Genomic DNA, 144,179 nt, shown 5'->3' with positions numbered 1-144,179 from the left:
AACAATAACCCAGCGGTTGCCGCTGGGAGTGCTGGGAAGCGGACCGTATAGGTCAACGCCGACGCGGTCGAACGCTCGAGCGGGGCATGGTAAAGGCTGCAAGGGGCCGGCAGCATGTTTAGGAGGCGTCTTGCGGCGTTGGCACAGGGGGCATGACCGGACATACTGGCGAACGAAACGATACATACCGCGCCAATAGTACCGAACCTGGAGGCGAGAGTATGTCTTCAATACCCCAGCGTGGCCGCATTGTGGGTCATCGTGGAACGTGGCGCAGATGTCGGAGCGGAGATGTCGGGGAATAACAAGCAACCACTTGCGACCGCTGGAGTTGTAGTTGCGCCGGTAGAGGAGGTGATCCCGAATAATAAAGTGCGTGGCTTGGCGACGGAGCGTCCGAGAGATCGGCGCTGGCGACCGGCTAGACAGGAAGTCGAGAAGCGAACAGATCCATGGGTCATTGCGCTGCTCTGATGGCATGTCGGAAATGTTGAGGGCGAAGGCACCGCAGGCGGAAATCGACGAGCAGATAGAATCAGGTGACAGGGGTGACCGGGAAAGAGCGTCTGCGTCTGAATGCTTGCGGCCGGAGCGATAAACAACACGGATGTCGTATTCTTGTAGGCGTAATGCCCAACGAGCGAGCCGACCAGTTGGATCTTTGAGTGAAGACAACCAGCATAGGGCATGATGGTCGGTCACGATGTCAAAAGGGCGCCCATACACGTAAGGTCTAAATTTTGCGATAGCCCAAATAATGGCCAAACATTCCTTTTCATGTAATAGTTCAGCGGAAATCCGCTAGGTGGAGATAAGTAATTAAAGAGAAACTGAGACTTCCACCCAAATGTAGCAATTCGCTACTATGGAAACCCAACTGGGTTCCTCGAAAGAAAGCCTCGCAGTTGAAGAAAAATTCGTCCTGGTCCGGGACTCGAACCCGGGACCACCGCCTTTCCGGGGCAGCCGCTCTACCATCTGAGCTAACCAGGCGGCTAGCAGATGGCAGGGCGAAGTCGAATTTGTCGACAACTCGAAGCAAAGGCAAGTATATGATGTAATTACATCATATACTTGCCTTTGCTTCGAGTTGTCGACAAATTCGACTTCGCCCTGCCATCTGCTAGCCGCCTGGTTAGCTCAGATGGTAGAGCGGCTGCCCCGGAAAGGCGGTGGTCCCGGGTTCGAGTCCCGGACCAGGACGAATTTTTCTTCAACTGCGAGGCTTTCTTTCGAGGAACCCAGTTGGGTTTCCATAGTAGCGAATTGCTACATTTGGGTGGAAGTCTCAGTTTCTCTTTAATTACATTCCTTTTCAGTAACGGAGTAGTTCGCCTCAGCTTTGGTAAGGGTGCGGCTGGCATACGCTACGACGTACTCATCGAAGCCATTCTTGCGCTGTGCAAGAACAGCACCTAGCCCGACACCACTAGCGTCAGTGTGAATCTCAGTTGGAGCAGAGGGATCGAAGTGGCGCAGTACTGGCGGTGAAGTGAGAAGGCGGCGCAGTTCTTGAAATGCATCGTCACATGCTGGGGACCAGTCCGGTAGCTCGGAACGGCCGGTAAGAAGCGCGGTCAAGGGGGCGATTATGGAGGCAAAATTGCGGACGAAGCGGCGGAAATAGGAGCATAAGCCGATGAAGCTGCGAAGCTCTTTCAGGCTAGTTGGTTTGGGGAACGCGGATACAGCACTAAGTTTCGTAGGGTCCGGGAGGATACCGTCTTTTGAGACCACATGACCGAGGATAGTAAGCTTGCGAGCGCCGAAGTGGCATTTCTTCAAATTTAGCTGCAGTCCTGCAGCGGTGAGGCACGCAAGGACTTGCTCGAGGCGGCTGAGGTCTGATGAAAAGTCGGTAGAAAAAACTACAATGTCATCTAAGTAGCAAAGGCACGTGTTCCACTTCAGGCCTCGGAGAATGGTGTCCATCATTCGTTCGAAAGTGGCAGGCGCGTTGCAGAGGCCAAAGGGCATGACGGTGAATTCATATAGGCCATCAGGTGTTACAAAGGCTGTCTTTTGGCGATCGGCCTCTGCCATCGGCACTTGCCAGTACCCGGAGCGCAGATCCAGTGAAGAAAAGAATTCCGCACCCTGTAGGCTGTCCAAGGCATCGTCGATGCGCGGCAGAGGGTAGACATCTTTGCGCGTTATGCGGTTAAGGCGGCGATAGTCGACGCAGAACCTTATGGAGCCGTCTTTCTTTTAACGAGGACAACCGGAGATGCCCAGGGACTGTTAGAGGGCTGGATGATGCCACGCTGCAGCATGTCGTCAACCTGCTGGTCGATGATCCGGCGTTCAGCGACCGACACACGATACGGACGCTGGCGCAAAGGGGTTTGTTGACCGGTGTCGATATGGTGAACGACTGCTGACGCTCGACCCAAAGACGGTTGGCCAATGTCGAAGGAGGCCCGAAAACGCTGGAGGAGCTGGATAATTTCCTCGTTCTGGACAGGTGTGAGTGCCGAGTCGACGGCATGAGCAAAGACGCCCACAGGGGCATCGGTCGCGCCAGGAGGAGTGACGGCGCAAAGCGGAAGTGGTGCCGCATCGTCAAACATGGTGACTGGGAGGGTGCAGTCGAAAGATTCAGAGCTCCCCAAGCACTCGCCGCGGAGTATGGATGAAGGGCACGCGGAGGGATTGCACACGTAAAGGGCAGCAGAACCGCCGCAAAAAGTCACGATAGCAAAAGGAAGCAGAAGGTTCCGACGGCTCGCACAAGAGGCTGACGGCGTAAACAAAACAGATGAGTTCGCGACAGAGTCACACGACACAGGGACCAGAGCGGCTGAGAAAGGTGCGATGTCGATGTCCGTGGCAGCAACAACTTTAGTAGAATGGTGGTCGTCAGGCTCAAAGCACGGCACTGATAACGTAAGTTCGGCACGAGCGCAGTCAACAACAGCTTGGTTCAGAGATAGGAAGTTCCATCCAAGAATGACGTCGTGCGAGGAACGGGATAGAACGACAAATTCGACAACATACAAAACGCCTTGAATGACGACCCGAGCTGTGCATGATGCTGAAGGCTGAATGCAATGCGATGTTGCCGTACGCAGCGATAGATAAGCGAGTGGGGTGGTCACTTTGTTCAAATGGCGGCAAAACTTTTGACTAATAACAGAAACGGCGGCTCCGGTGTCAATAAGTGCGTGTACGGTGACGCCATCGACGGACAGTTCAATTTCGTTCGCAGGAGAAAAATGAGGCCTTGAAATGTTCGACGTAAACGCAGTTCTTGCCTCGGGAACTGCGACTGTTAGTTTTCCTCGCGGGCAGGACTGAGTCGACGAACCATAGGGGAAAGGGATCGACGACGTGGGGAGGGCGACCGGCGTGAATCGAAGGGGCGGCGACTAGAAGACGAGTCCGGAGGAAGATTAGACACATCATGACGCGGAAGTCGAGCAGGCATGTAGCCGGAGGCGCTCCCACTGTCAGGGAAACGGTAGTTGCGACGGCGGCAGACTCGTGCTACGTGGCCCGGGAAACCACAGGAATAGCATATTGGCCGGTTATCAGGTGTGCGCCATGGGTTGACGACAGGGGCTCCAGCGGCCGAGTAAGGAACGGGAACCGGGCGTGAAGGTGGTGGCGGCACATGGAAAGTTCCGGTGGTCCGGTAGGCGTCAGGAGCCGGAGGAGCATAAGGCCGGGCGACAACGTTAGCGTACGTCAGTGGTCCAACAACGGGCTGCGGATGAGGAGCAGCAGGTAGCGCCTCAGCAACTTGCGTTTGAAGCACCTGGCGAAGAAGGAGCCAAGGAAGTCACCGGCTCAGGAGGGCTAGTCGCCAGAGACAGTTGCCGCGCGACTTCCTGGCGGATGAACTGCTGTATTTGCGGCATTAAAGCAGAAATGTCGGCAGCGTCGCGGCTAAAATCCAAGGGAGCGAGATCCACGGTATCCTGCTGAGCAGCACAACGTGTTGTGGCACGCTGCTTGCGCAGCTCGTCGTACTCCTGACAGAGCTGAATTACCTCGGCAACGGTCTGGGGACTCTTGGCGACGAGCATCTGGAAGGCGTGGTCATCGACGCCTTTCATGACGTGCTTGAGCTTGTCAGCTTCGTCCATGGATGAGTTGACGCGCCGGCAGAGCGAGAGCACGTCTTCAATGTAGCTGGTAAAGCTCTCGTCAGTGCGTTGAACGCGACCACGCAAGCGCTGCTCAGCACGAAGGCGGCGAACGGCGGGACGGCCGAAAACCTCAGTCAAAGTGCTTGCAAAAGCGGACCAGATGGTAAAACTGGTTTCATGATTTCTGAACCAGACGTTTGCCACGCCCGTCAAATAAAAGCCTACATTAGTGAGCTTGTCGTGGTCGGCCCACTTATTATATGCGCTTACACGGGCGTATTCGGCGAGCCAGTCCTCGACGTCGAGGTCCTCTGCTCCGCTAAAGATAGCAGGATCGCGCTGCCGGACGACGCCAGGGCAGACAATGGTCGGGGGTACGGGAGATGCAGCCTGGGACGGTCCGGGATCATTCATCGCAGGAGCTCTTGGTAGCGTCCGACTGCGGAGTTCCAGGATGTGGAAGATAAACCCAGCGCCTCCACCAGATGCAATGGGGATGTTTTCCTAGCAACACTCGATCTGGCGTTAGAACGGCAGACTGAAACAAGTCAAAAGGGAGCTATGGCGAAGCGGGCGAGCAAGCGTTGCTTGTCTTCTTCTTCCTTCACCAGCACCATGGCCCAGCCCCTTCAGTACACTATGAACTTTTGCAATTTCCTTTTTTTTTCAAACTTTCTTTAAAGTTTTTAAGGTTTCCCCTGGAATGGGAACGTTAGTTTCTTAGATGTCGTCAGAACGACTAGCTGAATACTTTGATGGTCAAGATTGTAGATGAAAAGGCAAAGGAAATCAACACTTCCAAAATTGCTCCGAAAGGAGCAATATTATCATTTTCTAAGCTCATCACTCGTATGCTATGAAAAAGTTCGCGAGCTGCATTCATTTAATTCTAGGGATCAAGGAAAGCTGATTATAACTCAATGCGACTGCTTTATGACCCGAAATGATGGTTTTCACGCTAAGAACATACTTCTTTAACATTCCCACTTACAAAACAGGAAGGTAGCATCGTCTCCGAAACATTTTATATTCTAGTAGCGTCACCAATGACCTACAAAGGTCAGAATGAAAGTTAAAGACAGACTCTAATATTTAAGTGACTATTTTCGAGTTCATTGTGGTGAATGTGGGACAGAATAAGGCCATCAGCCACAGATCGTATACCCTCATGCTTCACAGAAACATGTATATATTTATTAAACTATTCCTATGCAACACAGGAATAGTTCAAAACAGTAAATAGTTCAAAACAACTCCAAAAACATAACGGACATTGTTTACATCGGCTTCCAGAATTGACTTTCCCTGCCTGCTAGTTCAAGAATTCTGAAAAACTCAATAAAAATGCACACACATTTTAGCGTCGCTTAATCCCCATGTCTCACATATTACATAAAAAAACGCTGCATGTAATTGGAAGGAATCCACTGTTAGAGCTTCTCTTAACCCTGGCTTTATTTAGCACGAATACGCAGGGGTTATGTCGAGACCAAGATCTTTAATTGATGCGGTTTTCATGACAACACTAATTTTTATTGTACAGTGAGCCAACTTCCTCATTTTATTTGGAAGCGTACGACGACAGTCTAGTAACTCTGCCCCGTTGCTCGTTTTATTGGTACCATGGTAATGCCGGTATTATAATTACAAGACGTAGTTTTTTTTTCTATTTCTAACATAGCCTACCTGAGCTCTCTATGTCATAGTTAGAGATACCCAACTTTGCAGTGCTACTAACTGGATGCTCCATCCAAACCATACACAATTTGAGTTTCCACGACAATTATTTTCCAAGTCAACCCGCCGTGGGCACTCTGCCGTTCTGCCGCTTAGCTCGTTTCCGCGGAACGGCAGCATTCATGTGGGAGCAGAATGCGCAAATTTTTCGCTTACCATGTTTCATTGCACGTTAAAGAACACCAGAGGGTCAAAATGATCTATAGTTCCTCATTATCTCTCAATTGTGGCCAATTTTTCAAGTTGTCGCTTCAGAGAAACAATAAATGTTTTTTTTTTTCAAGTTCACTCTCTGGATCTCAAATTACCTACTAACTTTTTAAGACTTGAGAGCGGACATGTATTGGCTGATTCCCTGATGGAAGATTGCATTATTTACTTCAAGTTTGTCTTGCCCACATCAAACATTTTTATTTCAAGTAGACTTTCCACTTTGGTAAATGTTTTGCTTGCACGCTAAACAACCCAGGTGGCGAAAATCAATCCGTAGTGTTCTACCATAGCGACACCCATCACTTTCGAACACTAAACCCAATCATTCAATGAAATAATCAATAGCTCCATGATTACACTTCCCTACTAAAAGTAAAAAAAACCGTGAACAGCTTGGACAGAGAAAGCGTCGGATTCTGTTACGCCTGTATGCAGTGTTTTACTTTTTAGTTTTCTTATTGCGGTAGCAATCATATAGAAACTCCAAGCGAAGTTTCACCCTAGGCGTCACCGTCGGCGTCGTCGTGGGGCCCCGCTTATATTTAGGTATATGTATGCTGCATGCTTATCCATGCTGCATAAAAGGGTTATACGGCGACAAAATTGAATCATTAAGGTTGCTAACACCAGGTCTTACGTTCATGACAATTATTCCGGACAATTTTGACAATGGAAGCCCAAAAACAAATGGTATGAAACATGAGATCCACAGCGTTTCCATTTTACCTGAAATCTCGTCAGACTGTTAAATATTAAAAGCGCAAAACAATATCACTGCACAAACCTGAAGGTCATGGAATTTTAGCAGCGCGGCTTTGTACGAGCAGCGTAGTGGCGCCTGTACGATGTCATTACAGGCATTACCCAGTGTGGTAAGCCTTTAAGGGTGTGAGAAATTTTGGCGCACGCGCGTATGTCGTGTACACGTTAGCCGGAGTCACGTATAGTTAAAACACCGACAGAGAAGCTTAATCGCAACCCTAAACCTTGTTGTCGCAGTTAGTGCTTCACCCTTGGAGTTTTTTTTTTTTAATTCGAACACTTCTGTAAAAAAGAACCTACAATGTTTACTCAAAATACGTCACTACGGACGAATTATCTGCCTAGGTGGTAGTCATTTGCGAAAGAAAAGAATAAATTTACTAATTAAACTGACTCCATTATTCAACTTCCCAATTACCAATTTTACGGCACATGCTAATATTGGAAAGCTTAGGCAATCGTCATAAAAGTGTAGTTCCATATTTGTGCATTTCGAAATGGCCATGTAGACCGAAATTACTCGTGCGAAGATATTCGTTCGATTCACCTAATTACGCACGCGGTAACGTGAAATGAGGCTCTCTGTCCAACCCTTGTGTGAAGTAAAAGCGTGGCGTAAAAATGAGGTCGCACTCACCTGTTCCCATGATGTTGCGCACAGCGCCAACTGGCACTGTGCGCAACCTATGGTTGTACGCGAAGTTTATTCAGCACCAGGGACGAGATGAACCACTTCATCGCGCCACTTAGCCAAGCTTTATTACACCGCCTTTTTACCTCGCAGGCGGTTGCACTGCGAGACAGCGCTTTGCAGTGCTGCATGCGTGATCAGGCAACTTGAACGAACTGTTTGACCCCTGTTAATTCGGCTTATACATGGCCGTTTTGAAATGCAGAAAGAGGGAACTAGATTTTTATGACGATTCCACTCGTCCTTCCAATATAAACATGTGACGTAAACTTTGTAACTAAGAACTTATGGATTCGGAATATTTTATTCATTGAGCAGATTATTTGTTTTTTTTTTCTTTAAAAGACGTCCACCTGGCAGATTAGGCACTTTTAGTGACGTTATTTAAGCAATACTTCTAACCTTTTTGGAAGTGTTCGAAGTAAAAAAAAAACAGTGTATAGGTAAGGTAACGCTAATTTCCAAATCTCTCAAATTGCGCAATTCACAGCACTCTGCCTGATATTTCTGGTTCTTGTGTTTCACTGTCGTCTCTGCTCTAGCGAAACTATTGACCCCTTTCGCGGCAATCCTGTGGGCGCTGCCATGTTTATTCACGTGTTGACGCGTCCATTGCTTGCCTCAGCTGCTTCCATTGCCTCTGTGTTTACAATGGATGTGCATGACGCCCGGTGCATCTCAGGAAACCTCTGTTTCGGGAGATATCGTAGACGCGCACTGAGTGGTCGACACAAAGCTTTGGCCACAGCTTAAGAGGACATGTAAAAGCGCTTTCTAAGCTCATTAAGCTTTGTCCAAACGGCGGAAGCAGCGTATATGGTGCTCGTTCTAAAAAGGAGGCTAAAATGTATACCAAGCTGTCAAAGCTTTCCGCTTGGGAATTGAACCAGGATCAGCGAGCTCCTGCTCTTCGTTCTTTATTTAGCAAATACTTGGAAGCAGCGGCTTGTCACGTTTATGACTCAGTGAAGTTCGCGGTTGCTACGTGATTATTTTTTGCCTAATCGCTCGCGGGTGTGCTCAATTGCAATGGATTTGTTCTTGCTGTACACAAGGCTTGGAACGTAGCTGTTCTGTTCTTTGTAATAGCTGGTAGCATATATGTAGTCTCGCTAGTAACTCGCTTACCCCTGTGAACCGTCACGAAATATTCAGCTTCGACAATTCGTGTGCTGTCGGTGTAGTAAAAAAAAATGAGGGGGTTTTACGTGTCAAAACGACGATGTGATTATGAGGCACGCTGTAGTGGATTCTGGAATATTTGGACCACCCGGCGTTCTTTAATGTGCACGTAAATCTAAGTACACGGCTGTTCTCGCCGCCATCGAAATGCGGCGGTGGTGGCCGGGATTCGATCCCGCGACTTCATACTTAGCCGCCCAACACTATCCCAACACCATAGCCACTAAGCAACCACGGTGGGTATGTCGGTGTAGTCGCTGTTACCCACGCTTTGGCGCATCGATTCGAATGGGCGCCCATTCACGTATTCTTAATACATTGGCGATAGAGTGTGCGTAAGTTGGCGTGCGAGATGGGCTAGATGGGTGAAGATAACGTGCGCGAAACTTACTATGCCAGGAAGCGGCGCTACTGCCTTTGTCATTTTCTAGTGAGGAGTACTCTTACCGACGTTCCAGGGTTGAAGTCTTTGGAACTTAGCGATACAACACTGACATGAATTTTTGTGAAAAGTGATTTTTTTTCCACGAGAAAGTCGCACATTGAGAAGGGCGGGAAACAGAGACTGTCCGTATAGAGCAACGGTCCGTGAACTTGGACACGCATTTTCATTCCTTGTCTTAAAAATGTCACAGTTTCGCCCTAAGGGCGAAGCAATGAATGCGATAGCAACACAGCAATGTCATACGAAGTAAGGTGAGCGGCTTTGGTAGCAATATGAATTGTAGTAAACATGAGCTGATTAAGTAAGCAGGTGTGCTGCGCCGTAATAGACCGACATGAAGAGAGACTCGATGACCACGAGAAGGCGCCTGTGAAACGGTGGTGTTCATGAGAAGCGCTTCCCGTGGGCAGCGCTTGCGATGGGACACACCTGTAGCGCTGCACTGCCGATCCGGGCAGCATTGCATGTGTAGCGTGCGTTGGAAAATGTGGACCGACTATCACTAACTGAATGAACAAGCGTGGCGTGAGCGCGCTCAAACAAACATGAATAGATCCCACTACTGCACGACTGCAGACAACGACTGTCAAAACGCTGGCAGGAAGCAGCGGGCGATGGTACGTGTGGTCTATCGCTTCAACGGAAACTGAGCGGCGAATGCACGGCGCATAAAGGTCAGAGCCGTGTGGAGATAAGCGACGGTGCGAGCGAGCGACGAGCGTGGTTGCTGGCAGAGTAGAAGTGCGCCCCCCCCCCCCCCCGGCTCCCTCCGGCGCTGGCTTCCCGCTTCCTTGCTTGCGCGTGGGAGATTGAGTGCGTTCGCTCTCCGTGATAGCGCGCGTCCCCGCACGCTTCCGCTCGGGCATACGGCGCGCGGCGAAGATTTTATCTATAGAGAACCTGACGGCGACGGCGACGGCGACGACGACGGCAGAAATCCGGTTGAAGTGTCCATATAATTGCTATCGCAATAAAATTCAATTATGGGGTTTTACATGCCAAAACCACGATCTGATTATGAGGCACGCCGTAGTGAGGGACTCCGGAAATTTGGACCACCTGGGGTTCTTTAACGTGCACCTAAATCTAAGTACACGGGTGTTTTCGCATTTCGCCCCATGGAAATGCGGCCGCCGTGGCCGGGAGTCGATCCCGCGACCTCGTGCTCCGCAGCCCAACACCATAGCCACTGAGCAACCACGGCGGGTATTCCTTTTCTTAATATGCCAGTCACTATTTTTGCAGCCAACTACTGCAGACGTCCTCAATCCACCACTCCACATTTTGCAGCATGAATGGAGCACAGTGTGTGAGCGAACACCCTGTTGAATTTTCGACAGCTGTTCATACATAAAGAGGAAAGAAGCAGTAATGGTTTTGTATCCACGCGCTTTCGCTAAGGCAACGTATGGCGCGCCGCCGAAAGCCCCATCTCGTTTCTCCAGAACAAACTGCTCCGCGAAAAGGGTCATTAAGGCGTGCATTGTGCTTCACTTAACAAATATGCTTGCCTTCTTCGCTAGATTGCTTTATCGTACATCTTATTCTCACTGCAGATACATATACACTTTGTTATTACAAGTAGAAATTTTACTATTTTAATGGGAGCACGTCTTGAGAATTAGAAATGTCATTTGAATGTTCTGATCCTACTGTCAACAAGGTAACGGTAAATTGAAGGTCATCGGCGACGGCCCACTTTTCCAGATAAAGTTTAAGGCTTGCGCAGAGTCATTCCGTTTGCACCCTTTTCAAGTCGAGAATAAGGGCACAGTTAAATGAAAAACAAGGGAATCGAATTATCTTACCGTCCTTTTTTAAAACCTATGCGCTTCCTTCCTCTGAAAAAAATATTTAGCGTTTACTGACCCTAACGAATCACTTCAAATAATACCCCGGATGAAATTTCAAGTTCACGCGTTTGTAAATTGATAAGTGCTGCAGTCCCTCTATGGAAGTTATATGCGGGCGGTACAAAGAACAGTTCGTCCCGGTCAAACTGATTTGAAACATAAAAACTTAAATTTTCATAAAGCAAGCTTCATTGGCTAACATGAAAAGGTAGATATTCCGTCTTCCCACTACTGTTTCGTAACTACCTGATCGCGCTCCTTTTTAAAGAAATTCCGGGTCATTACCCAAAGTTCAGCGACAAAAACAGTTTGGCTAGCGCGTTCTCGGCTTGGCTCTCGACTAAGCATTTCCCTGAGTCGTTGGTTTTAAATTGCGAGGCATTTCTTGGCGAACATTTGGCACTTTGACAGTATCTAGCTATCTATCCATCTAGCCACCTACGTCTTGGTGCTGTCATGGTCCTATCGTTAACTTGCTATTTACCAAAATTGGCATACTATGATAAGAGTGTATGCCATAACGAACATAAATGATAAGTCATGACACGAATATCATGACATGTGTGTCATGTATATCATGAAACAGCTCCCTACGTCTTGATGCTCTCATGGTCGTTTCGTTGACTTGGTAGGTACCAAAATTGGCATAGTATGACAACAGTATGCGGCGAACATAAATCATAGGAAATGACATGAATGTCATTACATGCGTGTCATGTAGATCATAAAAGAGCCGCCTAAGGTTAAAATGACCCAGCTAAAAACATTAACACTCAAAAAACATTGAAATGGGTTCGAACGTGGGTACTTCGTGAAGGAAACACTAAGGATCATGGTAGAGGTCAGTCATGAGCATACATAAGCAAAAATGAAAATTACTCCGCAAAAAAAGATTAATACTTAAAGACCACTGAGATGGGTTCGAACGTAGGTACTAAGTGAAGGAAACACTAAAGTCATGGTTATGAGCACGACTCAGTAAAAATGACAATGACTCAGCAAAAAACCTCAACACTCAAAAACCACTGAAATGAGTTCGGACTTGGGTGCTAAGTGAAAGAAACACTAAAGGATGGTGGTGGCGCCCATAGTCATGAGCATGACTCCTCAAAAATGACAATGACTTGACGAAAAGAGATTAACACTCAAGAACTACTGAAATGGGTTCCGACGTGGGTACTATGTGAAGGAAAAGCTAAAGGATCATGGTAGAAGTCATAGTCATGAGCATGACGCGAAAAAAAATAAACACTCAGCGAAAAAAGATAAACACTCAAAAAACAATGGAGTGGGTTCGAATGTGGTAGGAAGTGAAGAAAAATGCTAAAGGTTAATGGTCGCAGTCATAGTCAAAAGCGTGACTAAGGCTTTCGCCTTAAGGTTTCTTAGGCGTAGCTAAGGGGACGCCGAGGACTCATGACGTGAATGTCATGACATGTTTGTCATGTAGGTCATGAAACAGCCGCCTCCGCCTTGGTGTTCTCACGGTCGTTTCGTTAACTTTGTAGGCTCTCCTCACACTGCTTCGCATAATATCGATTCCCACAGGGCGTGGGATCTACCGGCTTTTCTTACATACGCTTTCTTTTTTCGGTCGCTTTTTTTAATGATATTTATAATAATGCCATGAGAATACATTTAGGAGTAAACTCCCCGTGTGACCTTCTACGCATCATTTTTGATGTATAGAAAGGGCAGCAGTGGCCAAAAATGAACTGTTCTGCGACAGTAATTACGTGTTCAATATTGAAGTTTTCTTGTCAGTCGGTCTATTCCGCTGGGCTGACAACGATTGGGGCCGTCATCTACATTAGAAGAATGTGCACGGCACAGCAGCGACCCTAAATAGAGAAAGTTGGAGGGTGGGAGGGACTCCCGACAGAGTAACGGCTGTTCTTGCTATTACTGGTATTATTCACAGGCTGCGAAATATAACGCGCGAGCGACATGCGAGGATTATACAATAAAATTCCGCAAACATGCGAAAGACCAGACGCCGCGGTTTCCTAAATTGCATAGACGAAGTCCTAGAGCCTAGTCGTAGCTATCATCTAAGGATATCAGGCCACCGAGCATTTGACCGAGAGAAACTTTTCTGAAAGCAGTCGATGGCTGCTTTTCAATTACTTTCTCCCTTACAGAGCTCAGATAACTTATTTGATATGTTTGATATTCATATCTATTATATCAGAAAACGTATCGCATTCTTTCAAAAAACTCTTCGTCGCCTCCAAATACTCTGAATAGCGTGCGCGATAAGGCTTTCAACAATGAGTGGCACGATGAAAATTCATGAAAACACAAATCTATGCGGCGTTCAGAGCATAAAAAACAATTTAGTGAGTAATGCAGTTGCGACAAGTGCGCGCCGTGGGCGCTAGCCTTCGTCTTCGTTCGCCTAGCACTTAGGAGATTAGCGTCAATTCATGACGATAATACCCAAGTCGAAGAGAAACAAGCTTCCATAACTGTATAGTGCTAACTACGCCAACCTATTATTGTGGAATGTAAAACAAACGAAAATTTTTAAGCATCAACTTTTCACTGCAATAAGAGCCACGTGGTTAGGGATTCCTTCACAAATCTGAAAGCGCATAAAGCCGATTACTGAACTTTCGCATTTATACTTGGAAAGTTCCTTTCATCTTCACTACAAATGTTATTAGAGGTCATATAAAGCCCTTCTTTCAGGAACTTTGCTGAACTAATAGGAATTAATATAGTTACAACATTCAAGAAAAATCGTGCTGTTTCCTAAATCGTGAAGTTTCCTAACCATGTCTGCTGGCTGCGTGCTGCTGTCTTGCCGAATAGCTGTTAACTTGGATCAGAAAGTATTCTCTGGCCGAATGGGTCGAGCATCACGCTGCTAAGCTTAGAAAATTGGGTTCACAACCAACCATTGGACCAACTTAGGCCACCAGATAGGCAAAAAATTTAATTACGTGCCCGTTGTAGGTATCGAACCTCCGTCCCCTAGCACTGCAGCTCGGTGGTCTAACCATCAGGATGCAATCGTACTTCTTTTATTGCATGGATATAATATTAGTTGTGTCGAGCGAACATTATTTACATCACGTTTAGACACAAACACACAAAACAAACACACACTATGCTACACAAGCCAATGTATGTTCAAAAATCGAAAAAATCAATGCAAGCGTCGAGAAGAGAAAGCCACTCGGGAATGGGATCGAAGGTTTCCACCACGCTATGCACTTCAGCAGCCTTTTCTCGAAAGACGGGGCTTGTCGAGCGATGTGGCTGGGTATGTCTGCCAATCATGCAGTTCCTTCTTAATTATTGAAGTCCCCTTAACGTGACCAAATTATATGCCGTATTATTGGTTGCATTTTTGAACGAGAGGAACCAGATACCTTAAGAGGTTTCTAGGAAGTTCTTTTTTATATAGTTTCTTGTGAAACATCCCAAAATAAAATGCTTCAGGGTAGACTAAAGCCGCGTTCTATAGTCTCAGGTTGATTGCTAAGTCCTGAATTTCTATTCCAGGACACATACCTTTTTCGTATGAAGCCATGTTCTATACTGGCAATGTGGAAGCACGCGTGCTCCTTAAAAAATGTTTTCGCTGCTGACTTTATACGCATGACCTACTTTGCCATGTACGTAAGAAGCAATCGCACGTATACTTCTATCGTTCCAACAACAATTAGCTATTTGAAATGATCGCCACGTGATCGTGATGAGGATTTCCATTCTATGGCACATACCCTTAACGGCGGATCGGTCAAGATGCGGGCTGTACATTTAAAATGAAGAAGAAATGAAGAAATGCGAGGCACTATAAGGGTTTGCCACGGAGAAAGAACGACTTAAAACCATACGTTGTCGTGGTTGAAGTTAACCAAAGGTCGGTGAGCCGATGGGTATTGGGGTCCTACTGTTAACCACGAATGAGACATTACATTGCGATATGGGTAGGGTGTCTTGCACACGCACGTTTGTTATTTGCTCTATATTAACCAAGTAATGAACTTCATTATTCGGAAAATAAAAAAGGCCGATACAACGCCCATTGTTATTCTTTCTCCGTGGGGCTAGCATATTGCGTAGCATGGGTGCGCGAGAGAACGTGCGGGCGCACAAGTTTCCTTGACGCAAAATAACTTGGGATGAAACGGGCAGGTTTAAAGGTTTTCAATTACCCCTTCACCAAATCTTCGCTTCAGAAACATCTCAGAATGTGCGTTGTATCTGCCTTTTTTATTTTACGATTAATGAAGTTCATTTATTGGTTAATATAGAGAAAAAACAAACGTGCGTGTGCAAGACGCCCTACTCCTATCGCCATGTAATGTCTCATTCGTGGTTTAACAGTGGGCCCCCAATACCCTTCGGCTCACCTACCTTTGCTTAACTTCAATCACAACAACATGTATGGTTTTAAGCACAAAATGGCATTTACGAGCACTAAACGCGGCACCAATAGCTTTTTTTTAAATTTATGACACCACCTGAAATTTATTCTAGCCTGAAATTGCTATATGTTTTAATATCGCCTCATTCCGCTTGCCCTTTCTCCAGAGGTTATCTTGATAAATATTATAGCAAGTATTTGCTTCACTTCTGTATCCATCCAGTTATTAATATTGCTTTTATTAAAACATTTGGAGGTTTACATTGCTTGTTACACTTCTAATATGCAAACACAACGCCCTTGATGGGCCCGGCGTGAGACTTTATTTGCGTGATATCGCACGACAGAATTGGCAAGCTACAACACAACTGTCGCGGCCTCGGCATGAACGAAGTCGAGCAACAAGTATTCATGTGAGCTATTGAGTAATTACTTAGCATTGTTGAGCAGAGTGGATAATTGCAGGGCATTGAGAAATTACGTAAACTCAGCTGTAGTGCACTCGGCTGTCAGACTGTGAATAGAGGACCTAATGTTAGGCAGGGTGGAGTCTTAAATCGCTTAAGCATTCAGCTTATTTTCGTGAAGACCATTGCACAGAAACTATACTTAATTTTATCCTGTGAAGACCCATACACGCGATTGCTGTAAAAAGCAACTGACTTGCCATTCCGGCCCGAATTCAGAGGGTATGCATTGCTTTCTTGCTCAATACCTCCTCCGGTGCATTCATTATTCAGCCACAAGAGAATGTGGATGTGCGGACTTCCTCCGTGCTGGAATTCCCTGGCCGGCGGCAGCACGCCACCGCTTGGCATATTGCCATTTCTTTTCCCTTTGCCGGTCTTCGTATTCACGCTGTTCTTCAGGATTCGTAACTATGCGTGTCCTACCCATAACGGTGCTGCAACAATGAAATCAGTTGCTGGGCTGGTTCTGTATATAGGAAAGGCTAGAGACGTCACTCCCCCCGTGCCATCGCCACCATCACCGCTGAAGCTTGTGCAACAGTAATATTTACCGGGAAACGTATGCGAGGAGGCTACGTGCTTCTCATTGTTAGAAGGAGCGCCTTATCATCAATGATGTGGTTTGGATGTTTGTTTTTTGCTTGTTCTTTATTGAAAAGAATGCTGCGCTGAATGTCGTATGCGTGATGTCAAACAATGTATGCATATTGACACGTATGCATGTTTATCTTTCGCCGATGGCCGCTTTCCACCAGCTAACAAATGTTAAACGTTATCGCTCGGCGCAGGACGCGCCTGTATCGGAAGTTTCTAGAACGTTATCGATGCTTCTTTCCGTTGCCTGTTTTCACCGACGCTTATGTTATCTGATTGTATGAGCGACGCGAATTGTCTAGAACTTTCTGGAAGACACGCGCGTACCAGGGATTATTCTGGAACCTTCGATGAGTCAGGTATAAAAGCCGACGCGTTTCGCCGCTGATCAGATTTTCGACGACCGCCGACTGTGTTCGCCGCTTTCGTTGTGCTTTGAATGCAGCTTGCTTTTGTGGGCACAGGTTCGCCCAATAAAGAATCAGTTTCGTCATACAGTTTTACGACTGTTTACTTCAGCGTCATTACTACGTGACAATATTTTGCTTCAATCGCTGAAGGTTCTTGTTTGTTTTTTTTTTCGCAAAGACCACGCTGGGAAAAATCCTGATCAACTAAAGGCTAACTGCTTCGCTGTAAAATAAGCAGGAAAATATTTTTGCAGAGTGCTCCAATCAGCACTGAGTAAAGCGGGCAGCTTATAAGAAAGTGAAGAACACAATTACTGCCCTGTCAAACTCTTGAACCACCGCTTCAGCATATTGCAGTTTGTCTTGTCTGCTGCATATGTGAACTGTACGGGCTTTGTCTGTATTTTTCTGCTGTGCTTTTCCTTTTTATGCAGTTTCTCATTGCTTGAACAAATGTCGCTTGTTTCTTGAGTCGTTTTCTCTACTGTATTTCTATGTCTCTCAAATGGACTTTATGCTGGTATTGTGCAATAACTGCAAATGTGTTGAAATGCAAACTTTCTCTTTATAGTTCAAGATGACAAAGTTTAACGTGGTTAAGTCCATACGCATTTTACAGCAGTATTTTTTCGTTGAAATAACCTTGTTCTGGGTTTTGCTATCTGCTTTTCTACATTGCCTGTATTTTTTTTATTTTTGATAGAATAACAGTGCGGAATAAGTTGACATTTTGAAATTGCTGTCGCACAAAAGAAAGGTAAAATATGACACTTGAGTTTCACGTTCAAGTACTTTTGCTAACAGGTGAGTGCACCTTATATGAAGCAGTAAATTTCGGTGAACTGATATTCTTAGATTTGATAGTACGTTTTAAAAACATGGTTTCTAGCAACAAAGTGCGCGTAAATGTGGACCTACAGGATCTTGAAATAAATCTGTTTTTAGATAGTTCTTATGACATTTGAAAGTGAGAGAAGGGATGTCATTGCAATATTGCAAATTATGCTCGTTTCCTATATGAGCAGGAAGAGAAATCGGGAACGTATGTTCAAAATTAACAAGTTCTCTGTGTAACATCAAGGTCATAATTTGATTAAATATCAGCAGGTTTGTTTTGCTCCATGGAGAAAAACTATAGACGTAAGAACATGTACAAATTCAGTATTTGCAGGTCGGGTTGCGTTTCTCAGATGACAAAGGGACGCTCTCAAATTAAAAAAATAATGAACGCGAGTAATCATTTGGCTCCAACAGGTATGACTGAAACCAGCGAGTAGAATCCTCTCCATACGTACACCACAAAAGTTACCCCTGTGCTTTATGGTTGCAGAGACTGTGTTGGTTATCAGCTCCTGTATTACCTGCCACGTCTACTGCGGTGTCATTTTCACTTAAAGGGTCCACCTCGATTGGTGGATGAAGCCACTACATTAGTTATTCTCTGCTTGAAAACCTACTTTCAAGATATGAGTAAAGGAACGTTGTCAGACCGTTTCTCCGAATAGGCATTTTCTTGTTATAAAGCATCAGGCACTCTTTACTCGAAGTGCATAAGTGGAAAGAGCAGTGACGAGGATGAGGGGGAGGCGGCTCTTGGCATTTTAGTTTTTACTGCATCGTAGATACAACTGCAGCTATTGCGACGGTGCATTCTCGAGCGTTCTTGGTCTGAGAACGTAACCGGGTGTGTGTATTCCGTGAGGAGGCATTGTATGCTTTTGAGTGGCAGGTTGAATATGGCGATTGACACAGTACATTGTTTTATTCGAAAAATACATTGGAAGGCTGCGTCGTTGCGAAGTGATGTTCGCTAACTCCAGAGACAGCCACGTGTAACATAAAATGAGAAAGAAAAAAAACCGTGAGATAGAAACGATCGTTGCCTGCTAGACTCGATTGCTTCTCATTGTTTTTATGCGCCTAATCTAGGATGCCTTAATTTTCGGTTATTCTCGAGTTCAAGTGAAGCCTGTGGAGGCTTTTGTGGTTTTTCGCTTACAGTTTGCCAAAAGCACGGTTTGCGACAGCCATTGTTAATTACAACTCTTATGTAAGACTTTATTGAAAAATATAATTTATCAGGGTACGCCATTGAAGCATATAGTAGATGCCCTTTACATTAGCATTAGATTACGTAGCATTTTTAGTTGCGCAAACCTATGTATACACGCTATAATCAAGAGTTTGATGGCACCCCGTCAGGTGAAAGAGGAACATGGAACGTAAAAAGACAAAAACAAAGACAAATTTCGGGGCCCGTACGGGTCCCGAAGCATCATATTCTTTTTTATTATACTTTTTACATCCTTGCTGAGTGTTTGTGTTAGTTCGCCATAGATACGCTCTATCAGAATACCGTAATGGCATTTAATGAGCATCGTTTTACAGGACTGGGATTGACTACTATTATCGATGCGGCGTTGTGGAACAAGTCAGCGTTGATATCCTCAAGAGGTGAGCAATATCCGAGTCTGCCTTGAATCTGTGATTTGTAAGCTATCTCCTCTTGAGCTTAGCAGAGCCCCCTGCTAAGTGAGTGGGTACATACTATTCAAGAAACAGAAAAACGAGTGAATATAGACATGAGACATCGACGGGAGGGGCGCTTTGCATACTTGGCCTTATTCACGAAGGACCGCCACAACATTATGCACCACTCCAAGCCGTTGTTCAAATGAACTTTGTATGACGCAAACTTGTAAACAAAACTCTGTTAAAAGTAATATGGCATTCTCATAAATAAATCATGTCTCAGTTGACTTATGATAAACGTTTAAATTTTTGGCATCCCACATTTGCCATTATGGAGGTATACTTAATAGCAAATGTGGGGTGCCAAAAATTCCACTTGGAGCGCATTCTGAGGATGACACCACTTTCGAGACAAGCGTTTCTTACCGAAGGTTCCTAGGAAATGCATAGGTGTTCTAATAATTTTCGAGCTTGAATGCACAAGAATGCGTTTGTTAAAAAAGTTAATTGCACTACAGTGCATTTCTAACACATGTTTGACAACCCGTATTTCAAATCTGGCGCTCGTTTTAAAACTCGTTCCAAGCGAATGTGCCTTGCGAAACCACGGACTTTTGTTTACTGATGTTTTGTTGTTAATCAATTACGCATAATGATTTCCAGTGCAAGTTATGTCAGCCCCTTCAAGTAATTTAACTCAATAAGTGGATTTGTGCTACATGGCGCAGGCGATTTTTTACATTTCTGTCAACGTTAAAATAAAACACCGGGTATATAACAGAATAGAAGCGTGGGCCTAATATTGATACCCGCATAATGCCACATTTTATCAAACTTTTTCTTAGGCTTAAAATTAAGGAAATATGTTAAATGATAACTAGAATTTAAATAGTCTTGAGCCTGTCTTAGTGCTACATTTCGAAAACATTACGCTTCAAGCTTCGGCTGTAGGATACCGTGTTTAATTGAACCAGGTGCTTTGCAGAAGTATAGGAAAAGAGCAATTGTGAAAAATGGCTTTTCTGTTTTATGGATAATTATACATTTCGTTGGCATGAGTGACGTTTCGGTTGTCTTCTCCTTCAAAAATCTATGTGCTGCTCCCACAAGTCTGTGTCAGTTCCGACAAATTATCCTCTTAGCCAATCAACGAACGGTAAAGAAAATCGTTTTTTACCCAACCGAATATGCTTTTTAGTTGTAGAAAACTGCCCATCCCAACAGTTCCTAGTGAATAAACTACCAACCTAATGTTATGCAGTCAAAGAATAGGGCGCTCACTGCTAACACGGGACATCGTTTACGCTTATACTTTTCCTCGAAAAGAAATTAATTTAGTCGTACAAAAAGGGGGAGGGGGTAGGGGTATAAAATTTTGAAGATGTTGCTCAGTTTCCCTCACTGATAGGCACTGCGGTATAATTCTCTCATGCATTTACTCTACCCCTGCCATATTGAAGGTTGTTTTTCATTGCCAACAAGGTAGGTCTACGTCACTGCAAGGCAGGTGTACTTTACCAAATACGTAACTCCGCGTAGTTTATTTACTGCCTTTCCTTATTTTCAGCAATGAAGTCGTCCTCTTGCGAACCCATATATCCTACTATACCTTCGTGTGGAAGTGAACCGTACGTATTCCACTTTCGTTACAATCAGCGCACGACTCGATGCGAGGATTTCATAACCTGCGAATCAAGTACGGATGGATTCCCCTCTAGAGAAATCTGCCTGCTGACTTGCAACAGTAAGCAGTCTTGTATTTTCATTTACAACTGTTTGAAACATTAGAGCAAGATGTTTTGTTACCGCCGTGAAAAAAAATCGATTTTTGTCATGGTAAAAAAAAGTGCTTCTTGGCCACATGAACAGTTTCCTAGGTCAATACTCAGGCGTATACTTATAGTCTATGACAACCTTTGCAATATATACATTATTTAGGTGATATCACTTCTATTTCCCATCGCTGTTCTAATACCACTTGAACGACATTAAACAGCACGAAGCAAATTCCGCACGTGTAAAAGGAATCAATTTGTGAGTCATATCGCCGTTGTCCAAATAAAGCAGGTGACTCCTCAAAATACTGCAATACAATACGAAAAATCCGACTTGCACCAGTTTCTCATATGCATTCTCAAACTCTGCATGAAGGAACATTTTGATGCAGGGTTCTCCTGGGTTCGCAAGTGTTTACCACAAAGAACGCCCCCCCTCCCTTCCTGGAAATTCAACGTACATGAGCGAACATTTTTGAATGCACGTCTTAATTCATACATTCATGTCTTGAAAGTTTTGATGTTATCGATATTTTCTTTAAGCGAACGAACGTGGGTCTCTCACTCGCTAAGACAGCTGTATTGTCTTTCGCTAGTACACACCTGACGAATTTTAATCTTGAGACCTAAAAAATTTTCCTCTTGGAGGAGCAAATTTTGATGTCCGTGAAAGAGCATAAATTCATTTGAGTTATTCTCAACCCACAGTTGCCATGGGCTTGACGTACCCATGCATTTGAAGAACAAGTCAACACTGTTATAAACGTGCTTCGCTGACAGGCTGGCACATCATTGGGGGGGGGGGGGCGGGGGGGGGGGGGGTCAGTCGCTTGAATATATATTCCTAATCATGGCCTACGCAAAATGCCAGCTTGTAGCCAGGACACTATATCAATATTATAACGCCTATCCGCAGCTTGTTTGGCTGGCGACACTAATAAGTGACCCCAACCATAGCAGTCTTGCTGGGTCAACAGCCCACATAGCAGGCGGCACATTTTTACCGCGACCCATCTCATAGGTGACCCTCGAAGTAGGCAGGAGTATTTTGGTCTGGCGTCGTGTGTAGTTACAAGGCCGCCTATAGGGACATTCTCGATTCTTCAAAATTAAATTTAAATTGAAATAATTTTATTCTAATTAGTTTATATTTAAATTGCTTCAAATTTAAACCTGTTCCTCACGTAAGACAATGAATGGCTCATACTCCCGTAAACACGGCCTCCCCATTACGACGGAAGAAGAGAAGTGAAATGATGAGCGGTCACGGCGCCAGCTGTGGAAGAAGACGACGACGAACGCGGGAGCAGTGGCACGAGCACGTTCGCGCGGTTGCGCTGAGGGGTGCCAACGAGCCAGCTGTGGAAGACGACGACGACGCTCGAGCCATTGCTGATGATGATAGTTTCTGCGAATATACACGGACTTCCACACTAGACATGAACAAGCTTCGTTTGTAATAAAAATACGGTATGTATATTGTAAAGAACTGAATTTTTGGCAACTTCAACTTGTGCTTATTTTCCACAACAATCTTGAGCATCTTGCTCGTTACGAAGCATTTTGGAAACATGTCTTTGGTTCTCATCGTATTTTGCAGAGGCCCAAACATTCATGCAACATTCGTGCAAGTTCACTTTGATATCAAAGTATTAGAGCGAAACCTCTATCTACTACGCCATGTCCAGCAAGGTCATTCATCGCGTCGCAATGATCTTGAGCCGCCGGAGCGCGAGCCGCCGGAGCGCAGGTGTGGCAGGTGTGACGTCACGTCACGCGATCTGCTGGGGAGAGGCGTCACAGCTGCGCTCGCTCGGAGCCTCGCCGCTGCGGTAGCACGTGACTAGGCGATGGTTTAACGGCTGCTTCGCCAGCCCTTCGTCGCTCAGTTTCGCGGTGAATGTCGAGCCGGCTGGGCCGTCGGTGCGTGCGCTTAAGCGCAAGTGACAGGCTGAATCCAATCATCCAGTAGATATAGCTTGACGGTAGGCTGCGAAAGCTCGAGCAAAGGCAAAGTTGGCTGCTGAAACACCGCAGCAAAGGGAGGCCAGATTAGCACGTTATAGAGAAGCTTACCAAGCGCGGGAGCGTGCATTAATGAAACACTGTGTGCATATAGTCTGCAAAACCAAGCCAAACAGACATTTCGCTCGTGATAACTAGGTTTACAAGAGTTAAATCTCAGTCATTTTTTTTTATTTTTTAATACTCAGCCGGGCGTGAAAAGCCAGTATTCTCAATTATTGCAGTCAGGTCATGCTTCATGTAGTCTTTCTGCAAGCGCAGTAAACTGCTCTTGCTGCTTCCGCCCATGCAATTGTCGGCCAAGGTAGTGCACCTGCTGCTGTTCTAGCTGTCATTCTGAAGAGGAAGAAAAACGAAAGCAAAAGCAAGCTACAAATATTGTAACTGTTGTTATATGGTTTGACGTTTTAATCCGTGTGCACAATTGGTCACAAACACTAGGCTGCTGTTTGAATTGTTTGAATTGTTCATCACTTATAGGCTCATATTGTTTCAGTTAAGCGGTGTTCCTTAGCTTCTGTACGGAGATTTATATTTCTACAAATAACAAACAAGCAGCGCACAGATCAGCAAATGAATAGGAGATTCAAAAAGTGGTAAGCTAAGTGTAGAGTAATTCAATGCTAAACAATTCACCGCAGTTATGAGAAAAGTTCAATGTTTGCCCCCGGGTATATTTGTTTTTATCCAAAAAGTCCATCTTACGTACTCGTACTTCGGGTTAATCTGAAACCCACCGCTTGAGCTCCTGCAAAGACTGTAAAGTTTCGCATGGTCAGGTTGGCTCTGGCTCTTGAGTCAAAGTTGAAGTATGCATGGGACATGACGAAGAGACATAACGACACCTACTGAATGATCAAACGTAAAAAAACAATAAATATTACGGTAGATTATGGCAGTATAAGTCACATTAGAAGACTAGAGAAGCATTTAGGCAGCATGACCACATGGCTTCATAACCCAACCATTCATTCATCTAGACTGTGAAAGACGAAAAAGCGTCTAACACCAGATTTTCTTCTATTGGACATTGAGTCACATAAAGAAAAGTAAACCAGTTTTATTGCATTACGCCACAATACTCGTAGCTTAAGTTAACCAAGCCAAATGCGCAGATACACGTTCCCTTATTTTTCTTTCGTGGGCGCCGCGAAAAGGTCAGCAGCATATATGCCCGTAAACAGTACTAGTTCAAGGGCGCTATAACGTAAAATGATTTCAAACTGTTTTGATTCCAAACTCCTGATGTCAAATTTACGTGAGCACCGACGCAAGCATCGGTCGGTGACCCACAGCGTTGGCTGAACAACCTAATCAAACACTCTCCTCGTTTATAGGAGGTCACCTTTGTTCGCTTTCAAAACCAATAACATTGTCTACACTCAGCTGTTTTTCTTATCTAATTGGCTGACAAGAGTCGAGGAGCACGCTCTAGTGGAGAGGGTTTCGATGGGGCCGAGCCAGCACAGCGAAAATAGATAACCGCATGAAGAGGGTCGTGCCGGCTTCTCCAACTGGTCCGCTTCGCCTTACTTAGCTTGCGTTGGCTGGTCGAAAACCGCAGTGGCGTGCAACGGAAGGATAAGAATGCCACTAAAACGGATCCTCAGCAAGGAAGAGTTGGCAGAGCGATGTCGTATGCGTGCCGAAAGGGCTCGATAACGTTTTACTGCCACGCAAGAAGGTTTATCATGCGCAAATAAATACATGCTCACCGGCAGGTGCGAGTAGCGAGGGCCTGAGCGATGGACGGGCAGCCATCTTCTATTCCTTTCGGAACGGAGCAGTCTGTGGCTATTCAGAAAAAATTTCAGTTTTGTTCGGCATATTAGTGCATTTTTTTCGCCTACACGTCATTTTGAGGTGGTGAGTTTTCGCGGTTTTGTTAGGTTAGACAGGCGAAGTGGGCGTAGCCAGAAAATATTGGACCAACAGCAGAGGGCTCATGGTGAAAAGGCGTCGAATCAGGAATGATTATTTTTCTTTTGTGTGGTTTAATCATGGATAATCAGGTGTACACGTTCTATCAGATGGGGAGCTGATATAACGCATGATAGACAGGTGAAGTTGGGAGTGGCCCGAAAATGTTTTGACCAATCGTGGAGGCCGATTGCAGAAATTGGAATCAAAACAGTTTGGAATCATTTTACGGTATAGCGCCCCAATATGAAATAAGAAAACAGCTTGTCATATACTGTAGGTAATGGCGATGTTGTTGTTGTTTTTTTTTTTCTTTTGTTATCGTCACGGGGGTGTAATATATTTCACATATAATGCCTTTTCTCAACGTTTCCGATGTAGCAGAACATTTGACTTTGACGACACCATTGGGACCAGGGCTTGAGTAAACCGATGAAAAGAAATGAAATTGATGCGCATTCGTATTTGTTTCGTAGCAGTAAGGTACGTCGAGTATAGGACATCGATTTCATCCTATATCAAAGAACGTGACGCTGCGAATACAAAGACTATGAACGTATTTGTGAACGAAAAACCACTTACATTTTCGCGCATGGCGTGCTGGACTTGACCCATAAAGGCGCGCCAGCCTGCTTCAAACGTTGCGACTGGTTACATTGCTTGAGTGCCAGCGGCCTTCGTCTAACCACAGATCAACGGTATGTTCGAAGTTATGCTGTGCGCGAAACACCCCGTCAATATAAAGAGACGAAAAGATCTCCGTAATTGTGCCATCGAGCATAGGCGACAAGTGTTCACGCTGCGCGCTCCCGAAAAGGCGTCCTTCACGAGAATTTCTTCACTTCGCGAGAAACATCTCAACTGCACGTCTCCCCTACCCCTCACTTCTCTATTCACGCGCACAGAAGGTAAAGCTGCTCCAAATGAAGTTGCTTTCGAGATTCCCGCTGCTTCCCGTCCTCACATGCAAAGAAGGGCATGCTGGGCTGCTATGCTTCCGTCGGAGCCATAGTTTGCTTTAGAGGTGGGAGATGGAGCTTTCAGCGGCACGCTGTACGTTGCCTCAAGCGCACGAATGCAACACCATTACCGTTTCTACACTGCTACGGTGCGTGCGATCAGTTGTCGCAAATGCAACTGGGTGATCGCTAACGCAATGTCTTCACTTCATGCTGCAAAATGCAGAATAGTAGAGAGAATACGTGTGCAGTAGTTGGCTCGAGAAATAGCAACTGGCATAATAAAAATGGGATGAATCTGTGTGGCCAAGCTCACGGACCGCTGCTGTATACACAGGGGCTGCCTGTGTTGTTGGTCCTTCGCGACGCATGGATTTTCTCGCGGGTAAAAAAAAAGAAATTACTCAACTGCCAGCACAATAGCGCTATCCTCCAAAGAAAGAAATTCAACAGCGAAATTTTGGCAAGAGTGCACGACCCATTGTTACACAGTGACCAAGTGTGTAGTGCCGCTTCCCGGCATAGTAAGTTTCTCGCACATTACCTATACACACATTCTTCCCAACTCGCACTCAGACTTACGCCCACTACATCGCTAACGTATAAAAAACAAGTGGATGGGCTCACTCGTGAATCAATGCGCCAAAGCATGGGGGACATACTAAATATACCACGGGCATACGTATGTTTGAAGCTGACTGTTTCGTGACGGTGGACAGAGTAAGCGAGCTACCAGCGATAATACGTCGTCGCTAGAAGCTATTACGAAGCACAGAACATCTACATTCTAAGCCTTGTGCGCGGCAAGCCCAAATCTACCGCACATGAGCACACAAGCGAGGGATTACGCAGAAAATAAACCGGGGTATAGTAACCGCACCGAGGAGCCTTACTGAGTGAGAAACATGACAACCCGCTTGTTTAAAGTGAATGGCAAATAAAGAACAAATAGAACAAAAAATTGGCAGCACCCATCCCACGATAACTGTCGACGGTAATGAGTTTAGCGTTGAATGAATATAGCCACACAACGTATTGCCACCGTGGAAACCAGTTATGTGTGAGCTGTGCACTGCAGCATGCAGGACTCTTCGCGCTTCCTTAAGAAAAATTGGCGCCAATCTAGCGCCGCCGCCGCGAATCCTGCATGTGGCCCCCGCAATGTATGGCGCGCCGGTGCATGTGAACGGGCACCAGGCTCCTCTCTCGTTGATTCTTTGTGGACACGCTGTACAATCTAGTGGCGTTGCCGAGTAGTCCGCGCGTAGCCTCCGACATGAGAAGAGTGGCGCACCGGTGGTTGCAACGCTGATTATGTTTGCGTTGCTTGCCGCACACCCAGTGGCACAAACTCAGTAGGTATACGGTCGATTCGCCTGCTCCACCTGAACCAATTCACGTGCACCCTGCCATTCATTCGAGCTGTGCGGCAATGGCGCCCTCTGAACACACGCCGTTCGTTTCAAAAGGTGCAGGTTTGGTTCACGATTTGCTCCACCCTATAGCTACTGTCGGTGCCGACTTGTTACAGACGCACATGTGCCAAGGTCGATCCAAATGGTCGCGAAGCTTCGCGCCAAAAGCGGTTCAGAACGAATTGTCACCGACATCAGCAAGGGTGGTTATGGCAGCAGAGATTGAAGCGTGACTATGTTTGGAGGGAACAAGCATTGCGAAAGAAAAAAGTGTTTTTTTAATTAAAGTGATACACAGTTAGATTCATTCACCGAAAATAAAATTCCTAATCAATTTTGTATACGCATACCGAGAAAAGAACAGCTCTATTTTACTTGATTATTATCAATAAATACCTAATAAATACCTTTTTTCAGCGCCCACCGATAGCGGCGGGCGTAATCACTTGCAATTGGACAGAAAGGGACACTCGTAAAGTTCACCTGTTACAATACGCCCCCCTCACATGTTCTGTTGCTTTGCTTGTCGACCTTTGTCTGAATTTGGTGGCGCGTGTAGTTTCATTGTTTCCCTGTTCAGTCAAAAGTAGTGAGTTGCGACCGCCAGATAATTGTTCACTTTAGTTGTTTTCGTGGGACAGCGCTGGCCGACGGGCTTGGCGTCCGACAAAAGGACGAGCACTCTACGCCCAAAGCGTTCGTCGGCCTCCAAACAAAGTATGTTCTTCGCAAGGGTGGGGTTTGGGCATTCGTATGGCTGAACTTTTCCTCCATCGGTTTCCGCTATGAAAGCTCGAAACGCCCATCACGTCGAATGGCGGGGCAATTGAATATACAGTTGTAATGGAAGGCCCCTGAAAACAAACTTCGCGCCTTTGAGAACAAAATGACGTCACTTCTGTTTTTAAAGGATATGGAGTCACATTATTTTTTTCTTCCACCGGAAGTGTTCCCTCCTCACACAGATGGCGCTAAGCCCCATGAATCGCCCATGAACCGCCATGTTTTGAACGTATGGTCTTCTACGGAAGCTTCGCTACCAGGTGTATTTACCTTGCATGTGCCAAGCAGCGGCGCAGTAGGCTGCACAGCACACATGCGCAAGCGCCCTTAATTAAAGCCCCACTTAAGTACGTCTGCTGTGTCTACGCAAGCGCGGGTGCATTTACGTCTCAGAATCTGATCATACCATCAGTTCAGGACCTCTGTAAGTTACGCACTCCGTGCACATTACCTGCACGAAACATAACGCCTGCAACGCGTCCACAACTTGGCGTTCGTTTCGAGTGTCGCAATGTGACTGCACCGCCGAAATCGTGAGCTGCACAACTTCTGAACTTCGCGTGAGCCGCCGTGAACTGGTTCACAGTGGCGCATGCGAATCGAATGGACCAAGTGGCTTAATTTGGAGGGAGGTTCATTGAAGATCGGCACGTACCCAGTGCAATCACGGCACAGCTCGCTAAAGCCGTGGCGCGAAAGACGTTCATTGAAAAGGGGCACATACCCTGTGCGTTTCTGGCGGAGACTGATAAAGCGTCGGGTTGTGGTCATTGAGGAACCCTTGTGACGTAGGTTGTATGTTATATCTTAAGATGCACGATACATTCTTTCATGTATCGGAAATAGAGACACTGATCCACGTCTTGCCAGACCTATCGTGATGCATAAACAAGATATCCAAAGAGTATCTAAGATAGTATCTAAGATATACATGTATCTTCGATACTGCCAAGCACTGGGCACCACGGCTCGAAGAAACTCTTTGACGCCGACTTCGAGCACTGGGTACCTGTCACTCCGTCTCTGCTGGTCTTGAATGGCCCTCTTGACTGCCAACTTAGGTCAAAACGCCAGTAGGCATGGGCCACTCTTCAATTCCGAAATATTTTTTATCGAAACATGCAAAAAACTGTCACTACCGTCACTTCAAAGTGATAAAATATTTGAAGCAACATATGCGCAACAGTTTTTGGGTTGCATAAAACGTACCGCGGGTACGCCTGGCTCTTGTGCCCACCTAGGCGAAGATGTGCACCAACTCCTTCTCGAGTGCTCAGGATGCGAAACTGAAATGCTTACATTTGAGAGCAGATTTAGCGCTCGCCATTCATTTTTAGCGATGGCCATTCATTTTATTAAATACTGACCCCATGACCAACCGTTGCATTTGTCGCTTAAAAAGTTTTCTTAGCAGGTACTTATATCATCTTATTGTAATAAATTTTATAGTTCTTTGAAAGGCAAATGTGTGATTTAAGTAAAAGTTTCTTATGTCATCAAGCGATTACGCTTTATGTATGTGTGCGTATTTATGCACTTTGTGCATTCTTCTACAAAACAGTGCTCCTGTATGTGTTCTTGGACAACACGAAGTACTTGTATTTCCCTAAGCGGTTGTGCACGTTATTCTTCTATGGCTTCCTAGACTCATGTGCAAAACTTTGTGTTCGTGCTTTATGAATTTTCGACACATTTCGTGACTTTGCTTTCTTGCCAAACGAAGCAAACTAGTTGTCGCCAACTAAAGGAGGTAGCATCACCTGTTAGATTATGTCAATAAAGAAAATTGACCTTTCTGGTTTAGTGCCGCGGCAAGGAACCTAATGTGTTATATATATTGAATGTCATTATATACATAGCAAATAATTTTTTTTCGTATGACAGGAATATTAGTTGGTATTGCGAACTTTCTTTCGTCTTCGTTGTTTACTTTTCTTGCTTCGAAAAATTATAACTTGTTACTTGCTTTGGAAACGTCGTCCTCGATGTTTTACTGTAGGTGCGAGGAGGCTCTGTCTCTGATTCGATATCTTCTCGCAAAAACCATATTACACTTCTCTAATAAGCAATCTTTTTCTCCAAATCGAAAGCTAATATTAGACTTCGTAAACAATATTGTTTTTATCTTGCTCGTCGTTTTAAGTCCTAACAAATGCTTTTCATTTGATAAATAGCACATCGAACCTCCTCTTGCAGAGGAATCGACTTGTTTGAAGATAGGTTGGAGGCCAGGCGGAGGGATTAAACCGTGGTACCACTATGACTCTGAAGAGGATGATTGCATCGAAGAAACTGATTCATCTGCCTCTTCTTCAGATGTTTTCCCGGTACTAAACGTCTTCAGAAGTGCAAAAGAGTGCCGAGTAGAATGCATGCCCACTTATGACCAATGGGGCTAACAGGCACCAGTTTTCAATTCCTACGTAACACAGCACTGCTGTATAATATTATAATAATAACATTTATGTTTATGCTAGTGTTTGCCATTGTCAAGAAGCTTTCACTTGTTCGTGTAGCAGATACAGCCCCTTTTTTTATTAAAACACAGCTGCAAGTTTGCTCACGATAAATACTGCAATTTTAGGCACTGCTGTCCTTTTTGTGACACTTATTTTCCATGGTAAATGTTTTCTCAACATTCATTAAAAAAATGTCACAGTTTCGCCCTAAGGGCGAAGCAATGAATGCGATAGCAACACAGCAATGTCATACGAAGTAAGGTGAGCGGCCTTGGTAGCAATATGAATTGTAGTAAACATGAGCTCATTAAGTAAGCAGGTGTGCTGCGGCGTAAGTAGACCGACATGAAGAGAGACTCGATGACCACGAGAAGGCGCGTGTGAAACGGTGGTGTTGATGAGAAGCGCTTACCGTGGGCAGCGCGTGCGAAGGGACACACCTGTAGTGCTGCACTGCCGATCTGGGCAGCATTGCATGTGTAGCGTGCGTTGGAAAATGTGGCCCGGCTATTACTAACTGAATGAACAAGCGTGGTGTGAGCGCGCACAAACAAACATGAATAGATCACACTGAATGACTGCAGCCAACGACTGTCAAAACGCAGGCAGCGAGCGCATACGCCGCGCAGCGGGCGAAGGTACGTGCGGTCTATCGCTTCAACGGAAAGTGAGCGGCGAATGCACGGCGCATAAAGGTCAGAGCCGTGTGGAGATAAGAGACGGTGCGGTCGAACGAACGACGAGCGCGGTTGTTGGCAGCGTAGAAGTGCGCCCCCCCCCCCCCGCTCCCTCCGGCGCTGGCTTCCCGCTTCCTTGCTTGCGCGTGGGAGAGATAAGAGACTGTGCGGACGAGCGACGAGCGCGGTTGTTGGCAGAGAAGTGCCCCCCCCCCCCCCCTGCTCCCTCCGGCGCTGGCTTCCCGCTTCCTTGCTTGCGCGTGGGAGATTGAGTGCGTTCGCTCTCCGTGATAGCGCGCGTCCCCGCACGCTTCCGCTGGGGCATACGGCGCGCGGCGAAGATTTTATCTATACGGAACCTCACGGCGACGGCGACGGCGACGCCGACGGCAGAAATCCGGTTGAAGTGTCCATATAATTGCTATCGCAATAAAATAACGTTCTGGGTAGCTTTTATGGCAACTCTATCTTGTTTCCATTGATAATTGCCCACACCATCCAATGTACAAAAAGAAGTTATCAATATTTTTTTCGGTGAGAGAACAATCGCCAACAAATACGTGCCTTTCGTCTTTCTTTCGTTCGTAGCATTTTTTAACGCCCAGGTTCGTTATAGGTCATCAAGGTAATTGGTCTCTTGTGTTTGGCAGCTTCGATCAGGTACAGTTTATTTTATTCTAGGTGGACAGCGTTAAAGCATAGTAGCATAAAAAGGCATATCTTAGTTGTCTAAATACAAAAAGACTTCACGGAGTCTAAATCTTTACCAAATCCAACCCGAAAGTGTTATCTCCGTCGCCTACGCCAGGCACGTATCTCTCAGCGCTGAAGGCTCATAGGCGATGGCATTACTTCGTGTCCCATAGAAGCATCGTCTCAGTGATATGTAAGAAGTGTAGAAAAATTGCAGATCGCAATGACGACAATGACGAAATTGCAGTGATGACAATGTAATGAAGAAAGTGGTACGACGACATGGCGGCTGAGGGAACACAATTCTGATTAAGTTGTGATAGTTCGACAATGACGACATGGTGGCAACCAGATGACGATAACTGTACGATGATGACGATGTGACGAGGAGGGCCCGACGACCATCGAATGACAAAGCTGGAAGGACGTGGACAGAACGACCACGATGACATCACGAGGACAGGAACCACAAGTGACGTAACAACGGCATAATCACACTGGACTGACGGCAGCGTTATTAACACTGCATTATGAGGACGATAGAATAATGATGGCGGAATGAAGATGACGGTGTGACTATGACAACACATGGACTACGAGCGAATAAAAATGGCGGAATTATCACGACAGCATGTCAACGAAGGAATGGTCACAACGCAATCACGGCGATGAAATCGCAACGACGGAAAAACATTAACGTCATCACGACGACGACGACGCATTTGTGTTGCTGCGTACGTCAGCGCTTACGTGCAGTCACGTTCACTGCAGTGTAGAGCGGAAGAGCAGCTAGCTTGGGTGATAGGGTCGACAGCTGGTAGCGGCTGCTGTATGCTTCTATATAGCCCATGTTTACCCTGCCTAGGTGCATGTGTGGGTAGAGATGTAAACTTTCATGAAATTTTTCAGGCGCGTGAAAAAAAGCTGGTTTCTTTCATGTTTTTTTTTTCAGAAAAATACGAAAATTGAAAAAAAGAGACGATTGCGCCCAAAGCTTTCAAAAAACCAACACACTTATTTAACACTGAAAACAATATAGTTGTTACATTATTGCATCACAAAGTCTCAGCAGAGCTTCCGGGCTCAAAATGTAACACGATTTGACGTCAAGGCATTAATTTCACATCAAAGCGTCAAGACCGATATTTGTTTCAATCTGTGTCCGATTCACTTCCGCTTGACGCGTCAACGCTTCGCTGTGCAGCGGACGAAGCCTTTTGGACATTGAGGTTCGAGTGCACGTACACAAGTTTTTGCACGCGATCCCCTGCGGGCCTGTTGCGTAGCTTGGTGTGCACATTTCCAAACTCGAACCACTTTCTTTCACATGCCGCAGAAGAAGGGGTAATCTGCAGTACGCGACAGGCGAGGGGATCAAGGGCTGGTTGAAGCAAAGTCCTTGCTACCTTTGCTACGACGTGGATAGATCCAAGTGCTTCGCTGACTCCCAAACTCATCGGTCGAAAAATCCGATGTCCGTCGTCATGGCAAAAAAATTCATAGTGCTTCTTTTGACGAAATTCCCTTGCAGGTTCTGTATTATGCGGCGTTACACGTTTATTTTTGTCAATTTAATCCCCGTTGAAAAAAAACGAAAATAAAACAGTTTTTTACGAAATTTTCAAATGTTTTTTGTCAACCGCATACATTTCTATGCGTGGGGTCGCACACGTACAAGACTGTGAATGTTGCTTTTCGCGACGACGCTTGCTTAACGCCTTCGTTATGCAAGAGCGTGTCGCTCGTGTTCTCTACACAGACGTGAACGGGACTGTGAATTAGATCCGCTGCCTGTTTGCACTATGCCCGGTACCGGGCAATCATGCAAGACTGCGACTTCGTGTGTACATGCATATCGTAAAATATTTTACCCGTAATATCGAGCGACCACGCAGCACCCAGCAGCAACGCAAAACCCGGCATAGTAATCAAAGTAACTCCTGCTTTAAAAAATAAAATAAAATGGTTACTAAAGACCACAAGAAATGGATCATGAAACGCTATAAGTCACCAGAGGGGAAAAGACGCCGATAGTCATTACTCAACGTCTAAAAAGGGACTCAATGCTCGGATCACAGCGTGAGAAAAAAAAAGGCTTCAGTCTGACAACGTGATCAACTTCAACTTGGGGCAGACTATGGTAGCATCTTAAAGTGCGTTTCGGAAGAACCACATAGGTAATGTCTCCTGAGACGCCACGCCGCACAACCTTAATTGTCACGACTGAACTGGCGACGTAATAAATTTTCCGAAATGCTGCGCAGTCGGCTAGGCGTCCAAACCTACACTTAATGGCCAGTATTGTACTTGACTTTTTGACTATTTGGGCTTGTTAAAAGTCATGAATTTCACCGTTAACGAAATATTGTATAAGAGATCGAGCAACGCACTTATCTAAATGAGGAACGAGCGAGGTATGGCATCTGTACTAACCTCACTCGCACCTAGGGGTTGTGTGCTTCTCCATTCGCGCGCTTCATTCAATCTGTTTGGACGGAACTCCAAAATATTTTACACTCTCAAAGGTGTAGGTTTGTACCCTGGGCAACACCGTTACCTTGAACGCTCTAAAAAAATAAAGAAAAAAACACCACCCAAGCACTCCGTACAGCTAGCTGGTTCACCAGCGAAGCCGAAACGTGCGGCCCCGCTGTTTAGCAGTGGGTTAATCCCGACGCTGTATTGAAGCGTTTCTCAATTATTGGTTGCATGTTTGTGTTTCTAGTGGAACGCAAGCGCCAATGGCGGGCGGATGCTGCTAACCACGACGCCGAGCTAACTCGAGATATCGAACGCATGCGACAACGGCGAGCCGAAGGAGACGGCGTTGCGGGCAGAGCCGCGTCGACGTGGCAATGGCGGGAACGCGTTCGCCGGGGCCAACGACCGTTTTCGGCGGGAGTTTCACGAGCGGCATTTGGCTTCGGCTGCGACGAAACGTCCACGTTGAAATGGCGAAGTGGAACGCAAGCGCCAATGGCGGGCGAATGCTGCTAACTCCGACGCCGAGCTAACTCGAGATATCGAACGCATGCGACAACGGCGAGCCTAACTGCTGATTTCCTAACTTCACCACCCCACCTAGTTTTCTGCCGCCCTCGACTGCGCTTCCCTTTTGTTGGTATCTATTCTGTAACTCTAATGGTCCTCCGGTTATCCATCCTGCGCATTATATGGCCTGCCCAGCACTATTTTTTCCCCTTAATTTCCAGTAGATTATCAGCTATCGCAGTTTGCTCTCTGATCAATCCACACCGCTCTCTTCCTGTCTCTTAATGTTAGGCATAACATTTTACGTTTCATCTCTCTTTGTGCAGTCCTTAACGTGTTCTCAAGCTTCTTTGTTAACCTGCAAGATTCTGCGCCATGTGTTAGTACCGGTAGAATGCAATGAATGTACACTTTTCTTTTCAACGACAGTGGTAAGCTCCCAGTCAAGATTTGGCAATGCCTGCCGTATATGTACTCCACCCCAATTTTATTCTTCGGTAAATTCCGTCTCATGATCAGGATCCCCTCTGAGTAATTGACCTAGATAAACGTATTCATTTACAGACTCTAGAGGCTGACCAGAGCGGCACATACCAGTGATATAAATACCGAAGATGGTGTCAAGAGCTTCGTCGAAGAGCGGCACAAACTCAGTACCCGCAGATACCTACAGGAGCAGCTTACATTTTTAGACTGCGCTGTCTGGGACCTACGAAAATGGCCAGAGGCCAGATACTGACCATATAGTCTTAATAGAAAAGTGGGTAACCCGACAAGACTGCTTCACATTAAAAGGAAGTACGATGCGAACAGGTTTCGCCACAGGCGTAAGTAACTGTATGTACATGATAAGGTACAGTAAGCAGAATGGTACATTGCCCCTATATAGAGTCAAACCTAATTAGCTCACCAAGGCAAGAGACTACTTGTCGTTACTCCAATACAAAGACGATTCCGTTATGAAGCATCATCATAAGCGCCTCAGGCTAGTGATAACTCTGGCGCCGCCTGTCGTAACCAACGATAACTAATATGGCATTAAAAATGTTTAACTCAATGCAATTGTGAAGCATATTCTTGAATGCCCCATTGTGGTAATCTGTGTACTTTGTGAACCATTTATTTTAATTTTTCTGGTACTTTTATGTGAACCGGTGCAACACAACAGTATAAAAAAATTCACAGGGTCTCTTATGTTATCCCTAAGACGACTTGAGGCCAAGTACCGATGCATTAAAAATGGACAAATGACGTACGGCTGCAGCGGAAAAATATTAGCACAAGTGACCGATCCCCCGAGCACGTAAATTGCGGCACGCGGCGCTGTCGTTCCTTAGCACGCCGAAAATGAGAGTACCAAGCTCCTCCTCTTTGAAACACGAATCATATGGTACCTTAGATACCAGTGTGTAGGGGAACCAGAGCGCCGCGTACCGCAATTTCCCTGCTTCGGTCATCGGCCACTTGCGCTAATCTTTTTCCACTGCATCTGTACACATCCCCTTTAATTCGCTTAATCTACTTCGCCTAGTCATCCCTCTCAATTCGCTTACTCATTCTCTTAATTCTCTTAGTTATCCTCTTATTTCGCTTAGTCATCCCCCTTAATTCGCATAGTCTACTTCACTTGTCATCCTTCTTAATTTGCTGCGTCATCCTCTGAATTCACTTGCTCATCCACTTAATTCGCTTACTCATTTTTAATTCGATTACCCTAATTCGTTTAGTCATCCTCTTAATTCAATTAGTCATCCTCTTAAATCGCTTAGTTATCAATGGTAATCCTATTGCCTTTAACTCACCTGAGTCCTCCACTTAATTGGATCAGTCATCCCTCTTAATTCGCTTTATCATCCTTCTTTATCATCCGTCTTGCTTGCTTACGGGGTATGAATGCTTACGGGTGTATGATCGAGCCATCGATGATGATCGTTTTTACACGTTTCGTGTCGTCGAGGCGTTTTCGCTCAAGAACTTTGGAGGTGGACTGTACAATGAAACATATAAGGCTTTCGTTAAAATACGAAGGGACAGGAAAGGGCATCTCCTATCGCGTCTCTACCGTTCTACTTTCAGCGTTGCGCTGTACAATAGCAACATCTACTCTTACTAACCCAATACGTTCTGTTGAATTATGGTTAACTGTACACATACGACGTCCATGTGAAATCGTTACCTTTTATTGGTGAGTAAAAGTTGTATATTTGTCCCGCTGGATATAAAGTCGTGCTGCTGAGCGCGCAAGCACGTGGGTGCGATTTGCGAGCACAGCTTTCGATCGGGACGAAATGTAGCATTTCGATCGGGACGAAATGCTACAGCAGATTGGGTGAGCGTAACAAATCTCCAGGAGGCTAATAATATTCTGCAGTTTTATACTACCCCATATTTCATGTCCTAGAGCTCTCAGGTCATGCCCATTCAATCAATCAGTGTCAATTCAAGAGGTTGAATAACAAAGTCTCTGTGTTCTGCGTGAATCTAACACACCTGGCACGAGCAGCTACCAAGCTGCTCGTTGAAACTGCATTGTGGAACCTGTCGAACAAGATGGAACCTCTATCGCGAATTCTTATCAACCGCATACGCCAAAGTGCTCCTCGTGGGCCATACCTCACTTCTCTTGCAATTGCATCGGACGACGAATAATTCTCGATGTCGAAAGTCTCTGCTGCGCACGTTCAATAAAAATCGTTATAGATAAGCCCTACCTTTTTACCGTGTGATTTTTGTGCCGTAAACTGATCTTCGAGATCATGCGACATGTGTTAAATCAGATTTTTAAGCTACACCACATCGACAAAAATGTGCATATACTTGGGATAATCGCAGCCATTTCTTTACTCGACAAGTGTTTGCGAAATAATCTTTAAGAGACTACCCACACAACCTACCTTTATATACAAGGTTGACATCAAGCATTTTCTCAATCAATACCATATAGCGCGGCTCCAATAACATACTACACGAGTGCATTTGCATGGCCCGGGAATAACTGGAAAAAAACACACGGCAACCTGCGTCCAAAACAGAGATAAATTATTTATGCGCTATAGCCACAAAATGTGAACAAATTCAACGCGTCGGCGAATGTGTGATATTCGCAAAACTTAAGTACGGCAAGCATTGATAGGCTTTAGGACTGCACTTGAAGCTGTACGCGATATTCCTTTCTAATGCGACGGGTTGGTAGTTGTCACGGGACGCTCTGCCACATGACTGCGTGCACTGCTCGCTCTGTGTGTCACTTCACTCAGCACCTGGCAAAAGCGTCCAGTACGGCTCCGCCGAAAAGGGGGTAACCGAGAGTGCCGTAGTAGAAATGGTTCGCGAACGCGTATCGGGAGAAACTACCGCTGCACTGGTCCACAAAGTTGTCCCCGTAGAAGTCCAAGAGCAGGACGCAGGCGTGCGGAGGATCGTCCGGTTCAGCTGCGATCTGGGACAGGCCGATTGCGGCCCAGCTGAGGCGTTCTCGCAGAACGCTCACTTGGCTAGTCAAAAAAACCCAGTCGTCAAAGGCGTCCGTCGTCACGTTCTGCACGACGTGCATAAAGCACGAGTATCCGGCGGGGTCGATTCTGCAAACGCCAGGCCTGTTGCATCCCCAGTACACCGGCACGCGCGTGTCGATGGCATCCGGAGAGTACGCCAACATCATCTGAGCGTTCAGCGCGCCCTTCACGAGAAAGGGCAAAACGCTGTCGGTGAGGCAGAGCTGAGATCTCCGGAGCTTGGGCGGCACGACGGCGCTGGCGAGCCGCCGGAGCGCTTCGTGCATGCCTTGAGTGACACCCTCGCAGAACTGATCCAACTTCATCTGGTTGCTGGGAACGATGTGCTGCGTCGACAGAAAGAAGTGGTCCACAACGTCGGCCGCTTCATGGGCGAGCCGCTCGTTGGCAAATCCCGGGTCGAGTATGACGGTCACGAGGCCACCGGGCAGGCTAACGTCAAACAGGGTGCGGAGTCTGCGCAGCAGCCTCTTCAGCAAGCGTTGGTCGTCGGGCCCGCGGCAATCGGCGCCCGGCTCGACCCAGTGCACGGTGACGCCGTTGAGACCGTATCTCATCACGGCGCCCTTCACGTTCCTCATCAGCAGTTCCATCACGTCGTCGTCCCGGCCCAGTCTCGAGAAGTGCGGCGCGTCCTGGCGGTAGCCACCCAGGGCCAGCAGGATTTTGACGGCGGGATAGTTGAGCGAGTTGGTGATGTTCCTCAGCCTGTACAAGCCGTACCACTCGTCGAACATGGGCAGCCGACTCGTCAGCTCTCCGTTTTCGATTCCCACAGACCAGTAGACTACGTTGGGGCACAGGGTGAAGGGCAGTTCCTCGAACACGTAGTGCCACCGAGGGGTGTGGTAGAAAGAGCTCGTGTCGACACGGCTGTTGTTGAAGAGACAAAAGATGGGTCTGCCGGTAACGTTCGACGAGTTCCCCACCGCTACCGGGGCGCCCACAGTTAGCGGCGGCGTCAGTGGCGGTAGGGCCACAGGCACGAGGCACTCGGGTGGCACATTCTGCCACGGGTCTACTGTGCTTGGTGTGGTCAGGGCCACCGTGGGCGCTGGCGGTGCTGGTGCCATGGTCCAGTTGGTGTGGACCAGGATAGGGACCAGCAGCAGCCACGCAGCCACCACGAGGGGGAACGTGAGGGCAGCGCCAGTAATCCAGATCATGATACAGAAGCGGTCAGCTCGGGGTGTGTGCTCCTCTTCGAGCTCGGGAGGCTGGCGGGCCGGTGGTGCCGTCTCTGATGACGACTCTGTTGATGGCACCACGGCGACTTCTCCTGTCTGAGGCGGTGGTGCCGTTCCGGACGATTGCGCCACAACGACTTCTCGTGTCCCAGGCGGTGGCGAATTAGCCGGCTGCGGTGACGGCTCGCCCGAGTTCGAAGACTGTGCCGGTTTGCCTGCATCAGCGGCGAGCTGCGCTTTGCCATGAGCACCCGTCGTCGCATAAGCAGGCTGCGCTGTGCCTTCGTTGGCCGGGCTAGACGATTCTTCTGAATCAGGCCCACCGAGGTCCATTTTGGTTCGGAGATAGAACGTTGCGTGACACCGCCTTGGAGATCTCTTCTTCTTCTGTTCAGTTGTCACGTGGCTGCTCGAAGTTAACGTGGATAGCTGTTCCTGCTTTTATGGCGATGACGATCTGGCGACCGTGAATAAAAGAAAACAATCGCTATCTCCTAGAGACGGTTTGTTAGCATCAGTCGAGTTCCTTGTGGCGCGAGCTGATGATGATGATACTCTGTACAAATCGCACATACCCACCGTGGGGGATCGGCCAAGAGTTGCACTGTTTCGAGAAAATTGATTAAAAAAAGGAAGATAATTTCTGCTCTTTGTTCTACTTAATTAATATAACTGATTGTTTTAGGAAGGCAGCCGATTGGAATCAAGGATAAAGTTTTGCAATGCAGTGCAAACATTCTGGTAGCTGTACCCTAATGGGGAAGCTCCAAACGAAAGCAGGACGGGGACGTTCATGCCTGGGGCAAATTGAAGTGATTCCGATCATTGTCCTATTTTCTTTTACAGCGAAGCTGTTAGGACGATTTGAAGCGCTCAAAACCGTTATATGCCAGTTTTCAGTTTTCTGAAGAAACTACGTCACTCAGGAACTTCACATTTCGGAACAATGTCCGAAATGTAAAGCGCAATATGCACGGTAAGTTGTGGTTGTGCGTGTGAATTAGGCGCTAAATGAAAATGGCTTAACTACGTTTACGACCCGCGCTATATATCGTAAAACGCTTCGAACGTTTCTCCGCTTTTCTGGGAGGACAAAAAAAAAACAGCAGAAAATATGCATTTTGAAAAAATAATGGAAACCATTATGTGCAACATGTACTAAAATTTCGAAGTGCAGAGTGTATTTATGTACTTTGAAATTAATTACTGAGTACTCGCCATCTCCCAATGTTTGTGTGCAATACTAGGCATTATGTTGCTTTTTACCGGTATCCTCGGTGAACTACGTGAGGTACAGTGTTAATATTTCATTGGCGTGTTTGATTGTGTTTTGAGTGAGGCACGAAAAATGTTCGATCTGTGTCGATTAATTACAGTCTTCGTATAAATTTACCTATTCAAGCTTTCCAAAGTGTCCATACTACCTTTACTCGCAAAGTTTCCCAGGCTGAAAAAAAAAAAATAGCAGCACGAAATACCAACTTCACATTTGGTGCCAATATGCAGAATCCTTACGTAAGGTGTCGTGAGTCCTTAAGGTTTCTGGTTCAAATAAAAGCTTTGTTAGTGACACTTAAGCCTCCATTCCTTTTTTTTACCGTTTTTCTTGGCTCATACGAGGTTTCTGGTTGGTAGACGATGCAACTAGAGCACTGCACGGGCTCGGGCTTACCCGAAAGCCCGGGCCCGGCCCGTGGGCCGGGCCGGGCCGGGTAGAGGAGTTTTTTCACGGGCTCGGTCCGGGCTCGGGCACCGCGTGTGCTTTTTGACCCGGGCCCGGGCTGGGCTCGGGTTTTTAGACGCGTGCCCGGGCCGGGCTCGGGCTTTCTTCGAGTTGTTCTAGTGCTTCTCAACTCTGAAAAACATGTATTTTTCGGTCTCGGGCCGGGTTCGGGCCGGTTTCGTGTCGGGCTCGGGCCGGGCTCGGGCTTAAGGTAAACAGGTGGCGGGCCGGGCCGGGCGGGTAACGTAGATTATTTCCGGGCCCGGGCCGGGCCCGGGTCTCGCCATAAAAGTTTTGATCGGGCTCGGGCGGGCCGCCCAATGTAAAAACGGGCCCGGGCCGGGCTCGGGCCGCAAAAATCGGCCCGTGCAGTGCTCTAGATGCAACTAGTCAAAAATAAGGGTGTTATGATAAGCGGGTAGGCAAAGTTGGGAATGTCTGGGTTATTTACGGCCTTTTCAATGAATTACATATTCAAGTGCTCCGGACAATTATACGTGTGTTTTACGAATGGCGCAAGCTTTACCCCACTACCATGGCGTTACTTGAAATACAACCAATATAAAATTCAACACACTTGGGGAGCGCTATCGCAAATGCCCGTGCAAAATAAACTCATGTGAATCAAATACAGATTTCGTAGAAAATTCCTTTACCATTGCAAATTCTAGAAGATGTCACGCTGTCGTTATTAGCTGCATTTCCCAATTTCCTGAGAGAACACCGGTTTACACAAAGCTTATTGTTAGTAGTAATGTAGGACATCTTAACATCAATGTGTCGCGGAATTTTAGCCTTCCTTGCTTAACTGGGAGTGGTACGAATAATTATTTAACCCTAGTTTATTTTGTAAGTTCTTTTTTATGCGTGATATGAAGGTTTGCATGGTGTCCTAGCTCGCTGAAATAAACCAGGTAGCTTCATTATGTTTGGTGACAGCAAGGACCAAGTAATGGCTAATTGGGGCCTTGCCAAAATTGACAGTAGGGAAGGGGGGGAGGGATACCAGCGCCAAGGTTACGGCAAAGTAAAATGTTGTGAAAATTCCTTAACAAGTGCTCGAAACCATCACATGCTGGGAATTAACTTTGAAACGCACCCGCCGCATACGGGAACGTTTTAAAATATGCGATTTAATTACAAGCATGTGACAGTGTTATTGCAACCGCTCCGGCGACGTAGCTTCGCAGGAAATGGGTTTGTGATCCGGCATGGTCCCACTACTCTGCAATCATTTTCCTGTCCTTTTTTTTTTTTGTATTGACTTGTTCATTTATTTTTGCTCTTATCGCCTCAATCCAAACACTCAGTTCTGATGTAAAAAGCCCTGCATACAGTCAGGCTGAAATCTCCAGCCGTCACAGTTACATACAGCTGTGAATTCTCGAAAATCTCGATCTCGTTCATTACTTATGTGGCTTCTCGCGCACATTCTTATTTTTCCCGCAGAAATTGGAATATATGTGTATATCTGTACATGTATATATGTGTGTACATATTTTATAGGTGAATGAAAACTGCTCATAAGTGCACCGAGCAATTTTTTTCGACAGATGGTGCCAAATTTGTATTGTGTATTCATTTCACTCGATTAAAATTTTTTTTTTTGCCTTGTGAGGGTGATGCGCCTCGTCAGGCTGGCTCTACTAGCTTTTAGCCGTAGCGCCCACGAAAATCACTCTATTTTTTTAATAAAATGCACTTCAGTTCAGCTCAGCTTTCATTGAACTGTTTTTTTCTCTTGGTCTCTTCCCCACACTGCCATTGTCCTCCTAAAACCTTCTAAGACCTTCTGACAGCTTTTCTATCTTCTTGAGAGCCACACCAGGGGGGTATTCCGTACATTTCCACTAAGTGGACTGTTGATTTCAGCGCGCGCTGATTGTGTAGAGCTTGAAGCCGCTAGGGACGGGAAATCCCCTTCAGCGAAACCTTCATCCACCCTTGTGGGGTAGCGGGAGACGTAAGATAACGTGTGTCGCTTCATATGGAAATTTGATGCGCGAGCACGAGGGGGAAAGGGAAGCGGGCGCGAGAGGCGTCGGCGGATAAGTGTACTGCATGCTTTCATGTCTTTTTATCTTCCATGCCATTGAAAGGATCATATCAGTGTCCTTGTACCCATTGTATACATGAACACTGAAAGGCAAGTCGATGGCTTTGTATCTTTCGGCGCCGCGATCGAGCTTTACTGACTCGCTTTAGCTGTTCAGTAGAGCTCAAAGAGTCATCGTTTAAGCGAAATTGTTCTTACGCTAGAAGACGCGGAGAGAGAAAGGGTGGGTACGGGATACACGCAGCGCTTCGCGTGAGTCCGGCACCCTCCTTTCTTTGTCCGCGTCGTCTAGCCCAAAAACCATTTTGCAATGCATAACCTACTCGCCCAAATCACCACAGTGTTTAAGGGTACTCGTGTGACGTTCGGTAAGTAGGATGCCTCACTACCGTCATGTTTCACTGGAAGCTCAAACAAATTCGAGTCAGATTACATTGATGCGTAGAGTTGACCCACGCCGTTGATCCTTAGGGCTGAGCCGTGCCGTATCATGGGGTGGGGGGTGCGAATAGTAATTTTCGAGACAATCAAATATGAATTGAATAGTGCCAGAAGCGAATCCAAATGCACATGAAATACTTTGAGAATAGTTTTAGAATTCTGAACAACCGCTTTCACAGTTATTGTAAAGTGAAGTTCACCTCCCTAATGCTCATAAAGTTAGCAAGTTTCGGTCATTGCGCTGCTCGTTGGGAAATGTTCTTTATGGAAAACACAAATGAAGCATTAGGAATAAACAAGCAGTTTGTTCGCATGCACTTTTCGCAGAGTGCGAAACTCCTTAACTCCTGCAAATATTTCATAGGGAAGCTCAGGGTCATGAGTGGAGACGTGTTCTATTGTATACTGATGCAGACAGCATTTATCAAGTGTGTATTGTGGATTTTATGAAGTAATCTATAAGAAACATATAGCGCACGCAGGAGATGCAAAAATTCTTGCAAACCATGGATAAAGAGTTATCTTCACAGGCAAATAATGGTGAAAAACCGCATGTAGTCGGAATTTGTGAAAACTAAATATGTCGACAGATTTAAAGCTTTCAAGGTGTTTGGAAATAAGTTCAACACTAAAAGCCGTGAAATCGTACCAGTAATATCAAGCCTATTTTAACGATGTAGTGAATAATTATGCTCTGATATGGAAGCAGCTGAACAGCCTGGTAAAACAGACCGAAGTTACTAACATTCATCATATGCTCGAGAAGAACAGTGTTGTCCGCAGAGCAAACCTTTCGAATGTTTTTAAATCATTTCTTAGCTGCTGCAGAGCTTTGAAATTGCAACACAGTAAATACTTCCTGGATTGACAAAACAGCAAACGCTTCTGGCAGCATGGTGCTTTTTCCCACGACTGAGAATTAGTTAACGAAATTAAAAATTTGCTTTATCGTCTAAACCGTCCAATTCACGTGATACAAATGATAAGCAAATTAGGCCAATCAAATTTGTTGTGGGCATAATTGCCGATTTTAATTGAAAGTTATAACATATCTCTAGAACGGAGTTGCTTTTCGAAGGAAATGCAAATTGCAAAGGTGTAACACACTTAAGAATCCACAAGTAACACAATTAAGAATCCACAAGGATGAAAACAAAAATGATTGACGCAAACAATTTTAAGCCACTTTGCTTTTCACCCATCTTTTCAGGGGCTTAGAAAAATCATGCACAAGCAATTGTATAATTCGTTAGACAAACACTCGCTCATATCGGCAACACAATACGGTTACCTGAAAGACAAGTCCGCGGAATTTGCTTTATTAACGCAAAAGGAGTTCCTAACTGCGGCGCTTGACGCAAAGGAGGTAGTCAGGTGTATATATATATAGATCTTACAGAAGCATTCAATAGCATTCACCGTATTAAACTTCTAGGTAAGCTTGTGCAATACGGAATACGTGGTCATGCAAACATGCTTTTGTCCTGTCTCCAGTGCGTTAGCCATAACTGCTCAAACACGAAAATCCAGCTTATCCCACACGGTGTGCCATAAGGGAGCATTCTCGGGCCACTTCCTTTTATTAGTGGCATGAGCATCGAGTGAGTCTTGTTTCTTGAGCAGCAATCTCCGGTTAGGGAGCGACTTCCTGTTTGCCACAGAGGTGGGACAAAATTAAAAAGAAATCATAGAAAAATTAAAGCAGTGTAGATTTCTATGGTTCTACTTATGGTTGATGACAGATATGACATCAGAGCACAGGTTTAGTACAGTAAAGTACTAATTAAGCGTCAGGAATAATAAGAAACAATTAGGAAAGTCTAATTGCCGCACACCAAAACACACAATCGTGCACTTTAGATACCCACCGCATCAGTATAGGTTAGGCTCCATGTGCGTGATGGTTTCCCGCCAGTTCCGTTCGCTCACTCCTCCGAGTTCGGTTTCATGCCCGTTCCATTCGCCATAGAAGCAGACGACGAGGACGCCGGGCCAAGTGTTGTGCAGTGTCCGCCGGGTTTCCGACGACGATGACGCTGGGCCTAGTATAGTGTAGTGTAGTTCGCATCGTTTACATCAAAAGTTCACCAGCATTCTTTGTGTCTGTGTCGCACATCACTTTAGTAACACAAGGTTAACACAAGGAAAGCACACAATTAACCCTAACAATACGCCAGGGTACGCCAACGTCGATGTGCGAGCGCCGCTAGCAGACACCTAAGTAAAGGATTAGGGTCGTTTCTTATTTTTTGTTTATATGAACAATATTTTATGCAGCTGAAAATATCAAACAGATTGCATATGCAGACGACACCGCCCCCCCCCCCCTTTTTTTTTCAGAAGCACGGATCCGGACACACTATATTTGGAAACATTCTGTTCCAGGATATTTTAAACTGGTGCGATAGAAACTTCCTAAGAATTATAGCTAAGAAAACACAAGTGATCAGCTTTCGTGCAAAGCATAATACCCTAAAACTTGAAAGCATGTTGTATCTAAGCAATGAGGAAATTACAATTTTGAGTCAGATAAAAACATTATAGAGTTATATATTCCGAAAACTTACTTTGGAACAAACAAATGGAACTTCTTTGCAATAAAATATATCGAATAACGGGACTATTACACAAACGCCAGGTCTTGCCCAATATTGTGAAATGAACGGTGTATAATGAACTGTTTCTCTGGATTGAATTATTGTCACCTAGTCTGGGGAACACATCAAAGCAAAACATCAAATAATTAAAATTAAGTCAAAAACGTGCAATTTGTGCTGTGTCGAATATTTCCTCCAAATAGCACACTTCTAAATACTTTTCGAATACAAAATAATGTCGATTGAATAGATTTACTCATTTCGTCTGGCGTGGGTATACAGATCCGCCTTACAATAGAGAAATGTTGGCTACATTAACTCGTTTAACCTGAACCGCCACACAATTCCATATAATACGACATATACGACATACCATTGGTTGGAATGATTTCCTCGTAAAAATTATGGGCGGCAATTGGTATCATACCGCGTTGCCGCTCTGTTTAACACCCTGGCCACTAAAGGACTGTTCCCGGACACTACATCCGCTCGTTTCCTTTACATAAATTTTTTAACACAAAAGACCCCTGGATGGTGCTTGTTTGATCTTGTTTACACACACACACATCTGTATATATATATATATATATATATATATATAGAGAGAGAGAGAGAGAGAGAGAGACTAACGGATCTTGTTGTGCTTCTTTCTTTTTCTTAATTTGCAATTTCTTGCTCTAGTCTATTTGTGAAATTTTGTCCGCATCTCACTCTCTTGCTGTTTCATTTTTCTCTAAATCAAGCCGTGTTACTTTTTAACGAGCCATTTTCATGCCTCTACATTTTGTTGTTGTATCACAAATGTTTTCTTCAGATTTTCTGTGTCTCGCACAGTGCCTACATTTATGTCAAGCTACCTTGCATGTAGGCTAGTGCTGCTCACTGTGGAATTCTAACACAGGGGACCGGGCTTAGTCACGCTACAGTTAAGCAGCTCTCTGTCGCCACCCCCTTACCGCCCCCAGATGAATGCAAATCTATTGACTGTTTGATTGATGTCGTGCCATGTTTTGGAACATTGGCGTAGCCATAGGAAGGGGGCAGTTCGGGGAGTCGTAACAAACCCCCCCCCCCCCTTTCACACGAGACAGAAAGCTTCAGGAGGCTTCAGTGACCATTACATCCTAGAAATCAACGTCCGCGTCACACCCACTCCTCCCAAAACGTACACCTACGTCGACTGGGACCTCTTCAGAAGAATGAGGGATAATGAGGACAGACAAACAGAAACCTTCGAAGAGCTCCTGGAAAATCTGAAAATTACGGTGGCCAACGCCACTAAAGAAATATGCGTGGACCTAGAGGTACCAGCCATGGACTCCAGCATAGCCTCCTATATAGTACTTTCTGTGCCCGCGCAATCACTCCGGGATGATGATGAGCGCCGTTCAACCTCCTCTCCTGACCTCCTCGCAGGTCGCCCGCTAGGGGCGCTGCTACCCCAGAATAGTTAAAGTCCCTTGATGTAGGAAAGTACCGCCACTCTTTGTACTTTGCCGCCAGCGCGCGACCTCCTCGCCTCCTCCTCGTCCCTCGCGAGTCCCCTCCGCGACAGACGGCCTTGGGCGCGTTTTCCTGCACGATGATTGGTCTCCCTGCCGTTGCGCTTGGAAACGAGCGGAGCTTGCGTTTTGCTTGTGTTTTGCTTTTTCGTTCGCGCCATTTTGCGCCTCAGCTCGGCTGGCTCGGCGTATAGAGAACGTCTCGCGCTAACATTGCACGCTGTTTCGAGCACTGTCTGCTGACGCTATGCCATGCGGCTGCGCATATAACTGCAGCAAGAAGCGTGATGATGGCTATGCAGTTTTTACGATACCGCAAGGAAATCGTGATGGCTTGCGCAAAGTATTGGTATGCGTGTTGCAGTGTCTACCATGAAGTGATGTGGTGGTGACCGACTATGTAAGACGTAAAGGGGCTCCAGCTGCCTCTATTAAGTCGAATGCTTTACCTAAGCCTTCGAATAATGCTTAGCAGTCAAGCGTCAGACTCGCTACACCACTTATACCAGTTAAGCCAGCTTTTTGTGTGGCATATGAAGCCAAGCTCACCAATGTTCACTGCATATATACAGCTATTTTGTAAATGTCACTTGCGCTTTTCATCAACTACACTCGGACAGAACTGAACACTTTTTGCTCATTTACCCTCAATCCGGTAAGTGGCAGCGGCAAATAGTAATGATGTTGCGGGTAATGACATTTCGAAGAAGCTCGTACCAGCCAACTGCGATGTCACGCTAGGGGATTAAGCAGGACGTCATGACAAACGGTCGATACCCTTGGTTGGAAGACACACTTTGAGGCGTGTCTGCCACTTCGTTCTTGGGCTGTATCCAACTATAGAGCTCTTAAAATTAAGGACTCGATTGAGCATGCGCGCCCAGTATGAAACGAATCTCCTGAGCAATCGTGCATGGCGTATTCTTTGCAAATAGTGGCTCGGCTGAAAAGAAAACGTGATATCTCTTACACCTGGAGTGTCGTTTTGATCGCAACAGAGCCACATTTTGGAACGGACAAGCTCTTAGCGCAAAAACGAATTGCCCGTCAACTTTCGGCCGCACTGATACTGCTTTATCATGTATTAAACGGTGTAGGTTTGTGCCAGGGCGTAATGTTACTACTGTTGTTTTCTTGGGCATGTCTTTTTCTCAGCTGCCATCCGTACTGCATGGCATATTTGTACACTAGCATTGTTTCTCATTCTGAATATTATATGATACTCTTCTACGTTATCTGTATCTTGTCAAATAAGGTTTTTTGCGCATGCACGAAAATAAAGCATCTTACTGACCATTCTTTTTGTTTTTTGTGTGATACTATGTTTTTCTGATGTCTAATCAAAATCACAATTTTAACTATCCTACTACATAATTTAACGGTATGTTGGTGTGAACTATCAAAATACCTTTTCCAGGGGCGTATCTTTTGCCTAAAAATATAGAATGCCTTCTCCCATAGGTATACCGAGTATTTTTTAAGCTTCATTGACACCGACGCCTAAAGAATAATCTGTAAATATCTTTCCTCGGCTTCTGTTATTCTGGGTGATGAGTGGCTGCCGGCACCGCTTCATCGCACTGAAACTGTGCAACCGTCCTATTCAATGCAGAAACCACAGCGCAAAAGCTACTTTGACATTGAGACAAACACATAGACGGACGATGCTCTCGCCAGTAATTAATTATAAGAAGGCACACAAGAAAAAACTGCCAAACATAGAGCTATCTGCCACAAGCAATACTAGATTAGATGCGAAAAGTAAAGCAGCGTATCATGTGACAGAAAAAATAACTGGAGTATAGAACTCGCCTCAAAGCTCCTTTTACATCAGTGTGTGTCATTCATATGGCTTTAAGATGAAACCAACCTCATCATAAACGTTGCCTTCAGCATTCTCCATGCTGTTATCACCATTTTTCAAAATATTCTACGCCACTGGGGCGCGCAACTGGCCCAGAATAATGCACCGCCATCGAATTCTGCGGCCTGTCCGCGGGAGCCCAGGCGCAATAGAGTGCCGTGCGCAGCGCGCGCAGCCGGTGAGCGGGGAGAATGAGGAAGAAAGCGCGCGCGCGGAGGAGAGTGTCGCTACTTTCAAGATCAAGGGGCTTTAAGAATAGTTCGCTAGCCGCCGTGCATGGTTAAAGGCGGGAAGAATTGCGTGTGCGCGTCTCCATTAGTGTCAAATCGAGACAATACCCATTTGCCTCGCTTGCCGACAGTTCGCTGGCTTGGTGAGAGATCACCACCTTTCTGCAGCAGTCCACGGCAGGGAAAAAAACTTGGCTTCTGCCTTCGATTGACGCGGTGAGCTGCGGCAGGGTATTGAAGGACTGTGGCTGTGGTGAGACTGTCGGTGCCACATTGACGACGTCTATAGCAGCAGCGCATATGAGAGCCTTCGGGCCGAAAAGAAGACAGTGGTCACGAGTGAGTTGTGCTACTTTAAGTGGTTTGATAGGGCGCTTTGCGAGTTGATACCCAGTAGTATGGCGTATTGTTGTGAACCTAGATGCACGTCGTACAGTAAAAGAAATGTCCCGGGCATCTCATTTCATGAAATTCCGAGGCTTCAGAAAATCCCTATCCACGCAAGACGCCATGCTACTCATCAGGAGCGCCGTCATAGACAACAAATCCAGGGTTGTAAAAGGCATCCTGGCGCTCGACCTAACAAAGGCCTTCGACACGGTCAGGCACGAACACATCCTCAACGAAATCTCCACTTTAGATGTCGGAGTAAATTTCCACAATTTTGTAAGATCGTTTTTGGATAACCGAACGGCCACCATAAACGTCGCACAAATCAGAAGCAGAAAGCACATGCTAGGTAACATCGGCACCCCGCAAAAGGTCAGTGCTTTCGCCGCTTCTTTTCAACATCGCAATGCACGATCTCGCAAATAAACTCTCGAAAGTCCCGGGGGTAGGGCACGCGATTTACGCGGACGACATCACCATTTGGTCCACGAGCGGCCCGCTAGGCACTCTGGAGCAGAACCTACAGCAAGCGCTGGACACCACGGAAGCTTTCCTTACAAACACGGGACTGGAGCTCTCCCCCAGCAAATCAGAGCTCCTCCTGTGCAAACAAGGCCCGAGGCAGAGACAGCCCCTTAGCTACCTCCCCGTTCACCTACACACCAGGGACGGAGGAAACATCCCCAGGTGTAACACAATTAAGGTCCTGGGCATGGTCATTGGGGCTTACAGCAATGACAACGCGGAGGCACTAAAGCGCATCACAAAGAGCACCCACAACTTCACCAGGGTCATATCCCGGGTCGCCAGCAAAAGGGACGGACTGAAAGAGGACAATCTCATGAAAGCATTTCACGCCTTCCTCATCAGCCACGTAACCTACGCCGCCCCCTTCCTCAACTGGAAGAAGACGGAGCTGAACAAAATCGACACACTAATCAGAACAGGATTGAAAAAAGTCCTAAGCCTCCCTAGAAACACTAGCACGGAACGACTCCTCCAATTGGGGCTACACAACACGGCGACAGAACTCTTTGAAGCACAGCGAACCGCCCAAATTAGTCGGCTCTCATTCACAAAGGCGGGCATCGAGATATTACTATAGAAGCAGACATACAGCCCCTCTTCATGCCACCAGAGAGGTCGCAACTATGCACAAATACCAAGAGGTCAATAACCGTTGATCCAATACCAAGAAACATACACCCGACCCCCAACGAAGGGCGGAGAAAAGCGAGAGCGAAGGCAATCCTTGATAACATCAAGCGTAACGAAACGCAAGTCCTCTTCGTTGACGCGGCCAGATATTGGAATCGAGGCGCATACGTGGTCTCTGTGGTGGACGCCCATGGCTCACTCGTCAACGCAGCCACGGTGGTTACCAACTTCACTCACGAAGCAGAAGAAATGGCCATCGCGGTGGCCCTTCGAAGCTGCAAAGAAGCCTCCGTCATTTACTCGGATTCAAGAACAGCCATCAGAACCTTCTCGGCGGCCCTCGTCTCTAGGAAAGCAGCTACGGTTGTCAACAAAATCTTCCAAGAACAGGGAGAAGACAATCTCACGTCCCCACACGTCACATGGTTCCCGGCCCACATGGGCAACATTTCCGGACCTCCTGACTAATCCGAACGAGCGGGCACACCAACTGGCGCGAGAACTCACATTCCGCGTCTGCGGTCCGCCCCCTCGCTTCAACCCAGCCTGGAGGGATCTAGACAACAAAGACCCGCTCGTATCATACCACAAAATCACTTCAAATCATAGGTTAGCACGAAGAATTTTTCCTCCTCCTCACCAAAACCTCAAAAAAGCACAGGCCGTCACTTACAGACAGTTGCAGACTAGGACATACATCACACCAACAACACTATGCAGGATCAACCCTGACCTTCCTACTGCATGCCCACACTGCGGCCACGAATACAATAACTTCGAACACATGCTCTGGCTTTGCCCTGCCAACGCGGACACAGACTTTCCTGACCAGTCCTCCTGGGACTCAGCGCTCAGAAGTACAGAGCTCATCGCTCAGCTCAAGGCTGTCCAGAGGGCCCGGGCCGTCGCCGAAGGACTCTGTCTACCGGCCCCGACCTGGGTGGAGCCACCGGATTGATTGGCGGGGCCTCCGGCCCCGCTTTAATTCTTTCTCCTCAGGACCTCGATAAAGTTCGTACGCACTCACTCAGGAGGCTTCAGGAACTTCAGGTTAAGTGTACTCAGATAGAGTGACGCGAGTGAAAGAAATTAATATGAAAGCAAGGCGAGGTCCAGTGGCGGTCGGAAGGAGGGGGTGTCATGGGCCGCTTCTCCCCCCCCCCCCCCCCCCCCCCCGGTGCACATGCACAAAACGACTGGCTACGCGTCCCCGTAAACTAGCGTCTGAGTGTGGAACAAGCGACTACATTTGTTGTTGGAGGAAAAAAGAACGGCGGCGCCGTTGCGTGGACGTCGCGGCCGTTCACCTACCTACTCTGCCGCCGTTCGCTGTGGCTTTTTTCTTAGCTTCCCTGCCCTCACGTACCTGCATCCTTACTATATTTTGTCGTGCGCAAATGAGCGTTCTGTTCGTCATTATTTCTTGTCCCGTTTTCTTGGCTACATTCCCCAGCAACAATTAAGATGTCCTCAAGTGTATTTACTTAATGAAACTCAGAAAGAAAAGGGAAGGAAAAGGCGGGAAGGGGGCGGGGGCCTATTATGTCTTTCCCAGACAGGCAAGTCGCATTCATTTCGGAATGATTTTCTTCCGCCCGGCATGGCATATGTCGCGACATGTTTTATAATCGTATCTTGCACTGTCTTTTTAATTTCTTGCCTGACTTTAGCTTGGACACCCCACATATAAACTGGAAAGAAGTCATGCCATGAGGATGCTGTTGTTACTGTGGGCTCAAAATACGATTGACATGGTTTTCCGTGTACTACTGCAACGAAGCCGCCAGGACACACAGAAACAGAGAGAATAACTTGTTGAAATGATTGCTTTAGGCCTCTGAGATACACCCGCTAGTTTGCGCTCAACACGCCTGAACGCAAAGCCACGGTAATTACTGGCAGTCGCACTCTCTGTACCTATAATTATAATAACAAATTCGTTAAATTATTTAGATCATAATGGTTACGCCATCCAGTTTGGTGTCGTTGAACGTCAGCTTCTTACAGAGCGACACGGTGAAATATATATAAATATAGTTGCAATCTGATGTTGGTGAAAGCCCTCTGCAAGCGAGATACTATCGGGATTAAGGTTGTCCCCGGAGACGTAAGAACACGAAAAACTACAACACCATTCACAACTTTTTTTGCGGCTTAATCGAGAGCGAAACCGAAACGCAAATTCGAAACTGTAACCTGAGAGCTGCAGCTCGCCACGATTGGCATCGATATCGCACTTGTGCGAAAGCAACGCGTTGGCGAGAGACGCCAGTGGAGTGGGATATAAATAGCAAAGGGTTTGTTCTTTATTCTGTGGCAGAGAGTACACGTGGATTGTGTCGTTGTTCTAGTGGATGTGCCCATGCGTTGATGTTGCTGTCGTGTTTACCAGTGATACGAGTTCTTAAATTGGCTTAAGTAAATTTCATAAACAGCTGAGCCGTCCCTGATACATCGTTGTTCTTTGTAAAGGCTGGAGCAGCAGGTAACGTGCAAAACTTGTCACTCGCTTCATCCCTGCTTTATTTTTATCGACGTTACGAACGCTTGTTTGAGCTGCGCTTACGTAGGCTCTGTTGGAGATCAAGGGTGCTTAGAGGTGTTGATTTAAAGGCAAGAAAATGAAAGAGAATAATAATTGAATTTGATGGCGAGAGTTCTCGCACAGAAAAATGAGGATATTGAGTTTGCGTCGAGGCAATCTAGAATGAACTGTTAGAGCCAGCGATGAGGGATGCGAAATCGAAACGATGGGCAACACTTCACGAGGTAACCGAGCTGGCAGCGTCTTTCGGTGATGCAAGAACGGCCAAATGTTATACCTGCGCCTGTTTGTCTCGTTTTGGCTGATTTTTACCTTGACGTCTTGCAATAAAGCGCTGAGAAATATTAGCCGACACCCTTTCCCTAAGACGGGCTTGTTTTACGTGGCACTCATTTTGTGTCGGAAGAGTAATACCGGTGTCATACGGTGCACTTTTGATCGCGATCAAGCCCGATCCGGATGGAATTTCGCGGTCGTGATAGGCTCCTTTGAGCAAGCTGCGAGAGGGAGCCAATCGCAGTCTAAAATTTCGATCCGGATCGGGCTTGATCACGATAAAAAGTGGTCGTGCGACGCCGTTATAAAACATCACTATTAGAGTGAGTGGCGCGCTTACTTGTATTAGTTGCCATGGTGTATTTAGGGAATGGTTTCCGCGATGCACCTCTGCCTGAGACTATGAATCTAATTTAGCCTACAAGCCCCGCCCCAGAAACGTATGTAAATGCCACTTAAGTCAAGTAACAGCATGCAGAAGCCACAGCTGCATTACTGATGGCGGAGGCTCCCACGAAATTCAGTGTTAGAGCACAAGTTCTTTCTTATTACTTCTTTAATTATGACTGCATGCATGTTCGGCTGTGCAAAATTGTCCTCAGTTTAAATTAGCTCTAGTGTTCCTTGTTATGGTGTCTTACACACTTGTACAGGCCACACGCACTTGCTTCATGTGCACTTTTTGCCTAAACAATGTTGCTACTGATATGTATTTTATAATTGTAGAGTGTGGTAGTAGTGAACTGCTCCACTTGTTTGTAAATTTCAAGATGCAGGTGCCACGCAGCGGTCATGGTACAACAAAGCACCTTATTTATTGGTTGAGTGATGAGGTTTACTTCGTGCCTGCAAATGAAGGGCCTTTGTAGCTTCTGGCTGTGTAGAAGCTAGAAGCACTTGTTGACATGCTATCAGTGTCTGAAACCAAATATACAAGTGTGTTCAGTTTTTGGGGCACATCGTGAGCTCCACGCATCCCTTACAAGTCCTGCACTCGCTTGCCGCAAGTGCAGGTAATGCTGGAAAATTGTTCACGGGCACAAATCGTGCAATACGTGATGTGAATCGTGATGGAGAAGCACTGGCATATTGCACTAATGAAGTTATTGAAGTGAATAGTGACTTTGGTTGCCTTACACCTAAGCCAAATAACCAAGCCTTTAGATTCTAGAAGGTACTTCAGCAAGTGCATGTGAATTGAATTGACCGTCTGCCAGCTATACAGCCTTGGATAGCCAGTTTTCAGATTGTTGGCACTCACAAAAAGGCGACCTTGGTAGTGCCGTTGCATGATTTTTGTAATGCTTTCAGTCATTTGAAACAACCATATGAAGCCAACAGACAGTGAAACAAAGGAAAGTGTCAAGGCAATTTTTTTGAAAAGCAATTTATAGATTTCATCAAGAGAGTAGAATAAAAGGGAACTTGCCTCTGCTGAAGCCAAACCCACAATCGGCTGATGACACTAGGGATGTTCTTACGTATTCGTGTCGGGTATTTCTTCATAGATGTCTTGTGTTTTTGTTGGGTATTCATGTCTTACATATTATGTTACATTTTTCTTAATAATTCGAAGCTTGAGTTTAAAAAAAGAAAATTGAATTTAACCTATGCTTTCCTTAATGCCATTGTCTCTTAACTTCGTTTAGTTGTAACAAAAAAGTTGACCCCCATATCCCAACCCTTCTTAGTTAACCACATAGAAGTATGGCAAAGTTACTTTGCAACATTTGTTAAATGCCACTAAGGTAAACAGGAGGCTGCTGCTTTGTAATGAACTGCGCATGGGCTTATGCATTGTGCCATCAGTAACTGTGTGCATGCAAACTTTTCATCGAAGTGACTACGACTTGGTGGTTCTCCGGTGACTACTGGTTGCTGGGAGAATGTGGCCCAAACTAAATTGAAACACCACCAAACCATTGGTAATTTCTGTATCACGATGGCCTCGCATGTCTAACTGCACGCAAAGTTCGGAAACTTTCTCTTGCGTTTACTCATTGGCCGGCATTCAGGCATTCGCCTCCAGACAGCAGTAATTACGATAGCGTGACACACTGTGCCAACAAGCATTTGTGCATGGCACGTAGTTTCGTGAAAGCATGCTCGCGGGTGCTTAAAGCACAACTCCAACAATTTTCGTAGGTTTACTAGCTGGTCTTTTGTTATATATTAAAAACATGGTCTCTATCATAAGGGATAACCTGTAATTTTCCGAGAAATTGTCTGTTCTGGAAAATTCGAGGAAAGACACGGGGAACCTTCACCAAAGTTGCTTTGAATCGGAATGCAGAATGCCCACAGTGTTTACGGCGAAGCTAGTATTATGCCTATATGAATGGAAGTTTTCCAATGAGCATTCGGAATGGCTTGCCACTAATGATGTGTACTGCAGGTTTTCGAGTGTGGTGGGTTGGTTGGCACAACAGTTCACACTTGTTAAGCAATCATCTCTCCCTAATGGGACACTAAAGAAAAATAATAAGTCGAGCTAGATTGATAAAGAATTAGTCTAGAAGTCTATCATTTTCTGTGTGCCAATATACAGGGTGTTTGAGTGAACACTTTCAAAAATTTTTGAAGGTTGCCTGTAGCAGATAGCACAATTCTAGTTCATGAGCTGGTGTACTCGAAGAGGCGTACATTACTTGCAGAAAAAATTGAAATGCACAATTGACTAACAAAAAATCACTAAGTCTTCAACTAATTTCCTTATGGCCCATATTGCAATTTACAAATTTTAGCTGTGGTGTTCACAAGGCGATCCGGATCCACTTGGAACGAATTCTTAAGATGGCACTACTTTAGAAATAATAATTCCCGAACTTTGCAGAGAAATGCATTGGCGTTCCAGTTATTAACAAAACATTGTTTGATGCATTGAAGCGAAAAAGTGCTTTCGTGCATAGAGATGCAAGTGCATCTCTATGCTGTAGTTATATCTTTTAGAAACACATTATTTAACATTATGTCCATGCTGTGTGGCTTTGCTTGGGTTCAGGTTTCCGGAGATGTGCACTTATTGACTCGGGGAGCTGTCGATGGTGGTGCCGGGGCTCACCTTGGCAGTTCTAAACACAGAGAGATGTGTCTCGGGGTGGTAGGACATTGCAGTCGCTCTCTGAACAAGCCAATACTGAGGTACCATAGTCCACAACGAACAAGTGGCACCAGTGCAATTTTAAATTTTCGTCATTTTCTCGCTTACAAAAGGTGTTTTCATTACTAATGATGATTTCCATACTACAGAAGCTCAATCTGGGTTGACCTAATATTTTACTTTAATGTTCCTGTAGCGATTTCTCAGTTTGTGGACGTCGCAATTGTGGCCACCTGAGTGGATTGTTTGTCGGAGTGGTTAAGACATGCACCACGAATGCAATGAGAAACATCATCGTATGCATGCAAATACAGTCAAATCTCGTTAATTCGAACTGCCGGTTTATTCGAACTAACGCTGTGATCCCGTCAAAGTTATGTGTATTTCAATGGGGGAAAACGCTCGGTAATTCGAACGAGAAAGCATTTGCTATGCTTAATTCGAACATACTGCGGACCGACAATGCTCTCAGCGGCGCGCCAAATAATGCGGCGGCGCCTCCGACCGGCATTGCTCCGACACCGCCATAGAGAAACAGCTTAGGAGAGACCCCTTAATGCAGCAGCGGAGGCCCAGTCCGCAAACGCAACTGCCCACGCCGGCAAATGCTCGCTTCCCGATAACGGCAGAAAACGAAACTTTAGGGAGGCTAATCTGCGCCGGGCCGGCTGTACCAACGGTGCCGGCATGGCCCTCGTTGGCATTGTTTTCTTCGTGTTGCTTCACCATGGGTTGATGTGGAAGCTACACAGCTGGTTTGAAGCTGAAGGCCAACAGTGGCAACATGCCTAGTCTTGAGGCAGCAATGACAGCAGTGTTGACGCTGACTCTGAATGGCTTGAGCCAGAGCCATCTTATTTATTGGTTGAATGATGAGGTTTACTTAGTGCCTGCAAATGAAGGGCCTTTGTAGCTTCTGGTTGTGTAGAACCGGTGCCCTTATTTAAGGTGAGTGCTGTTTGAAGTACTATTTTGTTTGAGCTTAAAGTGGCTGGCTTGAGAATCCCAATTAGAGCGATTTCATTTTGTATTATCGCACCCCGCAACTTCGTATTAATTTTCTGCAACAAAAGCATGAGCATTATGCAAGGAAATGAGATACAATTCCCACTAAGGCTGCTGCTGATGTAAAAGCTACATTTTGAATTGATAGTTATATTGCCATATTTAATCAAATTTAGGCGAATGCTTTTCCTTTATAGTCTTGCTTAGAATCGGGGATGTGGTTTTGCCACAACCACCAGACACTGAACATTGCAGAAAAATCACTGCCGCAAGGACAATCACTGCTGTCAGGACACAAAAGAAGTGGCAGTATCGGTAACAACGGTGGTCATACAGGTGAATGAGGTTGCAAACTGTGAAGGCGTTGCTCGGAACATGTTAAGATACATGTCTACTTCAGCATACGTCGGACATATCTACTTTGCTTAGTCAAGTAGCAACCAGGCAGCCATGGCATGGGTGGAAATTTCGTCTGGTCTGGGAATGCGAGAATTCCGAAAGAGTGACATCTTGACTTGTTATTTTTGCAATCGAATGTCTTTCTTTTTTTTTAAGAGTGACCAAGAAGTGTTAGGGCATAGCCTATATGCAGTTGACTCCAGACTGAGGCAGTTGGCATCCCACGGTAGCATTTTTTATCCTACGTTAGACCTAACTGTGGAGATGATGGTCAGGGGGACCAGTAGGGAAAGTGTGTAGAGTGTATGAAAGATAGCAGGTGATGAAACATGACCCTGCATTAATCATGCTCTCTGTTTCACCTGTGTGCATTCACTAGCTGGTTCACTCATGTTCTAGCATTTGGCCTAAGTTATTCCATAGTGGAGAATTAACTGAACTGTAAGATACTCTATTGTGTCTCATAGCCCAAGTGATAGTTCTAGTCATTGATTACCACTGGTCAGTCAGCCTGTGTTCTTAATAGTGCTCCGCCGGTTGCACAGGATGGCATCTATGAAACAAAACTGACCGGTTTGGAAGGGCGGACTGCGTGAAGCTAGCCTTGAATCCTTGTTCTGCGCAGTACAGCAGCCATGGTACCACCCCCACTGGATGCTTCAGCCCAATTCGTGCTGTCGGACCTGCTTCCACACGAGGAACTGGCTGCCGAGATGGAGGACTTCAGATTAGTCTCGGAAGTGACAGCGCCACGAAGGGCCTCTGCCACATCCAGTGCACCTGCCACATCCAGAGAGCCTACCAGGAATGCTGACAGCACAGTTATCAAAAAGTCGGAAACCTCGGGATCAATGACTAAAGTCCCATCCCCGCAGCGTGCCTCTGCCAATCGCCACCAGTATGGTGTCACTGCAGACAGTACAGATGATTCCGAGTCAGAAGACTCGGACACGACACCCCGACCCTTCAAATCGGCGGCTAGGCCCTCTTCTGGAGGCAATTCCAAGCCTTCTGGCTCTTCTGGAGGCAATTCCAAGCCTTCTGGCTCTTCTGGAGGCAATTCCAAGCCTTCTGGCTCTTCTGGAGGCAATTCCAAGACTTCTGGCTCTTCTGGAGGCAATTCCAAGACTTCTGGCTCTTCTGGAGGCAATTTCAAGACTTCTGGCTCTTCTAGCGGCAATTCCACGGCTCCTGATGAGCCACATCATTCTACGGTAAGCCTATGTCTGCTCTAAACTGAAGTGCAAACGTTCATTTTACAATATTTCTTGTCATTTGTTCTGTAATTGGTAGGGGACATTCATAAGTATGTTTTGTACTGCTTGTACATCTCTGGCCGCTGTGTTAAACACACTGTCAGTATTAATGAAGTGCTTTAATGTACTGTACCACACAATACTGTGCAGCTAGCTGCCAAACGAATTAACTGGCGGAGGGGTGCATTGTGAACTGATGGAATTGTTTTAAATATGTGGAGAAGGAAAAGTGTTGCGGTTCATTCAAACCCATATGAGTAAAGGAAATGAAACCAAAAAATTTTAGTAAGGGAGGCTGATAAGAAGGGCAGAACTCCCAGATTGCCCTTATGAGGCGCAATTATGGAGTTGTGTGGCAGTTATCCATGAAGAATCTACAAACCTTACCAGTTCCCTGTCTGACGCATATGCATTGTTATAGTTCCCTAGGTTGCTGCAAAACCTCTGAGCAAGAAGTTTTTGGAAGTTTTTGGCAGCATGTGAAAATTACGCCACGTTGTATTGTTAAGAGCTTGGCTGCGATAAAAGGCAGACATGTCTACCACTAGCCAATGCACACATATTTGTTTCTATGATGTTGCAGTGTTTCTACTTTGATGACAAATACTGCAGTGCAGGGCTTATTTCTGCAATATGGAAGCAAAAGCTCTGTTGCAGCTTCGCACGATCTTTTCCTTGCAAATGCTAAACAAGAAAAATGTGGGCAGCTTGCACTAGTGGTACAAGGCGGTACAAACAGAGGAGCTGGTGATCGACTTAGTTTCTTCCAGGTTTTAGTAGGCGTGGCTAAGTTTTGCCAGGAAATGCTAAGTGCTGCTAGGCACGATATTCCGAATCAGCCTGCTGCCGACGCACAGATTTTCGCTTGGCCGCGCGACGCACTTCAAGATTAGCGGCTTCTTTGGGTGTCCGGATCTTGGGTGGTCATCCCATGTCAAGGCTACATATACTCGCCACAGAGTCGAGAGTTCTGCCACCGTCGCAGCGGCACCGAGCTTTATCTTCCCGGTGACGTCACGGCCAAGCTGCACCTCCACACTTGCCGGAGTGTGGCTGGTCGAAACCTGCCAAGCCGCTGCCAGAGGCACCTGTTGCAGTCACGGACACCGCGCGTGTTCGGCGCAAATGCGGAAAAATCGGGGAAACGCGGACGGCGTTGGTAGGAGCTCTACGTGTTGCCTTGTTTGTGCTGCTACAATTTCTTTCTCTTTCTCTCGCTCTCATTTTCTCTTTCTCTCTCCCGAGCATAGCGCGCGCCACGCGCGTGCTCTCGTTTCCTTTCCTTAACGTCCCATGTCAGGGCAACATGTGCACGGCACGGAGAGGAGGCAAAGCACATGCCGCTCGCGAGGTGGTTGCTAGGCAACGCGTGGTGATGTCATCGCCAAGAGCAGTTTTTGTTTGCACTACGTGGCGCAACGAGGAGCTTAAACAGCTCCGCTGTTAAAAAGGCTTTCTTATTTCACTGTTCCATGTTGCTTGGCTTTAAAAAATGGGCATTAGGTTTTCTGACAGTTCAGCTTGGTTTCTTCGTGGCATGATTTAATACCACAGATGCACTGGCAGTTACACTTTGCTCAAATGCTTCAACAGCTTACAGTTTGTGATGTGCTGTTTCATTTGATACACATGTGGGAACGCGTACATACTGAATTGTAGGAAAATATCATCTTCACTTTGATAATTTCTATCAGTTCCCTTAGTGGTACCAAAAATTGCGACAGTAGACATGTGCAAAAGTATTGGCAGAGGTTATGTAAAAGGGACATTGAGGAGAGAAAAAAGTTGCATTAGCATATAACGATTCCACAATAAAAAAATATTTGTTACTACTAGAGGAGGTATCAAAGATTCAAGAAGACGCAAATGATAGATGGGTGGCAACGCCGCGCTGAAGTTCCCGCATTACCTCGCTGTGACGCCATGGATTTAACAGCAGCTGCTTCAGCCTAGTTAGCTTGTTTATTGTTAAGGAATGAATATATTGTATTTTAAAGGAACCGAAGACTCGTATTACCAAGCTTCAAGAACTACTGAATCACTGCGGCCTAAATGTATAAAATTACCATGAAATCAATGGTATCACACTGACACAATGGTACTGGTGTATCAGCACTAATTCAGTGTTTCTCGTGAGTGTCTTTTTTTTAAGTTGAGTGCCGCTGTTAAGAGTTAAGTGCGGCAGTTTATTAATAATGCTAACGAAACAGAGATTTTGTGAACATTATTCATGACAACATTGAATGGAGGTTGCTGAACCAGATGTCAGGCCGAAAAGTATGCCATGGGTATCTTTCCATGCACACAAGGTGCTGCTTTCCAGATAAGGCAGGCTGGCTTGTACATCTACATTTACTGAAAACGGTGGGAAAAGTCTGTGTGAGAAAGCCGTACAACAATCGCCCGTCACCACTTTTGCATACTGGTAATGGTAATGCAGTTGTGCGTCTTGATTATGACCCTTGTTAACATTGGCGACTCTGTTTATAGACAACAGTTGTGGGTACCGAACTTTTTCCGGTGAATTTGTGCCTCCTTAATATGGAAGCCTGCGGCCTGGTCAGTCAACAGGAGGGAATACAGCCTTTAGGAGCCCAAATATTTTTGTCTCACTAATATTCACAGCGTTGGTACAGACAGGACCCCCCCCCCCCCCTCTAAAGAGTGAAAGTCCCACTGCGGAGAGGCATGCCACTGTCAGCATGACCGCAATGACTGGCGTCTCCTCCGCTGTAGCACTTGTGTGATAGTTTCAGTACTCTCATGCTATCGAAGCATCTGCATTTTCTAAGATAAAGACTGGGCCTTATATGTCTTTCAGCTGTTCTACTGGCACTCCGTGTACAGAAGTCAGTGGAGAAAGAGCAGCTTTGCAAACTCTTACATGCCAGCTTTGTCAACAAGCTGCACCTTTTCCTACTGTGTATTTCTTCTGTTGTATTTATTTGACACTTCTGTTGGGTGTACTTCTTTACAGCGATGGCTGATTGAGGCTCAGTCCCATTGTCGCTTTGACATCCACTGCTGCAATCGCTGTAAAAATTTTTTTACAGAGAACATCCCAAAGAGACAAAGGAATAAACATTTTCTGTTGTGCGGCAAGGATTCGAATTTAAGATTTGCAGATTGGCTGTCCAGGAGGCAGTACCTCTCAGACACTCAGTCGATGCTAGGGCAGTGGAGTGATTGTGCCACAAGCTGCTATGATTGGCTAACACCTGCTCAACATCTGCAGTGTGTACTGGATGAAGCGTCCATCCGCACATTCTTCCGTGTTCTAGCATGTCGCCTTCCAACTTGCGGAGGTTTGGTTAGTTGGTTGGTTTGCCGTTATTCATGGTTCATGCTTCAATGGGGGATTGGCCATGAATCGGATGAGCTAGAAAAATAGTTAGTTAAATCTATAAAGAAGCACTGATGAGAAATTTTGATAAGATCGAGAGCGGCAATCCTAAATTGCTTTTTCTTCTTCTTACATGTAATGACAATGATTGAGCACGTTTGCTTCACCTTCGTAATTAATATTCGCTTGTGCTCGCCGTCTTTTCATGTTGCTGGATGGCGCAAGTATCCTGTTTTATTCAAGGACGATGTGAGGCATAATATTAGCGTAGCCCTAAAACATATCTGAGGAAAGCCAAACGAATACCACAGTAAGTAGCTAAAGGGTTGTTTTAGGAAGGACCAGCGGCCAAGTCCATATGGATAAGAGGAGGGTGAAAAGCCAAACCTTTCCACTTCACCATCGGGAGGGACAACTTATAAAGCAACACGACTTGCACTTGTTTAACTTCTTGAAAGGAGATTGCTCGCTCACACCTTTGAATGTTCGCTCCAACAAGCGTCACACGAATCATCCTAAGGCTTATTGTGCCTTATACTCCACCAGCTGTCGAGTCACTGCTTTGCGTTATGGACTGAACTATGATTATTTAGGGTAACTGTGAACTGGATGAAATTCTCTGCGGATCTTGCTTACTGACTCGTTGCCAAGACAGCTGCAGTATTTTAGGAAGAATCATGGCTGTTAAGTCCTCAGTAGCGGGGGATTCAACTCATCTTGAGCTCCTACGCTGAGCTGCTGCAGTGTAAAACTTGTCTGTGTAATAAATTTAAACAATCATTGCATCCTTTTGTTAATAACATATGGGGCAGGAACTTGGAGGTTAACAAAGAAAGATGAGAAGAAGTTAAGGACTGCGCAACAACTGTTAGGCTTAAAGTTAAGAGACATGAAGACAGCGGCAAGCATTCTACGCACGAGCGAATGGGGGTAGCTGATATCTTAACTGACATTACAAGGGAAAAATGGAGTTGGGCAGACCATGTAATGCGTAAGACTGATAGCCGGAGGTCTATTACAGTTACAGAATGGGTGCCAAGGCGAGGTAAGTGCAGTCGAGGATGGCAGAGGATTCGGTAGTGTGATGAAAACTGCGAAATTTCCAGGCATAGGATGACGTCAGCATGCACAAGACAAGGCTCATTGGAGGTCGCTGGAAGAGGGGATCATCCTGCAGTGAACATAAAAATGGGCTGATGATGATGATCTTACGAGTCAGTTTTGGTTTCGGTGCCCAAGGATGTCATTGCCTCATGATGTCATTATAAACTGGCTGGCACTGTTGCTGTGATCACTGTGGCTGCTACATGTGGGCACAGCTAGAAACAATGTGTGGAACACTTTGCTCAATTTTTTTTACTGGGAAACACCATTGTGCTGCGCAACGTCAAGAAATTTCGCACTATGTCATGATGTTTCAGTGCTCTTGATGAGGACACGTCTGGAACTTGGAAGAGCAGCTTTGGTATCCAGTTTAAAGAAACTGATTCGCAAGCCTCCTATTTGCCAAGTGTGATCGTTTTATGAACGAGAAACGTGTTGCTGTACTTATGAAATATGTGTCAGTACTAGTGCTGCAACACTATCGGTAAATGGACTATCCATAGTGTTACGATATTTTGCTATGAAACTATCGATAGCAATCTATCAGTAGCGTATTTATTGCCAGCAAATGGCTGGGAGGATCCCACGTGATGCTTTGGGAGAAGAAACCTTAGTGCATTGAACTTTGTCGCTGATGTGGCTTCCTGCAGATTTCTTGTTTTTTTTTGTCTTATTTTCTTTTGTTCTCTGTGTGATTGCAGACCAAGGAGAAGCTCAAAACCGCAGGCATTGTGCTTGGAGTAGGAGCTGGTGAGTAAACTTTGCACAAAACATTTGTATCTGCATTCAGACTCGGTAGCATTGGCGTGATGGTACACCTCCGTGCCTCTCCTGCCCATTTCATCCACACCGCCGTTGAGAACGCAATTTTTGTCCACAGCATTTGTAACAAAGCTCCAATCAAAATGTCTGAACATAAAACGATACTTGAACAGTTGATTCTGAGCCTAAGTCTTTTCCTGTGTACTGTTAGAAAGGTTTGCACCCTGTGGGACCTACTTTGTCCCTAAATAAATAGTTTTCATCCATCTTGCATGCATTTCTTTCATCTAACGCTGTATGCCCTGCAATTCCAGGTCACGAACGGCATGCTCGTTATCAATGCGACACTGCATTCTTGACAGCAAAGTGACGAGTGCAGTTTTCGAGAAAGGAAACGGGAGTAAAACGGATGGCGATTATTGTTTGAGGACAAGATAAGCCCCAAATTGTGGAAACGTTTTTTAGAGTATACAGTATGTGTGAAAGGTTTCGAGAAGGAAGTGTTGAGCGGTTTCCTTGCTGCTTACTCTAAAAACTGTGATAGCACTTCGCAGCTTGAAACTGGGCTTGCTTTGTCGAATAGTCCTTTCCATTCTGCCCGTCATCCTGATGTTATTGCGGTCAGGCCACCTCCTCAGCTTTAATTTAAAGGGGGCCTAAACAGAAAAAAATATTTGAGCGCACACCTGCTCACTCCCCAAATTTTCTGTAAGGTTTCAATGTTGGGCTTGTTCTACGATATTAAGAACGTTGCGTCAAGTGTCTCGAAAAACGGATCCTGTTTCTACAATCGTTTAATAGAGTTTGGGAAGGGCCGGTGCACTATTGAAAAATTTGCATACAAAGAAGAAATTATAATAGCTGTGCTTACCTGTTGGGGGCTGCGCAAGGCACCATATACAATAGGGATACTCCAAGCCCGTTTATTCGAGAAGTTCCTGAAGAAAGTGGAAGAAACAATAGCAAAGTCACTGGAAAAGTCACTCTAACCTAAAAACACTGTGTTGCTCTTCAAACACAGCCTTTAAAGTTTGTTGCTGCTTTGCAGGTTGCTATAGTAGTAAACATAATCAAAATAAAGTCCGTATGTATGCCACATAAATGTGTATGCTTGAGGCATACCTTCAATACAACAATTGATGCTCCACTTCCTCGTGTATCCTGTATGCATCATTTTTACGAATTTTAATGCTCTCAGAATGGTAGGTATGTATTAGTAAATTACCCTTCTACAATTCCAAGAAAGCAACTTCACGTTTCCACACCAGCTAGCTGTGGCATTGGGGATTTTGGCCGCATCCTCTCGGGCTAGGTAATTTAATGCTTTATCAGTAATTATGGCCTACGTTGTATTCTGAAGGAGCCAAAGACTAAACCTACCATGTTTCTAGAACATTTGTGAGCCACGATAGCGCAAAAATAAAAATGTGCCATGAAAAACACTACGTTACATGAAAGGGGCCCTGAACCCCACCCCTCAGGCTTGTTGAAAAAAACAGTCTGTGGATATCATACCCTGCTTTGAACATCTCAGAGAAGTTTTGCAGTTGTGCACGGCGCATGGAGCTCGCAAGCGGAGCGCGAAATCACGTGTCTCTCAAATCCTCTCTTTTCAACAGAAGCTTGTTCCTCACTTTGTTCTCGGCGCTTTATTTCGAAATACACCAGATTCTCATACGCGGCTGTTATTAGCCAATAGCTGACATCAATCAAGAAGGGTGTTTGGATCAGTACGCTTCTTCCTTCTATTATTGTAATATTTATTGATGCAGTTTAATAAACAGGCTGAAGCAAGCTCCAATCTGCTTTCGAATCTTAATAATTACGTACTTGCAGAAGAAGCCGACTATCGTCTACTCACGCTCAGCTGCGGCCACCCGAGTAGGAATTAAACTTTGGTCACTTTGCTTATCAGTGTCGTTGCCGTTGGGTTTCGCTAATTTCTACTAGCTTTTAACATTCAACTAGCCTCAAACAACAGGAAACTTAAGGTCAGGCCACACGCATGCTTGCCAGCGTGTGCTTACTCTTGGCCGCTCGTGGTTAGACTGCCTTCACAGACTATTGGCAGCATTTCAAAAATGCAGGAAATGGGATGTGGCTACTATCCGTAGGTCAAGCTGGTGCAGGGCAAAGACAGTCCGCACCCGCTGGCCCTGTCGTGGACAGAGCAAACGCTGTATACATGTAGCTTGTGGTCTGCTACACGGCGTAGATACCACAGCTGCTAAGGGATGCAGCGACGAGTCCACTGGCTGAGTGCTCTGTGGCTCACTGAGGAGAACTGTGTTTGGCGCATTGTAGGGCGCCAAAATCCGAAATAGTGGTGTCTGTGTGAACATCCAATATTAAATTTGAGCTGTGCGCTACGATGACGATCGGTAGGCGGAGCACCAACGTCATTGTAGCGCGCAGTTCAAATTCGACTTCTTTGTGAGCATGCCCCTCTCTGCCGCAGCCTTCACAGTGCAAGCCATTGAAGAAGGAGCGGAAGCAATGTGAAGGGGGTGTTTGACAATACCTTTGCTCTTGCTGATTCGCATTGAAGTACTTTTTACTGAAAAGTATATTTGAAATAGACTAATTTAATTTCAAATCTATTTCTCAACTTCGATGGAAAGTGGTTCAGGGCCCTATGAAGTGGTGGCGCGAGGATTTTGGTGGCAAATTCAAGAATTGAAATTTTGACCTTGATTTTCCTTCATAATAATCAACCTATTAGCACAAAAATTAAGGAAAATGGAGTTTTGCAAGAATACTTTATCACTCTACACTCATTCAGTGTTTCGCTTTGGTGTCCCTGTTACTCTGTGGCTAAGAAAGACAAAATTCACTCAACTGCCACTGTAAATTGAGGATGTGCAGTTAGTATTGAGATGCGTTAGATACTGAGCTAGCAAGCAACATTTGTGCTTGGCAATTTTTCAAGGTTGTGTGCCCCACGCATACTTTTCAGAGTGGTGGCGCTTGTGCGTGTAGGTAAGAGGGCACAGATGGCAATTCTGTAGAGGATTGAAGATAGAGGCTGTTGGTAGTTGTAAGTATTCTGTAGAGATTGAAGAGTTGCTCACATTTAAGTTTTTTTGAAGTGCGACGGCAAGGACAGTAGTGTGGAACAACAAATTTAGATGCATATAATTGTGTTTGCTTGCATCTGCATTCTGTAATCTGTTGCAATGTTTATGTTGATGTGCTGCGCAGTTTAAATGGCATGTCTAAATGCAACTGCCAAGTCAGGCAGCAGACGCACAGTATGAGACGTGGATGGAGCAATGTTCTGACAAAGGCGCGATGCATGATGCATGTCAAGGAAAAAACAGCAATGAGAGGTCTTTACACAGAAGTACGATGCATATACAGTCAAGACCACTTGTAACAATACGTATTTTAACAATATTGTTACGTGTGGAAGGGCACAGACGAGAGAGGCTATTTACAGGCTATTTACACTGGAGCCAGACAGCCAGGCCCACACTCGCTCGCACCAAGAGCACAGACACACTTCATCGTTTTTCTCGCGGCGGCTCGTCTCTTCAACATCTTTCGATGCTATCGTAATACTACCCCCCCGGCGGCAAAAGCGCCGTCACGGTGCTGTTAAATATCCAAGGCACTTGGAGAGTTGTAGGATTTTAGTCGGGCGACGTGGACAGTATCACTGGTGGTCACGGCAGAGGACGTAGTGGGCGTGGCCTGTGTAACAGGAGAGCAGTTTTTCACAAAGGCCAACTTTACGCGATGTTGACCAAAGCAACACGAGTGTGCCGGGCGCAAAATGCACATCACGGTGATGGAGGTCGTAGCGTTGTTTCTGTTTTTCTTGAGACACTTGCAGACGAGCGCATGCAAGTTGGCGAGCATGGTCAGCACGGGCGATTGCATCACGGGCATAATCGCTAGTTGAAGCTGTGGGGGACGGAAGCACAGTGTCCAGGGGTAGCGTCGGTTCTCGGCCATACAAGAGGTAAAATGGGGAAAAGCCAGCAATTTCGAGACGGGAAGAGTTGTACGCAAAGGTAATGTAAAGTAGAGCCAGGTCCCAGTCACGGTGGCCAGCTGAAACATACTTCGATAGCATGTCTGTAAGCGTGTGGTTGAAACGTTCAGTGAGGCTGTTCGTTTGTGGGTGGTAGGAGGTGGTAATTTTATGCTGTATTGAGCAGGCACGCATGATGTCAATGACTTTGGACAAGAACGTACCGCCACGGTCGGTGAGAATTTGACGCGGAGCACCATGCATCAAAATGATATCGTGTAGGAGGAAGTCCGCGACGTCAGTAGCGCAACTGGTCGGAAGAGCACGTGTTGCGGCGTAGCAGGTTGCGTAGTCCGTAGCGACGTCAACCCACTTGTTTCCTGATGTAGATTCCGGAAAGGGGCCGAGAAGGTCTAAGCCAACACGATGGAAGGGCTGGGCAGGGATGTCGAGCGGCTGCAGGTAACCAGCGGGGAGCTGGGAAGGCTTCTTGTGTCGTTGGCAAAGTTCATAAGCGGCGACGTAACGCCATACGGAATGGGCAAGGCCTCGCCAGAAAAAACGGCAACATACTCGGTCATAGGTTCGAGATACGCCGAGGTGTCCTGCTGTTGGTGCGTCGTGAAGCTCTTCTAGAACGGTTGAGCAGAGGTGTTTAGGTACTACAAGTAGGAACTCAGAGTCGTCCGGATGAAGGTTACGACAGTACAGAGTACCGTCGCGGAGGACGAAGAGGCATAGAGTAGCATCGGCCGGAGAGTGTTCGAAACGGTCAATGAGTGCTCTGATGTAGGCATCACGACGTTGCTCGTCGGCGAAATGAAGGAGCTGGGATACTGAGAAAACTCAAGCAGCACTGTCAGTATTGGAGGAGTCTAGAGTCGTCAACAGGGTAACGCGACAAGCTGTCAGCGTCTTGGTGCAGGTGGCCACACCACGGAATATGAAAATTCTTGCAGCCTCAAAGCCCATCGACCAAGCCGGCCTGTAGGATCCTTTAGCTATGAAAGCCAGCAGAGGGCATGATGGTCTGTGACTGCGGAGAAAGGACGACCGTAAAGGTAAAGACGGAACTTCGCAACTGCCCAGACAACAGCAAGGCAGTCTCATTCCGTAATGGAATAGTTGCGCTCCAATGTTGATAGGAGGCGGCTTGCGTAAGCAATAACGTGATCCTGGCCACGCTGACGCTGGGCTAAGACGGCACCTACACCATGACCGCTGGCATCTGTACGCAATTCTGCAGAGGCATCAGGGTCGAAGTGGGTGAGAATGGGTGGTGAGGTGAGAAGAGTGACGAGACGAGAGAAGGTGGTGGCCTCTGAGGTACCCCACGAAAATTGTATGCCTTTCTTTAGAAGATTAGTGAGGGGTCTAGCAATTGCTGCGAAATATTGAACAAGTTGACGAAAGTACGAGCATAGCCCAACAAAACTGCAAACTTCTGTGGCTGTCTTCGGAACCGGAAAGTCTCGGACGGCGCCAGTTTTGTCGGAATCAGGCTGCACTCCGGAAGCGTCGACGAGATGGCCCGGAACAGTAATTTGGCGGCGGCCAAAACGACATTTGGACAAGTTGAGTTGCAGCTTCGCCTTTCGAAATAGATCAAGTATAGCGGTGAGACGCTCAAGGTGAGAGTCGAACGTTGGCGAGAAGACGTCGTCGTCGAGGTAACAGAGACACGTGGACCATTTAAAACCTTGGAGCAAGGAGTCCATCATACGCTCAAAGGTGGCAGGAGCATTGCATAACCCAAACGGCATTACTTTAAATTGGCATAGGCCATCAGGTGTTACGAACGTGGTTTTTTTTTCTCTGACCATATCATCAACAGCAATCTGCCAGTATCCAGAGCGAAGATCAATAGAAGAGAAATAGCTGGAACCGGAAGGCAGTCAAGGGCGTCGTCGATACGTGGGAGCGGGTAGACGTCCTTCTTAGTGTGATGAAGAAGACGTGCAACATGCTCTGCAGATGATGCACACCACCAGCAGTAGCAGCATCGTGATCGCTCCGCAAAAGACTACGCCGAAGTGACCGCTAAGAGCGCTGCCCTACGTAACTGTTTAGCCGCCCGTTCTGTGGTTCTGTGTCAGTATATCCGAAGGATCTACATCTACGCTTGCACCAATAAACCTCATTTCAATTGGTGGAAGGTGCTGGGTACGACCTGCCAAGCTTCCATCCTGGAACTTCGCTCCCGTACGCTTCGTCCCGCTATGCCCGAAGACGCAACCACGCCCCCACCGTCCACGGCCCTGCCATCCACGACCCTGCCATCCACGGCCGTGCCATCCACGGCCCCGCCATCCACGGCCCCGCCATCCACGGCCCCGCCATCCACGGCCCCGCCATCCACGGCCCCTCCTTCCACGCCCCCTCCACCCGTCATTTGCTCCGGGGTGCCTTACCTGAGGGATCCGGTGGTCTTCAGCGGCACTGACGACAGTGATGTGGAAGACTGGCTATCGACTTACGATAGGGTAAGCGTCCACAACCGATGGGATGAAACCGCTGAACTGAACAATGTCCTCTTCTACCTTTCACATGTGGCTCATCTGTGGTTTAAAAACCATGAGAAAGATTTTTCCACCTGGTCTGCATTCAAGGCCGCCCTCATAGATGTGTTCGGACGCCCCGCCGTGCGCCAGTTGCGCGCTGAACAGCGTTTGCGCCAGCGCGCCCAGCAACCGGGCGAGTCGTTCACAGGCTACATTGAGGATGTTCTCGACCTCTCGAAGCGCGTCAATGCCTCGATGCCCGAATCTGACAGAATCAAGCACATCATGAAAGGCATTAACGATGACGTCTTTCAGATGCTTCTTGCAAAAAACCCGACCAGCCTAGCGGAACTCATCAAACTGTGTCAGAGCTACGATGAACTCCGGAAACAGCGGGCCTTGACTCGTCGCCCGGTTACTAACGACGACAGCCTCGCAGTCCTGGCCGTCCACTCGGACCAGTCAACACTGATGCCACAGCTCCAGGCGTTCATACGCGAGGAAGTAGCTCGGCAGCTCTCACTGCTGCAGTTTGCTCAGCAACAGCCCCAGCCCCGTCCTGCTCCTTACCTGTCACCCGCTATTCGTTAGGCGATCGAAGCAGAAATTGCCGACGCTGTGCCAGTGTCCTCTCAGTCGCATCCGGTAGCTGCTCCTCTCACGTACGCCGACGTCGTCGCACGGCCTCGAACGCACCCTGCTTTCACACCGCGTCAACCACTGCGCGCGCAGACTCCACCCCGCGCCCCTTGCGCTGGCCCCATGGCCGCAAACCCTCGGCGTGCTCCTGACGACAAACCAACTTGCTTTGCCTGTGGCCGCCCCGGACATATCGCTCGCTACTGTCGCCGCCGCATGCCTTTGGCCGTCTCATATGGCTATGACCCAACGACTCGCTATGCCGACCAGCCACCGCTCCGCTACACTCCAGGATCACCTCCAAGAGTTCCTGATCGTCATGCGTCCTTCGACCGACGATCTCCGTCACCACGTCGGCGCTCTCTCCCCCCAATGCGTCGTCGTCCCATGCCTTCAGAAGAACGCCGCAGTTCATGAGGCAAGAACTGCGTCGCCGTCACAGCGTCCAAGTCCTCACAATTCTCCGCCGAATGTACTTGCTGTTTCTGTTGAGGGAGTATCAACTCTTGCCCTTGTGGACACTGGAGCCGCCGTTTGTGTAATAAATGAAAGACTCTGTCAGCTCCATCCGGAAAGTGACGACGCCAGTTGCTGGTGTAGCCCTCCGTACCGCAACAGCGCAGCATGTTCAGCCGTTAGCAGCTTGTACGGCCCGAGTTGTAATTGAGCACATGATGTACATTATTGAGTTCATTGTGCTGCCGTCCTGCTCTCACGACGTCATTCTTGGATGGGATTTCCTCTCACGACACAAATCCATCATCGACTGCGAGCGGGCCAAAGTCCAACTTTCTCCCTTGTGCGATCTCCATTCCGACGATTCTCCCGAACATCCCCCTAAATTAGTGGTCGCTGAGGAGACTGACATTCCTCCGCGCGCCGCTGTTGTTTTACCTGTGTCCTGTGGAAGCATCTCTGACGCCACTGTTTTGTTCGCCCCTTCTGAGACATTCATCGCCAAAAATACTGTACTGCTTCCCTTCGCGACCCTCCATTTTTCGGCTGGTTTCAGCCATATTTTTGTATGCAACCTTTTTTCCGCTCCGCTCACATTGCTCCGTGGCCAGTGTCTCGGCCATGTCACGCCATTCAGTCCCTGCACATCGTCGACGTGCCCGATGCTACTTCTCGCGACGACCTTACTGACATCTGCACTCTTTCTGCTTCCGACAAGTCTTGCATCGACATCTTTAGCCCATCCATCGCTGACGGCCTTACACCAGAGCAGCGTTCGGAGCTTATCGCCGTCCTGTACCATTTTCGATCTTCTTTCGACGCTATTCAGCCTTCCCTTGGACGCACGTCCACTGTCACGCACCACATCGACACGGGCTCACATTCACCACTGTGGCAACGACCATACCGTGTGTCACCTACGGCGCGCCGTGTGATTAGTGAGCATGTTGACGACATGCTTCGCCGCAACATTGTTCAGCCCTCTCACAGTCCCTGGGCCTCGCCGGTCGTTCTCGTTAAGAAGGATGACTCTATCCGCTTCTGTGTTGACTTTCGCCGCCTAAATAAGATCACCCGCAAGGACGTGTACCCCTTACCGAGAATAGATGATGCCCTTGACTGTTTACAGGGGTCTGAATTCTTCTCTTCACTCGACTTGCGATCAGGGTATTGGCAGGTTCCCATGGCCACCGCTGACAAGCCCAAAACTGCATTTGTTACCCCTGATGGACTTTATGAGTTCAACGTGATGCCCTTTGGCCTCTGTAATGCCCCCGCAACGTTCGAGCGAATGATAGACACTGTTTTGCGTGGATTGAAATGGCAAACGTGTCTGGTGTTACCTCGATGATATTGTCGTCTTCGCTCCGTATTTTACGACACATCTTCACCGCCTCAGGTGCGTTCTGACGTGTCTTACCAACGCTGGCTCCAACTTAATCTCAAAAAATGCCACTTTGCCGCTCGAAAGTTAACCATTCTTGGCCACGTCGTGTCTAAGCACGGCGTCCAACCTGATCCCGTGAAATTGCGTGCCGTTACTGACTTTCCCAGACCGACAAATCTCAAAGAACTTCGCAGTTTCGTTGGCTTATGTTCATAATTTCGACGTTTCATTCGCAACTTCGCGTCTATAATACGCCCTCTGACACAGCTTCTGGGTAGCTCCGGCGACCTGTCATCTTGGTCTCCAGCCTGCGACGAGGCGTTCACTACTTTACGCCGTCTTCTCGCTTCACCTGTTATTCTGCGTCACTTCGATCCTGCAGCTTCGACGGAAGTACACACAGACGCCAGCAGAATAGGTCTCGACGCCGTGCTAGCACAACGAAAACCCGGACACCCTGAATACGTTGTTGCTTATGCCAGCCGTACCCTCACCAAAGCGGAGACCAACTATACTGTGACTGAAAAAGAATGCTTAGCCATCGTATGGGCCCTTAGCAAGTTCCGCCCTTACTTGTACGGCCGCCCGTTTGACGTCGTCACAGACCATCACGCCTTTTGTTGACTATCAAATCTGAAAGACCCATGTGGCCGCTTTGCCCGATGGGCTCTTCGACTTCAAGAGTTCGATATCAACGTCGTCTACCGCTCTGGCCGCAAGCACTCGGATGCTGATGCTCTGTCACGGTCTCCTCTGCCTACCAGCCTTAGTTGCCTGTCAACACTAACACCCATCGTCTCGCCTCTCACCATCGACAGAATTGCTTCAGAGCAGCGCCTCGACCCCTGGATAGCGGCCCTCCTCGACCTACTTTCTGACACGCCCACGCTGCCAGCCTCTCGCGCACTTCGCCGCCAAGCTGTTCACTTCACCATTCGCGACGACCTTCTGCACCGACGCAACTACGCATCTGACGGCCGTAAATGGCTACTCGTCATACCGCGCAGTCTGCGCTCCACTATCTGCTCATACTTTCATGTTGACCCGCAGTGCGCCCACGCTGGAGTCTTCAAAACATATGAACGACTTCGTCAGTGCTACTACTGGCCAGGAATGTTTACATACGTCCGCAAATTCGTTCGCTCATGTACGGACTGCCAACGTCGGAAATCTGCGCCTTGCCGTTCAGCTGGAGCTTTGCAGCCCCTTCCCTGTCCCGCCCGACCATTTGATCGAGTGGGCATTGATCTCTATGGTCCGCTTCCTATGACACCCGCCGGTAACCGCTGGATCATCGTCGCCGTCGACCATCTTATGCGATATGCTGAAACTGCGGCACTACCTGCCGCCACTGCGCGCGACGTCGCCTCCTTCCTGCTTCGCTGTTTCATCCTCCGTCACGGCCCACCTCGTGAACTTCTCAGCGACAGAGGGTGTGTCTGAGGTTGTCGAAGCTCTTCTGGCTCAGTGCCACGTTATTCATAGGACAACCACCGCCTACCACCCCCAGACGAATGGACTCACGGAACGTTTCAACCGCACCCTGGGTGACATGCTGGCCATGTACGTCGCATCTGACCACACAGATTGGGACCTTATCCTACCATTTGTTACGTTTGCCTACAACACTGCAACCCAGACTACCACTGGATTTTCTCCCTACTTTTTGCTCTACGGCCGTCATCCATCCCACACCGTGGACACCCTGCTGCCCTACCAGCCCGATGCTTCTGAGTGTGTGCCCGTTTCGACTGCAGCACGTCATGCCGAGGAGTGTCGCAAGTTAGCGCGCCACTTCACCACCGCTGCGCAACAGCGCCAGAAAAGGCTCCATGACGCTCTCTGTGAGCAACCTGTCTTCTCTCCCGGCGACCTCGTCTGGCTGTCAGTACCTGCACATGCTCCTGGCCTCTCTTCAAAATTTCTTCCCCGCTTCGATGGACCTTATCGCATTGTTCAGCGCACGTCTGCGGTGAATTACCTAATTGAACCACTGACACCCCCCTCTGACCTCCGTTGTCGCGGACGTGACATTGTTCACGTCGATCGCCTTAAGCTTTACCATGAGCCGCTCGTGATCACTACTGTTTGAGCCGCCAGGATGGCTGCTTTTTCTCCCGGGGGTGATTGTGATGAAGACGGGCAACATGCTCTGCAGATGATGCACACCACCAGCAGTAGCAGCATCGTGATCGCTCCGCAAAAGACTGCGCCGAAGTGACCGCTAAGAGCGCTGCCCGACGTAACTGTTTAGCCGCCCGTTCTGTGGTTCTGTGTCAGTATATCCGAAGGATCTACATCTACGCTTGCACAATAAACCTCATTTCATTAGTAATTTTGTTCATATGACGGTAGTCTACACAGAAGCGCCACGTGCCGTCCTTCTTAACCAACACCACAGATGACACCCAGGGACTCGAAGAAGGCTCAATGATACCTTTATCTAGCATTTTGGTCACTTCATTTTGAATTACTCGGCGTTCTGACACAGAAGCGCGATATGGTCGTCGGTGAATAGGCGTAGCATCGCCAGTAGGAATCCGATGCTTGACTGCGAGCGTCTGACCTAAAGGGCGATCGTCGAAGTCGAAAATATCTCGGTAGGCCGATAACACTTTGCAAAGGTCGTCAGCCTGAGTAGAGGAGAGGTCCGCCGAAACCATTTTCTTTATGTTGGGATCGGCGCCCGAGGGCGGCGCGAGGGGCACGCCAAGCTCGGAAGAACCATCGGTTGATAAAGCTGCCACTTGATGGTTGCCGAAACCCGGGCTATTTACACTGGAACCAGACAGCCAGGCCCACACTCGCTCGCACCAAGAGCACAGACACACTTCGTCTTTCTCGCGGCGGCTCGTCTCTTCAACATCTTTCGATGCTATCGTAATAATATATCAGCTATAATGCTATATATATATATATATATCAACTATATAAGTGCTCGAAGTATTGCTTATCTATTTCTTCCTTATCAACATAAGGGACTAGCTGTAAATGAGCATTTTACTGAATTTACCTTTCCTATTCCTTGCATTGCAGCCTTGGCAAACACCTTTGTCAAAATTTTATGTAGTCGAAACCGGATATATCGAATCTGAAAGGGATCACAAGAAAGTTCGATATTTAAGTAATTCGATATATCAAATGAAAAATGTATACAGAAATTTTCAGAGAGATTTTACGGCTGTTCCATGGACACAATTATTCGTTATATGTGGGTTCGATATATCCGGGTTCAACTATATACTTGTTAAACCCTTTCACCGCTCTATTTATTTGTACAGTTTAAATATCTTAGCTATTCCTACATTTCATCAAGTTGCATGAAGTGTTTGCAAAGGTATGTTAATTTCAACGGCGCAGTTTTAAAATTTGTACATGTTCTTTCAATATTAAGTTATTCGTTAGATAAGGTACTTTACTTCATTTTCTGTAGTATAGGAAATGAATGCGAGAAATTGTGAGAAGGAGTACTCAAAAAAAATTTTCATCCCCCTTCATTGCATAGCTGGTTACCCCACATCTACAGTACGGTGCCAGAATTCCTCAAATGGTCGAGAGATCGCTACCTTTATTCTCTTTAAGGCGCAACCGCATGTACGCGATTTTCGAGCGACGGCAACGAGCGACACGTTTTGCCATTGCTTTCGCTGGTCGCGTCGCCGGTTTCTGGCTGGCCAGGAAGTATCGCTTGTCGCGCGGAAGTCAGCGCGACGACATCCGCTGGGGACAGCGATGCGCAACAACATGGCAGCAATCAGTCTGCCCGCTTCGATCTGAATTCGCTCTTGCAACTTGCTCTCTGCTGTGACAGCAAAAAATAAATAGTACAGTCAGTCATCACTTCGTCTCATCGCTAGCTGAGGACTAAGTATCGGCACTCTCTGGTTGTTATTATTGAGATCAGTGGTTTGTTTTGACACTGTTAGGCCTGAGACGCCACCGAGAGCCGAGAAAGTGTTTTAAGTTTTACTCAACAGATGGCGCCACGGCATTTTATGCTGGCGGCATGGGACGGATTTCCACTGGGGTTGATAGCATATTTTAGCTAGGTCTAGATAAAACGTTGACCTTTTGATAAAATTGAGATTTCTTTACGTGTGCACGATAACATTTATTCCCACAACAATGTAAATCCGTCGCAACTCTTTCTCGCGATGTCGCGTTCATGTGGTTGCTCCACGCCGCGACACGACAGTGCGACAGTGTGTGCCTGTCACGTCGCTTGTCGCTGTTGCTTGAATATCGCGTGCATGTGGTTGGGCCTTTAATATCATCGTTTCAGACTCACACCAAATAGATCACGACTTCTTAGATCAAGTTTGTTTACAAGGACTTGACTACATGTAATGAAAATTGCAGGTAGTGATCACGTAGTATCAAAATCGCAGATGTGCACATCATTCTGGTTCTGCGGCTGCAATCCACACAATAAGCATGTAGCACAGAGCTGGATGCTTGCTGTATAGGCCATTCCACTCCACTTCTCCGCGTTCAGTGTGGATGTAATAAGCTTTGTCATCTGCAGTCGCTTCTTTCCGAGTGTGCCGCACCATTTTCACCTCTCCCCAATTATCCTGCCTTCTAAAGCTTTCGGCAAGACGATTATAATGTGTCTTCAACAACAGCACTGACCTGCGTATTTGATACTACTTGACCACCACAGCCTTATTTACTTGACATATAGAGGAGCCGTTGTAATAAATGTTACGCAAAGATACTGCGATCCATTTAGCACGGGTTTTGAATTCGTGGCATTAAAACATGATTAAGTTCATAATTTGTTGCACATTGGAGGCATTTAGGTCTCACACCTTGATTCTGGAGTGGGGAACTATCAGAGAAAGAAAAAAAAATCGGAGAACAATTTTGTGCCAGTATTCCTTAGGATCAATGAACAAGAAGATTTTGGGGAGGTTGGCTAACACATGGCATAGTGGCACGGACAGACATATAAACTGTGTGAAATTGCCAAAGAATGCTAACCGCATTAGAATTATTTCTTTCAGTGAGCACCCACATGAGAATCGAATTGAAACAGTCAACTTTACTTGTAACATTTACTTCGTCACCATGGTTTGTGTGAAGCTCGGTGTACTGATGAGCCAGCGCTGCACTAACTGCTTTATTTTTTTAGTGTGTTTTCATTTGTCATAAGAATGTCGTTTGGAGCCGTTGCTGCTGTGGCTCCAGTGCCCCTTACCTTGGCCTCTGCCGGGATCACCTTGACAGGAGTGGCGCCGTGTGCAATGGCTTCTGGTGTTATGTTGGCGAGAGACGGGAGGTGTAGGCAAGGGGAGACTGTAGGAGCTGGCACTCATGGGGGAAGTGACAGGGTAACCAGGGCAGGAAGTAGAAGCCGAAACCCGAAATAGAGCTGACTGAGGAAGCACTGAGGGAACCAGCAGAGGAACTAGATATTGCTACGGGGAAAGAGATTTAAAATCTATTTACAGGATATTTATAATGAGGCCACTGGCATACAAAACCTACAAGATGGAAAACCAAACCGCGCGACATGAGAGAGCGTCATAGTTTTCTGTACTGTCCTCAGCTTCGTCTCAAGCAGCGCTTGGTAACATGACCCCCGGTGGCAAAGGCGCCGACATTGGCCTACTCTTGCCGTGCAATGGTTTGTATGAGGGATATTGTTGCGTGGGAATCGTCTGGGGCACGAACCTGGGTAGGAACAAGAGATGTAGCTTCAATCTCCCGGTGGACGTAGGGCGCAATGCTGTCAGATGCAGGTGGCACAGGTGGGAGACGGAGGGCCTCGCAGGCAGATGTTGCAGCTGTATTAGGAAGACGAGAAAAGTTGTATGCAATACGACGGCTTTGGGCTTCTTCGAATCGGCGGCATTCAACAATGATGTCCTGCACTGTCGATGAGTTCTTGAAAACGAGGAGCATAAATAAGTCATCTGCAATTCCTTTGAAGATGTGCGCGACCTTTTCCACTTCCGGCATGTTCTCGTCAACCTTGCGACAAAGAGCAAGCATGTCCTGAATATATGTCACATAGGACTCGGTGTACGTCTGAGCTAGGCATGCAAGGTCTTTCTGCGTAGCACGCCGGCAGCCAACAGGTTTGCCAAGCAAATCAGTGAAATTTTGCTTGCACAGGTCTCGGCTGGTGCGTACCTTTTCGTAGGTCTCGAACCAGACGCATGCTGTTCCCTCAAGGTAAAATATCAGGTTAGCGAGCATGATGGTCTGGTCCCAGTGATTGCTCGCGCTCACCCGTTTGTAGAGTTGAAGCCAGTCTTCATCGTCAGTCGGAAAAGGTGCCAGTGTCATGCAGTTGTGCCAGGATAACGGTGGGCGCAATTTGCGACGTGCCCGAAGCATTCGCGCCTTGAGCTGGCATTGTCAATGCAGCCAAGGAGCGCCCGCTGCGTAAATCCCTTGTGCGTCTTGGAGAACCCGCACCTCCACCAAAATGTTACGGGGAAAGGGGTTTAAAATATATTTACAGGATATTTATAATGCGGCAGCTGACATACAAAATATACAAGATGGAAAACTGAACCGCAAAACATCAGAAAGCGTCGTCGTCTTCCATACTGTCCTCAGCTTCGTCTCGAGCAGCACATGGTAACAATATAAAGCTGTGGCAAGGGAGGCAGCACAGGAGGCATCAATAAGCTGGAAAAGTAGATGGACTAGACAATGGAAAAGAAACTTGCAGAGAGATCGATGAGGAATCGGGAAGAAAAAGAAATGTTGGAGAAACTGATGAAGAACCGAGAAGGGAAGTGATTAAGCTGACCGAGAGAACCAAAAAAAAAGTGTCAGAGGAAACAGACAGGCTGTCAGAACTTGGAAAATAAGAAGGCAGCCGAATTGCGACAGTCGTTCGGAAAGTAATATGCCCGTCACTGTCTCGTCAAGAAATGGGTGCAAAGAGCTTGCCCTGTATATTTAGAGAAGGGGTACTCAAGTGAGTAGCGAAGAGTTATTTAAGTACATCTGCAGGCTAGAGTAAAGCAGAACAAGGGTCTACACAGTGCTGATGGCCAGAGTTCTGCCACGCACAACAATTGACAAGGCCGGTGCATTATGTATACCACAAAGGAGGGTTCCGATTAAGCTAAAAGGATCCTTCTAAGTTTTACCTTTGAAAAGTGCTTAACTCCAGATATAACATTTCTTTTTGCTTCTTGTCTTGCGTGAAACTGTCTACTGATGAGCCAGCAGAGCACCAACTGCTCGTTTTTTTTTTTTTTGCAGTGACAGGTGCTGTTGCTGTGGTTGCAGCACCCTTTGTTTTGGCTGGTCTTGGGTTCACCTCTAGTGGAGTAGCAACGGGCTCGTTGGCTGCTGGCTACCAAGCGACACTGGGGGGTGTCATCGTCAAGGGCAGCTTGTTTTCCCTGTGCCAAAGTGCGGGAGCCGCGGGACTGGCAGCCACTGGAAACGCCACAGTTGCACTGGTAGCTGGCAGCGTTGGCGCTGCTTTCACTGGTGTTGTTAGCAAGACCAAACAAGCGAAAAATCCGGGAAACGGGACTGGTGATGGAACCGATACAGGAAGTGAAGCCGGAACCCAAGAGAGAGACAAGGCAGAAGGCGCCAGTGGGACCAGAAAAAAAGGAAATGGGAGATACACTTGCAGAGAGTGCGACTGTGGATCTGGAACGAGTAAGACAAAATTAACCAATAGGGAACCGACAGAGGAAATAGAAGGGCAGAATACCAGTCGTCAAAACGTTGAAAATGAGAAGGCAGCTGAAAAACAACGGGCGTTCCGAAAGCAGGATTTTTAATTTCGGGTGTAGTAGTGATAATAAACCCTCGTTAATTCCAAGAAATTCAATTCGTTCAAAAATTATGTTTGCTTGCTGTCACTTAGGGAAACAATGATGTGTGGGAATATAAATTCTCAGTATAATCGGATTGGGGAACTCGTTCATGTTGAATTTTGAACTAAATGTGTAGTTTCGACGTCATGGACCTATTTTTCATTCCCAATGGATCATTTTTCTTTAATGCCTTAACGCTTTCCGGTCATTCACATTTACCCGATTTGTGGTTCCACTCAGGAACCATTTTGTGCGTTAGACAGCAAGCCTAAAATGTACTTGGGTCGACTAACACATGTTAAGTAATTTATTTAGGAAAATTGGATCCTGAGGCTTTCTACAGTACTTGAGCGCTTTGTCGTAGCGCTCAAAATCATTTCCTTTGTGGAGGCCAGTATCGGTAGGGTCCTTAGTGTTGCTTTGTTCTAAATTGTTCTCATTCGAGGACGTTTGCTGAAGGCTAAATATATGCATCCACAGTGCCAAATTGTCATCTGATTCACTCAACTCACGTGAGTTTCGTCTGTAATAAGCATGTGCAGAAAACGTCGCCATCCTGTCGGCGCTTCACGCCGCAAATCGCACAACATTTCCTTCAAGCATGGAGGAAAGAAAAAGATCGGGTTGCCCTCATCTGGAGACATTGTGAAGAAAATTCCCAAAAGCTCTCGCTACCAACCCAAAAAATCGGCAAACTCGAGCACCCACGTGTGTTGTGTGCTTCCCAACATCGGACAGGAACGGATATTTTGCGCATGTCAGGAGGTGCCCGACAAACTGCAAAGGGTTAAATGTAACGTTTACCGCACGACGTTAATTGCTAACTAATTGACGTTATTGTACATCACAGTGCTCGTTAGGAAAAATATGCTTTCGATTCATTAGCTAGACAGCCATGTAGCCATGTTTATTGTTGCCATACCAGGTTGTACAGCTGCTGTTCCTTAAATTCTGGAGTTTTACGTGCCAAAACTGCTGATCATGAGCCACACTGTAGTGGGGGACTCCGGAATAATTTTGACCATTTAGGCATCTTTAACTGGCCCCCAGGTATGTTAAAGATCACCAACACGCCCTCATTGCTCTTCAAGTTGTTTGCTGTTCTTCGGTTTAGAGAGTCAGCGGTCCTTGCTTGCTTCAGTGCTTGTTTTGCATGCACATGAGAGCTGCAGTGATATGTAAGCGCCGTTCTCTTCTCAACTGAATTGTCTCTCCATGCATTCCACTTTGTTGACCACACTTTGTATATTGGGCTTGGCTTCACTTGGCTTCTGATGCCTGTTGTTTATACAAATCATCCAAAACAAAAGATCACACATTTCAAAGCAATTTTTATTGCAAAAAATTGTTAGACAAAAGCACGCATAACACAATTTTTCCCTCTTTTCAGACCATAGTATAATTCCTATTTTCAATTCACCCGCCGTGGTTGCTTAGTGGCTAAGGTGTAGAGCTGCTGCGCACGAGGTTGCGGGATCAAATCCCGGCCACGGCAGCTGTGTTTCGACGGGGGCGAAATAAGAACACATCAGCGTACTTAGATTTAGGTGCACATTAAAGAACCCAAAGTGGTCCAAGTTATTCCGAAGTACCCCACTACGGCCTGCCTCGTAATCGACCGTGGTTTTGGCACGTGTAACTCTAACATAATTTTTCTTGTAGCTTCAAATGACAGAAGTTTTGGAGTGTGACAGCGTACAGGAATACTGGCGTTAACTTCAAGATACATCATTAGTTGGAAATGACAATTGATATTCGTATGACAGGGCACCTCATGGCATGTGTTTCAAAAGTCGCCAATGGTGCCTTCTTTGAATCAGTGCAGAAAACGACAGCAGCACAAAAAGGAAGGACCCAGGACAGCACTTGTGCTTGTCTTTTCGTTCCGTCGTTTTCTGCACTGACTTGTGCACATTTGCATGAAGTACATGTTTATATATGTTTGCATATTCTGCTCTAATGAATTTGTATATTCTGCCATACTTTACGGTATTGTTTCTTGGTGTTTTAGTAGGCCTTTTTTTCTTCGATGTAAGCGGGGAAATCGGCCTTATGGCCTGCTTATATTTTCACATTTACCTAAGGTATGTCGCCACCTTTTTGGAAATCTTTTTATATTGTTACGCGAAGGACGAGTCAGTAAAACGAGCAACTATTTACAGGTTGTATTTACAACAGCGGTTGCAGCGCTGACCGGTTAGATTCACAGCGCGAGCCCAGCTCGTTCTTCCTCTTTTCTCGAGTGATGACGCCCGTGCGCCTCGTTCAAACAGTTAAATACCACACGCGTGTAGCCTAATCCCCCGGACTGCAGAAGCGACGTCCCGGAGCGTCTAAATGTCATCACTGGGAGGGTGATAATCCTTCAGTCGTGTAACGTGCACAATATCGCTGGACTGGGAAGCAGATGGGGCGTCAGGGGCGATCTCGTAGGTGACGGGAGTCACGGCACGAAGCACTCGGTAGGGGCCTGTGTAACGAGACAGCAGTTTTTCTGACAGGCCAACCTGACGCGACGGAGACCATAGAAGCACCAAAGAACCAGGCGGGAAGTGCACGTCTCGGTGTCGCCGGTCGTACAAACGCCTTTGACTCTCCTAGGAGATCAGAAGGCGGTCACGGGCAATTTCCCTTGCGTGGGCAGCGCGGGCGACAGCATCAAGTGCGTATTCACTGGTGGGTGCCAGATCCGGGTCGGGTTGTACTCCGGAAGCATCGACGAGATGGCCGAGCACTGTAATCTGTCGGCACCCGAAGTGGCACTTCGATGATTTTAATTAGAGCCCAGCCTTGCGGAAGACGTCAAAGATGGCTGCGACGCGCTCAAGGTGCGTCTCAAATGTAGGAGAAAACACAAGGACGTCGTCGAGGTAACAAAGGCAAGTTGACCATTTGAAACCTTGAAGCAGAGAGTCCATCATCCGTTCGAACGTGGCGGGGGCATTACATAAACCGAACGGCATAACCTTAAATTGGTAGAGGCCATCTGGAGTGACGAAAGCGGTCTTTTCTTGGTCTTGCTCATCGACGGAAACCTGCCAATAACCAGATCGAAGGTCAATGGACGAAAAGTATTTGGCACTGTGAAGACAAGAGCGTCGTCAATTCGTGGTAAAGGGTAAACGTCCTTTTTAGCGATTTGGTTTAATGGTGGTAATCAATGCAGAAACGCCACGTGCCATCTTTCTTTTTGACGAGCACGACCGACGACGCCCAAGGACTCGACGAGGCCTCAACAAGGGCCTTTGGCGAGCATCTTGTTAACTTCCTGCTGAATAACTTGCCGCTCTGCCGTGGACACACGATACGGTCGGTGGTGAATGGGAACAGCATCACCAGTGTTTATCCGAAGCTGAACAAGGGACGTCTGTCGAAGTGGCCGATTGTCAGTGTCAAATATGTCGCGGTAGGACAGCAAAAGGCGATATAGGGCGGCTGCTTGGTCAGGGGCGAGGTCCGGAGCGACCATGGGACGTAATGAGCCGTCGAGCTTCAAGGCATCCTGCGGGTAATCAGGCAGTTAGGCGAGGAAAAGCGGCGAGGTTGAGGTAACGGGGAGCGACGGCGTTGAGGCGACGGCGATCGCCCGTTTGAGCGGCTGTCAGGGGCATCAGAAGTAGGGTACAGGCGGCGAGGAGAAGGGAATGAGCTCCAGTACGGTGGCATCCAGGTGGTGCGGCAGTGGCGGGATACGTGACCAACTCGGTGGCAGCGGAAGCAGATCGGTTTGTCGTCGGGGGTTCGCCATTCAGCAGGATTGCGTGGTCTGGGAGCGAAATACTGGTCGTTAAAGGTGGTGGACATAGGAATGGGTGCCGAATCAGGTCGGGAGACAGAGCAGGCGGTAGGGATGCCAAGGTTTGCAATTTCTTGCCGCACAACTACTTGTATAACGGAAATAGTAGGGGCCGCCGGGTCAAAGGTACCGTCGAGGGGTCGTGGATGAAGGGGGGTCGGACTCGCCGCTTCAATCTCACGGCGAACGATACGCGTCACGTTCTCTTGAAAAGGTCGTGTGGCAGGAAGAGCGGAGGAAGAAGACGTGGCAGGGGTGTTTGGGAGCCGGGAAAACTGTGGGACAAAGCAGCGGCTTTTGGCTACCTCGAAGCGGCGGCATTTGATGATGGCGTCGACAGTAGAAACGTCGTCATAGACGAGCAAATTGAAGGCGTCATCCACGATGCCTTTTAGGATATGGCCCACCTTGTCAACCTCGGTCATGTGCTCGTCGACTTTCCGGCAAAGCGCGAGCACTTCCTGTATGTAGGAGACATACGATTCTGTCGACTGGACACGGGTAGCAAGCTCTTTTCGTGCAGCATGATGGCGACCTGACGGGTTGCCAAATAGGTCGCGAAGCCTCTCTTTGAAAGTGTCCCAGCTGGATAGCTCAACCTCATGGGTGCGAAACCAGACATGCGGTGTCCCGTCCAGATAAAAGATCACATTGGCAAGCATAATGGTAGGGTCCCAGTGGTGGCTTCGGCTAACACTTTCATACATGCTGAGCCAGTCGTCGACGTCAACGCTATTTTGGGCAGAGATTGTCCCAGGATCACGGAGACTAGGAACCGTAACGTACGTTGTGGTAGGCGCCACAGGTGTAGGTGGCGACGGGGTGTTTCCATCGGAAGCCATGGCTGAGAAGACGACGGTGCGGCCGCTTCGGAGCTCCGTGGCGAGGATCGGGGAACGTTCCACCTCCACCACAAGTGTTACGCGAAGGACGAGTCAGTAAAACGAGCAACTATTTACAGGTTGTATTTACAACAGCGGTTGCAGCGCTGACCGGTTAGATTCACAGCGTGAGCCCAGCTCGTTCTTCCTCTTCTTTTCTCGAGTGATGGCGCCCGCGCGCCTCGTTCAAACAGTCAAATACCACACGCGTGTAGCAATATTTTGACCCTAAACTGATTCCTTTGTGTCTGCCTTCAGAAGGGTTGTTTAAAAATATCCTTGAAGGGTGTTTGGTAAAAAACATTAAAACTGATTGCAACTTTCTTGAGAAAATTACCCAAAAAAACGCCCATCACGCGAAGGGTCATAACTGCCAATCCTACCACACGAAAATAAAATGGCTTGGGAGCAATGTAGGTGTATATGTAGGCTGTGCAATGAACTAGGATCTTTGAGCTTTCATCAGTATTAAGTATGTTACAGCCAAAAAACAAAAATTGTGTATTTTCAGCTGGTTGCATTTCATTTGAAATTCTATAACATTAAAAGTTATTCTGTTTTTCTATAATCCTAGTTCATTGCACAGCTTAGTGTTGAGCGAAGAAGCATGAGAAGTTTCATTGAAAAATATAGGTTTATTGAAAAGTTACGAGCTTTTGTGCAACAAAAAACAACTAAACATGAAGTTAAAAAAAAAAACAAGAGTGAAGTTTTCCAAACACAATATACATCAAGGGAAGGCTGTGGGAGGCTAAAACCCACCAGGCTCATAGGTGGGTCCCATCTTAGCTGCCACGAGTTCACCTTTATATCGTTTTATAGCCCGCCGTATTTTTTTGGGGGGGGGCTTGTTTTTTGTCAACTGTCGACTGACTGTTGGCATTCTTCACGTGTGTTCGGTCGCTGCTGAGGCAAGCTACTGTGGCGTAATACTTATCATAGATATTTTAACATCTAGGACACTTAAAGTGACGAAAATATAACTTTCAAAAAGGCAGAACAACACGCGGGAGCAGTGTAAATAACACGATGCGAAGTCGTGTGCCCCATGTGGCAATTTCTGCAATTTGAATAAAAAACGGTAGCAATTACCCTTGCCTAGTTTTATTACTCTTTATAATATTTCATAACAAACTCATCTAAAAGTATCCTTCGTATTTCAGCACAACGATAAGTTTGTTTTAATGATCGAAATGTAGGTTTTGTTTGTAGGTAATGTCAGTTTCGGTTTCAGAGCGGTGTGCGGGCAGTTATAAAAAACAACATAACTTTTGAACAAAACTGGGTAGAGACGTAATTTTTTCTGCGCCACAATTCTGACTGTCTGCAGATTCTTGAATTATCAAAAAATAACATTCGTATTTTTTTGAAAAAAAACATCATTTTAAGGGTGGCAACATACCTTAAGAGGCCCAGTTTATTCGTTGCATGGGACTTGTTCCTGCTGCTCAGTTGTGTCATTGGTGACAAAAATTGTGGTTCTTGTTCTGTTGCTGCACAACATCTGACATCGTGGACCATCGGAGATGCCATTTTGTATGATTTCAAGTTGCTTTGTTATTGTACGTTCTGTATGTATTTATTTTTCTGTTGTAATAAGAGGGAACAAGGTTTTTAATCTTCAGCATGATAATCTGTGCTTTGAAATAAAGGTGTGGAAGGGGTGTTTCTACTAGTTGTTTGCTAGCTTGCTTGATGAAATAAGCATTTTGCAGCATCATTACATGCTACACATTGAAAATATAACCAAATTCTGAAAAGGTTCAAGAATGTGTCATCATTGTTTCCTTCTGATGATTCACCATTATGTTCATTTGCACCTTTCAGTATGAGGCTGTTTATTTAGTCGGAAGTGCTAGAAAAAGTGCAGTTAAGGTAGTATACAAGTACTTTAGACAGCAGAACCGTCCAACACGCTATGACACAGGTGGTCGGTGTGCTTTGAGTTGTGATGCAATGTGAGAAGGCTAGCTGTTGATCAGTTTTAAGATAGGAGCAGAAGACCTCTAGCCGTTACTTTGTTGCTGTTTCTTTGCTAGCAATCGCCTTTTCTAAACGACCTTGCTAGTCAGAGCACATATGACTTTCATGACCTAGTGAACTGTGTTGCTCAAGGAACGGTCTGCTTCAAGAAAGCACATCAGTGCCATGGTCTCTTGATGGTGTATATGACGCAGGAACCTTATGAATAATGAGGAGCCTTTGCGTTGGAACGAGGCTCGAAACATACATAAGCTGATACAATATACCCACCTACATACAACTAAGAACAAAACTAAAACACGCTACACGTGCTGCAAGTTACTAGTTGAGAGCAATAGAAAGAACAAGAGTAAAAAAAGCCCTGGTGTACTTACCGAGAATTCATAGAAGTTATAGCGTTGTTTAAATTCTGGAAGACCATTGCTTAGATGAAATACACAGAGAACGACAAGCAAATTGCGCCGACATCGTAATGTTCAGCCGACTCACGACAAGCAAATTGCGCCGACATCGTAATGTTCAGCCGACTCGGTTGTTTTTGAAGTCGCATAGCAGGACTTGACTTCGTGGCGAGGGATCTGGCATCGCTGGTTCCGTCGGAGCAGCCGGCCTGGACCGAAAGTGGCAATGACGTTGGGCCGAACTGTATGGACTACTCGAACCTGTGTGTTTAGCCTACAAAGCGTAGACCCAGGAGCTGGGTGCCCGGCCTTGTGCTGAAGGTGCCGACAGGTCGTTGCTGCAGGTGCTCCTGGTTGTGGCTACTAAGCCGGCGGTGCGTAGCTGCTGAGCTGAGGCACGTCGTCCAATTGGAGGGTTGCCAACGGTGATCTCGAGCCGCCAGGCTGATGTAGGACTCCAGCCAGACCACTTCGCTCACTGTTCTAGGCTGTGGGTCTGATTCTGCTACGTGTCCTGCCTCTCCTGCTCTGTCATTGCGCGGTTTCTTTTATGACTTCCTTCTTTGACGCATTTTGCTCTGGCGCTCTCAACTTCGCGTGTCCTCCCTTGATCCGCTAATATATGCCACGTCTATTGGTTCTATTCTTTTACCTCTGCCCCATATATTAAAGCGAAGCTTTCTTTGCCTCTTGCTTCGACTTTTGCACTGCTGCTGCTGCTGTTTCCTTGCATGCGGCGTCGGGGGGTGGTTCACAGCTTGCATATACATGGTAGGACCGTGGCAGAGAGGAAAGGTGACGCGAGAAACTCATTTCGTTATTTCAATCGCGTCGCATGTGCACAATGCGCTCTGGAGCTCCCTGGGTGCAGCCACATTAGCCTATTGACAGCTCTAATTATCCGTGACGACACCTCCCCGCATAAGCATTGCCGAAACTCCAGCACTTGCCTTTCTACTAACATCCAAGTCTACAGGGAATCTGGATAGAATGGGAGAGGGGGCATAGAATCGGTAGAAACGTACGACGCCGTCGCGAAAGGAGGGAATAACAGCCTTGCCAATCTTTGCTTGCAGTTCCCATACAAGAAGGGGGGCAGGTGTAGGGCAAATGTGACGCGACCGCGGTTTCGGGCACAAGGGATAAATTGAACTTCAAGGTACGGTACGGTACATATATCTGCTATTTCTGAAAAATAAACACCATGCGAATAGGTCAAGCGGACACCTTGCATAGGGCGTGCAGAAGCAGAGCCGGATTAGTTGAAGCGCACCGTAGTGTCTAGGCGACACTACGGAAGCGGTCGCATGTCAAATTAACACTTCTGTGCATGCCATAGCAGCTTTCCGGCTGTGGCATTGCTCGAGGTCGCGGGTTTGATCCCGACTGCGGCAGCCGCATTTCGACAGGGGCGAAATAAAATAAAATAAAAAAAAAAACGTTCGTACGCTTAGATTTATGGCCATGTTCAAGAACACCTGGCAGTAGCGCACCCAGGATTTCTGCCAGGGGGGGGGGGGGGGGGGGGCAGCAAGCACTTTGCATAATATGCAATTTCCTTGCTTTAGCCAGAGGAATCCAACAGCAAATAAAATGCCTGATAATTATAATAATGACACCAAGCATGGTTATTTCTGCACCGTTGTGCTCAAAGTAATTTCAGTGTGAATGAATAAATAAAAGGCAGTGATAGAGCGTTTTGGTTATTTAGTAACATGCGACTGCAAGCCACCTCCTGAATTCTAATGAAAGTGTGAACAGAGTGGTGAAGGTACACGTTGGACTGGTAGGGCTAGACGCGTTGGGGGGGTGCCACTGACACCCCCCCGTCGGTGCGCCACTGACACCTGGTGTCGAAGTTAATTTAAAGTCCGACACTACGGCGTGCCTCATAATTAAATTGTGGTTTTGGCATCTCCAGCCCCATCATTCAATTAAAGTGTAATATAGTCGAACCCGGCTATATAGAATCGGAAGGGATCACAGAAAAGTATATAAAATTTAAAAAAAAGTACACCATCTTCCGTAGGGGAACCCTGAGTAGTATGCGAAGCAGCCATGGGGTCGACTCAAGGTAGTTTCATCAGCTGTATAAACTCGGACATGCAGCAGCACCAGCAACGCGCAGAACTGTTGTCGACGCCGTCGGCGTTTTGTACGCGTTCATACCGAACGCTCGCGGCGTTGGTGACTTGCCGATGCCTCTGGGGCGCCTACCGTCGCGCCTCTAACCTAAGCTGCTTCGCATTATCGCGCGCGGAGCCGCAGGTGTTGCCATTCGTTGCGCAATCCGGAGAGGAGGGGGAGGGGGATGCGCAGTAGGGGTGTGGATGCCGCACGGCGGAGGGAGGGGGGAGGGAGTGACCTAGCCCCGACCATAGCCTCCTATATCTTTAAAAAATATAGGAGGCTATGCCCCGACCCATAGCCTCCTATGCCCCGACCATAAGATGCTTCGCATCTAAAACGCCCAAGCACTCCGTACAGGTGGTTAACCAGCGAAGCTGAAACGTGCGGCCCCGGTGTTTAGCAGTGGCATAATCCCGACGCTGTATTGAAGCGTTTCTGCATTATTGGTTACGTGTTTGTGTTTCTATTAGAACGCAAGCGCTTAAGGTGGGCGGATGCTGCTAACCACGACGCCGAGCTAACTCGAGATATCGAACGCATGCGACAACGGCGAATCGAGGAAGAGGCGTTGCGGGCAGGGCAGCGTCAACGTGGCAATGGGGGGAACGCGTTCGCTAACGACGTCACTAACGGCGCTGCAAATGGCGCGCGCGCTTGGGTGCGACGTAGAGAATGACGTAATTGATGGCGCAGCCAATGGAGACGTTTACCGAAACATGGGACGAACAGTTTTTGGTTTCGCCTAGCCATATACAGCTCTCAATGTAAAATTTTATACAGAAATTTTAAAGATTTTATGGCTGTTCGTTATACACAATAATTCAATCTATGTTGGTTCTATATATCCGGGTTCAACTGTACTTCTGCTACGATGCGATTTGCAAAGTGAGGCAATCACAATGCTCAACCCTCTCAGAGGTTATGAGTCTGGTGCACACCACCACCTCATGCAACTCTACCTGTGTGTGTGTCTGCAGTGTACTACGCAGACAAGCAGCAGTGGTACGTGAACGTAAGGTAACGTTTAACATCAACTCGACACTCGTGTTTGACTAAACGTTGTATAAATTAAGCATCCGCCATCAACACCATCGCTAATTATCGTCAGAGTAAGCAGTACAGAAGTTAAGCTTCACTTGCATCGATTCCCTGTGCGCAGCGCGTGGGATCCGCAAACTTTTTCGCTTCATCTTTTTAAATAATTGAATCATGACAATGTGCATTCTTCTCAAAAGAAAGACCGCTCCACAACACCCGGTGCAGTGATCTTCATACTACCTTCAACGTAGGATTCCTAATGAAGCAGGAATTGGTTAGCACTAATACTTGCGCACACCACTTCCCACAGAAAGTTTACACACCATACGACTGTTCCACAGCAGTCTAATGTCCTCAAACGCTGTGAAACGCTGTACGCCACTTCTCATTGCCCAATACAAGAAAGTATAACGTGACTCTTGAACCATGGCGCAAGAATTCACTCATCGTTCACGCGCATGGCAAAAGTCTCTAGTACTCAACCACTCGTAAAAAAAAAAAAAGAAAAAACATCATTGTATAGCTTTATCAGACGAAAAAAAAAATGCTACTTGTCCTGTTCTATTCAATTTTTAGAAAAAAAAAGTGGTCGCAGTTTCACCTGAAAGGCGAAGCATCAATTGCGATAGCAAACTTGTAGAGAGCTATACGGAGTAATGATATTAGCTTTATGAGCTGTATAAACTTGGACATGCAGCAGCATCGGCAACACGCAGAACTGTTGTCGACGCCATCGGCGTTTTGCCCGCGTTCGCTCAAAATGCGTGCGGCGTTGGTGACTGTTGCCGGAGCCTGTGATACAAATAGGCACTTGGTGCCGCAGCTAAACGTAGCCTCCCTTCCCTCCCCCTCCCCCACGGCTTCTCGCGCGTCGGAAGAAGGTGCGTTTGCTCTACATATATGGTGATTGTAAAGGAGAAAAGAGACGCCTACTTCTGCAGCCCTTAAGCGAGCACGGCGCGGAACGCGCGTTTGTTCTCCGCCGTGCGTTCACTCCCCGTGAAAGACGCGCCCCTCGCGCCCTTTCACTCGCACATACAGCGTTCGGCGCGCGGCGACGATTTCTTCTCCAAATGACGTCATACGGAACCTCACGGCGACGGCGACGCCGACGGCAGAAATCTGCTTTTGAGTGTCCATATAATTGCTATCGCAATAAAAGAACTAAATGACATTACCCTTAACATCGGCGCGGGTAGTCGAAAGGTTTCGTTTTCGCTGGGCTCTGCGCCGCACGCGCTTTCGCGTTTCAGTAGTTTCGTTATCGCGTACTGCTGCGCTGGTTTTGCTGGCTCGCGAAGCTCGTACAAATTGCAAGTAGCAGAGGATTCCACTTCCATGTGATGTCGCGAAAAAACCCCTCTACCTTCAGAAGAGTACCGCTATCTCCTCTCCTTAACCGCTTGTTTTTGTTCTTTATTTTTTACTTGCGAAACCAAGTCGACGGCGGCGCCCCCTCGAAAGTTCCCGTTGAAGCTTTCAGGCCGGGCGCCAGGCGCGTAGCCAGGGGGGGGGGGGGGGGGGCGCTGATGGGGCGTGTCCATATGTCCATATGGGCGTGTCCATATGTCCTGAGTGTCCATATAATTGCTATCGCAATAATAATGCGGTAAAATTAAATCTGTTCAAGCAAACCTCCATTGCCTTTATCATGCCAGGACGGAAATGGTACGAGAACAGCATCACGGGTGGCCGCGGATCAGACCAGCACTCATGTAGTACGGCCGGCAGAAGACTATCGTCTTTCGACGACATTTGCAGCGAAGCACGCAGATACGCGGCAATTTTTTTTTTGTCTACAATGTCCTTTTCACGCTCGAAAAGACATTTCGGCACGAACATTGCGAACTCGGGCTAGATTTCGTGACAACGCCCTTGCACCTGGAGTCACGTAACGCAAGGAGCCCCATCCGAGCACAAACTTTCAACGGCTTTTCGATAGCGAGCGGGCGCGTTGCGGCATCTCGCAGCGGCCGCGGAATAAACGGAGCGCATGGATTTCAATTACGAAACTTTATGGGTATAAAGTTCTCATAAACTTTTGACGCGAAAGGTGCGCTGACATTTCAAAAGGCATGCTTTAAAAGATTTCAATTCGAGAACTTTATGGGGTTAATGTTCTTATAAAATTGGGCCAACATGCGCGCACTGGAACGCTCGTGTCCAAGCCGTTCCATAAATGGAAGCGCGCGCTCGCAATCGCCCACCCACACGCAAATACTAAATATCACCGTGACTGTCAGCTAGCAGCTGATAATTTTCTCCGAACATTTTCAGGAAGCGTGCCCAATGTGATTGATCAGCTGGACCAGGGCAGGCAAAGTAAAATATGAGAAAACAGAAGAAAGTGAACGGCCTATTACTGAGGATTTCGTTTTCTTGCGGGCGACAAGGTCTGACTCTCCGTGGCCACAGGGACAGGGGCCCTATGGATTTAAGCAATGCCCCTGCTGAAAATACAGGTATTTTCATAGTGCTTCTTCGCATGCGAGCTGATTGTGGAGATATGTATCTGAAGAACCATTTGGAAAGTTGCCCGAGTATGGCCTCGTATTTAAGCCCACACGCACAAAACCAAATTATAGAAATTTGCGGTGACATTATCAAAGAAAGCATAGATTCAAAAGCAGGCTGCTTCTCCATAGTTCCTGACAAAACGACGGACATCGCTGGAATCGAACAGCCTACTGTTTCTGCAAGGTACCTAAACAAGTATGCCAACGACATCAAGGGAGTGTTTTAGGTTTTAGCACCGGAATAGATGCCCATCTCTCACTGCGACAGCAGGTTCTATGTAAATGTGTAAATGCTGCTGCAGCTTCTAGTCACCCTTCCAGTGCACCACTGCCAGCGCAGAGAGAATATTTTTTAACAAGAGTTTACTGAAAAACTACTTGCGCTCTACAATGTCTGTGGAACGCATGGTTAGGCTGGCGCTTCTATACACCCACAGAGACGTCGGCATCAGCGTGTCCGAAGTCATTGACCGCTTCGCTCAACTTTCCCGCCGAGAGAAGTTTGTCCTTTAGATAGCGAAGCAGCGAAAATCAATGCAATTAAAAAGCACTGCTCCTTCAGGTCCATAACTTCTTAATTATGAAAACGTATGACTTTTAAAACCGCAGAAATTTTCGCCGTTTATTCTAGCAGTTAGCATCATGATCACAATTATCACGCGAATACAAAAATTACGAGGATACCTATAACCAATTTTGACCGACCTTGCTCATTGAAAGCCCGGCCCACGCGGCGTTCACCAAAAACACTCTCGGATATTGGGTAGTTCAACTTACCGCATCATCTGTGGCCTTCGTTTGTCCTTTTCTTTCATTTTCAGCTACCTGCTTTTATTTCTTTTTTGAAACGAAGGAATAGCCTCCTTTTTTTTTTGGGGGGGGGGGGGGAGGGTGCAGAATAATTGTTGGCGTTGTGTAGGCAGTTAAATTACACATTTTAGTACTGATTTATGCATTATTCCTCTATTCTACCCACATGGCACTGTCGCGACCACTGCATGACCCAAGTACATATCACGATTTCTGCGATCATAGTTATGTTCTTGCCTAGATCATCTGTCTTTCTGTGCGCAAAGTTTACTATCTGTGACTGAGCAACATGTTTATTTGTCTTATTTGACGCATTATATACATGACGTTAGCTTAAATACGTAGATTTATTGGAGACTCATACGTATTCTTAAATATCTTATTGCGAGGTTTTGTGTATACAAGCAGTGAACTTTGTTTCCAGCGACTCTTTTTTTGCCCTTTAGCGAGTTGTATCTTCGCATTTGTGTATTCCCTTCTATCTTCGCATATCTAATATATATTTTGCAGAACTCCCACTTTTTATTTGTACTCACTGGTGCGAGTATTATCTCGGTGTAATTACAATACACGACGAATTACAGCTGCTCCTGCGCAATCGATTGCAACGAGGGATGGCATCATTGAGGTTTCTTCCTGGCCGTTGCATATGTAGAAAAATGTAAACAAGGTTCTTGAATGACAAAGATTCATCAAAATATTTGTCCTCAACTTATTCATTTCATGGTCTTTACGTTTTTCATATAAGCTGCATGCACTGCTTTGCTGGTTTCGTACTGATATTGGCCCTTTTCGCGGCGATCCCGTGGGCGCTGCCATATTTGATCACGTGGAGACGCGTCCATTGCTTGCCTCAACTGCCTCCGTTGCCTCCTTGTTTACAATGGAAGAGTATGACGCCGGCGCGGCTTAGAAAACCTCTGTTTTCGGAGATATCGTAGACGGTGACTAGGTGGACGACACGAAGCTTTGATCACCTGCAGCTTCAGAGAACATGCAAAAGCGCTTTCGCAGCTGATTAAGCTACGTCCAAAAGGCGCAAGCAGTGTATATGGTGCTTCTTCTAAAAGCGGGGATAAATATGCATTCCAAGCTTTGCGATTATGAATTCAGTCAGGATTAGTGTGTTTTGCTCTTTGTTCTTTATTCGGCAAATATTTTGAAGCAGTGGCTTTTCAGTTTCTGACTCAGTGAAGTTCCTCGGTGCGGCCACTATCTGATTATTTTCTGCCTAATCGCTCGCGGGTGTGCTCAGTTCTGAATCCGATAGATTTGTTCTTGCTGCGTACAAGGCTTGCAACGTAGCTGTTTTGTACATTGTAATACCTTGTAGCAAATATATATTACAGCTATAGTAACTTGCTTACTCTTGTGGACCGTCACGAAACATTCAGCTTCGACCATTGGTGCGCCATATGTGTAGTCCGTCATTTATTGTGTTTATACTGTGCGCATATATTCAACTGTGCGTCCATTCACTTATTCTTGATACGTCGGCGATAGAGTGGGCGTAAGTTTTCCTGCCATTTGGACAGATGTGTATAGATAACGCGCGCGAAACTTACTATGACAGGAAGCGGCGCTACTCCCTTTGTCATTGTTTAACGAGTGGTACTCACTCTTGCCGACGTTCCGGGGCTGAAGCCCTTTCTTTGAAGGTTAGCGATACAATGTTGGCGGATGAGCAATTATCTGTATCCTCGAGGAAAGCCGTTCATCTCGATGTGCCGGTAGCACGCTCGGACAGTTGCAGCAGCGGTCCGCGAACTTCGCCACACAGATTCATTCTGTTCCTTAACATGCCATTCACAATTTTTGCAGTCAACTACTGCACACGTCTTCTATCCACATTATTCAATCTAGCATGATTGGAGCACAGTGTGTTAGCGAAAACTCAGTTGCATTTCCGACAGTTGATCGCACAGAAGGAAGGTAGAAGCGGTACGTAATGGTTTCGTATTCGTGCGCGGTCGCTGAGGAGAGGTATGGCGCGCCGCCGTGAGCGCCATCTCGTTTTTCTAAAACAAACTGCTCCGCGAAAAGGGTCAATAGTTCTAAAATTCATGTGATGTTTTCTTTACTGATTAATTAGACAAAAAAAAAAAACACGGAAGCACTGATATCAGTTATTTCTGCCACAGTTTTTGGGGCATACGAATATACGCTTTTATGAAACCATACATATTTTAATGGACAGTGCATAGCGTTCAATAATTCGTTTGCAGCATTTAATATACAATGAAATTGGCAATGCAGTTATTATTCATGCATTTGATCCCACGACAAATTCTATAAGGAGGAGGCCGCGCTGCAACCTGAGCCCCCCCCCCCCCCCCGAACAAAATTTCTGGCTACGCCACTGCCGGGCGCACGCCGGCAACTGCGGCTGCGCAGAGGGACTTTCAACATGGTGCTGAGGCGGAAAAAAAAATAAAGAAGGGAAAGCGCGCGCTATCACGTGACTGCTATCGTCCAATCGGAGATACAGGAAAGAGATGAGCGACGTTCAAATTATGGCGGTACGCCACTTGACCAAAAGCAGCTGCAGCGGCGAATCCACCGCTCTGTCTTGGCTCAATTTCTCCATGGCCGCGCGTTTGCGATTCGTGAAAAACCGTACCTTCACATGTCAGGTGCCATTTCACTCACCAACGGCAGCAATGGGCGGTGATGGCGTATATGGAACGTCACGACTCCCCGGTTTGGTGGCGGGATATTTGAATGAAGGTATTCGGACCGTCCAAATGCAAGCTTCTCGTAAACCAAGTCTTTTCTCGCCAACCAACAAGGGTTGCGAGGTATCTGGAGTGGTATTTAAATAGTCCACATCGACTTCGTATTTGGCTTTAGTGTCCCTTTACACTACATGTAACTACACTAAGGACACTTTAGTCTCCCTTTACACTAAAGGCAAATACTAAGTCGACGTGAACTGTCCCAACTATTCTGCAGCAAGATTTTAAAAATGTGCAAATGCCACGTAGCTGGTCAGGAACAAGGTAACGTTGCCGTCGTTTGGAGATACTAGTATAATTAGTCTATAATAATCAAATTCTCAAATATAATAATTACATGAAAAGTGTCAATGAAAAAGCTGTAGAGTAACTTGAAAAATCGGCGCTAATGCAATGGTAAACTGGGCGGTAATGCAGTTCCACTCAACGTGAAAGCTGGCAACGCGCGGAGCAGTGATTCGCCGATGTTGCCCTTGTGTTTATCTTGTTTAATCTTGTGTTTATTTTCTGTTTAGCAATCCATCATCCATTTTGACGCCTGTGGTAAGGCACAACTGGTGGGAAACCGCCACGCACACGGTGCCAAAGCCTTTGCTAATGATAGAAGCGATTCTAACGAATTTCTGTTAATTAATTCGAATAATTCATGAGTATATATTCCTATATTTTATATTATTCTGAATCTAGTTAGTTTAATTTCACCCGGTTTTGCACTGGTATTGGCACGTTGTGGCCTTGTTTTGCGCTTGTGTTTTCTGAGCGTGACGCCATGAAACGACACATTAGGAGCCGACAGCCCGGGACCCTAAAGTGCTCCCCACTTAGAACTCCGGATACAGCTTTCTGCTGCTTAGTACGTTCTACATTAAAGTGTTTTTCCGAGCGTGAAATAAGCCCGCGAATAGACACAAAGTTGCCGCGCGACTGACCGCTCGAAACACCAGGTGCCAAGTGATCGAATGAAAAGCTTTGTCCATTGTGCTCCTGATTTGCCAGTGAACAAACAAAATACACGAACGGCATGACATCGACGGTAAGAGCATGCGCTGTAAGAGCTCCAGCGTCCCCTAAGATTTAGCAGCTTTGTATATCCCTCACAAGGACACAAGTATAACGGCGGTCCGTTAAAGTTCCTGTAGCGACTTCGACGCTTGGGAATTATAGTACGCACGCACCTCCTTACCCGGAGTGCAAGACGAGAAATACCTTCTTTCAGTAAAGCATTTACAACACACAAAGCTCATCAGGGTCAGTAGGAGACCCCCAGGAAGCGCGCCGTTTCGGGAGGCGCGTTCACGACGGAGGCCCCGCACAGAGCGTACGTCGGCGCGTACTCCTGCAACTGCAACACGAATAAAAGTGGACGCTGCTTATTTCCACGCGAAGAAACGAAGAAATGAAAGAAAAGAGCGCCGTGCCACGTGACGGCACGAGGAGAGGAAAAGCGGAAGAGAGCAGTCGCAGAGGCGGCAAACTTCAAAGGATAGCGCGGAGGAGGGGAACACAGCGGAGAGGCCGTCGAGGGGGCCGGCAAACCTCAAAGGATGGCGCTGCTTCCATTCGTTGAGTGGCTTTACATGTGCGGGGCGGCAAACTTCAAACGATAAGGTTGTTTTGATTTGTTGAAGGACTTCACATCAAACGAAAGCGCCTCGACGAACAGGAAGTAGCGCCATCCTTTGAAGCTCGCCGACCCTCTACCCTCTCTGCTTTCCCCTCTCCAACCCCCCTCTCAATTAGGCGCCGGCTCTCCGCTTTCCTCTCTACTACGGTATCTCTACGCTGCACCCGCCGGAGCCGGTTTTCTCCTTCCGATTGGTCTACTGTTGTCACGTGACGGCGCGCGCTTTTAGTACGTTTTTTCTTTTTTTTTTCCAGCCGAGAAAAAGCGCGAGGTTTCAGACGGCTTTCCGGCGCCATACGGCTGCAAGCGCGCTTCTACGCGCGGGTCCGGGCGCTTCCGAGCTGGCCGGTTCCATCCGTGAGGGCGTCGTTAAAAACAGCGAGGCGCTTCTCTTGTTGCATAGCGTTCTTCATGAGCTGCTGTGCCTACGCTTGCCGTAATCGCTTCACTGAGGGTAAGAAGCTTTTTGCCTTGCCATCGAGAAAGAGGGATGTGGAGCGAAGAAAGGTTTGGCTGCATCGAATCGGCCGCGCATGCTTCGACGGACTATCTTCAGTGCGTCTTTGTGAGGTAAGTCTCTATGTTACGGTGCATCCGACATAGTTATTCGAAAGGGTGATGTCGCATAGACGTCCTTCGCTGTTTTCTTTGAGTACAGCGTCGACGCAGTGCTCGTACCTCGACCACAAGCCGACACTGTCGCCTTTAACTCAAGTGGTTTAACCGCAGTGGTTTAGCTTGTGTTAAAACATATATTATGCTAACCACACTGTTAGCTTAGTATATTCGGTCGATTAGCTGCATTTAGTAAGGCATTGTCTTTTAAACTGTTACCATACTAGCAACGCGAACGAGTCTAGCATGTTACGAGGCTCTTGCACAACCTAGGTCCTTTAGCTGTGAAGCCTTCATGACGAAACGGTGCCCATGAAAGCAACTGCCTCGTTAGTGAGTCCTTTTGGGTAATGTTTATTGGAGACGAGTCGGGCATGAGGCTTGTGGAGTACAACTTATGTAGAGTGTTTCAAAGAGAAGGCTTGTTTGTCTAGCCCACATCTTAACGTGCATCGATCGGCAAGGCAAACCGGATTGTATACCACAGAATGAACTCAAGAAATATGTTGCCCGTGAACCCACCTCTGTTCATCGTAGTGAAACGATAGATATCACATGTACTACGTTTAATGTCAGCGTAGAATAATCTAACAGAGAAACCTAACGAAAAGCACTTGGATGTTCTTAAATTTGTTATGTTTACTATACCACTTGTTTGGGCAGTTGGGTATGCGCCAACGAATTCTTCGGCTTGCATATCAAAAATATTTAAGCAAGGTAGTTCCACTGAGCACACCTTTATTAGGCGTAATAACACTATCTATAATGACATACAACCGGTACGTGTAATGTCGTCTCATGTATTTCCAAAGCTGCACAGACCCTTAGTGGAATGCCGCATGATATTCACAGCTCTTTTTTTAACAGCGAAGCTGTTTAATTAGCCAGCCGTAATTTGTGCGTGTGCACGAAATTATCGTCATCAGCACTGGCTGGAGCGTCGCCGTCATTTATTCCGCAGTTTCAGGGAGCCGTAATTTGTGCGTAAGGCCCGAAACTGTCGCGCCTTAGCCATGGTAACCAGGCGACTCCACACAGACGGCTCCGCCATGCACAGTAGCTGCGCGCTACTGCGCATGCGCCGTGACGTCATCCTGGCGCGTCTGCGCTCGCCGCCCGAGAGAAAGAAAACAAAACGAACGTTCTTGGCAAGGCAGGACACGAACCCGAGTACCCACGGTCCGAAGGCTAGCGTCATAACCACTTCGCTATACACCCACGCTTGCAGATCGTGCATTTAGGGGAACCATATGGTTGCATTGTACCACCTCGCCGACTGTTCCAACAGTTCGGGATGGACTTACTTGGGAATTTTCCGACGTCGATGTCCGGGAATAAATGGACCTCATCCGCTACGCCGAAACAAAAGCCTTGGCCATAGGCAGTGCCCAAAGGCAGTGCCGCCGAGGTAGCCCGATTCTTCGTCGAGAACATCCTCCTGCATCACGGTGCCCCCGAAGTCCTCATCACCGACAGGGGTGCGGCCTTTACGGCAGAACTAACTCAAGCCATCCTGCGATACAGCCAGACAAGCCATTGCCGGACCACCGCCTACCACCCGCAGACGAATGGCCTCACCGAGCGGCTTAAAGGAAGGGATACTGACACAAAAGTTGGCGGGTAGTTTTTTGCGTCGGAACAAAAGTTAAACTGTTGAAAATGACGAATACAACAAGCTGCTTTTAAAAAAGAATGAGAAACATCTTTTTAACACGAAAGTGTTTTATGCCGGGGTCCACCAAGACTTCACTGACGTATTTCCGTCACGGAAATACGTCACACGAACATACACGAACATAATACAAAGAAAGAAACCAGAAGAAAAAGTTCCACAAACATGCAAAATTTGGAAATCGAACCCACGACCTCTCGGTCCGCGACGATAGATCGCCGAGCGTTTAACCCATTGCGCCACAAACGCATTTGCAGAGAGCTACACAGACGCGCCTTATATATCTAACACTCCTCCGTGTACCCGCGCTCTTGCTCGGGGCGGTGCCGCCGCCTACGAGCAGAAAAGAGAAGTACTGCATTATGACACTAACGCGCACCGACAGTGAACGCTTCGGTGGTCTCAGCACTACGACGCCTCGATGCCAGCATTCGAAGGGACGCTGGCATCAAGAAGCACTACCAACGCCACCGAGGTGGCGTTCACCGTGCTCAGCACAGCGGAGCGTGGCCTCCGCAATTAGCTCTGAAAATGTTTCTGAAGTTGATCGCGGAGGCTGCAATTACGACGCGCTGTACGCGCTGATTTGACTCGGTGACGATTCAGTTACGTGCTTTGTCTTGCGCGTTGTATTAGTGTGTCAGTTACGTACTTCGTCTTTCGCGTTGTGCTAGCGTGTGCAGCGTAGTGCAGCTTCCATATGCACGACGGTTGCTCATGGTCATCGACGTTGGTAGTCGTGATGGAGGAGACGTGCCACCAGGCGTCAGCGTGGGTGCATCAATGCCTAAGGGCGCTTTAGTCACAAAACACCAATAGACATTATATATCAATGTGCAATAAACATTACACTACTTCTGTGAAGACACGTTTCACTTTCGTGTTCTATACCGATTCCTATATAAGAGGGATCAACCACATATTTTTTTCTTGCCATTTTTTGTTGCACCTTGCCTCCAAACGGCAGTCGGCAGAAGCTGAAATTTGACGTCATGACACCCAACCTCGCGCGCGCTCGCGGTCAAGGTAGACCACAACCGTTGCACTGTTTCCGGGGGTGTCGGTCTCTTGCAGCGTTTGTTTAACCCCTTTCGGCGATCTTCGCACGTGGTCCGTCTGAAACATTATCTCCGTCGGCGCTTCACGCAGGTGATGCGTCCTACATGCGCCTTCCCGTGGTCGTCGCTCGGTATTGACGCGTTCGTCGCGGCGGAAGGAAATGCCCAGACATTGCTGTTATTACAGCATCGTCGGTCGTGACACGCCGCCGCACACGTTTCCCAGAGACGAGAAGGTGCGTAAACTTTGGATACCTAACGGTCAGCCATCACGCCCAGCCTGGAGACCTCTAAAGAGAGTTCATTTGCGCGGACCACTTCGTCGACGATGAAAATGTGACCAGCCCGGCTGTGCTGAAAAGCCTCGGCATGCCGCTCAAAAGGCCGCGCCTAAAGCCTGACGCTGTACCATCGGTCTTCTCACGAAAACGCAAGGCAGAAATGATCAGCGGCGCGTTTGAAAAGAGGAGGCGAAAAGATGGTACTGTTTTGGTTCACTTGCAGCCTTCTTGAGCAGTGTGAGGGCGAGGCTGGGCACGAAGGCAGTAATGTCTTTAAAGATGTTGGCAAAGCATAGTAAAACAATACAAGGCTAGCGAGCGCGACTCACGAGATCAGTCCTAAATGGCAGTGGGGCAGACACACACACAGCTCTGCTTCTCCACAGGCTAAAAGCAGGAAAAACTTTGGGGAACGCCAGAACAGGTGCTGCTATCTGTCGGGCGGCTGGCGAAGTGGACGTGATAGTCTTGTAGGTACTGATACCTCACAGCAGTTGCTCACGCCGACGGCATAAACTACTAATCAGTCATCCACGCAGTGCTGAAGTACCCCGCAGGTGCTTCACCTGCGTGCGCTCTTGCAAAAGCAAGTTTACAGAGGAAATGACAAATAATTCTCGCACAATGTCTGGTGCAGAGCGGAATCTCCGCGCTACGGTTCGTGAAAACCTGACTGGCACTTCCACGGCCGCCTGCTTTTCTTCGTCGCTTGACGCGGAAGGCTCGTAACCGTAAGCGGCAATATTTCTTGCCAAGTTGGAATGGTCCTCGTCTTCAAACGTGTACTCATCGCTTTTAGAGGCACCAGAACTCGAAACCATGCTCGCGATGGCGGCGTCGGCGCGCTTCGAATGACCGTGGCCGGCCGACTGGCTATCCGACAAGGGTGTCATGACGTCACGCCTTCCAACTCCTTCGGGTCGGGCGGCGAGGCGCGCGCCCACAAAAACGCCAAAAATAAAGCCATCGGCTCAAAAATGAGCTAAGTGACTACTTCTTTTCGGTGTAATCACACAATGAGAATTCATTTTCAGCATTTTCGTAAAATTTTCGTATTTTGTGTCCGTATTCTTTAATAAGACCCTCGCCGACATGCTGGCAATGTACGTCGACGTCGAAGTCGAACATAAGACGTGGGATGCCATCCTCCCGTACGTGACCTTTGTATACAACACGGCCCTGCAAGAAACGACGAGCATGGCGCCGTTCAACCTGGTCTACGGAATGGACCCGGCAACGACGCTTGACGTCATGCTACCGGACGTCACCGACGAAGAAAATCTCGACGTTGCCACCTATTTGCAGCGTGCCGAAGGAGGTCAACAGCTCGCCCGCCTGCGCATCAAGAACCAGCAGAGGACCGACAGCCTACACTACCATCTTCGACGACGCTACGTCGAGTACCAGCCCGGCGACCGTGTTTCGGTCTGGACTCCGATGCGCCGACGAGGACTTAGCAAGAAACTGTTACGTCGCTATTTCGGACCCTATAAGATCATTCGACGTATTGGTGCACTGGACTATGAGCTCGTGCCGGACGGCATTTCGCAATCACAGCGGCGCTGCGCACGACCTGGGCTTAAAATCCCTATATAAGAAAAGTACCCCCATCTACTCTTTCCTCCGCCGCCTCCTCTCCTAAAGCGCTTGCTTTTTTCTTTACTTTTTGCTTGCGAAAGCCAAGTCGACGGTGGCGCACCTAGAAAGTCCACGTTGAAACTTTCAGGCCGGGACACGGCCGGGCTCGACTGGCACGCGCGCTCGCGCGCGCCAGTGGAGCCCGGCCGTGGCCGGGCGCGCGCCGCCGCCGCCGGCGGTGACTGCGGCTGCGCATTGGACTTTCAACATGGCTCTGAGGCGGAAAAAAAGAAAATATAAAGTGAAAAGCGCGCGCTATCATCGTCCAATCGGAGATACAGGCGAGAAAGAAGCGGCGTTTATTAAAGGATGGCGGTACTTTTCTTATATAGGGACTTTACCTGGGCTGCGATTTTGTAGCTATGCCTTATGACTTAGTCTTATCATCCACCGCTCACGGCCGGCTGATCCCGTTGATAACGCGAGCGGACCGTCGCGCTGGGCCGGTATTTTGTAGTGATGCCTTTAATGTCATAATGCCTTTTCGCGCTTTAAAAGTGGTCGGAGCGACGGTCCGCTCGCATTATCAACGGAATCAGCCGGCCGTGAGCGGTGGATAATAAGACTACAGTAGAATAAGTCATAATGCCTTGCTACAAAATCGCGGCCCCGACCACTGACAAAGCGCGATAAGCGCAAAAAGGCACTATTACCGGAAAGGCATCGCTACAAAAATACCGGCCCTGAAGTCATCCACGTGGAGCGTCTTAAGCCTTTCTACGCTCGCTGATAAACTTAGGTACTTTGTTACTTTGTTGTTCTTTTTTTTTCTCTCTAATACGCGTGGTTTTGTTTTCGCTTTCGTGGTTGTAGCATCGGGACGATGCTTTTCTAAGGGGAGGGTATTGACACGTGTACATGTTTATCTTTCACCGGTGACCGCTTTTCACCGACTAAGAAATGTTAAATGTTATCGCTAGGCACAGGACGCGCCTGCATGTTTCCGAAGTTCTCGAACGTTATAGATGCTTCTATCCGTTGTCTGTTGTCACCGACGCTCACGCAATCTGATAGTATGACCGACGGGAATGGTCTAGAACTTTCTGGAAGATACGTGGGCACGGGAGAATAATCTCGGACCTTCGGTGACTCATGTATAAAAGCCGACGCGCTTCGCCGCTAATCAGATTTGCCACGATCGCCGACTGTGTTCGCCGCTATCGTTTTGCTTTCAGTGTAACTTGCTTTTGTGGGCACAGGTTCGCCCAATAACGAATCAGTTTCGTCGTTCACAGTTTTACGACTGTTTGCTTCATCGTCACTACTACGTGACAGTACTGGCGATTGCAACACAACTTTCTTTGGGAGAGAGAAATAGAAAATGATCGCCAGAGAGAGAAAGAAAAAGAAAGAGAGAGATAACCTAGCTACAACATGCTACAACCAAGAGACGCAATCAGTCGGCCAGCATCGCTGTGTCTTGAACTTTTCGCGGCCTAGTGCAAGACTTCGCCTTTTTTCTTGTCACATTCCTTTTTTTATACATCGTTGCCCCGTTCTTAGGCATTTCGGCCTATGCACTCTTGGCATGTGACTATTCTTGGCCAATGGTTAAGTTGCAGCTGTGGCACAAGGGTTTATATAATCCATAAGTGCACTTTTAATTTGATACATTTGTCAGATTTCTGTGCCCTACACGTGTCGTAACAATTCCTTCAACAAGCATCATGCACTACCTTTGTCCTCGTTGCATCGTTGCGTTTTATTTCACAGTGGCATTCGCCTGATTTGTTCTGTGCACTTCACCATAGCTTGTAAACCACAGCTGTAGTGCATACGAATAATAAACACTGCGTGCGATTAAACCTGCCACCTGTGCGGTGCCTGCATCTAAACATTAGAACAGGTTGCATAGTATGAATATAAACACGATTGTACGGTTCCCATGTAATTTTATAGAATTCGATAGAACGCTTTCCTTAAGCTTTGCTTCACACATATTCCAACTTGCGTGTTGAATCTGTGTATTTCTTTTTTATATTTAGGATCATTTCTCGACCGACCAATTCGAGCCTCTGATTCTGAGCAAGTTCGGGAAAAAGAAGCTGAAGCCAGACGCTGTACCCAGCATCTTCATTCACAGAAAACTAACAATGCCCACAAAGACTCCTGCATCGCGTGAGTAGATGACTTTGTAGCAAATGCCTTCTCCCAGTGGTATATCCCTCAAAAACCAGTTATGTCGCGAATCATTGCAGGCCTATGCAAAGTTATTAGATTGACTTTCAGCGATGCTTTGTATGTGTTATAAACGCACTGCACTATAGAAGGAGGGGAGGGGGGCCAGGACGTAGCTCCAATTTGGCCTGCCTAGGGAGAGGCGATGCCAGTCGAGTGGGAATTCGCTATTTCTGATGGGCGCTTTTGATGGTTTGTTCTGCCTTGTTGTTAAGCAGGGCTTCGCACTGTTGGCCAGCTCTGTTTGGTCTTTCAGAAATTGGTCAACAGAATGGAGAGAGAGAAAGAAAGGGAACGAAAGACAAGTAGGTTAGCCAGTGTAAATACCAGCTGGCTACCCTGTGCTGGGGAAAGGGCTAAAGGGAATAAAAGGTGATAGAAGAAAAAAATTAAAGTAAGAAAAATTCGCACAATAACGCGACCATAAGCGCTGCAACGTTCAATGTCTGTCGCTCAATTCACATACCCTTAAGAACTTCAGCAGATCCGTTAAGGCCTTGAGTGCCGAAAGCCGTCTGGGGCAGTGTCCTAAAACGTTTTCCTCTGTGAAGGGGCGATCATCCAGTTTTTCAATCACAGTGGCCAGCGCTTTTCTTGCCACATTGTATCGGAGACAGTCACAGAGGAGGTGCTTGATTGTCTTCTCGCAGCCACAGTTGATGCAAGCAGAGCTGTCGGCCATTCCAATGCGGAAGGAATAGGCGTTCGTGAATACCACGCCGAGCCACAGGCGGCACAGAAGCGTTGCTTCCGCTCGTGGTAACCCTGGTGGAAGACGGAGTTGCAAACGTGGATCCAATCTGTGGAGGCGTGCGTTGCTGAATTCACTGGTGTTCCACAGAGTTTGCTTTAAATAGGGGAGGACAGTACGTGCAAAAGCTAGAACCCCCGACTCAGATTATCCATGTTTTCAAGCATCCAAGTTGTCAGGGCCTATTCTTGCACAAACATTGTGTAAAAATCAATGTTTGGCTTGCTACCCTACACGTGGTGAGGAGGGTGGGGCAGTGAAGGAGCAGGCACAATGCAGGAGTTCAGCTCAATCATCCATACTACACAAGGCAGCCGGGCACTGAAGTAAGTCGACTTGATGTCCTGTAAAAGATATCATGTGGCTTGATGCAGGGGTAGGGGCTGTGATGCCAGCGTCTCAGGAGGGGAGACGTTAGCTTTGTTAAAGGTCGGGTCGAATAATTCTATTTTTGAACCAAATCGGCGACAAATATTTACGCGTCTCTTTCTTTTTTTTTTTTTGTTATAGCCACCATCTCTACTCATGACGACCTCCCTGGCAGCGACTCGGAGGGTAAGAAATGCGGGCGTTCAGTTTACATAAATAATTTGCTCTGCATTTCTCGTATGTCATGCTTATTTACAATTTGATCTCTTTAGGTTCACACTGTTGTACAAAGAATAGAGGTGTGGAGGTCCTTATGACTGTGCCAGCTGGCGTTGAATGTAAGTCTCTGCTGTTTCATTGCACCTCAGTGGGGTTTGCTGCAGGGATAGATGGTACATGATGCTAAGGAGAAAAACAGTGCAAGAAACGGCGCAAGAAAGTGAGATAACTGCAATAATGACTTTGAGCTGTAGGATTGCTTGGGAGCTCTGTATAGAAGTTAAATTTGCACAATTCACGGGACCCACCGGCTATGTAATCACTTTCGTAAAGTACCACCACTCCACCTCCTTTGTCCTCCGGGTTAATGAAAATAGTTTTATCGTAGCACAATGTTCAATGCTTGCTTTTCCTCGTTTGAGAGGTTACTGAGAACGGGACGATGCCTCTCGTACTCTTTTATGTTTTTTAACCGTTCAAATGCACCATAGAGTAAATATAACCATCTCTAGAGGAAAAGCTGCCCATAGCGCCTATGTATTGAAACTGGGAGCCGCAAGGGTGCTGCCATGTTGCTACCCTATGCTGGCGCGCAGACGACGAGATGCGATCCTGAGCCTCCGTCAGTATGGTGGCACCATCTAGTTAAAGCACCTGCAAACGCAGCCTTTTAGGCACCGTAAATTTTGCGTCACAATTTTCTATATAGCCATTTGATCTTTCTGAAAAATATACGGAATCAACTGCAAACTTTGTCCGTGCCTACGTGCGATGTATAAGTGCTTGCTTTTGCATAATATTTAGAATATTTTAGTGCTACACAAATGAGTCGTAGCAACATGGCGGCGACTTCGTGGTTCCCACTTGTTTCGCCCAGCTTTTCCTCTGTGCAAGTATTTGTCGCATCGCTCACCAGGTGTTCATGATTTATCGGATAGTCCAGGTAGCTGATCACGACTCCCCTGAACTCATCTCAAACCATCTCAAAAACGATGCAGCCCCACCTATAGACGCCAAGGAGGCAAGCAACACGAGGCCAACGCCGAGAGATTCACTGGCCAGTCCTTCAGGTACGACTCGATCCGATACCTTTTGGTTCCGCGAGTTCATAACTTTGCGGGAACAGTTGACAAGCGGATGTGATTTGAGATGCATGCCTCTAATTTGAACAAATAATTGGCTTCGGGCATGGCCGTGAAGGGCCTTCAGGCAAAACAGAAGCCCGCAATGGAGACGTTTCATGAAAACTAAAGAAAGCAGTGCAGTAATATACAGCGGGAAACCTCGTTAGGGCTCGTTCGTGTGGTGGCACAACGCGTAGAACATCGTAGCTTAAATGTGAGGAGCAGCTGCAATTAAGTCAGTCAAATCTCACAGTATCAGAAGCGCTGTAACTGGTAAAATGCAAGGAAAAGAACAATAGAAACACCCAAAAACAACAAAGAAGAAAACACGAGCGTCATTATGTCCCAATGGATTTGCTTTAACAGATTTACGTGTACGACTTGTGTGTGAGATCGTAAACAGGAGCATATTGGACAGACTTCTTTTCGCCATCGGTTCGACAACCACCGCGCGCATGTGAAAAACCTCCCAAATATATCCTTCACCTGGCACGTTTGAATGCCTGGTCACTCCTTCGAATGCGTGAGCATCGTGCTCTTGCAATCTGGTTTCGAACACACCCATGCACACGAGCAGAAAGAATATTTTTTCATCCATGAATTTGGAAAGTACGTATGCTAAAGGAATTAATGAGAGTCCAAGGCGGCTGACGTGCCTCCTGGATATGCAGTGAGAGAGGAGAGCGCGGATACATGCTATCTAGTCGGAAATTGAGACACTGGCCGCTGCTTGCTGTTTCTTCTGCGTGCGAGCGGAAAAACTAATAAACTGAGTTGCTTTCACCTTGCCACTCACGTAGTTATTCCGTGTGACTTATTGCTCCTTCTAGGGATCTGCACGAGCTAACGTGGTTTCAACTGTCCGGTAAATTTTGAAAACGGCACTTACACGGAGGCTCCCTAACTCAGCTTCCTAAATCTGTAAGCACAAGGACGTACTCGCTTTGCAAAGCCCATGTTTATTTTTACTTTTTCTACGCATCTCAACTGGACCACAAAGATCACCGGAACGGGCAGCCCCTTGCATATATGTATGGTGACGCTGGGTTCCTTTCCACAAGTTGCTTCCTATCTGTCTCCCTTCCGGGCTCCTTCTCTATTGTGGCCCCCACCGCCCTATTCAACTTGCCCTCTCTCCTACTACTGCGGCGACACGCGCTGGTGCTGCGCAGCGACCCTTTTCCCATTCCCTGCCTCGTTATAATGGGAGCCTAGCTACCGATACTCTCCGCCCCTCTCCCCCCAACTTATGTCTTTCCTCTCCCACTATCATCTTTGCCCAAAAACATTGGACTCCGCCTTCCTCTTGCCCTGCATCGTTGCCGATAAGGCTGGTCTGAATCATCAAAGCACCTAGATATATAGTCAGTCACTGCCACCAGTGTTCCTGTTCGGTTTGAGGTATCTCTTGTATGTGTTTCTTTCTTTCTTCCTCGAAGAACGGCCAAGCACTATGTATGCTGTCTTCACTGTAAGTGCCGAAGTGCCACTTTTTGTAAATCCTGATGAAGATCAGTCCACCGGTCAAAACTGTTGAAATTAAATACTTGTGTTTACCTTGTAAAATCGCTCAAGTTCTTTACCTTCGAATAAAAAATAGCCTAAAGAAGTGTTCATTACCTATATCTATCATATCATGTAATATCATATGATATCATAAGATGCCAACAAACAGACACCAAGGACAACATTGGGGAAATTACTTATACTTACTAAAATTAATGAAAAAACAACTTGCCTCAAGTGGGGAATGATCCCACGTCTTCGCATTACGCGTGCGATGCTTTTACGAATTGAGCTACCGCAGAGCCGTTTTCCCATCCACTTTGTAGGGTATACTACTATAACTCGCCCTAGGAGTGCTAGCCAGTGCCACCACTCACAAACCTTCGCGGCGGATGTGAAACACCCTTATATATGCAGCGCGGTGCAGCGCCAAGTGACATTGTTCAACTAGTCATAAATTGTATATGCAAGTAGCGAAGAAAAAAAGTGTCTGTAAATGCGACCAAGTATGCCATTTATTTCCCACCGATTACAAGGTTATTTTTTAAAACTACATCAGGCAGATGGCCTCCATTTACATTAATGCATTGTTGCAAACGCTTCTTGAAGTTGAAGAATGGCGGCAACTTCGATTGTCACCAGTGGCCTGCTTGAGTTTTTCAATACTCATGATATGCCTTTGGAACTCATGGTCTTTCAGGAACCCCCGCAGGAAAAATTCTGATACACTGAGGTCGGATGAGCGAGCTGGCCAAATGATTGCGCCGAAACGAGAGATAACAGTTACGAACATTTTACTAACTACAGCCATACTGTTTCGCGCGGTGTGGGCTGTAGTTCCATCCTGCTGGAAATACAGGTTTTTAGGGTCAGTGCCAAGCTATCTTAACTTTTGTCGAACAAAGCCTTCCAACATAGTCACATGAGATTCTGAATCAATGGTCACTGTTTGTTCATTGTCATTTTCAAAGATATACGGGCCTACAATTCCGAAAGCACTGACTCCACCAAACGTCATTAAATGGCGTCTGGGGCCCCCCTATACCATTCGCCGTCCCGCAAGCCACTACAAGCTATTGAGGCAGTGCATTATTCACATTTGAAGTGTGTAAGTTGGCTCCGTGCCACCCTGTATATATATATATATATATATATATAAATAATCACGTGAGCTCTATTGTATGTTTTGAGAACGTGACAAATATGCCTTTTTCAGACCGCACATGCATAGTTGTCCTCCCAGGGGCCTTTTCCATTTTTTTCATGATAGAAATAAGTTTTCTCACTAGTTTTATTTCGAAACCATTATGCCTGCGCATCATGTCCTACTTTCTACACTGCCTACTTTGATTCAGTTTACATTTAACACGTTCGCTCATTCATAAGCCACTTGTGCAGTGTAACAGGTCCAGAATAATGAACATTTTGTGCATCCTCGTCGCGGGCAGGCGTGCGTACATACGCATGCACGCGATGTATCTGTTCTTGCTGTGTGGCGTTCTGTCCGTTGCACATGTCACACAGCGCGTGATGCAGACGTAATATTGAACATGGCAAACAAGCTGTAAAAGGCACTGCAATGCCAGACATTCACACGAGTTTTCATTCTATTCAGCAAGGGTATTAAAACTTTATGTTCAATGTTCATTTTGACAACATGAATACACTAAATTGTTCTCGCACATTCTGGTGAATGTAAGAAATTTCATCTTCGTAGCATATTTATAGTGCATTTCAGCCCCATACGAGCCCTGCCGCGTGCATTGAGAACGGCGTGATCCGTCGCGGTGCCACCGGTTGTCGGGAATCAACTTCGAACAAATTCACAGGTGTCCTTAGCTATCGAGACTCGAATGTGAAAGCCTTGTAAAGCCTAATGTAATTCGCCTTAATCTCCCTTCATCCACCCTAATACACCTTAATCTTCCTTAGTCGACCTTAATCCACCTTAATCCACCCTAATGCTCCTTAATCCACCTTAATTGTCCTTCATTCGCCCTAATCGAGCTCAATCTACCTTAATGCGTCCTAATACAATTACCCTAACGCACCTTAATCCCCCCTAATCAACCTAATTGTCCTTCATCCACCTTAGTGCAATCAATAATGAATCTTTAATTAAATTTGCTAATCAATAATCTGACATACATGGCTCAACATGCGTTCATTCGCTTCTAGCCGTCCTTGGGTCAGGTGACTTTCTGTACCTCACACCGGACCTTGAAACATAGATACTTAAGGTTTTCACCTTAACATTGTCAGGAACGCCCGTGGCAGTCCACGCATCCCATCCTCCTCAGGTATCGCAGCTCAGGTATCACTTCCTTGTCTCGTTTCTTGCGCTGTTTTTGTTCATAGTGCAATGCACAAGCGGCACCAGATTTAGGTGAACCTTAAGAAAGCTTCCATTCACCATGTAGCCTCGTCTCCCCGTCGCAGCCCTCCGCATGAATGGCAGCCAATAGATAAAGCACGCAACACCAATCGTAAGAACGCTTCTGCTAACAGAGAGCTACACACATGTATAGCTCATAAAGGGACCACAGCTGGCTCCTTGTTTGTTTTCCTACTTTGCCATACTAACTTTTGCCTATGTAAATGGTATTAGAGCTGATTCTTATCCATCCACACTCTCCAAAGCCTCCTTGTGTTTCATCATTTAATTTCTTTTTCTGTTTTCAGCCGCTCCCAGTCGTGATATATAATATTCTTTTTTTGTGTTCTATGCAAAGAAGTAAAAGTAAACTGTGCTAATGGTAATTCTTTTGTTGTGCAGTTCTGCTTGTAAAATTTTGCTATGCGGCATGCAGGCAATCGGGCATCACCGGTGGCCACATCTGCGCCCACTCTGCATGCAACCGAAGGTCGTATAGAAGGTAAGTTGTCGTTGCTGCATTGTACGCACACAACTTTTTAGTCAGCACCAACGTAAGATGCAATGCTTTTCGTCTTGTAGCATCAGATAGCAGTGCGCACTCGTCTCACAGAATTTACACATTTTGAGTGATATATTTATTATGGATTATAAGTGTTGCCAATGCACAAAATATCTTGCACTCGAAACAGCGTGAGAAACGAGGACTGAGACAAACACAACACAAGTGCCGACTATCAATTAGGGTTTTACTGGATGAACGGAAATATGCATGCAAGAAAAAAAGAAGCTACCTAACGTAAAACACACACACACACGCAAAGATAAAGAAAGGCTGCGAGTTTTATAAGGCGCCAAGAGAGGCAACTAACGCAAGCTGCATCTACCACGCGGGCACGTTCGAAGCATTTTGTAAACAATACCAGCATCAAAAAATGCATGCGGCAGCATTGAGTATGTCGCTGGCTTCTCCACAACATCAAGTTGAGTGAATGAAGGTGACGATAGGTGCGATAAAACCTTCAGCTATTTTGCTGTTTCTTTTACGAAACGTGGGAAATAGTTGCGATTAACAAAGCGAGAGAAAATCAAACGCTTAACTTTTCACTTAGTGTTATTGCACAGCTGAAAACAGTGTTCTCGCTTATACAGTAATTTCAGAAGCACTTCACGGATAGTCCCTTCTAAGAATAAAATAAAAGAGACATTTTACATGCATTCTATCTAGCGATGGCTGCATTCTGTGCATTTATTTCTGTCGACACGAGGGGCCACCTTGCTTTGTCGGCTATATGTCTTTTCTGAAGTAACACAGCAAGCTGTCCGAGTCAGTAACTCAACATGTTCATAGGGGTGGGCAGTGCAACCCTGACGAAAGGCAAAGGAAGTAGACACTTCCTTTGCCCTTCGTCCGGGTTGCGCTGCCCACCACTAAGAACATGTTCTGTGAAATATTTCATTTTTCGCATCAAACGGGCCGACACTGCCTCTTGTGACTCATGAGTTTGGTCGCAAGAAGACTCTTGATTACGTTCTGTGTGACTGTTCGCTACACCGTACAGAAAACGTGCTAGTAATCGAGAACATACGAGCGTAGGAGTAATCGTACAGAGACGATCGCTCGCATTCGTGACAGGGCACGTGCTCTGTTTTTCTATTCTGGTTAATCTCTGCCCTTTCCCTTCCTCTCTATATCAATGCGTTTATACTTTACTGTCACAATTAATACACCCGTAACCACCCAAATGCAGCCAGTTCGCCCGAAGGCCATGATGGTTCGCTTCTTGGGGCTTCGCGACAGAGGTTGCCTCTTGCTTTATATTATCACGTTGTAGTGATGGTGAACATCCACAGAGGCACAACACAAGTCACGAAACTAACTGTTTATTGGGCGAACCCATACCCAACAGAGAACAAGCGGCCATCTACAAAGCCCTGAAATTTCTCTTGAATAACGTTGTCTCCTCCTTATCCAACAAAAGCAAGTAACACACAACACAATGATAGCAGTGAGCACACTCGCCGATCGTCGAAAATCCGAAAATCTTAAATGCAGATCAGTCGCAGGGCACTGTGCATCAGTACACATGGCACTGTGCAATCACATCTCGCGCCTATACTATTCGGAAGGTGCGTTATAGAGACAGACAGAAATTGTCTGTATTTGATGTGCCTGATAAAAGGTCATAGCTAATTTATTTGTACATTTCTTTCGTGCAGCTGACTCGTCAACGAGGAACGACGCTTCGGTTCTCGGAGCCTCGCAAGAGGGCCAAACTAGTTCTTCAGAAGACATCGCCGCTCTTCGCAAGCGCATAAGTGAACTCGAAGATCGGCTGCAAAGCGCGCGGCGAAGGTTATCGCTTGCACAGCGTGGCAAGAACCAAGTGATTCAAAAGTACGAGAGGCTGAAGAAACAAGTCGGTCACTTCTTGGCACCCGATCAGTTAGACGGCATGGGGAAGTCGAGCATGCGGGGCACCAAGTGGACGGACGGCACCATTCGAAAGGCGCTGAAAGTGCGGCTCTCGTGTGGGTCTCGCGGCTACAATGTTGTGAAAGAAATCATCGCCCCATTGCCCACAGAACGGACGCTGCAGAGGCACCTGGAGCACCTCAGATCTTCGCCGGGCGCATTGCACGAGCTTATGCGTTCCCTCTCCGACGAGGTAATGCGAAACGCAGTTAGCAACGCTGATGTGACGTACTACATGCAATTGAGTGATGGGAGACTCTGACGGCACTCTTTCACTGTGAGGGAAGTGTGGATGTGACGTTGCACTGCGAAGCTCTGAAAGGATACAATCACAGAAGCACGATCGCACACGTAGGATGAAGCGTTTGTGTGTTTTTAGAGCGACGCAGCGCAGCTGAACATTCGTGATAAAGACCGAGCTGTAGTACAGGTGGCCTTTCATTGATGTGTCATAAATTGATAGTCAACTATGCTGGGGGTTTGCAAACTAATTTTATTCGTTTGGCTGAATTTACAAGGGGATCCTAAGCGGCCCTCTTGAGCGTAAGCTTTACAATTTTTTTGTTCGTACTCAGCTAAAAGATGGGTGGTATAATTATGAATTGTGATTGCTGTAGCTTAGCTTTTTGAATAAATTATCGATATTTCATACACAATCGCGAACGAAAGTTGTGAGAGCATGAGTGCTGCTATGATGCTCTCTTTTCGTAGTGTAGAACGCGGAGTCTAAAATGAAGTGCGTGTATCAGTCGCACGGTCAATTGTGGCTAAAAAAAAACTAATATTGTGGCCTCTGCAATGGCTGAGCTCCAAGCTCTCTTCGGTAGTACTTTTTGGTAAATGTGCCGTGGAAACAGATCTTTACACGTTTTTGTTCTTATTGTGTTGTGCTTCGTGTTAAATGGATAAGTTTATTTTTCCACGAACACATTCTTTGGCCGGAATGCACTTGGTCATTTGCAACCTGGAGTGGTTCATGGGAATCGGCACCGAGCAGCGGTTCTAACGAGCGTATTAGCGAATACGGCTGGCCATTCCGGAGTACTTGTTAGCAATAACTGTCGTTGCGAACGTGGCCCGTGCTGTTTTGTAACTATTCCTGATAATTCGTAATGACACTGTAGACGTTCTCTTTGTATGCTCGTGAAAAGCGAAGCTGGAAATGATGGTACAAAAAGGGGAGGACGCACCGAAATTTGTGCGTATCATTCTACAGGTTGATGTTCTGTGCGCATATTTCATTAATATTATAAAACTCTGATATTTATAGTTATATATTTTACTTATGTGGCATGTTCCGACTGTTCATTACTCTCAATGCTTTCAAAGCATTAGCTGCCCATCTAATAGCTGCATTTTCGGTAAAGATGTCACTGTCCGATAGTAATTAAAAATCGAATGCCCAGTGATAGTAATCCAATAAACATAAAGTCAGCTAGGGACGAACACCCATCCAATCGATAACCAATTAGGTAGTCTTCTCGTACGACAGCCCATTTCGTGCTGTTCTTACCAATTTCCTAATGTCAGCACTCCTCCTAATCTTGTGCCTCGCTCGAGTACAGTTTCCCTCTTTTGGTAGACATTGTGTTATTCTAATAGACGTGTGGTTAATTAAAGTCACGTCACCACACCGCTGAAAGCTTTGTTGGAGCAACCAGTGACTCCTCCCTTCGTTGCGTTTTGCCAGGTGAACCACGTGGAGGACTCCGAAGGACACACTGCCCTCATGGACGATGTTCAGCTGATGCCTGGCGTCCCTCTTGACTTAACAACCGGAGCAATACTTGGCATACCAACCGTTCCGTTAGCAGACACTCCTAGATGACTGCATTGCTAAACATGAGCCAGTTCTTACATTTGATGGTGTAACAATTCGACGGTAGTATATCATCGCGTCCCGCACTCCACTGAAAGTTCCTTCAGTGACACCCTGGTTACCTATATCCTCATTTCTGTTATCTAAGAATACGAATAAGTCGTGGTGAAAGTGGCCGCATTAATTAGCGGCATACGAGGCGGAAATAAGGTCTTTGGAAAGAGTATAAAATCGCCGGAAGCAAATGCAGATGGTATTCTATTTTCTGTCCTCACCCTTGTGATTCAAATCGAAAGCTTATGGCAGACGTTGCGCACCTTCTAAAAAAATATCAAGTAATTTTGACGCAAGAATTGTCACTTCTGGGAACGGGCACAGCACCGGGCAACGCTCGAGTGAGAACTAACATGAGTTTGTCAACATTGATTCCGTTATTGGAAAAAATTGTTTCTGCCTAAAAGCCCCGACTAAATATTACCAAGTTTTAAGCAATGGTACATTTCTCTCACTTAACCACGCACTCATTCGTACGCACATTACTTGTGGCACTACTGCTTGCAGAAATATTTATTATTATACCCTTATGTCTGGCTGAGTAAGTATCCTAAAAGAGACCCTACGAATTAATTTTTTTTCATAACATCCTCCTTCATGTAAGCCTCCATTCCTACAATGGGGTATATCAGGTATTGTTTGCATATAGAAAATTACTTTGATGGTTCGGCCTTTTAAAGTCATCCACCTAGAAGTTTCAATTGATGATTTTTTATTTCCCCGGTTCAAGTAGAAAATGAAGCAAACGTTGCTTTATTAAAACACTTTCGCTTGGCTAAAGTCACTTGAAGTTACAGCAAACTGACCCTTTATTAGTGCCATTTCCGTCCGGAACGATCTAAAGTTCTATTTAAATATGCTACCATTAACGAGCTTTAGATCGTATTTGAAAACTTAGCTGCTTTTATCGCTTTATTAGGTATCATGATCAGCTTTTTTGGAAAATGTTACAGTTGATTTTCTTGCCATTGCATTTTTTTAACCACCCGTATTGTTTCGCTAACTCAGTTCATTGCTCTGGTCACTGAAAATTTGGTTCATCCGAAACAGTTTGGAGGCCCTTCCACAGGGTTTTATTTTTTATTTTTGGGCCACCTCCGTTAATTTTTAGTCTTCGATCTATGTATGGTGAATGCATTGTTGTTACTAAACTTTATTGGCTAATTGATTGACTGGCTGATTGGCCACTTCAAAACTGGCGAGTCTATTGCAGCTGCGGGCGTTTAAAACATTCTTACCTCGTCAACGAAACCTGTTATAGCTGTTTCGAGGTACCATACGCCACTGACGCATGCGCAGAAAATATGTCTATTCTGTGAAAAGCAGATTCCATTGAATCTCCCTCGTTCTCGTGGCAGGAAAGAAAGAAATAACCTACCTGTTGGGTATGACTCCTTTTTAGGTCAAAAGTGCAATTCCTTGTGAAAATATAAGAGATGGCAAAATTTTGGTACATTCGACTGCTCACTTTCGAGCGCTCTATCTATGCTCTCACGGAGCACTTTGCATTCGGCTTGGTGCAATCGAGCGTTCGGAACGCGTTCACCTTGTTCGCTCTTAACGCCGCAATTCAGTTCAGAGCGCTAGGAGGCGTCCTCAGCTTCGAGCTAGTAAAACGAGCTAGGCGTGCGACAGACACATAATTATGATCCCGTGGTGTCTCCGATCGGCGAACATTCGGCACCGCCATGCTTTCCCTTCCACGATGTCAAGAAGCCGATGAATCAGTGCAAGGCGTGTCGTATCACGGCAGCAAAAAGTCCAGTGTGCGATTAAAAAAAATGGTCGCCTAAATGGCCTATACCAGGAATGATAATTTCTGAGACTGCCAAGTTAGCAATTTATTATGTTCATTCTCTCTGTGGGTGCTATTCTTGTTTAGTACTTTGTATCCACTGATAAATCATCATCATAATCAGTCTATTTTTATGTCCACTGCAGGACGAAGGCCTCTCCCTGCGATCCCCTATTACCCCTGTCTTGCGCTAGCTGATTCCAATTTCCACCTGCAAATTTCCTAATTTCATCACCCCACCTCGTTTTCTGCCGTCCCTGACGGCGCTTTCCTTCTCTTGGCACCCATTTAGTAACTCTAATGGTCCACCGCTTATTTACCATGCGCATTACATGGCCAGCCCAGCTCAATTTCTTTCTCTTAATGTCAACTAGAATATCCGCTATGCCCATTTGCTCTGTGATCCACATTGCTCTGTTCCTGTCTCTTAAAGTTGCGCCCAACATTTTTGGATCCATCGCTCTTTCTGCGGCCCTAGATGTTCTCGGGCTTCTTTGTTAAATTCAATCTTTCTGCCCCATCTGTTAGAACCGATAGAATGCAATGATTGCACACTTTTCTTTTCAATGACAGTGGTCGGCTCCCACTGGTAAATACTAGGTGAAAAATTAAGTGCTGCTCTCTGTAACGTAGCGACAAATGCCGACATCATATATGGCCAAGAATGCGAACGCTCACCGGCTTAAGAAATAGGGCAGTATTTTCGTAGCCTTGTACATTTTCACGCTTGTCGCAAAGAAAAGATAATTTCAGGCGTAGTCAATAAGTTTACGACAGCGAAGGAGACAAATGGCAGGCATGCTGTACACTTTAATAAGGTATGCGAAAATTCCGGTCTAATCCGCGCCCACAAAACATTCATTGCTATGAGGTAGTACTTAGCCGGGCCTTACAATACATGTAAAAAGCTGAGGCGCATCTACACGTTTGAGCAGTGCTACGGCAATAATTTGAGCTTTGTGCTCGGAGAGTTTGGTCGCATGCTGTGCGCGTCATGAAGGATGGCAACTCTTCAGAATCGGAGTTTATTAAGAACGTTCGGTCACATTCGCTCATATTGCACGGCATCTGAGAATCACAGACAGAGTGCTGGCGAGCTGCCGCTTTTGTGCGCTTTTAAAACGATACATCAAGCTGGGTTTACCCGTTGTACGGTGAGTGTACTTACTTTGCATGCTCCCCCTCAAAAACGTAACCACTCTGCTCGTGGATACAGAGAACTGTTCACGAGGGCTAAAAAAATCATTGACTATAGCAGTCGCATTATTGCAATCGAAATTATATAGATCTTCCAGGCGAATTTGCATCATCGTCGTCGCCGTGATGTTCCAAATAAAGTCCATGTAGGATAACATCATTGCCGCGCGACGTATGCTTTATGTGCAAGTGAACGTGTGCCTGGGTGGGCTAACGAGTGGCTGAATCTTGCACGTGCAAGGGTGGAAAGCGGGAAGGAAGAGCGCCGTCTTCCATCGCGCGCATACACCGGGGGAGACGGGGGAGGGGGAGGGCGTTTTTCTTTGGCGGTGGCTGTGTATGGCGCGGCCAAGTGGGCCCCATCTTGAAAGCCATATGCGATGGAGACAGAGTGCGCCCAGTGCTGATAGCTTCGTGTGCGCTGTGTTGTCGCCGCTTAGTTCGCGTTCAAGCGAGAGGCAGCACTAAGGTCACGTTCGCTGTTGCAACCACGCTTCACCAGTCTAGCGTTTTGACAGCGTGTGCGCGTGGTCATCCAGTAAGATGCGTTCATGTTTGCCTGTGCGTGCTCGACACCATGCTTGCTAATTTTAATGATTTTCAGCCAATATTTACAACTTTATACGGCCCATAAAACTACTACCCTTACTTCGTATAGCTGTTTTTGATTTGCTATCGCAATCAATTTTTCGATTTTCGGACAAGACTGCAACTTTTTATGATTCAACATCTGACCGGCTCTGCTATGTGCTGATACCAGCTGCTATTAGGGGAATGGTAACAGAAGCGCTTTCGGTGCTAATACAAAATTCCCAACACTGACAATCGGAATCACACAAGTGACTCTCGGCAGCTTCTGCGTTTCCTTCAAAGACATTGCTACGACAAGAACGCATTGTCTTTATTGTTCTGTCACTTTGTAATTTACCAGCTTACAGCAACTTACTGAGTGGCAATGTTAACTGTTTATCTGTAACAACTATTTGCGTGGTGAAGATCTGCGTTCGTACTTTATCAAATGATTTTGCTTACAATATTATTTCGCCGAGTTGTTTCTAAGGCAATGTGTGCTGCGTAAGCTTGTTGCTAAATTGCATATGTTATGGGCGCTCAACCAGCGTTGAAAAAATTCAGGATCTTTATTTCAGGCGGCTTAGAATCGAAACGAGCACTAATTAGAATTTGTGAACCACTTTCCTCATTCTTATTGTCCAAGGAAGCAGTTACATTTTCAAGAGCTGGTATGCAGTAAACTCTCAGACAGTGCGCATATATTTTCCATTCCTAAGCACCTAATTAAAACTAAAAAATGAAGCTTTAAGTGAAAAAAAGGAAATAAGAGAGGTTGTACTTCGCAGTGACAGCAAAGAAGACGCCCTGAGAATGGGCTTGTTATTAGCCGACTGTGTCGCATGACCATCAGGTTGCGCCACGGTGTATTTGTTAGTCCAGTGCAACACGTTCAAACGTGCCCCTTTGTATATTGGCTTGGCGTTTGTGTTTTATCGCTTTGTCGACCAATGTTGTACTCGCAAATGCTGCACGGAGAAATCATAAAAAATATCATTTTCTCTAAGTGTTCCCAACGCATCCTAGAAAGCACAGTGCTAGTGCACCCTGCTTTATGACGTCATACTACTTGGCCATACATTTTTGTTGCCAAGCCCAGCGTGACGAAAGCAGTGACGTCAAAATCACAGTGGTTTACGCGGGAACACCCCCATTAGATTCCGCGGCAGTAGGATGGGGCCTGGTAGCGTGACGTCATGGATCGGAGTGCACAGGCTTTGTGCTATCTAGGAGACGTTGGCGCTTCCCATCTAAAGCAGCTAGGAGGCAGCCACAAAAAGAAATCACTTTTGCGCCTTTTTTTCATTTCGGAACTTTGCCCAATTGCATACACGATAAATTATTGATGCCTGTTAAGCGATTTGCATTAGCAGCACTCGATGGCTGGGCTCATGGAGCCAAGAGTCATAGTCGGGTGGTGTCGGGCGTTTCATGCATGTTTTCATGATTCACGTTGTTTACAACATCACATCTATGTTCTTGATGTTCTCGGACCTAGCTCCAAGCGCACACATAACAAAGATCCCCAATTATGGCTAAAGGTCCTGCAATCCCACAAATTAGCAGTCCATGTACACGAAGAGTTCTTAGTGCAAAATCAATTAAATCATTTTCCAAATAGCATACACTCTACGCATACATATTTGCACAGAAATCTGCAGATGTTGCATTTACATTCGAATACAATCGCAATAATAAGTTTTCTCTTAGTTTTATAACAATATATAGAACACCTATATGAAGAAGGATATATGCTTCTAGCGCCCTGAACTACACAAAATGTCTGTGGCTCAAATGCGTGAAGCAGGAGCCCATTGCCGTTTACAAGTCTACTTTCATTGGCATCGGTGGACGCTTTTGAATTCAAAATCGAGAGTTCTGATTTTATCGGTTGCCTCTTTATCGCTTAAGGAAACGTTGACTAGAAAGCATGTCGACGTACGAGTGAAAGCTGGGTAAACGCATGCAGTTTCTAGGGCGTCCAGAATTCAGCTTGTATTTCCTATGACCATTTGTCTATGAAAACTGCAGAGTGCGCATCTCAATTTTGTGGTACTTAGAAAACAAAACACAAACTCAAAAATACTCAGGTGTTCTAATGATCATTTCGTGTTAAAACAATATTAAAGCAATTACTCCAAAAGCAACAGAAAACTAGGCATTCCGCTTCTGACGGAATACGTCAAATGCCGTTTCATTCAAGGCCGTGGTTTGACTGCCTCTGAATCCGAAAGTCCGTTACGTAATATAGCACACAAAGATTGAATCGGACGCTTGGCGATGAGGTGCTCGACAGTGTAAGAGCGAGCAGCGTGCAACTGCAATCGGCGACGCCTAGGAAGCGGCGTGGGCGCTCGCTGGATTGACCACCTCGCCTTTTCGCGACCGGGCGGTAGCGGAGAAGAGGGCGGCGTTTCTCGTACGTGCCAGTTCGGCCATCTTGTTGAGGAGCGGCGCCTTCTCCAGCGCCGCCTTGTCCCCGCACTTGCCGCGGAAGTCGTCCGCGTCCGCGTCGTCAGCGGCGATGCAGAGCGCGTCGCCCGTCAGGGCGCCGATCGCGATCGCCTTCTCCTCCAGGGTGCCGGGGTCGTCGTACGAGACCAGGTATCGGGTGCCCTTTGTCACGCTCACGGTCCACGAGTGGCTGTCTTCGTTGTGCTGGGGTGGCGTCACCGTCGCGCAACACTGGACCGTCTCGCATATGTCCGAATATCTCAGCACCACCCTGCAACCCGTTCCCAGCGTGCTTTCAGTTTGAATGCGTGCAACGCAGGTATAGCGCGAGTTTATCGTGATTTCAGGGAAGAGCTAACTAGAAACACTGCAACAGTTTGCAGTGATGAAAGAATAAAGCCATTCTTTTAAGGAAGGGGACGGCTGTCGGCTGCTGTTGGGGGTTAGGTGGGAAAGGAATGTAGGCTCCCGGATTATTGGCTGAGGCACATCTTCATCTCAGGCTTTGATCTTCCCCTTTATGCAGACTCTGGTATTACTAGGTGCAAGTTCAGTTCCGGCTGGTCGACCTCTCCTGCACTACTCGAAACAAGCCACTTTGTCTGCCATATGTCGTAATGGATTTCTGTGTTTCAGGGTTAGTTTGTAATGGTATTCCCAGGGCTGTAATGTCTCCGTGCAGTAAATGTTGAGTGTTGGATCTCCCTTGTGAAAATCTGCACAGCTCCAAACCAGGTGTTGCAAGTCTGCTCTTGACAAATGGCACCAGACCAGACAAGCTGAAACACTTTGACCCTGCAGTGATAAAATATCGTTCCAGAGCTTAATCTGTGTTAATTTCGCTGTAGGAGGTTAAATACTGAATAGCTAGAACTTGCAATTTTTAAAATTTAAAGCATAAACCCCAGTGCCATACAGGGTAGAATAATTCGCACAAAATGTGTTTGTAAAGTAACTCACAAAAGTGAATAACAGTGTCAATCGGTCTATAAATCCCACCCTTGCAACCAACAAGGATGCAAGATTGTGAGTAAATGACGGTAAGTGTGTGAGTTATAGATAGATTTATACCCTATTCCTTTTTAAGGGCGGAAAATCTTTTACAGTGATACGGCGTGATGACATGAGAAATCTCAAAACATTTCTTTTTCCTATTTGGATGCTATGCGCTATGCAACGCGCAGTGACGGCCGTAAGTCCGAGACGTGCGAAAAGAAATTATCATCATCATGAGTAACAAATGAAAAGTTTGCGCGCACTTCCGGAAAATGCTAGGCTACGATCACCCAGCTTCACTGTTTCAAGCGTTGCGCGGCTGAGTGCAAGGTTAAGCGCTTTTTTTCCCCCCTCGATACATGTATATGTCTTGCCGATATATTTTCTTCTATGCTTACTGTACTGATGTTTTTCTTTCTATTACTTGTTTCCCTCATGCTTTTCCTATCATTTGTATGCCAATGGCTTTCACTTGCCTTTTAAACAACCAATGCCGTACCGGAAGGAGGTCCTCCTGACAGTTCTTACTTCGGGGAATTGATGCTGTAACACTTATGTTAACCAGCCTCTGTTAGCCAGCCTGTAACCGCCCCCCTTCGCACGATTACCTCTCATGGTCACCTACCAACTTCATAAACTCATCGTAATAGCAAAAAAGAAAAAAAAAAAACGTGTCATACTCACCCTGTGTCGAACCGTATCCCCATCAAGCTGAGGCCATAGCAGATGTTGGTGATGTTAGGCCCTCCGGCGGCGACGCTCTTGGCCCTGTCGTTCTTCGCGTTGGTCAGGATGTCCGCAATGCGCAGTTTCAGCTTCGTTCCCGGCTGATTCGGGACCGGTGCTGGCTGATTGGGGTCCGTGTAGTTGAAGTTGTTCAAGAATAAGGTGTCGGGTATGTTGCCAGAGCCGTCGATGGGCGCGTGCATCTGGTACACGTTTGCCAGCACGTTAGGTTTGACCAGCGTCCCGTAAGGACCGCTACGCAGGATCACTGCTTCGGAGCCTGCAGGCAGCCAAGCGAAGCGACATGAAATGGCACAGCTTGCTTTCTGGTGGTCAAGAGGTACGGATTACTAACGCATGCACAGCATGATTTTCAGAACGCGATGATGAATCCAATGCTGATGCAGGGCAACACGGGCTTAAACACACAAACACATACAAAATGCGCTTTCACCAAATGTAAGAACGCGTCTGGGAGGCCTTTAGAGTCGGACACAGTCGCAGGAATGCAACAGACTGCAGAGAAACCGGTACAAGCCTTGAGTTGCTTCTTTCCGTGTGAGCAACGCGCTCTATTTCTATAAGCTTCTACGAGGTATTGGCATCAATATCCAGAACCTAGACCAATTTTAATGGGGTTTTTATATGTAGCTGGCGCTAAAGAACAAGGAAGCCGGCATCGAGCTCAATCAGCTACCGCCAACAGCTCGGGCTCTAGCCGAATGCACTGTTGACAATCGATGGCAGTCCGCCTTTGTGCACGTTGGTCTACTTCACTGCTGTTATACAGGGTGTTTCAGCGAACACTTTCAAAAAGTTTTGAAGGTTGCCAGTGTCAGATAGCACAATTCTAGATCATGAGCTGGTCTACTCGAAGAGGTGGACATAACTTGCACGAAAATTGAAATGCATAATTGAATAACTAACAAAACATTGCTAATTACGTTTTTACGTTTTTTATGGTCCATATTGCAATTTACAAATTGTAGCCGTGGAGTTCGCAAGGCGAACGTATTCTCAGGTTGACACCAGTTTCGAGATATTAATGGCCGAACTTTCCGGAGAAACACAAAGGTGATTCGTACATAAGGTGATTCAATGTCTTCACGATGGAGGACTCTATTTGTCAAGGCAAGCTGAAAGTTTGTGTAGTGTTAGGTCATGGTTGAGATTTCCTCAGTGATAAAATAAGAGCGATGGTATCCGTGTACGACAAGTGCAATCCCTCTGCAACTTTAGGTAGCGAAACTTTATAGTTACTTCTGGCTCTTGTACTCAATCGTTCTTGTACTTATAGAAATGCTTGTACGTGAGGCTGTTGTGCATTTTAAATTGAATCGGAAGGGCCTTCTTCGGGTCTGTGGCACTGCAGTGTGCACAAAAATAGCCCTGAATTTAGCGGGCACCTTCGTGACATCTCATGAAAATGACGTGTCCTAACTCCATAAAAAACAAATGGTTCTTTATAATTTACATGTAGTAAGGCGCCATAACGATAGCAGCCTATTTCTTTTGCTATCAGATTTCAACGCTCTCCACCCATCGATGAAGTTCACTCTTAGTATGTCCAAAACTAGTATTCACTTCGTGAATTATCAGTGATCAAATTGGAGCTTATTGTCAATGAACACGGGATAAATGCTTACGGAAATATTTGTCAGTGTATGTCACTGTATTGCTGGAAAACGGACACCTGTCTGTATTTTTTTCCAAAAAACACCTGCAGACCTGCACGAATATCTGAAGCTCAAACATCAGCGGCCTACGCCATCGTAAAACGGCATCCGATACTCTCTAGGATACAGGTATTGCAGAATTCGTCCTAATGTTCACGAATTTCACAAGCGCGAAGGCCAACTAAAGCATGCCTACTATTGCGCCAACGCTATTCAGAAGGCGTCGCTGATGACGCCATAATACGCATTCGAAACCTGAACCGAAGTTACGTAATTAAAAAAGTATTCAGTATTTGAAAACAAATTATGGTGTTTTGCATGACAAACACCACGATATGATTATGCCCCTCGCCGCGTTGGCGGACTCATGAATAACTCATGATTACATGGGGTTCTGCAACGTGCACCAAAAACATTTACGTACAGGAGCGTTTTTACATTTCGGAACTATCCGCATGCAACTACCGTGGCTGGGATTTGAACCCGCGACTGCGTATTTAAGAGCGCAACACCGTAGCAACTAAGGTGCCACGCTATTCTCTTTTTTGCTAAGCGTTTTTTTTTTTTGTCTATAGGCAGAGCGTTCGAATTATACTGTGAAAGAGTCTCACCCCCGGTTTAGCGGCTTTAGGCTCGGTCCTTACCTGCCGCTCAAACTGTATGTCTCTTTTCAGTATCCGAACAGAGGTCAACTCACCTTTTGCTGCAACGACTTGGTCGATGAGGTCAAAGCACACCTTCACGTCAAGGGCAATCTCGTTTCCTTTCATGTAGAACTCGAAGCCGGTCAGGCTGAGATTCTTCATCTGGGTCTGAAGACCAGCCACGGTCTTCTTCGGGCACTCGTCAGTTTGGATGGTCAAGTAAAGACGAGACCGTGTGACAGCCGCCTTCAAGAATTCCCGTTGGCTTCTTTCTGCATATGCCGTTTGATGTACACATCAGTATACAGCATGATCAATCTTTATCTCTATTGGCGTGAACTCCGGAGTGCGTGGATTTCATTGGCGTCGGAGACGCTTAGCAGTTCGGTGATGTAGTTCTGCGCTTGCGGAGTATGAATGCGCATCTGGAAGTGACATTTTTTTTTTTGGAAAGCGTCACTTTACTCCGTTTTATGTTTTTAGAAGGCAATGCTGTGGAAGCCCTCGCATACAGTGGGGTCATAGAATTTTCGCACTTTGCATCTCGCTGTGCCGTTTGTTTTGCATCTGCGACGCTTTTATACGGAATAACTAATTTATATATTACAACTCGAGGACGTAAGGTTGCGTGAAATCACGCATCATTTGTGCGGCTTTGTGCTTCCAGTATGGCGACCCACAATCTATTCAGGTATGGCCACGAGCGCAAGCTCCGCGCAAAGGCTGCCGGTCGCAGAACCATGTCACTCAACCCGTTTGGTGATAAAAAGGTTCAGTAATATTTACGTCGTATTCCGTGATATAACAGTATTAGCATTATTGTTAAGTATAGACCATACAGTGCGAAAAAAAAACATTATTTAATACGTAAGTTCCAATACACTATTTATACCTACTACTTTCTTTCTTCAATATGTGACGCTGTATTATTTGTTCGCGAATGCATGCAGTGAGGTAAGTCTATAGCCTCGTTATCGTTGCTTGCACTGTATAAAGCAGTTTATGCGTGGTATGACAGCAGTCGCGTGTCAACTGCTTTTCAGCGCGGTAGCGTATGTCTGAAGCAAAACTGAGTTGAAAGAATCTGTCAGATTTGATTTGGCGATTCGTCAACATCGGAACGCTCTTAATACTGGCATGTTTGCAATAAGCACGTTCATTGTTACCGGCATAAGTAAGAATTTACCCATCTTACAACTGAGCTTAATTCATGGGACATTTTCAGTTGTAACTTGAGGAAGGAGTGTATCATTCTTGCTAAGATTGTCATTTCGTTTAGATAATCTAAGCTTTCTCACTCCATTTCAATGCTTATATGCGTCTTTATTATTGCGATAGCAATTATATGGACACTCAAAAGCAGATTTCTGCCGTCGCCGTCGCCGTCGCCGTGAGGTTCCGTATGACGTCATTTGGAGATGAAATCGTCGCCGCGCGCCGAACGTTGTATGTGCGAGTGAAAGGGCGCGAGGGGCGCGTCTTTCACGGGGAGTGAACGCACGGCGGAGAACAAACGCGCGTTCTGCGCCGTGCTCGCTTAAGGGCTGCAGAAGTAGGCGTCTCTTTTCTCCTTTACAATCACCATATATGTAGAGCAAACGCGCCTTCTTCGGACGCGCGAGAGGCCGTGGGGGAGGGGGAGGGAAGGGAGGCGACGTTTAGCTGCGGCACCAAGTGCCTATTTATATCAGAGGCTCCAGCAACAGTCACCAACGCCGCACGCATTTCGAGCTAACGCGGGCAAAACGCCGATGGCGTCGACAACAGTTCTGCGTGTTGTTGCTACCAAAGCCGCTCACCTTACTTCGTATGACATTGCTGTGTTGCTATCGCATTCATTGCTTCGCCCTTAGGGCGAAACTGTGACATTTTTTTTTTACCAACTGTTCAAGTCAATCACGATATTATGTGGTCGCCGATTTACCAGACAGACAGTGTCGTACAAGATAATCTTTGTCGCACCAGTTTTCTTTCTAAAATAGGTATTTACGTATTGCATTACTAATTTCAAGATTACTAGAGCGAAGCGAATACAACTTCATTCTATAATGTGCACGTCAAGTCGGTTACATAACGCTAAAGCTGGCGTAAAGCACATGCTTATATATAGTAAGGGCGATACCGCTCAATGGAGTGATTTGGACGACACTTTTTACGACAACCTTTTAGGCCTTATGGTGTGAACCATTCTTCCTTCTAGTGACAAAACACGCAGCATCGCTTCAACAATGTAAGGAAAAGATGCGTGGATACTGGGATAACGTGATGCGCGGAGAATATGTATACATATATGGCCTCGCCGCATTAATACTGCGTAAGCGCGGAACTTCATTGCAGCGCTGTTGACGCCTACGCCTGTGTTCAGTTTTTGGCGAGTATTGGAGTCTGCTTACATTGATTGCTGAGAAAACAGCTTCAAGCCCAAGTAAGGGAACGCTTTTCATAGACTTTTCCACGAATTCACGTCATACCGCATCGAAAAGAAGTTGGAGAAAAGCACATGTTATTGCTGTAATAAAACACTATGGCTTGTGCAAACCGAAGAAAACACACAATGTAAGGTGCATTTAGTGTATACGAAAGCGTGGCTACGTTTTCTTGTGCGGAGGTGGTCTTGCCATCGAATTTCGCAGCATTGCGTTAAGCCGCCATGTTGTTTGGACAACAAAGCAGTCTGCACATTTTGCCACTTAGATGCTACCTTTGCAAAGGGATCTCCTCTTTGCCAGCTTCGTCAAAATTGCAAGGAGACTTAAGATGGCAGCTGTGTGTTGAGCCAGTATATTTAGGAGTCTTCGGTTAGAATTGAGACACAGCCCATGACAGTGCTCAAAGTAACACGCTCCAGTGTTCACACGAGAGAACACGCCGCGGGATGTACATGCAACATGCAGCGCGTGTGTTCTTTTGATTGAGGCTCATAAATCTAACGTGATTTTCTGGTTTAGCTTGGATGGAATACAATGAGGTAAAACAAAGTTAGTTGAGGTTGACGTCTCATAGGTAATGTGATGTCTCGTGTTTTTCGTCAACGTCGCGTCGGGTAAGGCTGCCCCGTCAGGGCAAGTTTAAATGTGTGTTTTACTCGTGAAACGAACTGTGGTTTCATATTTAAGCACTTTGCGTAGACCGCGAAATACATTAGCAATCGAAATAATAGTGGCACACTTTTTTCAGCGCTACCAGGCTAGACACCTGTGTTCATTATTCAAATAAGCGCACCTACGCATGAAATGTAGATTCGCGCCAAGGACATTTACTGCGTCCAGCGTGTGCAGCAGTGCTGCACGAACGGCCACAGTCAAGCCGCTGAAGTTTGCGATCCCTGAAGAGGGACCCGTAAATGCAAATGTGGTGACAATGAAGCGACGCCGCTTTGATTCCGAATGCCTATATAAACGCCGGCAGTAAGGCTTCCCGAGTTTTGTACAGCTTAAGCCAACGCATCAGAAAAAGGCAAGCAATCGAGCAAAAGTGCTTGATTGATTTGTCCCGTTGTGAATGAAAAGAAAAAAAATCGGTTAATTGTAATGCCACCGACTCGCGGTTTTATTGTCATTTGCGATATGTGATACACATGAACAGCACCGTAACAGTCACGATGATAGAGCGATTGTGTGCACTTGTACACTATCATCACTGCGGCATATCGCTGACGTTTGCAACGAAGACTTCTACTTGGAGATATCGGTGAATTAAGTCGCCAAAATCACGGTTAAATCAGTTTCATGGGGCCACAAGTTTGACTCGGTTAGGTGTCATACTGAAGATGTTATTCCAGTGGTAATAAATAATGTCGGTGACAAGAAAGATTTGGAACCACAGAAGAGTTCCTTAATACTACCAAGGCAAACAATATTCTGAGGAAACATATACATATACGCGGTCAATAAAAGTTAGGAATCAAATATGTTGTCTGTTGTGGCCTAGTTTGTTCTGAACGAGGAACGTACGTCGCAAAAATAGACGATGAAGGACGGGAAGAGAGACAGGATAGACTGTAATGTGTCTATTTCCACCCTTTCCTTTTGTATTTTGCTCAGTACCAATTGTCTTCACTCCTACGAACCTTTCACCTGACTAAAATGCGTGTGCTATAAGATTTTGTGTGATCTGACTGTGCGTATGTAGGCCCCTAAATAATTTCTATTGTTTAATGTTTTTGAAATCACTGGTCAAAATTTTTTAAGTGAGGGTCCTTTATCAAGGAGCTCAAGAGGGAGAACATTTTTGTCAAAGGTGCGCAGAAATTGGCAATGGAATGTGGTGGGAGCAAATGTGAACAAAAATGGAGGCGAAACACGCAAGGCCTAAGGCGTTGAAGTTCGAGCCGTCTCACCGCGCTCCTTGATGTCGGTACCCCAGGGCGTCAAGATTAGATGCGAGCAAAAGTCGGTGGCGGGCTGGACCACGTCGATCCACAGATCCTTGCTGCGCATCCGGCAGATGAGGAACGACCGGCCGGGGGCTGGGACGTGTGAAAATGTGCGTCTTGAAACCAACATCAAACTTCATAGTACACAGTGCGATTAGCCTCGGAGAAAGCTCTCGCGCTTTATTGCGTAAATGTGACAAAAAAAAAAAAAGAATTCATATCCTCGTCGCTTACTGTGCACTAACATGGCCACTTGTTCCACGCGTCAGTATAGCCACCTTTTTCTGTTGCGTGCCACCTATGAACTCGAAGCTTTGAAATTGGGTTTCACACCATTTTAGTTCTGAAACCATATGTGAAAATCCAGATAATATATTTAGTTTTAATGAAGCACAGAGGAAAAGCGCGTAAGCAAATTCGATGAATATTACTGTTGAGGAGCTGAAATTGAAGAGCCGCGTAATAAATGCTGCCGAATTGTATTATAAGGACCACTCAGAGTTTCGTGGGTAAATTCTGGGATAGCCAGACACCGCGATATTTGATGGAGTTATAGTTCACTTTCGCACAACCAGCTCACATTGCCTACAACCGCTTGCACGGTTTACTTTAATTACGTGATTGACGTTCGATGAAATGCCGCCACGCCTATTGGAACCTACCGCAGTGTCTCACTAACAATAGCGCTCATCCGCTGAGTACGAGCTCGCGGTTTTGATTCAGTGCCTTACAAAATTGACTTCTTAAATGTTGCTGAAATATTCTTCAGTTGGACTCAACGTTGTTCTAATAAAACCTCAATATTCGCTTAATGCCCAAAAATTACCTAATAAACTTCCTGTTGAACACACTGCAGCAGTTCAGTCATTGATTTCGTGTCTTTGGCTATCTGTTGAGTACATATTGGCTGACAGATAGACGTTGATATATGAAATACCTGAAGGAATGCCTCAGTTTGAACAACTGCGCTATGGCTTTATCATAATACCAGACTTTCCCTCATGAAAGGGTCTGCCAATATTTTATTATAGTATACGCCCATAATGGATGGATTTGCCACGGTTACCTAATGCCCATAATAAAGGAATGCGCTACCACTTCCATAGCATGACCAAGCGCTTTCTATGGCCTCTAATACAGCGCATTTTCTTTGTTGACGTATCACGTTAATCGTCGTCAATCAATCAACCTACGCACGGGTTTTTTCAAGCAGTGCAAGCAAATATACCTTGCCCAAACTTTTCTTTTTTAAACAAGCTTACCTCTTGAATACTGAATATTTTGGGAGCGAATACCTTAGCAGCTTGCAAATCAGCTGATACAGTTCAGATTTCATTGGAAGGTCTCTTTCCAAAATGTGCACAAGTTTTGCCTGTGTAGTTGGTTGAAGTTTATAGCACACGGAACCAGATTACTCACCTGCTGCTGATGGTTCCACACCAAGACCTGAACACAGGATAGTAAAGAGAAAATGTAGCTTTTAGTTTCAATTTTCAGCCATACTGAACGTGCGCTTATTCAAAACTTTTAAACAAATATTCACACGTTGGTTATTCTGTTTTCACAATGTTTGGTGCTCTCAAAGAAAGAAAGAAAGGATAATCTGCCACATGATGAACAATAGCTCAGCTATCAGCATTTGTTCCTAGTCTAGAAAGTGCCTAAGTGTCGCAATTTAGTGTCTTACAAGAAAGATAGCCAGAGTGAGTTTTGAAGTGCGCTATGAAACTACTGTAGGAGAAAGCGGTCATCGTGAGTTCTAGCTAAACCCTACAACAGGGCAAATTTAAGCCGATAGTCATATTTTGTATGATGGTTGAAAAGTTTGACATTGAAAAAGCACACTATCTTACATATTTGATTGCCTGCACATGTCGGTGCGTACACGAATGAAAAGTTTAGTGCAGGAGCAGCAACAGCTTTCCTTTCTATTAAAAAATGAAAGCAGGCACCTGCTAAATTTACAACAAGCAATCTCATGTTTCGGTGCACAAGGGCACGTGCAAACACGCTCTTCGTTGTCTCCGAAGTCGAAATAAGCGGTGCCAGTGCTTGTATCTTTTCTCACTTACGGCTCACGACGAAGATGAGCGCTAAGCCGAGGAGGCCCAGAATCACGGGTATGATGCAGGTGAACAAGACGTAGCTTCCGCTTCCGCGGAAGTCGAGCTGCTGCTCTTGCTCGCGGCGTCTGCACCGAGCAGGATAGAAAATGCGCAGGATAAATCTCAGTCACCACTATACTTGTGATTTCGTTCACTCTTGCCAGCTCGTACACGCATCATGCTATCGCTAAACTGTGCGTACTTTGTGCACTGAGTGTTTCTTGCCTCAATGTCGAATGTGTCATACGTGCTGTGCTAAGTTTAGCAGCAGAAATTTTGATTTAGGCCCAGGAAACGTAACGCATAATTAATAGGAGCGTTTTTGATAAGCTGGAGCGAGCTTTCAGTTGTCGATAGTGGACCAAAGCAATTACTAAATAAAAACAATATTCACAGTTCAGACTAATGTTTAACCCAAAGACATGTCAGTATATTTTTGATTCAAATGCACTTCCTCGATGGCCGGTTATAAAAACGATCAATTTGTCCTAATTTTGCTTTATGTAAGACTCTGCCAATCGCAGGGTTAAACAATTTGAAATGAGACTATAAAAGTCGGCACAGGAAAGACGCAAGTGATCAGTGGCTTACTCTTTCAGTATGACCAACGGCGAACGCAACCAAATAAATATAGTTTGAAGTTAGGCAAAATATTTCATATGAATAAACGTTTCTGGGCCTTTTCTGGCCTTCTTCGTTACCATGCTTGGGATCTAATCAGTACAAGAGGAGCAGGCAACTATGACGTAAACTTGTAAGTGGCCAAGAGACCAGCAAAAACAACCGTAGCCTAACTCTACAGTTGCGATACCGCGTCCGAGTAACGGTAGCACCGAAACTCATCGTAGATTAATTATGTCATTAAGGCGGTGCCGCGCCTGCGGCTATACTTGGGTGCGTGGAAGCAAGCGTCGTTCGAGAAGGGGTTCGAAGTTCGCACGCAGGCAATTTCACCTGTGCCTAGTTGACTTACTGTGCTATAGTTGCCAGCCAGACTGTAATCAAGTATTGAAAACAGTGCGTATAACGAAGAAGATGACAGCCGCTACGAAGACTCGGGCTGATTGATTACTATTATTTTTGTAGCTTTCTTGTGTTGCCAGGTTACGTGCTACTCTACGGATCACGTCCTTGGCAGCATGACGTTTGTTTATTTCTTGTTTATATCTTTTTTTTTGCTCCCTTGCGTATGACTTACGAACATTACTAGCATGTCTGATGAGATATAAAGGCCGTTACAAGAATACCTAAATTGTCAGTTTAAAGTCGAGACGTTGTACGTGTCTCCCACCATTCGGTTGTATCGCGGTTTATAACAAATAGTGGGGACTATTGAGCCAGTTGGTCCGATAGTGATACCGAGGACCACATTACCTAAAGAAACTCTGGCATAGTTACACCGGAAAGGAAAGCGCGCCACCTTTGTTTGTCTATATGCGTCTGCATCGCTAAAGCGCTCTGGCCTCAGTGTTACTGAGCAATGAACTAGTGCGAACGTACCCGCCTTGTTGTACTAAGGGCAGGGCCTCCTGTATGTTTAAGGTGCTTGCATTGTGGCGCTTATAGGCGTCGTTTCTAGGGATGTGGGGCGCAGGTCACCTCACGCAACGATGTCAAAAATATCTTGTTTAATGCACGTCTCTGTTTCTATTATGCTGTTTGTGGGTATGCATGCTGAAGATCCGAAACTGTCGATGAAGCTTGTCTCTGCCCTAGATACTAAATCGAACAGCTGGAACTAGAGCGCCTGGCCACGGACACTTGTTCCATCGTATGCATTTCGTCGCGGACATGCCACACCCACTAGCCACCGTAGCCACAACGTATCACTAGACCTGTCGCTAGTTGCTAGCAGCGAGCCGAAGGAGCGCCGCACTAGTGGTAATATTAGTAATAGCAGCATATTGCACCCAAACCGAGTATTTTAATAATATTTGTTATAAAGGCAATTTGCGTTTGAGAAGCTTTGTAACGTTTTTCAAAAGCACAAGATGACTGGTGATTGTTTCCACGATGCCATTATTTGCGTAGCTGTTTTGACTCAGAATAAAGTCTTCACGTTAATATAATCTTGTGCAGAAAGCATCGACGATGATTGCCAATGTGAGCGAATAGCGCAAAAAAAGAAATGATTTATAAAATGAGTGAGCGAACGAGAAAGAGAGCCAGAAAGAGAGAGAGAGAGAGCGATAATGCAATCGAGAGAAAGTGCGATAGAAAGAGCATTAAAGAGGGAGAGCGAGAGCAAACGAACGTTTTTCTTGCGACACTGTTCACCGACCATTGACCACCCATCACGAAAACAGCCGAAAGAACCAAAGACAGCTACTCACTTTAAAATGACGTCAGCACTGATTCGCGCTCCTAGAATAATGTGATGTAAAGCTGGCACTTATTCCTTGCATAAATGAGCCCGGTCGTGAGACACAGGCGCTAATAAGCAACATCTTTCATGAACTGTTAAAAGGTACTGGAACCTATCTTAGGATGCATACTAACGAAGAATTAGTGGACGCTGCAAGAAAAATACAAAAAAGAAACAAAACGGGGCGAATATTGTTTTTCTTGATTCGGCGTGCGTCCTCTGCAGCCCACGTTAGGAACAGGTTGTTTAATGCTATTTTTTATTTTTGTACTGAGCTTTGAGAAAAAAATTACAACCTGAGACGCAACGTCATTGAGCCAGGTGCTTTCACACTCCCTTAAAATTTATAATATGCGAAATTTGTGTTTAAAACACGGCCTAAAGATTTTGTGTAATGAATATGCCTAGCTATCAACAATTTCCAGTTTGTCAGGTCTATCAAAGTAAATTTTTGTGTTTGTCTACAGTTATATCAGGTGACTTGTGTGCGTATGTTTATTTAATTAAAACACGTTGGCGGGTTGGTTAGAATCCATGATAGAATGTGTAAGCGCCACTGAATGAGGACGTAGAAAGAAACAGACACCGAGCGTGGTCTGTGTGTCTGTTTATTTCTACGTCCTTATTCAGTCGCGCTTACACATTTTATTTCATTGCAGACCCCGTAGGCTCCATCGTTGGAGTATTACGTGACGCGGGTTACAAGGTAGTTGTAAAAGGAAGAAGAAAACTACTTTACAGAGCGCTTAGTGCAACAGGAAGCAAAACTAACACGGCACTTGGAAACAGAAGTTTCAGGCAGAATAAAAAGAAAAGTAATAATAACCGGACACAGCGTTATACAATAGCTGATGAAAAAAAAACAACAAAAAAAGAAAAACAAGCGGACTAAAGAACAAGATAGTCGGTTATTCATAAATTTTTTTTTCGCGTTCAAGTTACTTAAAAATTCCGTTTTAAAAAGCACAGCGTAAATTTATGCATCTTGGAACTCTATAAAAATTTAACCTTATGCTTTATGCCATATATAAAAACATGACTCAAAGCCCATAACCTTGAACGACAGGCTACACCACTTGAGCGTCATAAATAGCGAACAAGTGGTAGCATGATAAAGAGTGAGACTAATTTTGCTTGAAATATCGCATTTCGTTCTAATTGTCTACCAGCTGACGATGTTTTATGATTGAAAAATTTGTGTTCCCTGACTAACGTTGCATTCGCTTTACAATTCGGGGGAAAAAAACAAACAAAAAAAAACGTGCCTATGAAGCTTCCTATTGAAACTTTTGTAGTCCCACATCGTTTACCAATATATAACTTTTTATTTGAAAAATATAAATATCCATATAAAGAAGCAATGTCCCCAATCATTAAGGAATTAGCATCCTCATGGCATTTTTTTTAAGATGCAGCTTAACCATTATTCACATGCGAAGATCGAAACAAACGCCATCACTCACCGTGGTCTGTCCTCTGTTTCCGAAAGCAAGCGATATAAGTACGGTCAGTGTATGCGTTAATTTATCAACAGGAAAAATCAGAACAAACTTGTCTGAGGACACCTTGTATCACACGTTAGCGTCGCACGAACAGATATTGCGTCGCAATGCAGGAATCGGATACTCCAGTACGTTTTCAGTGCCGAGTTACCGATTCTGCAAGAAAATTTCACTTTGGCTGCAATGGGAACAAATTAATGCTATACGCATACAGGGTGTCCCAGCTAAATGTAGCCAATGTTTTAAAAACTACGGAGTGTGCTAGGAAGCTCTAACCAACTCAGTGGTGTTGAGGTTCGCGTGTGCTAGTCTGTGGTATTTTTTTCGTTTTTAAAACTGAATTACCTAGTATAAACTAATTGGCTAACTTTTCAAATATTACATTCACTAAGAAAGTGCCAATACGAAAGTTGTAGATCCCCTTTAAATATGACCGACAGAAGTGTTTGCAATGAAGTACCATTGATGGTGCTTGTACTTGCCTTTAAATAAAGCCCGCGAAATTCAAAAACAAGTGCGTAATAGCGCGCTATTTTGAGCGCTCCCAGACGTCCGACCAAGAAACGAAATCCGCTTGTCTCTGCAGTGCTGTCCGCCACGGGCTCGGCGTACCGATTGTCGCATTTGCCGTTAAATCGCCACATATATTTCTTGCGTGGTTGAGACACAAAACACAAGACGATTCATAGAAGCTGGCACGACCAATAGCAGCACAGCATTTTGTGCTCGCCCCACAATAGTTTAGTTGTCTGGTGTCGAGAATTGAACAAGGTTTCTTCCGCTGAACAGCCATAAGGAAGAAGAATTAAACTTTTTTCGAGAGTCAAGCCTGGAAGCTGCTATACTTTTAGAGCCAACTACATATTTTAGGTAATCATGAAACGGGTACGGACGCTGAAACATGTTTTCTTGTAACAAGGTCAACCCGCCCCAATTCATCATTGTTGTTTTCTGTCACCCTAACTTGTCTAATTTTCTATATGCATTTTACTGGAGTGAGTAGAACTGAGCAACACACCATTTCACAATTGAATCTACATCCGGTGCCATGCATGCAAACGTGAAAATTATATCAGCCTAAACTTACCGCTTTCGTGCATGTCGTAGGCCTCTGTAAATCCCGCCACATCAGAGAAATATTTAATAAATGATTGGTGCCGCTTAAATAGCTGTTAGGACAAAGTTCTCCAAAAACGCATAAAAAATAAGGTGCGTTCTAAGCAAGAAATATATACTACAAAACAAGCATGATAGAGAATAGTTTTACCGTTCATGATCTCTGTTGTGAATAAGAAAGAAGCAAAGAGAAACACACGCATTCTGAATGAAAATTATCGCACAATGCGATGCGAGATGTGCAGCTCGTTCAGCGAAACTAAAGCTAGCAATAGCAAGAAGACAAGGCTAAGCTAGATATAGAAAATGAGCTTAGCATTTTAAATGCCTCCGTGAAATTACGTCTCCAAAACGGTGGTGCAGAAATTAGGATGTCATGGTACGTAAAAACACTTCGAGACGTAGTATTCCAAAAAGACCGTATAAATCACTGATATACTTACGCGTGGCTACGCTGAACGCCGCCGATTTTTCCTCCATATTGCCATCTGCGCGCGGCCAACCGCGTGGGCCGAGAGAAAAAACTCAGTGAGATGGGCGAACGAGAAATGGTAACGTTTCCGCTCTTCACTAGGTCCATTAACACTCGTAACACAATGACATCTGGTAAAAAAACTAACAAACAAACAAAAAGCTATAGAAATTGAACATTATAAGGTTCGCATATATCCCCTATCAACACTTTCCATTGGATATTCCTCGTGCGATATATTGATTCTTGCATAGTGGGGCTGCATCGATGAGGTACATCGTCCTTACGCAGCACTTGGGCTTTGAAATACAAACACCGAACTGCACTGGAGGATGGAGGCTTGAAGTGGTTCCTAGTGGTCGAACAAAGAATGTCGCTTGAGCCAACGTGTAGCAAGCGGACCGACTCACCCAGTTGAAGAGAAGTCCTCGTCAAATGTTTGCCCCAACGACATTCCTTGTTATTGAGCACGGTTGATTATCGCCACTAAGAGGCGGCTTTGTGACTCTAGGTTGACTTTGAGCCACCTGGGGGAGGGGGGGGTATTCTGTAAGAGTCCACCTAGTGGACTGTCTATTTCGGCTGTCGCTGATTGGCTGCGCCTGCACGAGCGAGGAGGAGACTTGCTAGGGGCACCTGTCTCCTCGTCACTCATGGAGCTGTAGCCAATCAGGAGAGGCCGAATTGGACAGTCCACTAGATGGACTCATACTGAATACCCTCCCTGGGGTGCTTTCCCTTGGACCCAAATCGAGGCTCCCTAGCGTTCAGGAATTTTGACCCCGTCGGAGCCGCTCACGGGAATCGACCACTTCAACTGGTTCTCAAAAGCAGGATCTTCGAAACAGCCACCACAGCGGGCGCATAATGAAGCAACTATTCCCATAATTTTATCGAAGACAACCCATAATCTCGTTTCTACTGCTGCTAGAAAACGACTTTCCGGCATTTGATTAATCCAATTTTACTGCAATATCGGTGCTTGGATGCGTTCCGATCTTTTCGCGGTTGCCTTTAGAGTTATTTCTTCGGACATGAGCTCTTTATCAACTAGAACACTTTGCCCACCGGTCGCAATATTGTAAGGTTGGTTAAAGACCAACATGTTTCCACAATACTGTGGGGCTTGCGCAATATATGATGCCGAAATGCATAAAACCTCTTGGAGGTCCCAGCAGACACTAATTTTTCCCTTTTGTCGGAAGAGAAGACTGAGTCGTGCACGTATCATTGCTGCTAACGACCAACTGAATAATGAAATCGTTCGTAGAGGAAACTCATTACACGGCCCTCAAGTCAACAAAACGAGAGCTCCTTGCGCTTGCAGCCAAATCATTTTCTAATTCGTCTGGTAACAATGTCCTGGATCTACATTACCCTCTTGCATTTCCTCATTTCGCATATGCAGCTCCAGTTGGCCAATAACATTTAAAGGGACACTAAAGCAAACCAATAAATCAACTCAGATTGATAAAGTATTCTTCGAAAACTCTGCTATCGTTAATTAGAAGCGAAAATCAAGTTCAAAGGTAATTTTCTCGAATTTCGCGCGTAAACCCCAACTTCAGCACTTCTGTGTGACGTCACGACTTCTAAAGTAATTTTTCGTATTTGGACCACGTTGGCTCAGTAAAAGTTCGCGAAACTTGCCATATTCAGTCTTGGGCCCCTTTAGAATACAATATAGTCAATCTTTACCGCTAACGTATTAACTGAGATGGCGCGGGAACTTAAAGGTGGCGTCGCCACTCGCCTCTGTTTTTCTTCGTTTTTTTTTTGGCTTACCAAGCTTCTTCTCGTGGTAAGAGTGGCGTTTTCGGTAGTGTCCCTTTAGTGTCCCTTTAAGGACCACTGGTTTACCTTTAAGAACACTGGTTGCTAGTTTACTACTAACACTGGTTGTTGTCAGGAAGGACGCCGACTACGTCACTTTGGGCACACAACAAACAAACAAGCTAGCAAGCAAACAAGCCAGCAAAGGAAGCAAACAACGTAGGTGCGGAGAACTGATTTAAACGAGCTTGCTACTGAGTAAGTGCCTACTGTACCCTAAGTTCTTTCTAGTGGAAAATTCTAGTAGGTCATTAGGCGCACATTTTCTGTGCCAGCGTAACCTTCAGGCGCAACATCCAAACATTTTATGTCCATTGATACACTTCAGTTATCTGTCCTAACACACGTGACAACCATTAGATATATATAACATTTATTACACGTTATATATTTGCCTCAATGAATTTTGCTGTTGTACAATTACCCACAAATGCTTCGAAAGCGGGTTTATCTATGTGCGTGTCTTTAAAAGCGAGGTCGAGGCCTGTGTTGCATTTTTTTCTTCTCTAGGAGCGTTACGCCCTCGTGTGAGCAATATAAAATATTGAGAGCTTGAGTGTCTCTTGAATAGCCTAAATAAAATTTGCTGTTCACGGCTGAGCCGTTTGTATTCAAACCATAAATGTAAACACCACATAACGACTGTATTTGCGGTAAATGTTTGGGAGTTCTATATAGTATGAAGACTACCAGAGACACAGATCTGTGATGTACTAAGAAACAAAGGGCTTTGTACTTGCCTGGAGTGGGGATTTGCCTGGAGTGCTCTACGAAACAGAGGAAAAATGGGATTAAAAGGTGAGGCTTCCATAAAGTTCTTTCAAGATTTTTTTCTACAAAGGTATTCGCCGCGGTTGATGGAATAAATTTAATATTTCTCATTGATTCTATAAGAATGAGAACTTTGCATTCATTTACCTATTTTAAAATACTACGAGCCAATTCGACTAATGCAGGAAGGGCAGCGTATGCATGACAAATTCATGGTAGTTGCAACAAACAAATAGCTGGCACCAGAACAGAAGGTTTGTACGCTTAAAAAGAAAGTTACAATATTTATTTCGAAATACCACAGGCCCATTCAACATTGTATAGGATAAGCTGTAGCATTAGTGTGCCTACTAGTCCTACATTGAAGAACAATGTGGTGACAAATGACTCTCCAGATGAATTTAGCATTTGAGAATTGATTTTAGAGTATTCCTAGCGCTTACACTTGAACCTACTCCTCACGAAGAAACTACCGCGACCCTCATTTCTAGAGCAACTTGTCATCATGTTTCTGCACCTACTAGCCCAGCAAAGAATCTTGATCGACCCTGCAGCCAGCGTACAGAAGGAAAGCATCTCACAATGAAAGTTGTCACTGCTCTCGCATGACCTAAATAAATCCCAGTGATTCCTGTGACGATTTTCCTGAGCAGTACTTTTTCTCGAGAGAGCCTTGGGGCTGACGAAGCGTGCGCCTCGCAATGAGTTTTAGCTCGATATCATGTATTGAATTAAGCTGTATTTGTTCCACAACAAAGGTCATACAGTATCAAAGCAGATAGAAATAAGGACGATAGCACGCTTATCTACCCAGCACTGACTGCAACAAAAAATACATGCATCTGTAAGAAAATGTAGTTGCACATACATATATTTTAATGACGCGTTCGAGAGAAGATAGCGCAAATCACCAGCCAGTCTTTAAAAATATGCAAACAATTTCCACCGTTTTCTGGAAGGCCTGATATAAAAGTAAAACACAACAAAATTTATATCATAAGAATACATCACACATTGTCGAGACAACTTTGACTCAGCATTTCCCTCGATAACGGAGGTACACAAAACGTGACCATTTGTAGGCCATAATTTTTCACGTTCGCTCTTCCAAAATTCAGATCATAAATAAAAAATAAAACCAAGTTGTTTTGCCTATTTGCCGGTACGAGTGGTGTGTCAACATCAGATTTTGTTTTTATAGTTTGTACAGTACGCTAGGAAGCGCTCTCTCGAACATTACATGCCAGTGCCAATCAATAATTTGCCTCGAGACATGCTTTCATAACATGACCGAAAAGGTCGTAAAAAAAGATGTTTGCGGCAATTTT

At 46.2% G+C, this 144,179-nt stretch overlaps 2 protein-coding genes and 1 non-coding gene across 6 annotated transcripts; all 3 read left to right on the top strand.

Moving 5' to 3' along the window:
- The first annotated feature begins 1,129 nt into the window (after positions 1 to 1,129).
- Trnas-gga (transfer RNA serine (anticodon GGA)) lies at positions 1,130 to 1,204 on the top strand. Its single transcript has one exon. It is a non-coding gene; the product is annotated as a tRNA-Ser (tRNA).
- A 16,287-nt stretch (positions 1,205 to 17,491) lies between these two features.
- Positions 17,492 to 30,615, top strand: LOC125940339 (uncharacterized). Its single transcript, XM_049656415.1, has 4 exons — positions 17,492 to 17,630; positions 19,215 to 19,280; positions 20,866 to 21,042; positions 30,372 to 30,615. The coding sequence occupies exons 1-4, from the start codon at positions 17,591 to 17,593 to the stop codon at positions 30,572 to 30,574; spliced, it is 486 nt and encodes a 161-aa protein (XP_049512372.1). The 5' UTR covers positions 17,492 to 17,590; the 3' UTR covers positions 30,575 to 30,615.
- Positions 30,616 to 53,923: 23,308 nt separating this feature from the next.
- LOC119464465 (uncharacterized transmembrane protein DDB_G0289901) lies at positions 53,924 to 121,504 on the top strand. 4 transcript variants are annotated; one of them, XM_049656406.1, is made up of 10 exons: positions 53,924 to 54,143; positions 57,481 to 57,620; positions 59,609 to 60,197; positions 65,388 to 65,436; positions 108,824 to 108,868; positions 108,955 to 109,020; positions 109,900 to 109,971; positions 114,342 to 114,407; positions 116,126 to 116,574; positions 118,072 to 121,504. In XM_049656406.1, exons 2-10 carry the CDS (start codon positions 57,565 to 57,567, stop codon positions 118,207 to 118,209), a joined length of 1,530 nt encoding a protein of 509 aa, XP_049512363.1. In that variant the 5' UTR covers positions 53,924 to 54,143; positions 57,481 to 57,564; the 3' UTR covers positions 118,210 to 121,504. The 4 variants fall into 4 exon arrangements, with proteins under 4 accessions (XP_049512363.1, XP_037581384.2, XP_049512365.1 ...); XM_049656408.1 differs by lacking the exon at positions 57,481 to 57,620 and having other exon boundaries at positions 53,926 to 54,143; positions 59,614 to 60,197; XM_049656407.1 differs by lacking the exon at positions 57,481 to 57,620 and having other exon boundaries at positions 53,927 to 54,143.
- Positions 121,505 to 144,179: the final 22,675 nt, after the last annotated feature.

Source organism: Dermacentor silvarum, chromosome 9 (assembly GCF_013339745.2).
Source record: "Dermacentor silvarum isolate Dsil-2018 chromosome 9, BIME_Dsil_1.4, whole genome shotgun sequence".
In the NCBI taxonomy this organism is placed as follows: domain Eukaryota; kingdom Metazoa; phylum Arthropoda; class Arachnida; order Ixodida; family Ixodidae; genus Dermacentor; species Dermacentor silvarum.
Note: the sequence above shows the minus strand (reverse complement) of the source record. Positions and strands in the feature narration are given on the sequence as shown.

Excerpts from the sequence above, each read along its gene's own strand:
- LOC125940339 (XM_049656415.1), top strand. The coding sequence starts at position 17,591 with ATGACACTTGAGTTTCACGTTCAAGTACTTTTGCTAACAG. Across the intron at positions 19,281-20,865 it reads AGCGTTGATATCCTCAAGAG|CAATGAAGTCGTCCTCTTGC; the intron begins GTGAGCAATATC and ends CCTTATTTTCAG. Across the intron at positions 21,043-30,371 it reads CTGCCTGCTGACTTGCAACA|AGGAATCGACTTGTTTGAAG; the intron begins GTAAGCAGTCTT and ends CTCCTCTTGCAG.
- LOC119464465 (XM_049656406.1), top strand. The coding sequence starts at position 57,565 with ATGTGTCTCGGGGTGGTAGGACATTGCAGTCGCTCTCTGAACAAGCCA. Across the intron at positions 60,198-65,387 it reads ATGAGCCACATCATTCTACG|ACCAAGGAGAAGCTCAAAAC; the intron begins GTAAGCCTATGT and ends GTGTGATTGCAG. Across the intron at positions 116,575-118,071 it reads TGCGTTCCCTCTCCGACGAG|GTGAACCACGTGGAGGACTC; the intron begins GTAATGCGAAAC and ends GCGTTTTGCCAG.